Below are 144179 nucleotides of genomic sequence, written 5' to 3'. Positions count from 1 at the left end.
TATGGAGCACTTATAATCATTTTATATAGAAGATAATACACTAAATCACACGTGCAGATTGAAAAAGTAGTCTTCGCCCGGCTTCGGACATGTTGGAACAATGGTCAATCAATCGAAACAAGACAGAAACAAAAAACATTTTTTCCAGACAGTGACAGACAGATTTACAGTTTAAAGTTCTATGAGTAATCAGCATTTTGTGCATAACCCTGAGATAACTGGCACTACAGATGGCTGTGTAATCCAAGTGTTGCACAAAAATATTCATCCCTGGATGTTAGCAGAAAGACTGATCATAATCTTTTTAACTGACATCACTAAAATCAGCAATGCTTTTACTGTCCCCTGTCTTAAAGTATTACATTTATATTTTTAAGATATTATAATGTATTTTTTAAATATATTTTAGGAAAAAGAAAGCCTCCTTTTACTGGATAATAAATCACATCGCCTCAGTGTTTTATATGTCCCATCTGGAAATACCAAACGTAGAATTAACAAATTATCTCCCTTGTTAGAACAAGCAGAGATTATAACAACAACAAAAAATGGTAAGTCAAGTTAAATTTATAATTAATTTTATATTGCATTTATTACATGAAGATAATACTTCAATTAAGAAATTTTTATCATATGAACATTTAGATTTGACTGAACATATTTTTAAATATGGAAGAACGCTGTAATACATCTACAAGTATATGTGTAAAAATTTTGATTTTACAGTAACCTGAATTTATAATTATAATATTTAAAAAGGATAAAAATGTGAAGATGTGCCATGATTGCCAGTAAGACAACTATCCATATTAGGACAAATCTATGAACATCACTTTATGGCCTTTAATGATAAACAAAGCCTACATAAAATTGTTAATATAAAGATAAGGAGTTCTGGTATGATGCAAATGAAACACCTATACACCTGCGACAAATGACTCTGAGTCAGATGTTAACAACTAAAGGTTGCTGTACAGAAGTCTATTTTATTCAATTACTAGGCCTACTTAAAAGTTTTGATGATGGAGGGACATTGACATTTGTACAAATGCAATCTTAAAATAAATGATTGAAGATAGTTAAATATTGTAAGATTTTATTTAATTAATTTTCATTGTATAGTATATTCAATAATTTTTTGTTAAATAACTTTCACTTCAATATTTTGTTACTGAATTATTTATTCTATTATTTTAAGATTATTTTATTGCCAAGTTGTCTTTTAAAATAATTCTATCATAAATATATTCAATTCCAAAAACATATAAGAAGTACATTTTTGTATAATTTTTTAGGTGAAACACAATATTGACAGATTAAATTGTGATAACAACTTTAAAAGATTAAAAAGTCAGTTGTCTATGTTACTCTTTAAACCTCATTGTGGATATATTTCAGGACGATATGTAATTGGTTTCTTAAAAAGTGGTGAAGTCTTTATATGGCATAAGGATAAGGATATTTTGAAATCAATCCATGGGTTGGAAAGCATTGTTTCTGAAGAGGATTTTATTCATGGTAAGAACTAAGTGATGAAAGCCATATTATAGCAAATACAATATAATGTACAGACACAAAAACTGTTTTCTAATAAATTGATTTTCAGAATTAGAATAGAACCAATAGAAATACTTTATATATATTTCTGTTAACACACTGAGTGACTTTAGAGACACCTGATTGATTTTTGTCGAGCCTGCAACTTTTGTTGCAGAAAGCTCGACATAGGGATAGTGATCAGGCGGCGGCGGCGGCGGCGGCTGCGGCGGTGTTAGCTAACTTCTTAAAAGCTTTATATTTTAGAAGGTGGAAGACCTGGATGCTTCATACTTTGTATATAGATGCCTCATGTTACGAAGTTTCTGTCAGTCACATGTCCAATGTCCTTGACCTCATTTTCATGGTTCAGTGACCACTTGAAAAAAAAGTTCAAATTGTTTGTAATGTTGAATTCTCTCTTATTATAAGTAATAGGATAACTATATTTCATATGTGCATACCTTGGAAGGTCCTCATGTCTGTCAGACAGTTTTCACTTGACCTCGACCTCATTTCATGGATCAGTGAACAAGGTTAAGTTTTGGTGGTCAAGTCCATATCTCAGATACTATAAGCAATAGGGCTAGTATATTCGGTGTATGGAAGGACTGTAAGGTGTACATGTCCAACTGGCAGGTGTCATCTGACCTTGACCTCATTTTCATGGTTCAGTGGTTATAGTTAAATTTTTGTGTTTTGGTCTGTTTTTCTCATACTATATGCAATAGGTCTACTATATTTGTTGTATGGAATGATTGTAAGGTGTACATGTCTAGCGGGCAGATGTCATGTGACCTTGACCTCATTTTCATGGTTCAGTGGTCAATGTTAAGTTTTTGAGTTTTGGTCTTTTTATCTAATACTCTATGCTATAGGTCAACTATATTTGGTGTATGGAAATATTTTATGATCTTTATGTCAGTCGCGCAGGTTTTATTTGACCGCGACCTCATTTTCACGGTTCATTGCACAGTGTTAAGTTTTTGTGTTTTGGTCTATTTTTCTTAAACTATAAGTAATAGGTCAACTATATATGTTGTATAGAAGAATTGTTAGCTGTACATGTCTGCCTGGCATGGTTCATCTGACCTTGACCTCATTTTCAAGGTTCATTGGTCTTTGTTTAGTTATCTTGGTTAATGTTAAGTTTATGTGACAGGTGTTATAAAGCTTAACTTTATACTTAGGACTATTAACATAATATCAATGATTAGTATAGAAGGCGAGACATTTCAGCGTGTGCACTCTTGTTTTTATTTAAAACATTAAACGAACAGATCTTCTTTTAAGAAGTTGATCAGTTGTAAATTTTGTGGAGATTTCTTAGGATTTGTACATCAAACAAACAAAGCAATTTTCAAGCCTATCAACACTTCGGTTGAAGGTTAGAACCTTGTACATGGCAGGTGCATGTGAATCCTAATTTATTGCCAGTTTTCCTACTAAAGGTCAGTGGTTTTCTACAGGTACTCTGGCTTTCTCACCTTATATAAATTGGCCAAAACACAAAAACAGAAAGTAATGAAAGTGGAATTAATCATAAATAATCAATCAATCATTTAAGATATTGAAAATTCTTTTGACAGGTTTTAAGAAATTGTAGCGCAATGTGTTATTTCTGTCTTCATGCATAGATCCACAAGTTTAAAGTTCAGTTTCACAGATTTGATAATGGAATAAGAAATGATGCACCTGTCTTTTATCAATATTCCGATGCAGTTAAACATCACAAATGTGTTCTTATAAATGCATACACAATGTCATTATAATCGGAAATACTTCATAATTATGTAAAAAGTAAAATAATAAAAATACTGAAGTCAAAGGAAAAGAAAAATCGAGAAGTCTGTTCGCAAATGTCAAAATCAAAAGATCAGACAAATGGAAAACAGCTGTAATATTCCTGACTTGGTACAGACATTTCCTTAGGCAGCTAGATAAATCTTTTGTTTAAACAACTCCTTAACTATCACAAGTTTTTATTGTTTCGCCTGCAACAAATCTTTCTTGTAGGCATAGTTTTCTTTCTTAAAATGATTTTTTGGGGTTTTATGGAAAACATAAGAATCACCATATGAGGACTGCATTTAGTATTGAGATTTATAATTCAAAAAGTAGCTGTATAGACTATCTTGAAACTTCCTTCCTGGAAGGGTTCATGAGACATTGACTTCATAGACATTAATCATGGATAATGTTAAATCCACATTATGATACATGTATAATTACAGTAAAAACACATTTCAGAGCCAGCTGAAGCACTCCTCTGCGTGCGGGATTTTCTCACTGCATTGAAGACCCATTGGTTGCCTTCATTTGTTATCTGCTCTTTGGTCAGGTTGTTGTCTCTTACACATTTCCCATTTGCATTCTCAATTGTAGTGATAGTTATCAAAGGTACCAGGATTATAATTTAGTACGCAAGACACGCGTTTCATCTACATAAGATTCATCAGTGACGCTCATATCAAAATATTTATGAAGCCAAACAAGTACAAAGTTGAAGAGCATTGAGGATCCAAAATTCATTCATTATCAGTAAAGTATAAGAGTAGGCGGGATAATTTGGAAGCCTCTGTAGTGAATTGGAAATAGCTTGTGTTGTGTAATTTGTTTGACCTATTGGTCTGTGCGTCATTTCTTCCTGTTTGAACATGTTATATTCATCTTTGAATCTTCGATATGTATGTATTTAAAATATATATCTCATTAAATAAGCATTTCAGTTGACATTTGAATGTGTTAAAGATTAAACTCCTGGAGAAATTGTTTCTGTTGATATTAATGATTTAAATTACAAACTATGGACAAAAGTAAATTGATATTATAAATCATTATGCATAATAAGTTTATTTTTGGGTAAAAAACTTGTAATTCAACTGCTTAGACCACATATGATAGTTTTCACAATAGGTGTCAAGATGTCAATGATGTTGCATTAAAACAAAATATAAAAAGAAAAATGCACTATAAGAAGGGTGTACTGACATAAGTGGTCTCTAAACACATTAACTCCAAATGGAACTTTCGTTAGTGGAAGCCATATTAACTATGTGTATCAGTGAGAAAAATGTAAAAGCATAAAAATATAGTATATATACCAATACACATAATTAACAGCACCTATAACACATGGATATTTCCTTATCAAACTACATGTGACAAATTTGAAAAACACAAAATAAAATTGCAGCAAAATGGGCTAGTAAGGGCTAAATGTGAAATAAAGTATCTGAAAATAAGTTGGTGTACAGTATTGGTTAATTAATGTGCTGTTTAATAGTTGTCAGTATTTAAATTCTTGGATTAGTTGTTCTTTAAGTAAAGAAAGGAATAATTTCGGAGTAAAATGAGAGGCTTCCCTCCTCGTGCAGTGAGGTATTAACTGTTTATTCTCTTGAGAAAGAATAAGGTTCAACACTTATGTGTAACAGCCATTGTTTAACTCAAATTGTGTGTACTTAATGAAATTTATTAACCCTAAACCACACAGACAAACTGCAACATGTTATGAAAAATGAAACATCCCTATAAATAGTTGACAAAATTTTTTATATAGACTCAATAAATATGTTGTTTTTCTTTCAAATTGGATTAATTAATAAAAAGATATGCTTATTACTCATGTTACTGGTGACATTTTGAAACATAATTAGTTATCAAAGGTACCAGGATTATAATTTAGTACACCAGACACGCGTTTCGTCTACATAAGACTCATCAGTGACGCTCATATCAAAATATTTATAAAGCCAAAAAAGTACAAAGTTGAAGAGCATTGAGGATCCAAAATTCCAAAAAGTTGTGCCAAATACGGGTAAGGTAATCTATGCCTGGAATAATAAACTTTTTATTTGACATTTTGAAATACCGTTTTTTTTCATGTGACATTTTGAAGGATCAATATTTTACATAAGCTGATGATTGACAAGACATGCATTGAAAAATTACATGTATTAAAGAAAAAGCTTTTACAAGGATTTGTAAAAAAAAAAATCCTTCTGTCCCGCTTCAGGTTAAAGTTTTTGGTCAAGGTAGGTTTTGAAGAAGTTGAAGTCTAATCAACTGTAAACTTAGTACACTTATCCCCTATGAAATGATCTTTCTAATTTTAATGCCAAATTAGAGTTTTTGGGATACGATTGCTTTCAAGCAATCTGTAGACTTATACCGGTGGCTCAGAGCAATTTCCCTCACGTCAATCGTTTTATTCTAAACATTAAGGAACATATCAGATTCTTATGATTGTCTTGCTTTTAAAGGTAAAAACAAACAAAGGGATTGAACTTAATCAACTTTCCTATAATGTTCTTTTCATAATCTTCATGTTTGATAATTCCCTTGACTTCTATGCGTTTTTAACAACACGGAAAATCAGAATTAAGCAGTATTTATATTTAGTGTGGTTATAAATTTATAAACACGTCAGAGGGAATTCCCAGTTTTGATAAAATGCGAGAGTTCTCTGAATACCGATAAATCTATGTCTGTCATATAAGAACTGAAGTGGAGTTTTTCTTATATTTTACCGTTATGAAACTGATATTTGAGATTGTACTTCCATAATGAAATTGAGAACCATCTAGGTCGTTTAATAAGCATTTAATATAGCTTGCCCCAGGGTTTGATTTGGAAATTATGCGCATGCGTATAGTTTTCTTGACTTTAAGGGGTTTTAGATTGAATTGTTGCTCTGGATTCCCCACTCAATTAATTAATTTATAACTCATGGGATCTTTTCTATGTATGTCTGCTATTAAGGGTTATTGTTGTTGCATAATTTTAAAACATATGCATCATTTAGATTAAAATAAATATATTCCACATCGTAGAACACCCCTTCAGGCGAAATGGAGTCTTCCATATTATCGTTTCGAGTTGTCTCCCTTCCGGCAGGAACTTCCGTGAATTCTGAATATAAACAAGACGCCGAGTATTAGCTCGTTCTGTCAATAAACGTCGTATTATATTAAAAACGAATGCAATTTAAACCGATAAATGTGTACGGAAAGGAGCCATGATGACTGACCCAAAGGAAATCACAGGTACTTGTGGACAGGATACCCTTTGGGTGCCCCTGAGTGGGAGTATCCCGAATGACCCCCTATGTAGTTTAATTTTGATTTATTTTTCATTAAACGTTTATTTAAATTGTTTTCACTGGGAATATATGTCGAAGTTACTGACAAACAGCATTTGAGATTTTTGCCAGTCGACTGATATTCCTAACTCTTTAAATATCTAATTTCCTTCACAGGTACTTGTGGACAGGATACCCTTTGGGTGCCCCTGAGTGGGAGTATCCCGAATGACCCCCTATGTAGTTTAATTTTGATTTATTTTTCATTAAACGTTTATTTAAATTGTTTTCACTGGGAATATACTGTAACTTCGACATATATTCCCAGTGAAAACAATTTAAATAAACGTTTAATGAAAAATAAATCAAAATTAAACTACATAGGGGGTCATTCGGGATACTCCCACTCAGGGGCACCCAAAGGGTATCCTGTCCACAAGTACCTGTGAAGGAAATTAGATATTTAAAGAGTTAGGAATGGGGTTCCTCCTAGAATTAACGTAGAAAAAAAGGTGATAAGATACGAATTGAAATCTACATCTACATCATACGACGATCCATCAGCACATTGATGACTATACGTCGGCGCATCTCTAACAGACACTTAATAAAATATAATAACCAATGAGTGAAATAAAATACCTTCTCTGACATCTCTCACTCTGAGTCAGTCAGTGACTGCTGTGGAAAGTAAACTTGGTATTGATAGTACAAAAATAAAACACAATAGACCTAATTACATTGTTCATACACTTTTATCCGGGTTTGGCTATTTTGTAACTATTTTACATGTCTGTTTGTCATTTGAATTAGTTTTGAAAATAATATTATCCAGCTACATGCATACATGTGTCAATGAAACAATTTGGCAATCGTATCCCTCAGAGCAATCTGCTCTTTGATTACTCCATTTTCATGGTCCACTGAACATAGAAAATGATAGTGCAGATGGGGCATCCATGTACTATGGACACATTCTTGTTTTGAGTTTGTAGGACCTCATATTCATTTGTTATCAATTCTCTTATGTTGTTTACATCTTGATACACTTTAATTATTGTTTACATTTATTTTCCTAAGCAGTGAAAATTGAACTTGCCCATTTTTTCATCAAATCACAAAAACAAAAGGAAACGAGAAAACCGTGATATCTGGTAGGTCAATCTGCATTGAAAGTTGAAATGTCATTTTAACCTGAAGCACTTAGGATTGTTTGATTGTTATTATCAACATTGGCTTTATCATGATGGCTACTTTCTTTTTTTTGTAATGTGTTTATTGGCAAAAAAATACATAAATATATAAATAATCATAGTAAGTATGTCAAAAGTACATCAGCAAAATCAAGACAAGTACATAAAGTTAATATTTTGAATCATTCAATAAAAATGTATAATATAAATAATAATAATATTAAAAAAAGAAGAGAAAATCTAAAACCTGAGGTAGCATCGATTTGGTAGATTTTTTTATTACGTAAAAGTTTACTTGTAAAGTCATTCTATTAGTTGGAGCCAGGGTTTCCAGCAGATGTAAACTCTTTGCAATGGTTTATTTTTATAAAATATTATTGTTTCAATAAACAAATTTTCTTTAAGATAATTTTTTAAGGCTACAATTTTTATGGCTACTTTCGGTTGGGTAATGAAAACCTTGTAATATAGAATAAGAATAAAAATACATGTAGTATAAATAAAAATACATTGAGATAAAAGTCAAACTGAGAAATATCTCGCAACAAAGAGGGTTCTTTCTCACAAGTCACAACCTCAGATATAACAGGAGAGTGTTCACTGTGGAAGAACACTTAAAACACTCAGCTACCATGGCCCCCAAAAACTTCAGAGATTTCATATAGTAGATAAGTAAACAGTAAATGACCAAAAGAGACAACAGTCTTATCTTTTATTCATATAAGAACACACACAGTACAAACATAAAGTACTAACCATTATCACTGAACTAGTACACATTTTTGTTTAAGGGAAAACTGAAGCACGCCTTCCGGTGCAGAGTGTCTCGCTGTGTTGGAGACCCATTGGTTGTCTTTGGTTGTCTTTACAGAGTGTCTCTCTGTGTTGGAGACCCATTGGTTGTCTTTACAGAGTGTCTCGCTGTGTTTGAGACCCATTGGTTGTCTTTGGTTGTCTTTACAGAGTGTCTTGCTGTGTTGGAGACCCATTGGTTGTCTTTCGTTGTCTTTACAGAGTGTCTCGCTGTGTTGGAGACCCATTGGTTGTCTTTCGTTGTCTTTTACTCTTTGATTGTGTTTTTTGTCTCTTTGACACATTCCCATTTTTAAAGTACTGTAAACCAACTTATTTTCGCGAACGATTTATTTTCCCGACTTTCGCGAGTAGAAAAATAACGTGAATATAAATCGTCGCGAATATGTTAAACTTGGATCTTTCCTTATTAAACTTCATCAAGTGAATCAGAAAATCGCAAAATTAAAGAGCCGTGAAGTATTCAAAAAGGGTAAAATGCATAATTAAGTATCAGCGAAAATAAATTTGTTTACAGTTATATAGATGTCTTTTGTAGGTAAAACAGCAATTTTCTCCTCTAATGATTGTAAGCATATCATAGTAATATTGGGTACCAGTCATATCTATATCTGGAATAGAGAGCAAACTGAATCAGTTCTTGAGTCTAAGGTACCAGAAATTAGAGGAACATGGAATCTGATTACTGTCCCCACTGAGGCAGGAATACCAAACCATGACGAGTGTCCAGAATGCAGTGTGGAAGGAATCTTTTTTACTCATCAGGTATGTTCTCTAAGAAAAAGGTAATTCTATACTAATATCTATACAAGGGTACCAGTTTAAGTTTACAGAAGAAAAGGGGGGGGTCCAAGGGGTCCTGATCCCGAAACCTGGGGCTTAAAAACATGAAATCCTGAGGTCCCGAATTTAAAAAAAAAACAAATCCTGACATCCCGAAATCTAAAAAAAAAAGAAATCACAGATCCCGAAATCCCGAGCTTAAAAATACCCAATCCTGACCTCCTGAAATAGGTCCTGCCTCCCTCACAGAGTGATCATTTAAATAGAAAAATACATGAGAATGATATCACACACTGTATTCTTTTTAAAAAATACAACACAATATGTACTTGCATTAGGGGGAAATAAGATCAGCAAAAGAAAAAGATAAAAAACAATGGTCATGTTCATGTGCTGTTTGTTTGCTCAAATTAACAGTTACAGTTTTACATGTGTTAAACTCCCACTTTTTAAAAGAACCCCTACCTTGTTTGCCTATCCAGATCATATATTGTAAAAATGAAACACACAATGGAAGAATTCCTGCTACCAACAGAATGAATATTTACTTGTACACGGAAATAATAAATGGCCCATAATTTGGAAAGTTGGGTCAAAATGTGGTAAAAACATCAGGAAACCTTTTTACAGATACCAACAAAGAAGAAGAAATCTAGAATTTAAAAAAACAAACCAAGTCCTGTCATAACCAAAACATAAATTTAGCATTATAAGAAGTTCCTTTATGTTATATATGTTTTTTTTTCTTCAGAACCTTGGATTTTGCAGTCAGATTTCTTTTGCCTTTAACAAGGATAAAGGAGTAAGCATTGTCACTGTCTTACTAAGTTTTAATGTGGATGGAAAAAGGAGGTGAGATTTTCATTACAGTTTGTATGCAAGTTTCTTAGAAGTAGAAAAGTAGAAAATTTTGGGTCTTTTGTTTAAGAATTAACCATATTTTACTAATGAAGTAGTTATAGAACTTTAGGATATACCAATATTTAAAGCAATGTAGTACTGACTTCAAAGTTTTACTTTTTTCTGTCTCTACTGTCCCATATAAAACACTTTTCAGGATTTTTAGTAAAGTCAAAAAGGACCATTCAATTTTCTGAATTTTTGTACACTTTGATTTGTAAAATCCACACACTAATTTCTGAGGTGCAAAATATCTTGAAAGTATTGGCAGATAAAATAATAAAACAATTTTAAAAAACACATTTCTCAACAACACTAGTGAAAACTGAAAAATTTAACCAGAAATGTCATAGGCTTCAAATCACAATAATATTTTGAATTTCTTCTATTTGTTTACATAATAAAAGGATTTTTAAATGCTTATTCATCATGATTTCATAAGACATAGAAAGAGAGTAAACAAAGTTATTTATAAGAAAATCCAATGTCTTATGTGATAATTAACGTATGTAAGTGCAGACTGATAACATGTTGTTGTTGTCAGGTGTATACAATTAGCTTTTCAATGAAATAATACTTTAATAGATGAAAACTTTATCAAAAGTGCAGACTGATAACATGTTGTTGTTGTCAGGTGTATACAATTAGCTTTTCAAAAGAATAATACTTTAATAGGTGAAAACTTTATCAAAAGTGAAAATGATATGCATGTATAAGCTGTATAATAACATTACCAACAATGACTAACTGAAATTGTATCAGAAATTCCCATTTAATATAAACTAGTTTTATAAAGTTTCAAAAAATAAACCAATAATGTAGGTCATTTTTATTTACTGGTAGACATTTTTATTTTAATAAATTTTTGGCAATGGCATTACACCTTGCAAAAGTATTGGATGAATGAAGTAATATGATTAAAAATGATTTTATTTATTAATCTAAATTAAAAAAAAAATAAACTAAGTTGTATCCCAATTGCCTCTAATACAACTTTCATCTTTTTTCACCTGCCTTATATCATATATAGCTTTTTAAGACCAAAAAGGAATAAAATAAGAAAAAAAATAGGTGTTAGTATTATAACCTTTATAAAATTGAGAATGGAAATGGGGAATGTGCCAAAGAGACAACAACCTGACCATAGAATAAAAAAACAACAGCAGAAGGTCACCAACAGGTCTTCAATGTAGCGAGAAATTCCCGCACCCGGAGGCGTACTTCAACTGGCCCCTAAACAAATATATACTAGTTCAGTGATAATGAACGCCATACTAATTTCCAAATTGTACACAAGAAACTAAAATTAAAATAATACAAGACTAACAAAGGCCAGAGGCTCATGACTTGGGACAGACGCAAAAATGCGGCGGGGTTAAACATGTTTGTGAGATCTCAACCCTCCCCCTATACCTCTAGCCAATGTAGAAAAGTAAACGCATAACAATACGCACATTAAAATTCAGTTCAAGAGAAGTCCGAGTCTGATGTCAGAAGATGTAACCAAAGAAAATAAACAAAATGACAATAATACATAAATAACAACAGACTACTTGCAGTTAACTGACATGCCAGCTCCAGACTTCAATTAAACTGACTGAAAGATTATGATTTCATCATATGAACATCAGGCACAATCCTTCCCGTTAGGGGTTTAGTATCATACCATCATAACATATATGGGAAGAACATAACTCGTGTCATGCCAACAACTGGTTTTTGAATAAATGTGTTTAGTTCCGATGCAAAGACCCTATAAGTGAATCAATATTAACGCCAAAATATGCAATCTTTAATGACCTGACAACAGTATCGTAACTATATCCCTTCTTAACAAGTCTATTTAAAGGTTTTGTTAGTTTTTGAGGTGAATACTGACACCTTTGTGCTTTATAAAGAATATTTCCATAAAAAATTGGATGTGAAATACCTGAACGTATAAGAAGTCTGCATGTTGAGCTATATTTACGAATGATGTCCTTATACCGATGATAAAATTTAGTAAATGTTTTGACTAGTTTGTGATATCGAAAACCCTGGTGTAATAATTTTTCAGTAATACATAAATTTCTCTCGTTAAAATCTAAAACATTGTAAAATACACGAGCGAATCGTACAAGTTGAGATATATAAACACCGTAAGATGGTCACCATCTAAAATGGATAATTAACGATAGGAAATGAAAAATCATCTCTTTTATCATAAATTTTAGTATTAAGCTTTCCGTTTATGTTATCATTTATAAGCAACAGTCCTCTATCATAATTACTTTTATAACATTGTTTGCAATGAAATACTGTGATTTCCCAGTTTGAAAAAGACAGAATATTTTACATCTCTGATGTCATACAACAATAGGATTTATATTGGTGTTGACTTTGCATCAAATTGAAATGTGAATGGGTCCTAATAGATATAGTTCCTTGTATGTTATACTTTTTTTTTTTTTTACTTTATTTCAAATGAAAAGCTCATGGTCAATGTAATAAAATGAATAACTCATCACAGTTTCAAATATAAAAAATTTTATGTCTTTTGTACGAATAATACTAATTTACTCATTTGCTCTGGATATTCATGAATCAGTGTGTTATTCGGTCAGTTTTGAATATTTGAATTCTTTGATTAGTAATTCTAAAGATATTCCAATGAACCTGTCATGCTAACACATTTTTCCTGTAGGATTTCTCATATAGGACTTGTTAAAATATCCCACATATATACATTATTGCAGCCGGAATAGATAGATCCCTCATTTTTAATCAGATCTCTTTTAACTTTGTATAAATGTTTAACTCATTAATACCTTGAATGAATTCAATGGTCAGAAAAGTCTGTTATTGAGGACCACATTTTTAGAGGGGATAAAAAAATCCAATATCAATTATTTTGGAGTGTTAGAAAATTGACATGTTCAATAGTTTTTTTTTCTCTCCTGCTGGTTTGAGAATCAAACAGTTAGATAGTCAATTTCTTTATTTGTTTTGGAAATAATTTTAAATTAGTTGTGATGATTTTTTTCATTGGAATCCCCTTAACAGGTGCTTTTTGTAATTTGAAAAACAAATTTCATAACTACATGTATCCTTGAGTGTCCAAACTTGGAAAAATTAACACCTTTAAAATGCTAATTCATAATGAAAATCTGAAGAAACTTATTACGTTATTACCTGTATTGACATTTGATTGTCACGTTTGATGACAATGCAACATTAAAACACATGTTTAATCTTCTTTAAAGCAGATGTTCAAATGTTAAGTTAGTCGTAAACGCTATTTAATGACATTTATTGTAAAGTAATTAAATGTCTTTATGTCTATGAAAATTTATAAAAAACAAGAACATGTTGGATGTTTGCCAATCAAGAGACCTAATGATGTAGAAGTTTAGTAACTATAGGTCAACATTCAGTCTTCAACAATGAGCAGAATTCATAATGTATGACTACTAGCTTATATCTTTAGCTAAATATTAACTTTTTGCCTTCACATCTAATATTTAAGATAAAATGTTACGTTGCAATAGGCAACATGTGTTTATGGTAAAACTTTGTTTGAATTTCACTTTTTTGCTCATTGACTATGAATCTACAAAAATCATTGAAATTGATAACTGAAAAGAATATAAATTGATTATTAAATTCTTTCAAAGAAAGGATTACAAATTAAAAGATCAATATGAATAAATAAGAAATAGATATATTAGATAAAACTTTTTCATTAGAAATATAGTGTCATTAAAATGATATTTTAAAAAGGATTATTTTACACACATCCTGGATAGTATTTTGTATTCTCATTTCATTGATATCTATATTACAGAAATTTTGATACTACTTCTGAATTTAAAAAAAAGAAGAAAAAACTGTACAGAATGCTCAGATAAGAAATTATGTCAATTATCACCTTGAAGGAGAGGTTTCTATAACTTCAATATTTTGTCCAGTTCCAAAAATACAAATATATATGCCTAACTAATCTTTATATTGATATGTATTTTCTTAGTTTACAAATAGCTGGTAAAACACTACGTAATGAGAATTTAGAAGCTTTAAGGTATTTTTTGAAACTTCTGAAAGAATCAGGATTGTAGATGTTATCTTCTAATTTATTCACATTTGGTACAAGGGATTTTCTTTACTAACACAAAGTTTTAGAGATACTAACATTAACACAGTCTTTGTTCACAGTATAACTGGATGCCAACAAATCTGTTCTTATATTTCTTCATTCTCAATTCTTTGGTATTGGTACTTACTTGCTCAGTCTTGTGAGACTTTAATAAAATATCAAATCTGCTCATTACACAGTTTTTGGTGGTGGAAATATTACACAGCTCATGTCACACAATATTGGTAAGGTGTGTTCATGTTTCTCCAACATTCACAGGTCAATAATTTGTTTTTAGAGAAACATGATTATTATATGTAATAAGATTAATGAAATTTACCTGTAATTTGAGTTACAGCAAATCAAGTCTAAAATAATTTCTTCAAATATCATAAAAAAATGATCTGACGGAAGGTACAAAGCCAAACCTGAAAGAAAACTTTTTGTTCTCATAAAAATCATCACTGACTTACATTAAAAAAAAAGGAGAAAAGTTATAACTATAATTAAAACTACACACTTTTTTTTAAAACTTTTTTCTTAAGTTCAGTCAAAAACACTAAATACACCACAGTGGAATTCCAAGGTATCTTGGTTGGCATAATCATTGATGATCAGTTCTCCTTGTATGAATGAACCAATGTGGATCGTCTTTGGATTGTTGTTTTTTTGTGTGTGTTTCCTTGACATGGTGTATAAGATATTGCAATTCCTTCCTTCAAATGGTAACTTATCCTGAATTCACTGAAGTATGTCTATCAGGATCATAGATGCATAGATCTTGTTGGTGTGCATGCTTCTGGAGATTGCAATGCTATCCCTCTTAGTGGATGTTTCTGTGTGGTTCCATCTTGTCAAATTGGTTATATGGCTGATGGTTCTTTCTGTCTACCCAAGTCTTGATGATAAATGACACTCGTTTATTTTAGGGAAGATTAGAACTTCTGCACATCTTACCAGTGTGGTCGTGGTTGTCTTCGTTAGTAGTGTCAAGTCACAGTTTTGAAGCCCTTTCCCCATCAAGGGTAATGAGAAAAGTAACCCCCCCCCAAAGGGACATTGAGAAATGCTCATCGGAAGAAATTATTTTATAGTTGTCTCAAAGTCCATGAAGAATATCTGTGGTTTTAGTTGTTGCTGTTTTGCAGTCTTTGGCAACTGCTCAGTTTGTAAGGTTTGTTTTGGGTTCAATTCTCATTATGATAAGATTGACAAGATAATGTTTTAACAAATCAATTGATGTGCATTAATTTAGATGGGTAGAATTAATTCTAGTGTTTTAATTATCAACAATTTATGATTGAGCTAGAAATAAAAAAAACACTTGATTTTTCTTAAGAGTTTTTGGAACATAAATTTTGATTGTATAAGATTGATTTGAAAAAGATTCAAAGTTAATTATTTTATTATTATACTAAAAATTATTTAAAAATATGTAAAATTCTTTTTTTTTTTAAATAACTTTATAATTGTTTTATTTTAAAAATGGTAATTTTTTTTCATAGCATCGTTATGATAAAGAGTAAATTATTGACTGCATTAATTTTACATGATAACATATACTGGTCTTGACATAAATCATTTGATTAACCTGTTATGAATTATGATATATATGTTTATTTACATACAGGGAAAGTTCAAATCAAAATGTGACGTTGCAAACAAGGATACCTTATATCCATATCCTTGAGAGCATGGAGATGTTTATAATATGTTTAGCAAACAGATAAATTGAATGAAGAATATAACTTGACTTTATTTTGAACAAAACTATTTACATATTCATGTAAAAAAATATTACTAACATTTCTTAAGCAGTTAAGAACTTGCATGTTGCCTCTAGTTTTAATGCTTTACTTTTTTGTATAATATAGACAAATCTTTTTTGTATAATATAGACAAATCTTTCATTGTGTCTTATCTAATGGAAGCCTGCTTCTTACTTGTAGCTTGCCTCCTGTTAATGTAGAATGGACTGTTATCCATTACCCTTTGAAACTCATCCATCCAAGCTGTAAACCAGTCTACCGTCAGGGAGCATTTATCACAAAATATGCAGATAATGGTCAGGTGATTGCTGTAGCAGCCAATCAGGAGAATCCTATGCATACAGGAGTGTTGTTTGCCTCCCCTCTTTGTGATACAGTACTTCCTGTCAGCCTTAATGGATGTGGGTCAAGAGATCCTTATTCCCAAACTGGAAGGTAATTTATTATAAAATTGAGAATGGAAATGGGGAATATGTCAAAGAGACAATAACCTGACAATCATGACCAAAAAGCAGATCAGTTCATTAAATACTGCATGTTTGTTGCAAATCACAAAATGGTATTACCCTAAACATGTATGAAATATTTGCCGCTGGACATTAAGCAACCAACAATCACCCTAAATTAAAATAATGATCTTATGCCCACAGATCTCACCATCTGTACCTTTATCATGTTTATCTGTTTGATTGTACTTCTGTCCAGTATCAGGTCTTAATTTTGGTTTTTGATAGGTTTCCAAGAATTTGTGGTTATATCAATTTTAAACTTATTACCCATGTTCATTATGATGTAAACTTTTTAAGATATATGCAAAGCTTTGGTATTGACCCAGTTTTAGCAGTTCAATGAACAGGAAAATATTATAGTATGAGTGGAGCATGGTGTCTTATGGTCACATATTATTTTTATTTTTATAGCACATATATTTTAAATTAGATTTAAAAGGTTTATGTAAAATAAAAGATAAATTTGTTATTCCAATTTTTAAAAAGATAATAAGTGTAACTGTCTTTTAATAAACAAAATGATTCGAACATGTTAGCGTGTTCTGGATATCAGTCATAATATCTATCAGATTATTTGGTCTGCTATCTCATTCTGTATAATTTTATCATTTTAGGAATTTCTGGGTGTCAGACATGGAATGGACATGTGACAGCCTCTTTTTAGCATGTTCTCTGATGAATGGCTGTGTGTGTTTATTAACTCGTCTAGGAGAACCTTTAGTCATACAGATAGTTGGAAAGTCACTAGACATGGGACCATCACACTTCTTACCATTGCATCCACTTCTTATGGTCAGGTAATTTGATGAAATGTTTTACTTAATATATATACTATAAATTCATTTATGTGCATGGATTTCATTTTTTGTACATTGAGGAAATTTGTATGATAATATAGAAACAAAAGTTATTCACATCTTCAAAATGGTTTAAAAAAATATATTTGTTTAGTTGAAATGTTCTATCTGAGGTATACAATGTATGCACTACATCTACCATGGTAGTTCATACATAAATATATGAAATGGAAAAATATTTCTGTAAATGAAAAAGAAATTGGCTCAAATGCATATATGATATATAGGTTCCACAAAGTAGAGAGATTCTTGTACACATTTATTTACAAAGATGTTTAGTTATTGAATAAATGAAGCTGTCTTGTTACCTGTTCAAGCGCTGTAGTTTTAGATTAGATATGTAATAAGATTGTCTTTTCAATCTCTTTTAAATTTTCAGGGGAGAAGAAGACCTAATTCATTCTAGTCCTAATGCACAGAAGTTTTCCATATCCACACATCCTAGTCTCCCTATCATCCTTTTCTCTGATGGTTTCATGGTTACTGTGGTCCAGTTCAGAGCAGAAGTCACTTGTCTGAGGATGATGAAGAAGTTTGTCTTGACATCTGCTAAACATCTAAAAGAAATTTCTGAAATGGCTAACCTTGATGTGACCTTGACAGAAGCTTTCAAACTGCCATCAGAGAGAGGTAGTACATTTATATTTTGGTATTCTAATTATGTGCCTTTAAACATACCTCAGAAATCAATAATTTACAAAACTTTCGTAGTGTTTACATGATTAAGGAGAATTTTTCTTCAATAGATTTAATATAGTGACATATTTTCATAAAATACCATAAATTGGGACAATTAGTAAGTTAAAGTTAGACCATTGTCATAATTTGGCACTTAAAAGGAAAGTGTCAAAATTAAATGAATAAAATCAAGATATCAACTAAACTGTTACAATGTGTTAAAAACCAAAGTTTGGGTGATCAGTTGCTTATATTATATAAAATATATTTTGGTTTAGCACAGTTTATACATATTCATGCTAACCATCCAATCTTTGTACATTTATTTCTGTACATTTTAGAATTTAGGATCTCAATGAAAAATTTAGTTACATCATATATATTTCTTTTGAAGATGAAGCATCAGCAAGGTCAGCTGGAAGAAGACGTCTTTTTCAATTTGAGGAAGATTATGGAAATGAACATGAAAGTGAAACAAGTTTTCTAGAAGAAAATGATATAGCATTTAGAGGAATGAATGCTGGGAAAATCGAGTTTTCTGAAGGTGGATTTTTAGCCCTTGATTCTGGTGATTTCACAGGTCTGACCAGACCAGAAATGTTGTTAAAGCACATGGAACTAGCTGAAAGTGCTTTGTTTTCGTCATGGAAGTTAGCCACTTCCTATACTGATGCATGGACTTCAGATATTGACAAAGTTTCAAAACAGATTGCTCATAATTTTACAAAATTGTTTACTATCCTGTTAGAATGTCGGGATATTGATCATATACTGTCTCATCGAAGAAATTCTTCTGTTGCTGCTCAAAATCCTCGACTTTTTAGTGTAGTAACAACATACAAACGTGCCATGGAATTACTTCGATTTGATATTGTAAATAAACACTTACTTCCTGTCTCGTTAAAGTTATCATATGAGACGGTCAATTTAGTCTTGACCAGTACAGAGTTACAACAAACAGACCCTCGTCTAAAGACACTGTCTGGATGTTATGCTTTATTGAAATTCACTGAAGAAATGTTGAACAAGGTATACACATGGAGTCATCACGATGAAATATACACCGGTCTTCCCCTAGAATCTCGATCTGATCAAAGGCATGCTTATGAACCAGCAGTTTTAAGAAACTTGTCTCCTAGATCACGACCTGTAACAAATGAAGTAGACTATTCTAACTTAGAGCAGATTACAGGAGTTGTTTCCCCTCGGCCTGGAAAATTACAGCAGCCGGGAAAAAAGTATGCAAAATTGACAGTTTGTTAAACCATGATTTGAAGAACTTAAAACTATTATCATTATATTTAAAATATTTTCTTATAACTGATACAAATTCTTTGGAATGAACAAAATTATTTCTGGTTGCTAAATGTATGTATGGTATTAATATATCAAAGCATTTGTTCTTTTTCATTATTAAGAATATAATATGGCCTTCTTTGAATATAAATATATTGAATTAGAAAAATTGGCTCTATGTTTGTGTTGGAAATGATTTTATTGTTTGAATTACATAGAAACAAATAATTATTTGATTATTAACAAAAAAATATGTGAGATATGACATACAAATAAGTTGTTTTTCCTTTGTTAAAATCAATTTTGTGTAATCATCAATGCAATGAATACAAGTGGAGTTTTCATGTTACTACACAACAATGTATAATAATAACCTATTTTATTTTTTACCAGACTATGTGGTAGCTGGAAGTTATTGTATAGATCTCTAACACACTACCAGAAGCACATTCAGCAGCAACCCACCAATGATAAGGAGCAAGAACAGTTAATGAACTTAATGTTTGCTGTTGAACAGAACATACGACAAAGTGATGGCAGTGTACCTATACAACCATCTCCTAGAATCACACAAGGTAAAAAAAATATTTCTAACCTGTTGACCCTTTCAAAGTTGAATTTCTTTGTACCTTGATTACATTTCTTCTGAATCATAGTTTCATGCCAGGATTTCAATACTTGTTTTATACTTCTTTCTCAGTGAAGGTGGCATACTTGAACTATCTTTAGAATATTTTTGTATTTCATTTTATTGTCTTCAGCATAAATAAAACGTTGGTTTTCTCTTCTTGAAATGTTTCAAAATTTTATAGCTTACTATGGGGTATTGGTTTTGTTCATTGTTGAAGAAAATTTGGTTATTATACTATAGTTAACTTCATCCACATGCTTTGGTCTTGGGTGGATAGTTGTTTCATGGCCTAATCATTATTACAACAATGTACAAACATATATATATGACAGACAGCAACCATCAGCTACAATTTGATTACAGGTTACTTGCTTAGGACAGGTACATAAAGAATAAGGTGGGGTTTAAACATTATTAATTAAATTTGAAGAATGAGGACATGTTGGGTGGTATCAGAAATTTTGCCTGGCAACAGACCAATTGTGGACCCCTCCTTGAAAGGATTAGTTCTTTAAAGTGTTTAGAAGATTCTGCTAGACATAACGTTTCATATTTTTGTTAAAGTTTTATTTTGTTACATATGAATATTCCTAATGCTGATATTTTCCATGTACATCCAAATCTGGTAGTGTCTTGTAATGTGTTAAAAGATATTTTGTAATACTGTAGACTAAAAGAAAAAGCATACATTCTGGCTATGCTAATACATATACATACTAGATTTTTTACGTCATATATTTATTTATATAGAGTTTTTAAATCAGACCTGGCCAGTTCCTGCTAATTTGGACTGTGTTGAAGAATTTATACTTATTTGTAAGACTTTATTATATTTTTTTGGGTTATATGAGGTTTGGTACCAAGAAGATTCACATCTGCACAAGCACAATTTAAGTTTTCTTGTTGAACATTTGATGTATACTTCACACACAGGTTTGGGTATTGGCTATCATGATTATGGTTATGTACTTGTGTGCTCAGCATTCCCCTCTTAACATTAAGATTGTAGTAGCAAAATAAACAATAAACCATGTAAGATAGGACCATACTTCATATATAAATAAGAGTTTAAAAGAAGCAATGGCAGATCAAAATATGACAATTGTATATTATACAGAGTAATTCTGTTAAGATGGTATTGGATTTAGTTACATCATAAATGTTCTTGATTTGATGAATTTCAGAACTATTAGTACATGTGTATCTGTTGAAGGAAATGTTTGACCAATATTTAAATGTCATTTGACCATCTAGGTCAGGCTGTCGTACAGAGAATATGTGTAATAATATGCTCTTCTTAATGATTGTTTTTCACAGGTGAACATTTTAGTCTTGGTGGGAAGCATACAATGGCTATAGATGCCTGGAGAGAGGAACTGCAAAAATTATCAGGTAATAAAGTCTATTATCAGGTAAAGGATATCTGATATCATAGCGTCCAACTGTCAAGTTTGTATGTGTTTATGCAAATATTTTATCACAAATAAACAGCAAGATTCCTAGTGACATAGTAACCTACTTTTCTAGTGAACCTTATTTCCCTCTAGATCTGTAAATATTAAAGGCCAAATCAAAATATTTGTTGTTTTAATGGACCCCCACGGAACTGAAACATTGTTGTCAGTAAAAAACTTAAGAAACTTTTCTAAACCTCAAAAATCTGTATATAATCAAAAATAAATTATTTACATAAAATCTTCTTGCAAGAAAAGGAATAGTTTCCACTGGAAGGTAGTCATATCTTAAGTTTATTTTTATAAAAAGAAATTGACAATGGAATGACCCTCAATGCACTTAAATTTATAAAAATGAAAATGTACTTAGACCTTGAAGTACATGTGCATAAAACTTTATTGATAAGAATGAAAATATAATTTCAGAACAACCTGAAGATATTGAAAAGAAAAGTCAAGTTCTGCATGCTGTGTTATACACACATTTACTGAAGGATCAGCTGTTGAAGGCCATTGATTTCGTAGATGAACTGATTATACATTCTAATGTGATGTCCACACAACAACTACGACTTCCACATTCTAAACCTGGTGTTGAGAAACCCTCATTGATGACACTAGTTACAGATACTATCAAATCACAGGTATGTCCGCTATTTTAAACCTGGTGTAGAAAAACCCTCACTGATGACACTTGTTACAAATACTATCAATAAAAGATTAAAGTTTATTATAGGTTTTATTTTGCCAATATAATTTTTCAGTTCATTGTTTGATATACTCTATCTCTACTAAATACTAATGCAGTCTTATTTTATGTATTGCATTGAAATTCAATTCTTGAGTTTATAAATTTTCCTCATAAAAGTAATGTAACTCAGTAAGTATTCCAGTTACCATCATGATAAAATTATTTATGGTGGTACATAACACTACAGGGAGATAACTCTTTAAAAAACAGCTGAACAATTTAATCACATTATACTGTAAAGGAAATATCTAGCTTTCAATGATCAAAATTAGTGTTATATGTGTGTGTGGTTCAAGTTTTTGGAAATTTTTTATCTTTTTTCTTTTTGTCAAAGGGTCAAAGTGAGTATGGAAATTAAATGAGGGCTATTCCAGAAAAAAATGTATGGGGGGGGGATTGGAAGGCAGTTTTTGTCAGCACCCGCCACCCAGACAATTGTAATTGAGTATTATAGTGCATTATGGTGTGAAAAGTCGCTCTGATTCCCATCACCCATGTATTATTAATATAATGTGCCTTCCAACCCCCCCATACATTTTTTTTCTGGAATAGCCCTGAGCCAAATTAATTTTAAGTCCTTGTTTTTGGTACCACCTTTATAACAATTAAATTATTAGGCTGGCATCAATTAGTTGAAATATTTAGTAATCTATCACCACTTCCTGTTTTATCTTTAAACAATTTTACTCTGTTTATGTTACAGCTTACAGGTAACCAGTCTATGGTACCATGTATCCGTGACAAGGCTGTAAGACAGTTAGTACAGAGTATGGCACGTTTTATGTCATCCTATTTCTGTAACCAGCCAGTCTACATCTTACCACCACATAGTGCTCAGCCTCTACCATGTATACATTTAGGCAATGGTAAACAGAAAAGTAAGTATACTACATTCAATGTTAAGTCAGATCGTTTCATTGTTGTTTGTGAAATATTCAACGCATTGTTTTTGATATAAATAAAAGGGCACACAGCTAAATCAAGAACAACTTAAATACATTTTTTCATGTATCTCTCATGTTTAAAAGAGTTAAACAAAAAAATGACTTAATGCACATGTTTGCACAGCATAACCAAAATCTTTGTATTAACATCCTTTTAAATAAACTAGTAAATTTTTTGATTGAAAATTACTTCAAAATATATATTAAGTTTGATTAATTGTAAAAGTAGTGGAACATACAATATTTCAGATGTAATAATGGAATTATATACATGTTAGCAAATCTATCTTAATTGCACTCTGTTATAAAGGTATCTGTTTTCAAAGCAGTCAAAAACTTATTTGAGTTTTTCATGTATAAATGAACCAAAATGATATGCATGTTGAGTCTCACTACATTTTGATAGTTTAAATTTTTTTACAAAGTGCATGTTAAATTGAAGAAAATTTCATGTATTCATGAAATCTTGATGGTATGTAGCATGTTGATAGAAAATAAAGCTTAGTGGTAAATAATTATAAAAACACATTTATACCACTGAGAAAATAACTACCATTCTTCTTGGGGTTATGTTAACATTGGGTTGCTGTTTTAATGATGAATTTCCAACATTTGAATAAATAGTTATTCATATTCAATATTTTAGTTTTAGAGCAGAAATGTCTATGTTTTCTTATTATTTAACTTATATTTGTATTATTATGACAGGTGCCACAGATGGAGCAAAATCTGCTTACTGTTTTGGAGCTGATGAAATGATCTCCTGTTTTTTAGTGGGGTTCATGTTGCTCAGTCTTTAGTAAGCTGTGTTTTGTATACTGTTGTTTGTCTTTAGGTCTGTAGTTTATTTTGAACTTTTAAGTTAATATCCCTTTGATGTATTTTGTCACTCTTTTACAGATAACAGAATAATTCCCAAATATCATGAGGATATAAACAATGTGATATCTAAGGAAGGTTTAAGTAGGACCTGGACCACAGACAGAGCTATGGAGTACCTGTTGTTAAGTGGACTATTATGTGAGGCCACATGGTTTGCTGATAAGATGGGCGATTGGAAGGCAGGACTACTTCTGTCTGTGGCTTGTATCAATCACAGAATTATGTCTCCAAAACTATACAAAAAGTAAGTAAAAGTCTTTAAGGAACATCTGATAAGATGGGGGATTGGAAGGCAGAACTACTTCTATCTGTGGTATGTATCAATCATAAAATCATGTCTCCAAAACTTTACAAAAAGTAAGTTATAATCTGTAAGGAACCCCTGATAAGATGGGGAATTGGAAGGCAGGACTTCTTCTATCTGTGGCATGTATCAGTCACAGAATTATGTCCCCAAAACTATACAAAAAGTAAGTTAAAGTCTTTAAGGAATACCTTTTAATTTTTTAATGTAGCTGTCATATTTTGATATTTACGTATTTACCCCAAAAAAATCCATCTTGTTTACATTAGAGTAAAATGTGAGAAATAGTAGTAAAAAAGAAATTTGCAAAGGAAATGGGTGTCTATTTTTCTTTATAAAGTTATATATGGAAGTTAAAACCTTAGTGAATAGTTTTTGTGTTGTAGTTTGTACAATAAAACTACTTCATTGTCCTTTTTTTTTCAATTAATCCCAAGTACTGAAATACATCAGATTGATAATTTGTGTATTTATATCAGAAGCTAGTAAGTTTATAACTACCTCTTTTTATACGACCGCAAAAATTTTAATTTTTTGGTCGTATATTGCTATCACGTTGGCGTCGTCATCGTCGTCCTGCATCGTCTTGCGTCGTCGTCGTCGGCCGAATACTTTTAGTTTTCGCACTCTAACTTTAGTAAAAGTGAATAGAAATCAATGAAATTTTAACATAAGGTTTATGACCACAAAAGGAAGGTTGGGATTGATTTTGGGAGTTTTGGTCCCAACATTTTAGGAATTAGCGGCCAAAAAGGGCCCAAATAAGCATTTTCTTGGTTTTCGCACTATAACTTTAGTTTAAGTGAATAGAAATCTATGAAATTTTGACACAAGGTTTATGACCACAAAAGGACGGTTGGGATTGTCTTTGGGAGTTTTGGTTCCAACAGTTTAGGAATTAAGGGCAAAAAAAGGGCCCAAATAAGCATTATTCTTGGTTTTCGCACAATAACTTTAGTATAAGTAAATAGAAATCAATGAAATTTAAACACAAAGTTTATGACCACAAAAAGAAGGTTGGGATTGATTTTTGGAGTTGAGGTCACAACAGTTTATGAATTAGGGGCCAAAAAAGGGGCCCAAATAAGCATTATTTTTGGTTTTTGCACCATAACTTTAGTATAAGTAAATAGAAATCTATGAAATTTAAACACAAGGTTTATGACCATAAAAGGAAGGTTGGGTTTGATTTTGGGAGTTTTGGTCCCAACAGTTTAGGAATAAGGGGCCCAAAGGGTCCAAAATTGAACTTTGTGTGATTTCATCAAAAATTGAATAATTGGGGTTCTTTGATATGCCGAATCTAACTATGTATGTAGATTCTTAATTTTTGGTCCCGTTTTCAAATTGGTCTACATTAAGGTCCAAAGGGTCCAAAATTAAACTTTAGTTTGATTTTAACAAAAATTGAATCCGTGGGGTTCTTTGATATGCTGAATTTAAAAATGTACTTAGATTTTTAATTATTGGCCTAGTTTTCAAGTTGGTCCAAATGGGGGTCCAAAATTAAACTTTGTTTGATTTCATCAAAAATTGAATAAATGGGTTCTTTGATATGCCAAATCTAACTGTGTATGTAGATTCTTAATTTTTGGTCCAGTTTTCAAATTGGTCTACATTAAGGTCCAAAGGGTCCAAAATTAAACTAAGTTTGATTTTAACAAAAATTAAATTCTTGGGCTTATTTGATATGCTTTGTCTAAACATGTACTTTGATTTTTGATTATGGGTCCAGTTTTCAAGTTGGTTTAAATCAGGATTCCATATCAAGTATTGTGCAATAGCAAGAAATTTTCAATTGCACAGTATTGCACAATAGCAAGAAATATCTAATTGCACAATATTGTGCAATAGCAATTAATTTTCAATTGGAGTTATCTTTCTTTGTATAGAATAGTAGTTGATAATATATGTTGGAAATTTTCCAGACATGACTATGATGTCATTTTCTATTTTTATTTACCAATAACTTTATGTAAATAACTTCATTGGAAATTTGCCAATATAAAATGTTACTGATGAAGTTTTTTTTTCCTTATCTTATCTAAAATATTTTTAGATAATATATGTTGGAAATTTGCCAGACATGACTGTGATGTCATTTTCTATTTTTATTTGCCAATAACTTTATGTAAATAACTTCATTGGAAATTTGCCAATATAAAATGTTGCTGATGAAGCTTTTTTTCCTTATCTTTTCTAAAATGTTTTTAGATAATGTATGTTGGAAATTTGCCAGACATGACTATCATGTCATTTTCTATTTTTATAATTTTCTGATGTATTTAAATGAGTGTTTATGGTTGCAAAGTCCATTTAAAATTTGAATTGAGATGATGATGATGGAGTGGCTTGACATTTGTTTTGTGTAAAAAACCCATATAATGTCAAAAATTTGATCACAATCCAAATTCAGAGCTGTATCACGCTTAAATGTTTTGTCAATACCTGCCCCAACTGTTCAGGGATCGACCTCTGCGGTTGTATAAAGCTGCGCCCTGCGGAGCACCTGGTTCTTACTTATATATCTAAATATTACAGGAAAAAGAGGCCTTTAATGTTACCAGATAACCTTTCTCCAGGTGCTATACTACAAGACAAGCTAGAAGCTTTAATCCATCTAGATAAAGTCTCTCAGGAACAAAAACAGGGTTAGTATTCAGGACATCACATCTAGTCAAACCTTGTTGTTTTCTACGTATACCTACTAATAAAAATTAAAAGAATTTTTACATTCCTAGTAAAATATCTTTTTTGTTCAATACATTTTTCTTTTTTATCAAACTCACTTGAATTGAAATTTTGAAATACTGTTCAAAGTAAAAGTACCTTTGAAAGGGGAAAACTGAAGTTTTATTTAAGAAATAATTCATGGAAGCCATAGATTGTTGGAAATTCTAACATGACGTCCTTCAAACGCTTTGAGTACACACCCGTGGTAAAATATGAATATATTGCATGGGCTGTTCCGATCGTACTCCCACGTCATATGCTTTTTCATGAATGAGCTTACCGACGTCATAGAACGATAACGTCAGAATATAAGCATTTTACGGGAAAATACACGCTTGTGAAAGCGAAAATCATCACAACAAGGAAACGTAAACAAACATGCAAAAATGTGCTATATAAGCCATTAATTGTATCCATATAAAACAAAAAAGTAAAGTTACAATTTACAATCATCAAAACCTATCTAAATACGTTATTGTAAATAGTTTAAGCATGTCATTTATTAAATTTGCTCTGTTCTTTTACGACAATTTAAAAGTGCGTTTATTTATGGGAACGGCAAATAATGCCTTCACCTAGGGCGCTTCGATCCAAAAGAATTGCCGTATTTGTCCTATTAGAATCGAAATAATTAATGGGGGCTTGAATATATCGTGATTTTACCACGGGTTGTCCCTTTATGCCGATATTTTACCCCTCGCTATCGCTCAGGGGTAAAATATTTTGCATAAAGGGCCAACCCGTGGTAAAATCACGATATATTCAAGCCCCCATGAATTATTTCTTAATTTACACACGGCCCAGGTCATGTGTAAATTTTCAACAATCTATGGCTTCCATGAATTATTTCAATTCTAATAAGACAAATATGGTCATTAAAAACCAGAAGCAAGGGTGGGTATACTTAGTTTGTGGCTGTTCTTTTTTACTCAAGACCTACCTCAAAAATCAATTTTAATGCAATATTATACCAATTTCGATAGTTCACATAACAGGAAACAATCCGGCAACTCTGGCATTTTCATTTGTATGACGTCATGTTTTGAAATGACTTAAATGCGCCAAAAACATTAATAGACGTTCGCAGAATTATATTTTATTTTTATTTTTATTTTGTTGATTTCCCCGAGCTCTTGTGCATTACTTCTTTTTATTATGCATCCGAATTAGAATAAAAGTTATTTTGTCTTTTTTTAATTTCAATTTTTAAAACAATAAAATCAGCAAAGGGCTTGTAAATAGGTTCCAATACATATGGATTTACTTGGGAAGTATAATGTAACAGCCATTATCATGTATATCTCTGAGTCTGCGCTAAGTATAGATATATCGAGAATTTTATCACGGTGTTGTTTACAAAGCGAAAAAAGCATGTCATATTAGAATATATCTTTGAAATGTATTTATGATTATTATATTATTAATTTCAGATTTTATTCCCATTAACAATGAGACCAATATTGTACAGTTAACAAAAACGATGGAAGATTTACTAAAGGCTGGTGTAATCGGTGGAGTGGAGATCATGCCTTGGCTGCTGTCTAGTTTGGTTGAGCGATTAAAGAATACAGTCTCTCGTCTACACCCCTTAGTACCTCAGGGATTCTACCTACCATCACCTCCTCTGTATTGTCCTCAGCCATCAGATACATCAGAGGTAATACAGAGATATAAAAGATAAAATAGTAAATAGAAAAAGGAAATGGCATTGAATTCATTTTCATAGTTTATTGGTCACTGTTATGTATTGTCAGTAAGGACTGTTTTTCAGATATTGTTTATAAAAGCTTAGCTGAATGGGGTGTATAGAATGATTGTAAGGTGTAAATGGGTATATGACCAGGTTATCTTACCTTAATGTCATTGTCATGGATCATTGTTAATGTCAATTTGCTTTTATTTACCTGTATTATCTTTTTAAGACATTGATATTCAAAACATTTAACATAAAATTAAATCATAATTCAATTTTTTACTTTTAGAAGTTATCTCCAAGAGAGTAATAAATATTTGATGAATATGTTATTTCAGGAAAAGCCTTCATCTGAAGTAGATATGGAGAAGAAATTAAGATTTGAGATATCGTCAATGGTTCAATTGATACTTGTCATACTTAATGCTTCTCATGTCTCCCTACCAGCCACAAGGTGGTACGTTCAACAGCTTGTTAAAGTACAGGAAAAGGCTGCACAGTTTAAGGTTTGTGTTTAAAATTTATCTATAAATCATCTGTGCTTGATTCTATGTGTATCAGAATAGCACACACAAAAAAAAGAATCTTATTTTAAGAATATTGACCTTTCATACTGGCCACCCTCAAATAAAATCTCTCCCGACAATTCGTCAATTTGTGGAAACAATTAAAGATCTTAGTCCTCACTTTCATATATAACCACCTACCTGGTTGACATTTATACCAAATAACTAGAAATATCTAGGGTGTTGACGCATTGCATTGTATTAAATAAATAACTGTTATTTAATTACAGCAAGTGTTAATTTTATACACTCAAAATAAAGTTTCTTTATGACTAATTATTGTAATTGGAAAACAGATATTATTTAACTGTAAAATAACGGATTGACTTTTTGAAGTATTATATAATATATGTATCCTAATCCTATGTTTTGAGTTAATTGCCTTATTTATGTATACCACATTCTGAATGATTTTTTACCTTGCATATTCTAAAGGCTTGTTTTTATTTTTTTTTACTGTATGAAATTCAGATACATGAGTATTATTATCTGTTCTGAACATATCACATTGCAATTTTTCAATAATAAAACCATTGCAATAATTTCTGAATTACAGTACCAATTTGATGTAATGCTTTACAAAGTTGTAGTTTTAAATTGAATATTAGAACTGATCATATAGTGAAACATTTCTAGCTCTATGCTAGTGAAAAGTTGTTAGTATGAAGCAAATACAGTGTATATAAAAAGATGATCTTACCATCCAATTCTAGTTATTGATGATCTGTTTAACTTACAATTTGGACAGATTGTACAGATAGCCAATATATATAGAGGGAACATTTTTTGTCTTGGATGTGGAAACAATTATCATTATGACATTTAACATGTAATATTTTTTAAGAGAAAAATTCAAATTGCAACATTTTACCTTAACTGTTATTGCACCTCAATTATTCAAATCACACTTCCAAACCAAATACATCTTCGTCATATGGTAGCGTCTGAAATTGGATATATTGTACTCTTTTTCAATACTATTAAATATCTTATAATATGTATATTACAGGCTACAACAGAAGGTCCCTGTTCAGAACTACCTGAAATTCTTGAGCAATACAACATTATCCCATCATCAATGTCCGAGTCAGAACCAGGGGTTGTACAGATACTGACAAGCTTTAGAGATTTCACAACAACACTCTGGTTACTTCATGCTAGAGATACATTGTCAAAGAAACTCAGACAGAAAGAAACTTATCTAAATAATGTCAATTATCAGGACTATGTCAGGGTGAGTTGTCATGTTAACAGAAAGAAACTTATCTAAATAATGTCAATTATCAGGACTATGTTAGGGTGAGTTGTCATGTTAACAGAAAGAAACTTATCTCAATAATGTCAATTATCAGGACTATGTCAGGGTGAGTTGTCATGTTAACAGAAAGAAACTTATCTAAATAATGTCAATTATCAGGACTATGTTATGGGTGAGTTGTCATGTTAACAGAAAGAAGCTTATCTCAATAATGTCAATTATCAGGACTATGTCAGGGTGAGTTGTCATGTTAACAGAAAGAAACTTATCTAAATATTGTTAATTATCAGGACTATGTCAGGGTGAGTTGTCATGTTAACAGAAAGAAACTTATCTAAATAATGTTAATTATCAGGACTATGTCAGGGTGAGTTGTCATAATAACAGAAAGAAACTTATCTCAATAATGTTAATTATCAGGACTATGTCAGGGTGAGTTGTCATAATAACAGAAAGAAACTTATCTAAATAATGTTAATTATCAGGACTATGTCAGGGTGAGTTGTCATAATAACAGAAAGAAACTTATCTCAATAATGTTAATTATCAGGACTATGTCAGGGTGAGTTGTCATCATAACAGAAAGAAACTTATCTAAATAATGTTAATTATCAGGACTATGTCAGGGTGAGTTGTCATGTTAACAGAAAGAAACTTATCTAAATAATGTTAATTATCAGGACTATGTCAGGGTGAGTTGTCATGTTAACAGAAAGAAACTTATCTAAATAATGTTAATTATCAGGACTATGTCAGGGTGAGTTGTACATGTCATAATAACAGAAAGAAACTTATCTCATTAATGTCAATTATCAGGACTATGTCAGGGTGAGTTGTCATGTTAACATTGGAAAAAACATACTGGTAAAAAGTCTACAGGTGTGAAAGCAAGGAAAATGTGTGTACACATGCATTTTGACAAATATGAATATATATCTCAAAATATCAAAGTAATGTATGGATAGTCTTTATACATATTTGATATCCTTCTGTTCTAAATTGGCATACACCATATCAGATATATTAAATTTTATTTTTATATCAATGTTCAAGTTATACTGTTTGGAAATGGAAAAATATAGCAAAAACATAGGGTTTTAAAGAGCATTAAATAGTTATTTTTCATATTATATAAATGAAATATTACTGCTAAAAAAAGACTGATCAAGGTAATTGGCCATTTATTTTCCTTTGTAATTATCTTGACTATAATCACATGAATATTAGAGTTCAATTTTTAATATGGATGGATATGCAAATAATTACTTTTTTAAATGCACAATACTTATGACTTACAATAATTTTATGCCTGAAATTTTAAAAACAATAGAACATTTCAATCCATACATCATTTAATTTTAGGCAAGTTGGGATGCCAAGCAAGGAGACAAGTGGATGAAGGAATGCTTTAATACTCTCCAGTGGGCGGTTCACATGCTAGCATTCAGTAGATTCCTGCCAGAGGAGGAATGTGTCTACAAGATAGCATTGTCTCTCATTCAGGAATTGAAACCAGAGGAAGACACAGCTGATATTTTAGCTGAACATTTTCATGATGAAGAAAATCTTGACTCTGAAGTTCAAGATAAATTGAATAAGATTATACAGGATTGGCAAGGTGTAACGATTGAACCAGAAGATGATGGCAAATCAGCAAGACCAGAACAGGAAATTGCTGAAATGAATGACACAGACCCGGATAATGAGGGGAGGAAATCGGTAACATTCTTCCAAGCATCTCCTAGGGGGAAGACTTTGTCAGTTTATTTTTTCAAGCAATGTGAAGTTGTAATGAAAATATTAAAGAAAAGAAGAAAAGCTTATGGTAGCTATGAAGAATTTGTATTTGACTCTAATACCACTGTTGCTGACAGTCTTACGTCTAGTCTACAAAACAATGAGCTTTGTCCTGGATCACGACCTTTTGAATCTAAATTATCATACTTAGAATTTTTAGATAGCTTTGTTGCAGTCTCATTCACAAAAATTGTTGATGAAGAAAGAGAGCGTAAAGTTATTATACCGCCATTAATTCTTCCGTTTGCTGAAAACGTTTGGAATATGGAGCTAGAAAACTTGATCAAGAGGTCTGAACTCCCAGACCAAGAAAGGAAACAGTCCCTTATTGTTATGTCTTCTCCTAAAGGTCCAATGGGACAAAGTCCAAATAGGGTTGAAAAGGAACCAGTTCAAAAAGGCATGTTTAGAAGTGTTAGTGTGTCAAATGAAGGAGAGAAACATGGCCATGGTGGTATGAGTAGGTTTATAAGTCAAGGAGGTGGACTGAATTATATACCAGAGAATGAGTTGGGGAAGGAATATAACGCTCACTCACCGAACAGAATGAAAGGCAAAATGACAGGCATGGTCTCAAAGTTTGCTGAATCAGAAGAAGTATTATATCGTGATTCCTCCTATGACCAAGAAAAACAGTGGTCACTTGATGTTGACCTTGGTAAACGATATCATCATTTACAGAATGTCTTACACTGGTTTTCTGTCTGGGGAAAGAAACAACATTCTCTAGGCTTGGAATGGAAAGGTGAAAAAGACTTGTCGTTCAGGCCAAAAATGAAAATTGATGCTCCAGTTGAACTTGTTGTACTAACAATATGGTTACTTGATAATAAATATTCCCCTTATGGCAAGCCATCTGGTCACCGTACCTTACCACAGACTCAAAAGGAAGAAAACATTATTCAAGAGCAGATGAGAGTTTCTGTTAGTATGAAAGAAAGTGCTAAGATGCTACAAAGTAGTGGTGAATCAAAAAGAAGATATCCAAAACCAAAACAAAACAAGAATGTATCGTTGAGTTTACAAAGCACAAATACGGATAAAGATTGGGAAAATGAATATGATATTGAAGCTGATGAAGTCCATACAGAATATGAAAAAGTTTTGGATGTGTATGTATCTTCTTTTTCTGCTGATTTTTGTCCAATTGTTTGAAAATTCATTTTTACAAAATATTGATGTCAAAATTCTAATTTCTTTATTGTCAAATTGTTTAAGATACTGAAAAAGTTGCATTTTTGACAGTAAATTAAACAGAAACGAGAAATAACGGTTTGAAAATATCTAGAATTCCAGTCTTTGCTACCTTTAGATTTTAGAATTTTATGCCCCCGGGATGGTGTCACATTGACATCTTGTTTTATAAATATTTCAGGAATTAAGAATTCTTCTTTTGAGGTATTAAAATATTTTCAGATTTCAAGATTTTCTTAAAAATTCAAATTGCTCAGAAAGTTCTTATAAATGTTTTTAGATTTTGAATTAGGAAAAAAAAATATAATTTTAGAAAAGTTAATTAAAAAATTATGGATTAATTAGCTAAGAAACTATTTTGATTAATCTTACAGGAAAGAAGACAGCAGTTCAATAGAAGTGAGTTCATTAGAACCAGAAGAGTATGATGATTCACTGCGGAACACTTTATCATATATTAAAAAGTAAGTATTCACTGCGGAACACTTTGTCGTATATTAAAAAGTTCAATATTCTCTGAAAAACTAATCATATTAAAAAGAAAATAGAACGTAACAAAGGGATAATCAACTTGAATCAGTCTCAGAATTCTGACATAACTATGGCAAAAAACATTATATATTTGATTTAGATTTTCAACCATATCATGAAGCTTAAAGAATAAACAGCCTATTATTATCTACCAGTGAATTTTTTATAAAATTTTGAGTCAAAATATTTCATGATATTAGGAATAAAATATGATAAAAATAATTGGGGATCACAGACTTAGACTCACTATAGTAACCCCAGTTTCGTGTATTTCCCCAATATGAACATTATTTGGTTGTTATCAAAATTTCAGTCAGGCAATAATACCAAACTTTGGAGCATACTTAATTTGTCACATTAAACCATAGTTTTGTATCGATCAATTTAAAATTGAAGAGTTAGAGATTCCTGGACTATGATGTTTTGTATGCAGTAGCATAAGCATTGGCATGTCCTATTTCCTTGAAGATCACGAATTAGCCCTACACCTTTAGTCAGGGTTTAGTGACAGTGATTTTTGAGCATATTTTACATGTAAATGTGTTACAATCAAAATTTGCATTTAGCTGTCAAAAGAACATACAGAGGTGTACCTCTTGTGTTATCAGTTTATGTACTGTGGATTCATTTATTTTCGTGGGTATCAATTTTCGTGGATAGAGAAAAAAAGACGTTTCGTGGTATACGTAAATTCGTGGATCGCTGATTACAACAACAAAAAATTAGATACGTAATTCGTAAATTTCTTTTTGATTTAGGAGATCATATAACCTCCTTGGTTTGATCAATAATAAAACAAAACAAAACAAAAAAGAAGGAATTCATTGAAAAAGCTCGCTTGGTCATTCTAGGTTAAAGTGTTCATTGATAACTTCGATTACAATAATGGACAGAGACAACTAATTATTTGTTTGTTTTACAATTTATAAATTCTTGTCTGAATTCTATAAGGCATTCAAAACTTTAATGATTGAAAGCTCATTTCCCTAATCACGATATAATACACAGTGATATAAGTATAAGGTGTGAAAATAAATGTTCCTGTCATAAACAATATTACCTACGGGCAATATCCCCGTACTTAATCCTATTGATGTTTAATCACTATGACACTTAAACTATGACACGGTAATTAACAACTTGCAGTTATTTTCCATTCACAGTTTTAATCAATTTTAAAAAGTAAATTATCACTGATATTAGATATATTTATTATAGATTTAATCAAAATACTTGTATCTTCTTTCAATAAAAAACACGTGTTATGTTACAATGTTTGTCACTAGTCAACACTATACTAGAACTGCATAACATAACCGGAAATAAACATCCGACTCAATACACATTTCTCGGGATTATTCTTCGTTGAATTCTTAAATTCGTGGTTTGCTGTTACCCACGAAATCCACGAAAATTGGTATACCACGAATAAAAATGAATCCACAGTATTATCAGTATCAGTATATTCTAGTTGGAAAATTGATTTTGATTTAACATAAATTTTCCCAATGTTTAGGAAAAGGGGGTAAGTTTTTATGTATACAATTCAGTGTGTCAGTTATTTGATTGCTCCGATTTCCTACCAAAAATTCAGTTCAGTACCATTAGATATTGTTTTATTCTGTGTGATAGATCCAAGAATTATATTAACATTTTAATAGTGTCTGTTGTCATACCATGTTGATGAATGTTCCCTCTACTGTACAAATACTGAACAAAAGTTTGATAATATTACCAAATTAGATCGAAAGTGACCTTACGCAAATTTAAGAGATAGTAACAGAAGAATAGTAATTCAAGTGGTATAAAAAATACTTCAATCAAACTTGCTTACTTGGAAGCTGTGTAAAATTAAATTAATTGTGTTCTTAATTTTTCAGAGGAATTAACCTTTTCAGAGATAAAGATTTATATATTTTTGCTATTTTTGTTTTAGTTTTTTCTGTTTACATTTGTTGCATTTTTCCGAAGTATAAAAATTTTCTAAATACAATTTTTTGCATCATTTTATATAAGGTCACTTTCTAACAATTATTTGTATACATGAATTTTGTTTACAGACTAATATTCCTTCCCAAATTAATAGGTTTTCAATGAGAATTGTGAATTATCCAATGATTTTAATTTCCTCTTCCCCAAAACAAGATATGTTTAGCACTAATTTCCAAAAGTTCTGAAGATTAGTAGAGGCAATATTTGTATAGCCTTAATTGATAACTATGTTACTTCGTCATTCTTTCATACAATGAAGCAATAAAGGGGTAATTTTTAAGGCTAATTACTGGCATGTCTGTTTTTTGGGGGCTCAAATTTAGAAGAATATTTAAAGCGTGAATAGAGAGTGAAAATTAAACAAAATTTTTGTACTCACCCTTATATGGTTTATTAATTAAGGCTACATTTCTGTTTCATTTATTTAAAGGTCTGGAAGTCTGAATCAGCGAAAGAAAAGTCCAAGGAGAGAAAGGTCATCTGAGAGCAGACGACACTCAGGAGATGACAGAAGGAGAAAGTCACCTGATCAGTCAATTGATTACAACAGACAGCATTTTCGGGAGAGGTACAGTAGAGGGAATTCTGACAACATTATTGGCAATGATCTGGCTCACCAGCTTCAAGATATTGTCAGAGGAGAGCTTAGGAAAATTATGGAGGTAGGGATCAGCATGGGTATTACTGTGGATTCATTATTATTTGTTGGATAACAATTTTCGTGGGTTTCGTGGGTACAGGTTAACCACGAAATCAAATGTTCAACGAATTGCAGATTTTTAATAGGCTTTGTATACAGAGAAGCTCAAAACCACAAAACCAAATATCCACAAATATGGAAGTTTTCAGCAATCCAAGAAAATTGATACCCACGAAAATAAATGAATCCACAGTATTAAGAAGTGCAAATTGGTCACTAGTTGATAAAGATAAAAACATGTGGTATGATTGCCAATGAGTCAATACTCCACTAAATGAAGAAATTAACAACTGTAGGTCACTAAACATCCTTCAACAATGAGTAAAACGCATACTCTTTTCAAAAGTTTCAAGTATAAATATTTATTGTCAGCTGATGTAAGTACTGAAAAGTAAACTATATACTTGTTTAAGGAGAAAATTGAAAATCTGTGTCTGTTGAAAAGTTGTTTATTTAATTGGGTGATGCATGCATTTGTATGAATGTTACTCTGAAACTTGAAATTTTAATATTGATTTTTATACCCCACTCCACTAGAAGGTGCATGGGGTGTTATACTATTTGTAAAATATAATTGGTGGAAAGATGAAACGATACTTCATATACCTTATGAAAATGTTGCAATTTTATTTCTTATTATTTTCCTTTAACAGGCTCAACATAGAAGCATGCTTGCAATGATGGGTGCTATTGATGGCCATGAGGTACCAGCTGATAAATACTATAATAGACCTTCAGATTCCAGAAGACATCAAAGCCCAAGGCGAGATTTGTCACCAAGAAGGCGCCACAACTCATTGGAGTCAAGTTTACCAAGACGAAGGAGTCCCTCCAATGAAGAAAGAAGGAGGTATGAGTCCGGATCATTACCAAGAAGGCCTGTTGAAGAACAAATGACACAAAGTATGGTGATGGGTGAATTGTCTGGTTCTAGGAGACAAAAATCACCTGGCAGAGCAAATATAGGTGGTACTCTGAAAGAGTTACAGAATTTGCAGGAAAACACCAATAGAAGGAGAAGTAAATCTCCACGTGGACAAGGACATAGGTCAGATGGCAATAAGGAGAACTATCAAAGTTCAGGAGGCCAGCAAGGAAGTGTAAATTTTATTCCTAAATTTTTACGTATGCAAGCAGAACGAGATGAAGGAGAATTTAGATTACCACACATTCCTATTCCAGCTTGGGAAGAACCACAGCAGCCACCACCGGGAATGGGTAGAGATTTTGGTATGCCCCTCTTACAGCTTAACGCTGGATATGCTCCTTCACAATTGTTCCCTGGATCTTACAGAGTACCACAGGCACAATATCCACCCCCTCCACCACCCTATGGCATGGTATCACAGCCACCAAATGATACTCCTTTACCACCTATGTACCAAAGCATGTTTCAAAGAATAGAGAAGAGAGAAAATGATGGACCAACAAAGATGGATATGCCACTGCTCAGTTTGCCAAAAGATAAGGATTTGTTAGGTCCGTCTGATGCTGCATTTGGTCGTCTGCTGGATCCGCATCTCATCATTAGCCATGAACAAGAAATCAAGCAGAAAGAGTTGTTGAAACATAAACACAATTTGGATTTCCTGAGATCTCATGTGAGTAAGATAAAGTCATGTGATAAGGTATTATTTTTAATCAACAAATAAGATTTAGCTTGTAAACCTCTCAAAACTTATACAGTCCACCAAGTCAAGGTGGAAGGGATCCAATATACATTTTATAACATATAAGTTAGAGGGATATCTACTGACTGTGTGGCTGACAGACAGAAAATTGGGTCTTTAAACCTGAGTTTGAGCTATGTATAATTATTTGATTCTTAAAAGTTGCTGCAAATTTTCAAAAAAAGAAAGGAATCATGTTAAAAAAAATTGACTATTCTTCTAAGTGTAACTATTGAATATAAAATCATGGTATTTAATTGCTTTTTATTTGATTCTTACTTACAACATTTATATTTAAGGTTGAAAATCTGGAAGACTTAGAAAAGCAAGAAGAAGAGAAAGGGAAACAACTTTTGTCTGTTAATCTGAAACGTCAAGAGATGAAAGATAAGCATGAGGATCAAAGAATTGATAGAGGGTAAAAATAGAAAAATGATTATATATAGCAGTATTTAATTATATAAGTAGAATTTTATAAGTTCGAATCATAATTAATTTTCATCTGACATAAAATATGTTAACAAATATGTGAATTTTCCATATAATATTTTTAGTAAGTTTTGTTATTTTTTGTTTCTAGATTTGTATTGATATGAATGTCTTGTTTTTGCACAGTCGAAGTAGAAGAAGGAAATCAAGACCACAGAAACCTGCATCAGGATTGACTCTGCAATCTTCACAGGAGGTATATATATATTCATATCAATTTATGCCATATTAAAATAACTGGTCAAGCATTCAAATAAGTTTGAAAATGGAAATGGGGAATGTGTCAAAGAGACAACAACCCGACCAAAAAGCAGAAAACAGCCAAAGCACACACCATGAGGTGGTCTTCAGTTGGCCCCTAAACAAAATGTATACTAGTTCAATGAAAATGGAATGTCACACTTAACTCCAAAACATAAAAATGAACTAAAATTGAAAAAACATGCAAAACTAACGAAGCCAGTTTTGTTGAAAAACAATAAACAACATAGTAAGTCCAATCCTTAATTACTTATTAGTTTAAGTTTTTTTTAAGTTGGTCATTTCATGGATGTTTTATAATAATTTGATTTTTTAAAAACCAACCTTACTGTAGAAATTGAACCAAATTAATATACAAATCAGGGGAAAATATCTTGAATTAGTTAAAAAGTATTTGATAACACTGTAAAACAAATTTAGGAGCATAATTACGTTCAAAGTACAATTTTACTCCTTTTGTAATAATAGATTATTCCTTTTAGAGTCACATGGATGAGAAGGAAAGACCAGTAGAGGGCAGCACTGAAGAGGCTGAAGGTGAAACCAGTGAAGATCAGATACATGATGGTTATGCTATCAGACCAGGTACACAAACATTGACCTTTTACTCTTTATCTTCTTTGCATTCAGTGGCCATTTTGAACCAATCATACCAGAAATAATAGAAGTGATTTCATTCCTGCGTAGGTTTAATTAGGGAAACACCATGGCTACCAAAGTGAATTTTGGATTATGTTTTTTTATGCCCTATTTATGGGCATTTGGTTTCTGGTCTGTGCGTCCGTTCGTTCAATCATCTGTTTATCCTTTCGACTGTGCGTCCGTTCATCCTATTCAAGTTAAAGTTTTTGGTGAAGGCAGTTTTTGATGAGTCCAATCAACTTGAAAATTAGTATACCTATTCCTTATGATATGATCTTTCTAATTTTAATGCCAAATTAGAGTTTTTACCCAATTTTCACGGTCCACTGAACATAGAAAATGATAATGCGGATGGGGCATCCGTGTACTTGGGACACATTCTTGTTTTGATTTATTCTTCTATGAATCTATTTCTTTTATCTTGAAATGATGATAATCAGTTTTTGAAATGTAGTTAATTTTTTTGAATTGGTGTCATACATTCTGACAATAATGCCTTAGTTTCTTGTTGATACCTGTATTGAAGATTATTTCCTTGTTCCTTGAATTACTCACAGTACATCTAAAATCTTTGATATTGTAGGCTCCTATGAGAATTACCTCCATATGGACAAACAGATGGGGTTTGAAGAAGACACAAATGCTAGAATACAATACAGGACTGCCATGATTATGAAAAAACAACAACGAAAGAAGGTTTGTACTGGATAAAAGAGAAATAAGATACCAAATTTTAATTATAGATGATTTGAAAAAAATAAATACATAAGCTGCTGGTGAGATCAAAAGGGTATGATTTATCTGTGAATTGTTTTACATCATGTTCATGCAATATGTGTTAAAAAGTTATTTTCATGTTTACATTCTTTGCTCCATGTTTTCTACATATCTTATATTTTGAAATATCATATATCAATGAAATTGGAAGTAAAAAGAAAATGTATTTGTAATGTTCTTGTTAAAAAACTTAAGAATATGTTAATGTTTTTATTGGCAGGTTGACTTTTCTACGATGACCCACAATGTAGAGGATGCTGAGATGGAGACAGACCCAGCAATGGAGAGAGAGTATATCAGAACAGCTGAAGCTTCTACTTGCATTACCAAAGACACAGGTAGGTAGTGCACAGTCAGGATAAGTTATTATCTGTTATTTATTTCAGAAATTTTTCTTGTCTGCTAAATAATAGCCATGTATTGATATTTCCTGAAAAATTGACATGCTCAAATCCCATAGAATAATGATATAGTACAATGCATATAATACAGATTTTCAGAGGTGTGATATTCCTGTGAAAAATTGGGTAAAATAAGTATGAAAAATGATTAAAATCCTAAAGATTTTGTATTTGCTTTTTATGCCCCACCTACGATAGTAGAGGGGCATTATGTTTTCTGCTCTGTGGCTCCGTCTGTGCGTCCGTTCGTCCTGCTCCGGGTTAAAGTTTTTGGTCAAAAAAGTTTTTGATGAAGCTGAAGTCTAATCAACTTGAAACTTAGTACACTTGTTGCTTATGATATGATCTTTCTGATTTTAAAGCCAAATTAAAGTTTTGACCCCAATTTCACAGTCCACTGAACATAGAAAATGAAAGTGGGAGTTGCAGGTTAAAGTTTTTGGTCAAGGTAGTTTTTGATGAAGCTGAAGTCCAATCAACTTGAAACTTAGTACACATGTTTCCTATAGTATAATCCTTCTAATTTTAATGCCAACTTAGATTTTTACCCAATTTTACGGTCCATTGAACATGGAAAATGATAGTGCAAGTGGGGCATCCATGTACTTTGGACACATTCTGTTACAAAATGGCTTGAATTTATAATGAGAAAAGATTTCATCCAAAACAGTGAGCTGTTAACATTTTTGTAGAATCATACTTTTTTCATTTTAAGTATCTTTGATATATTTCTAGTACATTTAAAGTTTTTATAATTTGTTCTACTTTTAAATATCAAGCTACATATGGTCATACAATTTAAAGATAATAACTAAATTGTCTACTGGACTGGACTAGCTGTCACATTGATAAAGTTATGTTATTATAGGTGTTGACCCCATACAGGAAGCTATAGTAGAATATAACCGAGCCAGACAGGGCAATGCTTTACCACCAGATATATACCTCGGTCTTAGGTTTGGTGATACTGAACAACAACCTACATCAGATGTTACTACTAAAGGCAGAGTAAGTCTAACAATTCATTCATTTACAATGATATTTGACAGAAAGTTGTATACATATTTTTTAAAAATTATTTAAAACAAAAGACTGTTAGATTTGAAATAAGGTGTATGTAGAAATCTCGTGAATTTAGATCTGTTCCTTTAAATTCAGAATTTAATGTGTACTTGTTATTGTGAAGCTTTAATTATTTTCAACATTGCAAAATAAAAATAATAATATTGAAAAAATAATGGCAAACTACAACAAAGAATAAAAATGAGTTTATTTGTATGTGACAATAATCCTATCATCCTGTCACAGTACAAATTCTAGTAACAGTACTAGTAGATATGTATAGACACAAGTTAATTATTTAACTGTAAATATTTGTCACTGAAAACTATTCTTTATTACCCAGGAGAAACCAAAGGGACGTACATATCTAAATGTAGTTGACCTTGATGCATCAGCCTTATTGCATGACCTTCATGAGAAACCAGACAAAGAAGAAAAAGTACAGCATGACCTTGCCCTTCAACCAACATCTATGACTTTGACCTCTGCTAGAGAGGGATTGGAAGCCATGGAATCTAACTTGAGAGAAGCCTTACAACCTAAGATTCAACATCCATTTACTCAAGATGCTGTAACAGTCAAAATGTTTGAGACTAAGGCAAAGGATCATGACAGGTAAGTCCATTTAATCAATGGGGAAAAATCATAAGAGCAAAGTTATGGATTGCAAAAGATCAGATTTAAAGAAATACTCTTTTATAGAGCTAAGAACATAAACATGACCGGATTTGCCATCAAATAAATGAAATTAATCCAAACAAGCATGAAAAAGTTTATGTTGAGCTTAGACAAAAAAAGTAACAACTATCAGGGACACTATTGTCATCTAGAAACTAAAGTTTTAATTAGATGGAAAGAATTGATTTGCATTACAGCTAAAGACATTGACAAGTAATTACTAGTTCAGTGGAAAATAACTTGAGAATAAAACTAAAGACCAATTATCATGGTCATCAAATCAATAAGGAGAAATGTTAAAAACCAAAAAAAGTTAGGGTTATCATTGTATGAGATTTTTTTTTATCATACATGTATTTTCATCAAATGAGGTAAATATCAACTAGTATTTTGATTCATTTTATAAGCAAATCAAATTGTATTTCAAAATCTGTTATTAACCATTTTACTCTGTAATTTTCAAAACAATCACCTTAGTTCTTGGTTGATGATTAAATGTAGATTTATAAGCTTTCATTTAATTTGACTGCAGGGGTATACATTCATCAGAAGTAGCTTACAGTGGTTCTTTGTATTTTAATATTAATCATAAAAAACAGGTGATGAAATAATGTACTTTAAATGTTACAAATTGATGTTGATATAATTTCTAGATAGCTATCTATGAAACATGAAACCTATGTGTTAGATTAAGGCACATTTCTTTAATTCACTTTTTGAAAATATTATTTTAAAAGTTTTATACAAAAGGATTACACAATTGTGATATGTGGAAAAAATTGAAAAAAAATGGTTTTAACAAGAAAGATATATTTTATTATTAGTAGGTAGGTTTCATTTTCTTAAAACAATTTAAAAAAATGAGGATATTTCATTTCATTGTTTGTAAGTATGATGAAATATTTTAAAAGGCTTTGTAAGCAAGTATATTTATAATATGTTGAAAAATTAATATTTGACATTAGGAAAAAATTGTATATTGAGATATAAATGTCCGTTTGATCCTTACAGAGTATCCGTTGCTGTGATGCCCAGAGAAAGTCTTCAGGGAACAAGAGCTAGTATTATCCAGAGACTGAGAGATATGAACTCACAAATACAAGCCATAGATCACATGTCAGACAATATAGAAAGAGGCTTCCATGGTACTAGAATGGTAAGTATTATCCAGAGACTGAGAGATATGAACTCACAAATACAAGCCATAGATCACATGTCAGACAATATAGAAAGAGGCTTCCATGGTACTAGAATGGTAAGTATTATCCAGAGACTGAGAGATATGAACTCACAAATACAAGCCATAGATCACATGTCAGACAATATAGAAAGAGGCTTCCATGGTACTAGAATGGTAAGTATTATCCAGAGACTGAGAGATATGAACTCACAAATACAAGCCATAGATCACATGTCAGACAATATAGAAAGAGGCTTCCATGGTACTAGAATGGTAAGTATTATCCAGAGACTGAGAGATATGAACTCACAAATACAAGCCATAGATCACATGTCAGACAATATAGAAAGAGGCTTCCATGGTACTAGAATGGTAAGTATTATCCAGAGACTGAGAGATATGAACTCACAAATACAAGCCATAGATCACATGTCAGATAATATAGAAAGAGGTTTCCACGGAACAAGAATGGTAAATATAATTGGACCACATCTTGGGTTTTTTTTTTTTGGGGGGGGGGAGGGGGGATAATTCATAATTCATAACTTCATAGACCTTTAAAAGGTGTAGCTCATAGTTCAGACCATACAACATATGTATATACCCGGTACAGAAAATTCAATGACATGCTAATAGATGTTAGGGGATCTCATTGGTAGAGATTAATAGTATGTCGTACATAAAATATCAGTAAACAAATATTGTCCGTACTTCTGAATTTAGACATACAGCATGGCTTTCATCAAGGTTGAGCAAAGATATAAAGATTTTCTGATAACAAGTGTATGCTATTTTTAGTGCATAGGCACAAGAGTTGTTCTATAATGTTTGAAACTTTCTTTTATATTTTGAAATGAAACTTTCTATATTATTAAGAAATGGACAAAATTTTGATTCAATGCAAAAAAATGTACATTTACTATGAAAATGATTTTTATCAATAATCAGTATCAAATAGTGGGTTAAATTTTCAAACACATAATAGTGTAGAGTGAATTCTGTGTCTAACATTTACTGTTGTTGAAGAATAATAAAAGCAATATTTTTTTTATTGAAATGTATAGTCTGTTTCCAATATTACAGTTGATAAGTACATTAGAACATCTAGCAGACACAGAAGATACTACACCTGGTATGCTTGATGATAGAAAATCAGAAACATTGACACCTAAAGTATCCCAGAAATCACCCAAGAGAAGTGCTAGATCTAGTGCTAGGACTGAAGCCAAATCTACTGCCAGAAGGTCACCATCACCAAAGGGCAAAAAAACAAGGTAAAGCCAAGAGATTTTACAATATATTCTAAAAACTGTCATACTATCAAGATGGTTAAAAATTTAAATAATTCCCAAGAGTATCAAATTAGAAGAGTAATGTCTTGTACAGAATCTGGTATATTTTATTTTTACAATCTTGTTTGTTCATTTTATTGCTGTAAATATATCTACAGCTGTCAACCAATCTAAGTTTGAGGTAAAATTTTCTTTAATTTTTCAATTGTGAAAGAAGTCAGGGCCGATTATGGCCTCAAATTTCAGGTTCATCTAACGAAAGGTTTTGGACTATTTTTAAACACTTTTGTTTATTGCAATTGATTCGATTAGTTAATGTTAAAGATTTTAACTGATTTAGTCATTAAAAACGCTCTGATTCAAGCTTAAATATGAAAAATCTTTCAAATATGTCAAAAAAACATCACTTTCCAGATGGTTTTTGTCAAAAATGAAAGTTGCCGCATCCGTGTTCATCCTCAACCTTTAAAGATGTTATGTATTATCATCCAATACAACTAACATTTCAATATTATGAATGAACACTAATGCGGACACTTTCATTTTAGACAGAAACCGTCTAAAAATTAACATAAAATTTTGGAGATTTTAGTAATTTAGCATGACTTAATGATGCTAGAATGCGATATTTGTGCATTGTATTGTCAAAAACAGCTTATATTTATGTAGCAGAAGCATTTTACTTTCCAAAATATAGCTTAAAGATTACATTTTCACAATTTTCTAAAACTGCTATATTTTGGGGCCAAAAAGGGGTCTAACTGAACCTACTCCTTTAGAAAGGTTGGGCTGGGAAGTCTTTGAAATTGAAACAATTAACTTTCTAATGATTAGTTAATTTATAATTCTAGAAGTTCCCTCTAAATATCTTTTGGTTAATTTAATCCTTGGGTTGCAATCTCATTGATACTCCACATCGTCTTTTACTCATGCTAATTTAGTACTGATCGGGATAGTAAGATAAATAATCTTTTTCTATCTGTACAGTTCTCAGGAGTTGGCCAGTATCCCGGTCTGAGTGGTATCAGTGACATTATAGGAGAGATGGTCCAGAAGAGAGATATTGACTTGGAAGTCTTACAATATTAACATTTTGTCTTTCCTTACAGCTCTCAGGACGTATCTCCGGTCTGAGTGGGATCAGTGATATTATAGGAGAGATGGTCCAGAATAGAGATATTGACTTGGAAATCTTACAATATTAACATTTTGTCTTTCCTTACAGTTCTCAGGACGTATCTCCGGTCTGAGTGGTATCAGTGATATTATAGGAGAGATGGTCCAGAATAGAGATATTGACTTGGAAATCTTACAATATTAACATTTTGTCTTTCCTTACAGCTCTCAGGACGTATCTCAGGTCTGAGTGGTATCAGTGATATTATAGGAGAGATGGTCCAGAATAGAGATATTGACTTGGAAGTCTTACAATATTAACATTTTGTCTTTCCTTACAGCTCTCAGGACGTATCTCCGGTCTGAGTGGTATCAGTGATATTATAGGAGAGATGGTCCAGAAGAGAGATATTGACTTGAAAGTCTTATAATATTAACATTTTGTCTTTCCTTACAGCTCTCAGGACGTATCTCAGGTCTGAGTGGGATCAGTGATATTATAGGAGAGATGGTCCAGAATAGAGATATTGACTTGGAAATCTTACAATATTAACATTTTGTCTTTCCTTACAGTTCTCAGGACGTATCTCCGGTCTGAGTGGTATCAGTGATATTATAGGAGAGATGGTCCAGAATAGAGATATTGACTTGGAAATCTTACAATATTAACATTTTGTCTTTCCTTACAGCTCTCAGGACGTATCTCAGGTCTGAGTGGTATCAGTGATATTATAGGAGAGATGGTCCAGAATAGAGATATTGACTTGGAAGTCTTACAATATTAACATTTTGTCTTTCCTTACAGCTCTCAGGACGTATCTCAGGTCTGAGTGGTATCAGTGATATTATAGGAGAGATGGTCCAGAAGAGAGATATTGACTTGAAAGTCTTATAATATTAACATTTTGTCTTTCCTTACAGCTCTCAGGACGTATCTCCGGTCTGAGTGGTATCAGTGATATTATAGGAGAGATGGTCCAGAAGAGAGATATTGACTTGAAAGTCTTATAATATTAACATTTTGTCTTTCCTTACAGTTCTCAGGAGTTGGCACGTATCTCCGGTCTGAGTGGGATCAGTGATATTATAGGAGAGATGGTCCAAAAGGGAGATATTGACTTGGAAGAAGCTGGATTTGAACCTGAAGAAGCCAAATTCTTTGTCAATCAAATGAAGCATAGGTATGCGTCTAATAATTGTACATTGGTTATAAATATTAATCATAAAAGTCTTTTAATTAGAGTTTATAGATAGATAACTTGATGAAATTTAAAGCTGGATTGAACAGTTGAAAGAAAATGTACATGCAACAAATCAAATAGAAAAAAACAAAACATACAATAAACCTGATGCAAATACTGAAATTAAAAATACAACAAAAATGCCTGCCATAAAAAGGTCAAGACAGAAGTTCATATTAAAACAAAATAATAAAATTTTGGATGTAACGCATCTTTTGATTGGCTGACGTTATTTTGTTATCAACCCATAGACATAATTTAGTCATGTGACTGTGACGTCATCAACGTTTCTCGTGGTTTTCCACGGTTTAAAATGAAATATAGAATTAAATTATAAGAAATGACGCGCGTTATTCAGTGTGCACCAAATTTTTTATGTTATTTCTTCATAGACAGAAAAAATATTACAGTCATTCCTTAAATAATAAAATTTAACAATCTTGTTGTCTAAAAATCATGCAAACAGGTAAAAGCCTAAAAAGGAATACCAAATGTTGCATTAAAAGTAGATTCTTAAACAAGTAAAAGAATGTATTAAAGAATGAAATGGTATTAAAAAGGAATGCAATTAAAATGAGTTAAAGCTGTGATTTAAAACAATCTTATAGTAGTCATTTTTAGATGTAATAAATATTAGGCATTTTCCAATATAAGCAATGATGTTAATTTACTCAATAAAGGAAAACATATATAAAATTCTATTTGAAACTGAAAATCTATATTTTTACCACTTGATATTGACAGTACTAGACGGGCAGAAAGTCCAGCACAGCAGGAGAGAATGAGAAAAAGTCTACAGAAACTGGAGGAATATGCCAAGACGAAGGAAGAATATCCAGATGAGAGAAGTGCTGAAAAGAAAGAAGAAATAAGAAGATGGATGGCTGACAAGAGAGCACAAAAGATGGAGGAATATAGAAAACACCTACATGATCTAAGAGAACATGAAGTCAAGCCATTCAAACCTTCACAAGATACACACAAGGTTAACTATTGTAACTGCTTATAAGTTGTAGATTTGGGTTTGTGTTAAAAAAATGGACCTATGAAAAAAATCAATTGCTAACTACTAATAAGTCATGATATATTTGTTTTTTTTTAGCATCAGGCTTTGTTCTGGGTTTGGGTCTCAGAAGGGGCATTTAAATATTTGCCTTCTTCATTATTTGCATTCAGATGGACAGGAAAATATTTGTATATGATAATTCATTGGTAGTCAAGGATGTTTAACACTCCTGTAATAATTGTATATATGGTAAATTTTGCTGTAAAATGCCTACTACAAACATAGTCAATATTAGACAAATTGAAATATTTTAATATATTTGGTTCAATACAAGAAATTACTTTTCAGCAATTATTTTTCATAAAATTTATTGAGCTCTTACTTGGAACATGCATACATAATTAAGGCCAATTAAAATTAATTGATAGATTTTCATCCCCGCCCGCCCCTCTGAAATCTTCCCGCCCCAATTTTTTTTATTTTTTGAAAAAATTACGATTTCCGGATTTTGTTCATTTCCATTACCGGTAACCGTCGATAATTTCGTTTCATTTAAAACTTCCTGTTTCAAATTTCGGTTTTCGTATTTCTTAAGATTATTCTTAATAAATGATTAAGTCGATATATTCTGCTGATCTATGATGACAACTTCATTTACCGAAAATACAGATTGATTACAAGACGGGCGTGAAATATGCGGGTTACGGGTAATACGCTGCGTACAAGAACGGAAATCGCCGTATGTCACAAATGTTTGTGAGTAAAACACCTTGGATTTTTTAAAATTACACAATAACTTTGTGTCAAGAAATTTGGACTGTGAATGAAACCAAAAGCTTAAGAATCGTGGAACACATTAGTATACAATTCATGACTTGAATAAAGAAATAGACACAAGCATGAACTTGTTAGATTGTTGGCCGTATTTTGAGTTCAGAAAGTCGTCAAACATACGCATTTTTAATTTCTTAATTTATAGCAAGCCCTTAGATTTAGGTTAGCCATTCGGTTTTGTGTAGACAAACAGCTAGCATCCTCTGTCCCATTACCCACGATAGAGTCATTAAAAACTATGTTCTACATTATAATTATATTTGCATCTTGCATATTAAGGACCTAGTCCTACAACCGTTGTTGGAACATTTTGTGGAAGGCGTTCGAGAAAAAAGTTAAAATAGCCTTGCCAGACGTCATAATTATTTGGACTAGGACCAACCCTATTATTTCAACACTGTTTGAATTCTCATTTTATTCTGTAATTATACTTGTGTTGCATACCAATGTATTTGCTTCATTTTAATAGGACAACAAAACATTGCTTAGAAAGCACAATTTTGGTGTAGGTAGTCCAACTGAATAGAGCATTTCTCCAAGTGTCTTCTGTTTACTATAAAATAGGTTTCTAAAGCGGCAATTACATGTAGAACAGTGGTTTGCCAATCAGAGATGTATATTTACGAATTTGAAAAAGAGACACCATCATATGGAGTATATTTGTCTCAATTGATACATTACTCTAGAGTTAGCTCAAAGTACGTTGATTTTGTTGAACGAGGAATACTGCTTTCTCAAAAGTTGCTAAGACAGGGCTATGAATCAATCAAATAAAGGTCATTACTCAAGAAATTGTATGGGCGCCATCCTGAGCTGATTGGCCATTATGACAAACGTGTGTCAGAAATCATATCTGATATTCTTCCGCAGTCATAATAACCTTCCATCAAAGAAATAACACGACGGGTGCGGGAAATGCTTACCCTTCCGGAGCACCTGATTTCGCTCCCTGTTTTTAGTGGAGTTCTTGTTGTTTCTTATTTATTATTTGTAACTGTAGATGTAAACGTCTTTTGGTTTTATGAGTCTTTGTTTACTCCTTGGTTTTGATTGTTATTGTCTTATACACGATACCTTATGCATGTATGATACCTTATGCATGTATTTACATGATATACGCTTATCATTACACTTGCATATATAAATAACACGTGACAAGAAGGTTTCATGTGAAATAAAATTTAAAAAATAAAATCCTTCCACCCGCCCCATTTTTTTCAAAAATTCGGATGAAAATCTACTAATTAATTTTAGTTGGCCTAAAAGAGCCTTTCAAAAATGTATTGTAAGTATTGTTTATGTTCAACAAGTCCCACATATTGGATTTTTTGAAATGAGCATAAACATATACATGTTTTAAAGAAATATCTCTTTTTGATATTTTTAGGGAACGTTTAAAGCCGGTGAATTCAACGACAGGAAATTCCAAAACCAAGTGGACATGACAAGAAGAATGGCAGAAGCTGAAGAGTTATTTTTAGAAGCATTAAGAGACAAGCCTGAATTGCCAACATATCAGGAACGAAGTCCAAAGCGTAAACCAGTTTCACGAGACACCAGTCCTCTTAAAACAAAAAAACGGTCTCCAGAAAGATGGGACAGAAGTCCTATGATCTCTGATAGAAGGGGTATTAGTCCAGGAAGAAAACAAATTGATACTACAAGATCTACTGTAACCATTTCACCAAAGGTTTCAAGAAAGATATATAGACCAGATGAGAAGATACAGTACAGGGAACCAGTCAGGTCTCCAGTCAGGGAAAGACAACCCAGACCCCAGCCTATCATGGTACAGCCTGCTCCTGAACCAGTTGTTCCTCGTCTTAGATTAATTGATTCTGATGAATTCATGAGGAGAAGTCAGGAAACAACAGGTATAACATAGATTTAGACATTGTAGAATGTTTTGAAAAATAAAACAAATACTTTACAGAGCGAAGGTTAGTATGAAAAATTGTATGTTAGAAGTAAAAAAGAAATTATAAATTTCTGTCATTCAGACCTCATTTTTGGCATATAAGTTTATCTTTTGGTAGTAAATCCCTTAAAAAACAAATGAGAAATGTACAAACAAAACTTTCCTTGGAAAAAAGGAGAAAATTATTGTTTATTTTTTTTACGATTTCTTATTATCTTCAAACCTCCAGCCTTTAAAAAAAACCCAACTCAAATACTCAAATATTCCAGTGTTCTTGTGCTGTGTTGGAAGGACAGCTTTAGAATATCTCAGGGAAAATTCTCCATGTTAGAAGGTCAAATTGTGTACTGAAAATAGTAAAATACAGAGTAACTACAGTTATGAAAAGTATCAAATGCATAAATGTTGATACAATATAGCATGTTAGGAATATATTACATTGTGAACCACTATTTGAACAACTAAATTGTTTTATATAGGTGATTATTCTGCCTATGCCAAGGCAGTAGCTGACATGGAAGTAACACAAAGTCAAGAGGTTTACAAACCCAGACCTGCTTCACCACCCCCTAAACCAGCTGGCAAACAGTACAAACCCAAATCCTTCACAGAGATGGTACGACTTCAAGATCCATCCAAACTTAAAAAGAAATTCTCTAAGATACCTACACCATATGCACAGAGGTTAGCTAGTATGCAGAGGGAGACACCTAGAGATCATAGTCCGGAGGAGAAAGGAGAAAGAATATATGGTAATTATAGTAGATTTTGTTATTTACTGTCAAAATCATTGATTAATTATTGGTATTACATCAACAGAATTTTTCTTTCCAGCAAAAGATTTAAAGAAAGACCATTTGTAACACATGCTCTCACTGCATAAGTTAAACAATAAAAAATAAAACTGTATCAGCAAGAATTGACAATTTCAATATGCAAGTATTATCATTTCAAATCATTTTGTAAAAAAATATTTTATAGATATAATATATTATAGAAATTTTAGTTTATTGTGAAATATATACTACATTACATTTCAAACCATTGATTTTTTTGGATTGAAGACTTGTTTTATGTATACTAAAGGGAACGCCTGATTCTTAGCAATTTAAATAATTCCAACAAATATATTAATTTTCCCTCCATTAGGATCAAACAGATCACCTAGTAAGAAGAGTTTTGGTGAACCATCTCCAAGAACTGTCAAGACCTACGCAGAGAGATTACAAGAGATGAAGTCAAAGAAAACATATAACACTCCGATTATACCTCGTTCTCATATACCTGGTACTGGAAGAACTGGTAAGATATTTAAAAAAACATCCCAGCTGTACCTTTGTATAATACTCCTGATGCTTGAGACATAAAAAAATCCAATCTATTATTCATTATTCTACTTCACTTCATTTCACTGGAACAAAGTTCTAATTTCCAAATATTGTCTGATAAAATATATTATCAGTAAATACATCTTCCTTGCCATTTTTGTTAATCAGTCATTAATTTTGTAGCTTTATAAAAGAGAATGTCTGCAATTTGTTTTAAGACTCAAGATTCAACGTTTTATTTAAAGTTGATATTCTATAAACTACATAAACAGCTTTCAAATCGACTGAATAACTATAAATATAGTAATTTATTTGTCTTTATGTTATGAATAGAATAAAGTTCTATATCCACCATTCACTTTGTTTTATTTTTTGTAAAAGGATCGTCAACAGTTATGCAGAAGAAGAAAACAGGACCACCACATAAACCTATGACCTATGTAGAACAATTACAGAAAATCAATCAAGGTGCTCCTAAAACTAGGGGCAAAGCAGGTAAATTATTATTTAGTTAGACCAAACCTGTCATCAGTTATCAAAAAAGCATTCAATTGTATATTTGTTACCAGTTGCATATTTCATCTGAATGATAATTATTGTTCTGCTTAACTTAATCTATTTCAACTTGAACACAATGTCATAAACCATAAAATGCAGGTCAAGTTTACCATTTTAAGAATTATTCCTATCACTTACATTGAAAATTTGAAACTCTTATTTTGATTTCCAGATGAAGCTATTTAAGATTTAAACACAGTGCTATGAAACTTAAAAAAACACTAAACATTCAATTTGAATTTTGGTTTAGGCTTTTTTCATGTTCAAAATTGCTCCTCTGCAAGTCAGGATATTAGTGATCATCTGGTTACTTAAATCTAGTTTTGCATTGCTTTAGAAAGCCCAAAATTGTTGGAATTGTCTCTGTCAAACATTATCTTACCTTTTAAGTTTCTTTATTTTATAAGGCTTATCAAAATGTTATTAATTGGTCTTCTCACACTTATTATCTCCAAAGTAGGCTATTCTACAAATATGTGACATATGCACCAACATATGTGTTATTTATTTATTTATCTGTATTTAAATAGTATTTTTAGAGGTATCAATATAATTGTGAAATATGTTTTGTTTTACTAGGTATGAAGACTTTTGTAAAACCACAGACTTTCCTGAAATCTCATAAACCACTACATAAATCACAGACATATTCTGAACAGCTACAGACTTTACAACCACCTAAAGGTAAGCAGATAATCATGTGATAGTGTCCTTCTTTCACTACATCACCCTGTTCTTTTCTTTCCAATATTTGAAATATGGTGCCATTAATAGTTTCTCACCAAGAGTTGTTCTATTGGTTTCTATCAACCAAAATGGGACAGGTTTTAAACCACCATCAATGCTGACCTGATTAGGTTGCTTAATTATACATCTTACTCATATCAAAAGAAACCTTTTAAAAAGGTTACTACTGCTCAATTGCATTAGTTAAGGTAGTTAATTATTATATTTTTGTGGTACTGTGAATTTATTATTATTTGATGGATACCAATTTTTGTGAATTTCATGGGTACAGGGACACCACAAATTTAAAGGTTCAATGATTTGCAAGTTTGCTGTTTGATTATATGCAGTCTGTTTGAAAACCATGATATCAAATCTCCACAAACATGCAAGTTTTCCTCAATCCACAAAAATTGGTTCCCACGAAAATAAATGAATTAACAGTTTATCTGTATATTTACTATCCATGTTTACCCAAGATGTCCTATAAGGTTTCATTATATTGACTTGGTTAAATACTTTGTCACATCTATTTATAGTTATAATCTAAACAATGTCTAATTATATATTTTGTATATTATATTGCTGTATATTATTTCAGCCCAGAAAAAGATATCCCCTGCCAGAAGTAGAGCTAAGCCCTATCCTTATCCTTACTCAGGACAGGAGCAATGGGAAGGTGATTCAGTGGTCAGTTCTTGGTCCGTGGACGATAGAGTTAATAAAATACTGTATGGAGATGAAGCAAGCACTGTAAGTAGAATAACTTATAACTCATTTATTTTAGAAGTAAATGTCCTGAATTATAATGTCAGAGACAACAACCCAAGAAGAAAAACAGCTGAAGGCCACCAATGGGTCTACAACACAGCAAGAAAATCCTGCACAGGGAGGCGTTTGTTTCAACAACTATCTAAGTTAATATATAGATATAAGAAGATGTGGTATGAGTGCCAAAGAGACAACTCTCAATGCATGAATGAAATCTCTTGTTGGATAGATATACATCTAAAGATAATCAAAAAGAGGTTCATTGATATCTGGATTCAAATTATTCTTATATTACAGGTATATGGAAGCCAGGTATACAGTAGCCAGGTATATGGAAGCAGGGTGTCTTTTGAATATCCCATGTCTGAGGACATATCAGACTATCTCCCTGAGGTCATGGGAGAGTCTTACGTGAACTCTGTTGATATTGATGAAATAATGAGGATAGCTGATGTGGCATCTGTGGGTAGTGGGGATGTTATGAGTGTTATTGACTGGGATGCTGTAGATGAACTTATTACAGATGTACACTGAAGAAACTATGGAAAAAAATGTTTAGCCTATTTAATAGCACAACTGATAAATATAAATGTGATAATTTAAGTTACAATACTGATATCAATATGTTAGCATTTAATTGATATATAAGTGAAGGTTGTGAATTAACTTTAACATATATTTTCATCATGTTTATACAAATTATTTATTTATTATAGTGGTCCGTCCAAAATACTTTTGTATTGATAGTTTTATATATTTATTAAAATATTTTATGACTAAATTTCATTTCCTTTAATGAGAGCTGAAAAATGTCAGCTTATGAGATACTCATGAAATATGAAACATTTGTATTTGGGGCCAACTATGGATGCAGGACATTCCTGCTGGGGTGAAGACCAATTGGTGGTCTTTAGCTGTTATCTGCTCTTTGGTCAAGGTGTTATTACCAATGTTATTTCAACTGATCGGCGGAGCTTATGTTTTAATTTGCATAAGGACAGTCTTTGAAGATGTGTGCAATAAGGTTGATTGCCGTTATAATAATTGTTGATTTCTAATCACCTATCAGTGTCACCAAACAGATGTACAAAAGAACTGAGTGTATAATATAGGACAAATAACTGGACACTTCATTGATGAGTTTATCCCAAAAACTCCTATCTATATGTGAACTGGTCTTTAATATGGGAACCGGTTAAACTGGCCCAGTCAAGTGAAATAAATCAAGTAATATCTCTTTGAAATAGTCAACATTTCCATTCTCAATTTTATTTTTATTCCCTTTATACTGCAACTCTTGCAACTGTTCCAATTGAAAAATTTGGGTTAAAACCATCAATTTTTGAAGAGAACAAGCTCAAAATTCTGTGAATATGTATTCTTTATTGACGTCATAACAGAAACACATTATGAACACCACAACATGGCAATTCAGTTGACTCAAATTAACTATTGGGGCCAAGCATAGCTTTATTTATACTGATTCAATAAATGAAAATTTTCTATACATTTTTGCCTGAAATAAGGGAGATAATTGTCAACTTCCAGTTTAAATAATGTCAATTCTGGTCTCACATGATAGCTTTGTTTACACTGATTCCAAAAATATATGGTTTCTATATATTTTTGCCCGTGATAAGGGAGATGTTAGGTATTTCTTTTTTAAGTGAAATTCACTTCTTGTATCAATTGATAGGTTTATGTATGCATAATTAAAAAAAAAATATAGTTTCTAGGTTCTTTTCCATGAAAAAAGTGCAAAAATAGCTACTTCCGGTTTACTCAAGGTCACTTGCGGTTGATATTTTTCAAGGACACATTTTAACCAACAGTTGGCAAAAGACCATATGGCTCAATCATGTAACAAGTTGGAGTAATAATCAATTAACCTTAAATTGAATCATTTCAGGTTCATTTACTATTATAAGATGTCATTGGACTGTTTCAGACCAAATGTATCATATGTATATATATATATATATATATATATATGTTACAGTAAATAGGTGAAATTAGGAATTACACGTAATTACTAAACATTACAGTAAATACTTGTAATTACTAGCCAATTTAGTAAATACATGTATTTACTAGTTGTTTCAGTGATTACTGGTAATTACTGATTTTTTTTGTCATTTTTACAGCTATTTACTAACTTGATGTTTTTGTTTTAAAATGAAAAACATAATTCAAGATACCAAATAAGAAAGTAAAGGGTAGGGATTTTAAGGGAGCTTACTTAAGGATGTAGGAATATAAGGCACATCAAAAGTGCATACTCTTTAGTGTTTGTGAATTGAATCTGGAAAATGGTTGTTTTATAGGTCTTGTAACTCCGTCACTATATGCATTTATATATGCAAGATAATGATATCAATCCAAAATTGATTTTCATAATTTTGTTAAACTAAAATCTCAATCATGCACTGTGGTTTAAAACTTTAAAATAACTTTCTCCAAATATCCTGGATTTCTACCAAACTTGGACAGAAGCTAAATGTTTATGATCATAAGATAATATCCGAAAGTAAAGTTTGTAAAAAAAAATCCTTTTTTTCCTTATATTACTTATAAACATCATAAATGGCCTAGTTTTTTCCCCAGTTAACATTACATACACTCTGCAGTTAAAGATTTTAAAACATTAGATTTTATAAACCATCCTGTATTTTTACCCAATTTTTACAGAAGCTTCTTACAGCACTAGTCAAAAGATAGTATGTAGAGTAAAATTTTAATATTTTTTCCTCATTTTTGTTGAGCCTGCGATTAACAGCAAAAGTAGGCGAGACTATTTGTTCTGCAAAACTCTTACAATTGTAATAGCTTAATAAATCGATAACCCATCTCCAGCTGGGGGTTGAATTGAAGGTCACATGAATACGTATTCAATGAGGTCCAAATATTCACTAGCAAGTGCACAACTCATCAACCTTGTTTCACAGCTAATTTAACAAAATAGAACCAGATTGGCTGCTAACAGTGAATTATAATTTCACTATATCATTTTTATTAATGATTTAACAATAAAAAAAAAATATATTTTTTTTTATATCTGGAAGCTAATGCACATAACAGTTCATTCCAGTTCTTAACCTACATAACGTTATCTTATCTTTATAAGTTAATAAGTCTAAATATTCTTCAAACTCAAAGTTTTTTTTTAAAAACTTAAAACATAATGCTTTGGGAGAATTTTCCATTTCTGATTTCCATGTCTGCTGAAATTGGTAAAAAAATCTCTGTTTAATTCTCATCTTTAACCATTTTGGATTAAAACTAAAGTTACTCTGATTTAACCAAATATTTGAAAGTCCATATTTATTCAAGATATTTTTAATACAAATCAACTATTCAATATTTTAAACGTACTAACTGATCTTCTAGTTAGTATTACCATATAACTTTTGATCATCTGACCATAATACAACATTGTTTTAGCAGTCAGTAAATAGGTGTAATAATTCATTTTAAAATTAGTAATTACTGGTAATAACTGGGCCGTTTAAGGAATTACTTGTATTAACTAAGTGCATCGGGAATTACCTGTAATTCCTAAATTTTAGTAATTACATGTAATTCCTAATTTCACCTATTTACTGTAACATATATATCTTTGGAAGAGATAATCAAGGAAAAAGGAAAAGTCAAAATCTAGAATTTGACCTTCACCTAGTTTTTTATTCTTTGAGTGAAGGACATCAAATCAACAGATCTCTATCACTTATGGCTTGCCACTTACAAATGAATACCACTAATTTCCAATGCATTATGTTTGAGGAGATAACTCTTACAATAAAAAGTCTTTGACTAAAGAGTCAGTCTCAAAAGCGCAATAACTGTTTGATATCATATTCTAAAAATGTAAACAACATCTTGCAAACCACAAAACTAGGCTCATAACAAATTTGGTGGAAAAAGAAAAAAAAATAATCAGACCAAATTCAATAGGTCATTCCACAGAAAAGTGGAAAGACCTAATTCTCTAAACTTCTCTGTTACTGACCTGTATAAAGCAGTAGCCCAATTAATAGTCCAATTTAATAGTGTGTGGCTGTTGAGACATTCTTTAAAGTGAACTAATGACTGACTCTCAGAAGGATAAATTGAGGGAAATACAGTAGCATAGGCACAGGACTAACTATGCAAATACGGCTGTGCAAGTTTACATCAATTGGAAACTAATCCAGCAACACAATTTAAAGGCTCCAATGAGCTTGTATCGCTCACAGAGTATTTGCCTAAATCTTATACAATGCAATACTGAAAAACTATTGTGAAAACTGTGAGGGTCAAAATTAAATTTTGTTGATCTTTTTCATCAGACCAGGTTTCTCTTTATTCATCATAGATTTTAAAAAAAATTGCTTTGGTAAAAACAACATTTTGCTATTGCTTCACTTTAGGAAGTTATCTTTCAACTCGTCCGTTACCCCTTTGATGCTGACCTTTAGCATATTCCCCTTTGTAAGTCATACAATTTTGTGTACATTATTTTCTTCCGTCGGCGTTTATTCTTTTTAGTTTTCACAGAGAATCTGCATTTTCCATGTGACTTTATGTGAAAGAAAATAAATAAATAATACTTGTTCTATCAAATTTTATTCGTTTTAGCAATAATTTTATAAAATTAACAAGTGTAAAACAATATTTTGTAAGTATTTGCATAAACTTTAAAAGATTAGTACATTTCACATATACATTATATTCATGTACAGCTTATTCATTTTGATTGCAATTACTATTACTGAGTTTATTATCATAACTATGATGAATTTCTTACACTGTAACTGTTCAACTTTTACATATGCTTCAGCACCAGCATGAAAATAGTATACATGATAAATAAAATATAGACTGTCACTGGCTTTGGCAATTCAATAACAAATTAACAAGATAAACGAGAGAACTGTTAACAATTCCATCAATTAATTAATATAATATTATATATATATATAAAAAAAAATATAATTAGGTATTAATATTGGAATTTTACATCTACAATTTAACCAGGAATAGACAGTGACTCACTTGAAACATAAGCATGATAATGAACTGTTTAAAGAATCCTGATGGTACACTTATAATAGATCAATACAAACATTATTGATATTACTTGAAGAAAAAGGAGCCATACTTATAAAAGGTAAGATATAACAGTGGTGGCAATAAAAAAACAAATGACAAGAAAGAACAAAATCATTTATACACACCTTACCCTACTAAAGGACAATGTGTTTACAAAACAGTACTAAAAATGAACATCAACCAAACTACATACCGGTTCGCTTATCAAACAACAAATAGGGATGATTAATGTATGTTTTATATTCTTGCTGGTAAAGTCAGTATCAATAACGCCATTATACTAAATATATCACCAGTTTTGAGTTTGAAACTACCATTTCTGTTCTTATCGTTCATTTTTGTTTAACAATTATATAATAAGAATTATGAAATTCACATTTTAAACAGGCTTAGTATGTGTAGAAAAAAAACCGGTACTCTATACTTCATAAAATAAGTAGAGTTGTTGGTTGACAGAATGGCTATGATTACATGTGTCAATACATTATGTTAGGCTCTCGGAGCCTTATGATAAATACATTCAACAGAAACAACTAAAGATCTACCATAATCGACTAATAATTGGTGAAACTTGAGATCCTCATTAATTGAAATAAGATGTTTTCAGGAAACTCTATTGATTCTTTGATATGAATTTCATTGTGATCGACCACTGGTACAACGTAACTTGTCAACTAACATTTTGTCTCTAATTGAATATGCCCCTCAACTGCATAGATAATGTTAAATATCTGAACGGAAAGACAGTACATACACTCTAGTTCCGATCAGGGAATTGGCGAATATTATAAACTGTGCCTGTTTAAAATTAGTTACTTTTCCATCGTTGACACCTTAAGAAGAAAAAACCTTACGCCTCATAACAACTTTGGAAAATATTTTCGTTTGATCTATAGAAGGTTTAATTTAGATTGACCAGAAGGCGGGTGTTATTTCAATATGGAATTAATTCTCTGTAGTATGCAAATAATTCAACTCCATTTATATAGTCTATTAATTGATTTATAAAGGCAACAGTAGTTTACCGCTGTTCAAATTCTGTTTAAACCATATGATCAAGAATGCACATAATAGTTATCAAAAGTAACAGGATTATAATTTTATAAATTTGTTATACACACCTTAAAATAATTTCTACTACAAATATCATATGTAAAGTTTATTTTAATAAATTGAAATATAATTAAAATCGATTCTGTCATGGAATCTGACATAAGTAACATGCCCATCATGGATATGGACACATGTAGCAATGGAAACTAACATAAATAACAAGTATATCATGGAAACTGCCGAGATTCAAAGATACAATTGTTCATTTCGTAGTCCTTTAACAATTTCTTCCATACTTCATTTCCAACCAGTAAGTTCTTGTTCCCTATTTAAATAAATTCAGATTAGGTTATTCTTCTGTCAAATAACATAACATACAGAACAATTTTGCAACAAAACATCATACAACCAATAATGCGTCTTTGTTGAAATGAATGTTTTGTATTTGCAAGTAGTAGAATGATAATTAATTAATTGATAACAATCATCAGGATATTCCTCTAAAAATGTAATGTAATCATCGTTGTAGCGGGAATCTATCTAACAAACAGACGGACGTTACAGAACCTAACTGCAGCCTGTGATTGAATTAATCGCTCACAATATTTTCCTCTAGCTAAGTCTAATGAACAATCCTAACGAGGATTAATATTCACGCAAAAGGCGATTAAATGCTTCAAATCATTTGTATTGTAAATTATCATATTATCATCAAGATTGGAATCAGAGACGGCAAAGACCACCCTCCAATTGTTACCTAACTTTGATACATAGAAACAAGATTGTTTTTGTATTTAATGGAAACAAATTTATCGTGATTTAGAGTAATTTCTCGCAATTTGATTGGCTGATATTGTCCTAATAAATTTCAGTACAATTTTTTATTACGTCAATTGGAATTATCTCCCTTATATTATTGACTTAATAAAAAAATTAAAAAAAATGAGTTGCTTTATAGATCTAATATGTTTAATTTTTCACAGTTTTAGAATAAAAATCTAAAATATATTTGGTTGATATTGTCCAAATATTGAATTTGAATATATAATAACATGCTATATAACAAAATCAGGATAAATTCGTTACACAGTGTTCAATTATCCTAATACAGAAATTATCGGTTCAATAAAATTCTCGTATTAGAGGTTTCTCAACATCTTACGAACGAACGAAAATCGCCCTAACTTGACGTAACTTGCCGTAACGAGAAAAGAGGGAGCAGTAATTTATCTTAAAATATTGGATTATCGGCTGTGCTCTTCTTCCCTTTGAAATGTCTTTTATATGTAAAATATGCATGCTTGATTGTTTAAAACATTTTGAATCAAATACATATTATATTTATTTAATATTATATAATATATAATATACAAGTTACTGTTCAATCAACACAGTTGAAAGTCTTACTGATCTATAAATTTAAACGAAGAATATATAATATTTAATCAAAAGACAGTAATCGTACAAGAAATTTTAATAAACATGATGACAACATCACTATTTAGTATATGTGAAAAAGGTAAAATATAGATATATGGATGGAAAGGGATAAGAATCTTTTTGAATCTTAGATAGAAGTTGATTAGCGGTAAAATTTCTTTCGTGGACATGAGGTAAAATAAATCAAGAAGTGAACGCCTTTCGATTTAAATTTGGAAAGAAAACATCCCAATAAGTTCCGGGATAACTTCTTTGCCCCAACCACTAAAATCCAAATGACCTCTTCTTATTGATATATTGGTATAAATTGGTAGACTTAACAAGAAAAATAAAGGAAAATATTGAAATACATATTTAAACTTATATATTGTGTCTTTTTTTTTTGTTATCATGGCCTTTCTTATTATATGTGTGTAAGTTTCCCTTATAGTATAATTATAAGTATATACATATTTTTTTTTCTTGTTTATTGTTTCCGTTAAGCTTCTATGGCATACTGTGCATATTTCCTCTGTTTTTCATATTTCTCATTTTTCTTTTTAGTTAGAGGTGTAATATATAAATATATATATTTTGATAACTATGCGACTACCAGTTTTGTTAGGTCTGTAGCACTCATAATTTCAACAAAAACACACAAAACTCTATTTCTAACGATAGATAGAGTGCACCTTTAAATTTCTTAAACTGATTCCCAATAAATATCAGAAATAAAAAAGCTATGTTACGACGTATCTATCCAAGATACTCTCCGACACGAAAAAATGAAACTCATAGTAACTCAAACCAATTGGACCCATAGCAGGGACGTGTGGATATATGAAATATATTAAAGTTGTGTTACTCAATCACTTATCAATCCTTTATCAAACGCTAAATTCGCAATGAAGTGAATGGAATATTTGCCAATGAACGTTAAACACCAAACACCAAACAATCAATCAACCAATTGCAAACTAGATGTTTTGATTTTTTTGATCAAGGACATTATAAAAAAATGTTCTTTTTGAATAAATAAGGGAGATAAATCGAACGCATTTATACGACATGTCAACAAACGGAACTCGACGTAAGAAAACGAATCAGTCAACAACAGAAAATAAATTGGAACACGGATGTTTAATGATAACAATAAAATGCAAGGTTGCAAAAAAGGATATTGAGTTGTTTACTGTTGTCTTTTAAACACACTGCAGTATCGGAAGACATTTATTATGGACAAAATTACTGCTCCATAACGATACGTTCGTAGAGTTTCGTCCGTTCGTAAGATGTTGAGAAACCTCTAATAGGACAATTGCACACGGTATTACTAATAGTATCGTCTTGATACTTATGCAAGTGCTTGCTGTTCGAAGTTTCAAGATGTATTAGGGTAAACATATCGCCATTAAGAGGCAATAACTTCTATGAGGATAACAATTTGGACGTTGTTGAATTTTGATGATCTTGTTATGCTGGTCATTTCCACAGTTTCTACATACCTTAAATGTTTGTAACCATACGTTTGAGGTTGTAAATGATATGAGAAGATAGATAATGATAATGTTCAACCGTGTTGAAGTATTTGTAACTCTTGTCTTGTTTATCAATTTTTCTGTTTGAAATACAGATAGTTTTCAAGATTATAGTCAAACGTCCAAAAATAGCTAAATACAGTACTATAAGGGAAGCTGACTGATTTCCTTCATCGTGAGTTATTTGTATGTTTTATTCGGGGATGAGTTTGGCTTATTCCCGTGTTTCCCTATATATACAACATTTAAGTTTAGTAAATTTTATAAGGACTTGATTTATGAATTCCGCCATCTTTACTCATATTTAGTTCTTGTCTTGCTTGTCAGTTTTGCTGTAAAAAGGGACTGTCGTTTAAGGTGTATTTCATTGAGAATTTCAGTTTTGACTCTTCTTTCAGTATGATAGAAAAACATTTTGGAAAAGATAATTGAAAACTCAAATTGAATATACTGTTTTGCAACATGAACATTACTACCTAACCTATCAACTGACTCACAAAACATTATTATTCATAAATTGTAGGCAAAACTTTTGCAGAAGCCATGCAGGTGAATTCAAGTATTCTGTGATTAAAAGTTTGCTTTATTTTAAGAATTCACACCTTTATGACTTGACTGTAGGTCTTCTACATCAAATCTTGTACCAAGCGAACATTTTGAGTTGATGAAAGAAGTAGAATAATGGTCAAAGGTTTAACACACTTGCACTAGGTAGAAAGAAACATAATAAAGTCCCTAAGAAAAGACGTAAACAAATCTTTGGTCAAAAGACGGTAATTCCTTGCAATTTACAAGTTTTGTTTAAATACCTATGATAACAAGCCCTTTCTTAGCCCTAGTTAGAGCTACATTGATCTGATGTCTGTCTGTGATGAATCCAAGGTTCTGTATACACCATCCCTCTGTAGGATTCTTCTCTATCAGGTACTTAGGTAATGATCTTACCAGACTGAAGATCACATAGTCCCATTCACCACCTGTTAAGTGTATAAAAATAATGTCGTAAAACCTTCATCAAAATAAGGTACGATACTGTATATATTGCTAACAAATTATTTCATACCTTCTCAGCAAACGAATAGCTAAATCAATTTTAAAAATCTCATGCATTATCTTGAGTCCCTTTTTTCAACATTTTGCAGTAGTATCAATATGTTTTAATTTTTCTACGGTTAACACTACTATACCCCATGCCTTTTTGAAAGATCGAATATATAGTATTATTAAATTGAGTTTTACCCTCAAAATAGGAATCAAAGACACAAATTTCTTGCTTGAAGTAATGAAAATGTTTACTTTGTAATGAACCACAGACATGATATGAGGCAGAATTCAATCAAAACTTTCGCAAAAACAAAAGAAAAACCTTCTGTCATAGTTTTATGATTTCACTTACATTTGTAATTAATGATATCATGTGACTAAATAACCCACATCATAGTAAGTTGTGCATAGCATATATTACATTAAGATAAATGGTATTGAAACAAGAAGGTCTGCTTTATATCATGTTGGTTTTATCCTGAATATTGACAAGGACAAAATTAGAATCTTTAAAAAAAATTGATGATTTCAAATTTCCAAAAAGTAAATCACAAAAATACTGAACACAGGGGAAAATTCAAGATCGAAGTCACTTATCAAATTACAAAATTAAAAGGTCAAACACATGAAACCTAACTTGGTACAGTCAATTTCTCATGTGAAAAATAGTGAATTAAATCTGGTTTCATTGCTGGTCGATTCTTTTCTCAAAAATGAGTTATGCAGAAGTACGATTGAAATCGACCCTTCAAACGGTTAACTATTGCCATCCTGAATAAGCTGACCGATTTATATATCTCTTAAGATCTTTTGATAATAGAATAGTTGTCTAACCTGTAGTTTTACCAGGTGTGTCAAATTCCAGATAATGGCATTTTGACAAAGTGTAAATTACAAGTAATCTGTCCACACTGTCGCTCTTTTTTGAGTTCATGCTATCCATTCAGACCTTGAATTGTCTTCTGTGGAACACCATGAAACAACATATGGGTTAGAAGTCACTTAATTATTAAGGTTAATACTAGTTAGTCTTTTTTTCACACAATTACTTTTAGCTTATTTCTGTTACTACTGTATCTTATTGGTTTTAAGTGTAATTATGAGACATGGAGAATGTAAATAAGCATTACCTTGACTGGAGACCACTGTTGTGACATCAAACTTGTCAAAACCTTTCTCTTTTAGTTCTGCTCTCAGTGCTGTACATTGGGCATTGTACTGAGACATAACATTAATAGTCCCTGGATCCACGCCTTCAACTATCACCATGTGTCGAAATACTTTTAACTTAAACAGTAAATAGAAGGTTTGTTTTTACAATGGGTAAAGTCAGTAGGTTAACCATTGACTTATTTACTTAAGAAAAAAGTATTCTTTCCCTTCTCGACATCTTTTATTAGTATCAATTTGATTTCAAGGAGTGAGGGAAACTAAAATTGCAATCCAGGAACTTAAGTAAGATTATTTCACCTGAACATGTAACTACAATTGGAAATATTTGTCTCCAAGCTTTGTTTTTCGATATCACGCACCTGTATACGTAATCCTTTTAAGTAAGTGAAACTCAAGGTGCCATTCAGATTCCCTTTCCAAATTATTTATTGTTTAACAAAAGTGACCGTAACCTTAAATCTATAAATGACAAAAATCGAAATTCTTCCTTCCTTTCCCATTATCTACCAATAATACCAGTGTGTTTATAATCAAGGTAGGTAATTAAATGTACAACCATATAAAAAAGATGTGATATAATTGCCAATGAGACAACTATCCACAAAAGACAAAATGACACAGACATTAACAACTATAGGTCACCGTACGGCCTTCAACAATGAGCAAAGCCCATACCGCATAGTCAGCTATAAAAGGCCTCGATAAGACAATGTAAAACAATTCAAACGAGAAAACTAACGGCCTTATTTATGTAAAAAAAAAATGAATAGAACAATTATATTGACCTATAGTCCTGTAGACCCGAAACTCAAACTGCTTCCTCCGTTTCCTTACATGTATTATATTTGTAACAGCAATGCGTGTACTAACGCTATGTGAGGTTTCAAGGATAGTACATAAGACGATACTTCTAAATTGGATCAAGGTTCTATAGTGGCGACATATAGCATCAAATGCAAATGCACTAGCATTCGTTTTGTGAAGTTTTTATGACCTGGATAACAAAGTGTGCCATATTTGGTGTGGTGTGTGCGTTCGAGTTTGTATGCAAATCCATCGAAAATCCTTTCCAGCTGTTTATACTTCTTTACTCGAAATTAATTAAATAAACTTGATTAACTGATAACTAAGTACTGTTGCTTTTTATTTTCACATATTTCACAAAATGTTGATTATATCGAATTAAAAATGTTGTGGGTAAATTTCGCAAGCCAGAAAATGGGCGGGAAATCCTCCACTGAATTTCATTTATTAGATTTAATCAAATTATTTATTTTCTCACCAACTACAAATATGGTTAGAATTTATTGTTGCTGTCTTATATCTTTGTGGAATTTCGTATCAAGGTCCTATAAATGCATTCAGGAATGAACGACCATTACTCAAAAAAGAAATTACAGGAAAAAAACCAGGAAACACCGAAAAGTTGTTCAAATAATACCTCACAGGTCAGACATGTTGTTCCTAAATAAACCAATGAACTTTTGATGTTTTGATGTTTAAACGTTTGAGTAGAAATTAGTCAAAATGTTACATTAACCTTATCATCAACTTACCACTTGTTCTATTTCTCTCATATTACTCCTGGATTGTTCGTTCCCTTCCTTTGTCTTCACTGTTAATATTTCTTCCTCTCCCTCAACATGACAAAACACTCTTGGAATATCATTAGATTTCTGCCACATCTTAAGTGGTTTTAGCGGTCTTCCTATTTTGTCATTAGCTGTTTTTAATTTTCCGTCATAAAACATTCTTGATGGGAATTCGCAAATACTTTTATTCTGAAAAGTGAGTTCATGAAGTACGGAATAAATACTTGAACATGATTTAGCAACAACAAAAAAACAAACCCCCCCCCCCAAAAAAAACCCCAAACAAACAAAAAACAAAAAACAAAAAACCCACACACATTCTAAATTATCTCATATGTGTAATTATAATATGCTAATAACAATGTTTTGTAATTAGAAGCAATATAAACTATTGAATTTAAATGGGACACAATGGAATCATGAAAACATATATCCATACTCAATTTTATATATTGTGAAATTTGACATCCAGTGGTTTGTTACGAATACACGAATAAGGTATATACGAAGCCTCCTCCTTTTGCCTTGTCCTGATTATATATAATTAAAAGACGACAATTTGCTATCGCAAAATGCATTATACATTTGATAAAAAAAGAAGAAGCTTACGAATGGCTTTATGACTCATCAAATGAACGTTTACTAGATTGATTTTTAATGAACATATTTTTCCTATGAATATAAAAGTAAGGATATGATTTATTAACTATTTTCTCTGTACATAAAACTTTGTAAACCATCAACCAAAGTTTTGCGTACTTAATTATAATCCTGGTACCTCTGGTAACTATTTACACCGCTGGGTCGATGTCACTGCTGGTGGACGTTTCGCCTCCAAGGGTATCAACAGCCTAGTAGTCAACACTTCAGTGTTGACATGAATATCAAAAATGTGGTCATTTTTATAAATTTCCTGTTTACCAAAGTTTGAATTTTTCGAAAAACTAAGGATTTTCTTATCCCTTATCCCAGGAACAGATTACCATAGCCGTATTTGGCACAACGTTTTGGAATTTTGATCCTCAAACCTCTTCAACTTTGTACTTGTTTGGCTTTATAAATATTTTGATATGAGCGTCATTGATGAGTCTTATGTAGACGAAACGCGCGTATAGCGTACTAAATTATAATCCTGGTACCTTTTATAACTATTGGCAAATCTATTGTTTACTTAACTCAACAGAGGAAGAAAAAACAAACGATATTTAATACTAAATTATTCTTTAACTTTCATACATTTCAGTCTTATTGTTTTAGGCTTAGTTTTACTTTAAACATATTTTTATTTCAAAAAAAGGGCTTAGTTTTACATCATACTCATTTAGAAACCGAAGATGACGAGAACATTTGTTAATTTCATTTTGTGTTTTTGCACAGGTTACATATATCTGATATTTCAAATTAATATGAAAAAACATATGTCATAGTTTTAATATGCAATTTAATATTATTAATCAATAGGATTTACAAAATTCTTACCATCCTATACTGTTGTTCCAACATTGTCATCAGAGAACCATCTGTTGAATATCTTTCAAACAATGATTTCTCTAAACCTAGCTCAGATGCCTCTCGACTTTTGATAATTGGGCGTAACTGTTTGTGATCACCAATAAGAACAACCTGAGTGGCATGAGTAGCAATGATTGGAACCATGCATTCTGGCTCAGAGCACATGCCACATTCATCAATGATGACTTGAGCAACTTGGCCATTTGTAGCAGACAACAACCGTGGATTACCTGCTAACGAAGTAGTGCAAAATATGACATCATAGTTATCTAATTCTTCTACAGTCGCACTATGTAGCAAACTTTTATATTCATAAATGTCCTGCAACCTTGTTTTGACGGGTTTTCGCTGCTCATGAGGCAGTTTCTGATTTTCGTTTATTATAATGTTATCTTCACGAAATTTGGCATCAAACTTCTGAATTCTATCTGCATAAGGTTTTCCATCTGAACGGATGATATGATGAAGCACCACACCGTTCTTATTTAAAGTTGAATCGGATTTTGCATCTCTCATTGATCTATCAGAAATAATAGCACGACCAGGTACAGGAAAGTCCAAATATTCATAAGCACTAGCATACATTCTGACAATTTTAGGGGCCTTTTCTCCAAGTTTTTTGACAACCCATCCTGAAATCAAAACAATATCCAATAGAATAAAAGAAAAAAATAAGTCTAGACCTGTAAACATATCAAAGAACTTATTTAATAATACGAAGAAAAATGTACGGTGTAGTATAAACCATATCTATATGATTAGCATAGCACAAATACATGTTAAGTATCACTGCTCTTGTTGAAAACAACATGTTATAACTTTAATGTGTCCAACACGCTTTTCAGGAATTACCTTCATCAAGAACGCCCAAAGCCGAATATAAGAAAGCCAAGGCTGTATAAACTAAAACAGTTGAAGATCTTTATAATAAAATATGACATAAAATAATAGCCAAATATTTCTACGGGCAGCTTTGCATGAGGGACTTGAAACTTTAGGATCTTTATAATTTCAAAATTTATAAATGAGCAGATATTTTTTTAATGATGTGAGTACCGAAGTACTGACTAATGAGCTGATGATACTCTCCGGAACTGATATTTCACCAGTAGAGGTGCTATCAGTAGTTCTTCAAATATTTAAAAAAATAATTCCCGACTGATCAGAATTTCTTGCTTGTTTAATTAGGCTCAGCATTTTGTACATTCTTTTTCTCAGTAGCCTGTTGCAAATGTGTTTTTCATGGTTTTTATAACCAAAGTGAACAGAATTAGTTTGATTATATTCAATTTATACATACATAAATCAAACTTCCCGTTCAACAAGTTTAAGAAAGTAGTGATTATTTGAATTATAACCCAGTATAATATTTAGCATCTTCTCAATATTTAGGTTTAATTGATATTAACTATTTAATAACCTATTGGATAAGGAGAGGGTTAATAGTTCAAAATAGTTTAACCATTACTGATTCAATATGCCACAAGCCAAACGTAGACCATATTTTGTTAATGAATAGCTCTCCAGTGATGCCCGAGATCTAGAACTTCGAAAGACCATAACCGACAAATCTGTTGAAAAGCTGATTTAACCAAAAGTACTAGTAACCAAAGTTAACAATACATAAACGAGGGATCAGAGATACACATGAATGGGACATATTCATTAACTTAAAATGATTTCGAAATTTCATGACAGCAAATCAATATAAAACAACATCCTTATTTTAGGCTAGTAATGGGAAGCTGTATAGAATCTTCAACTGCGTCGAGTGTGATACGATATTGTGAAGTGTTTGAAATTAACGGTCGAGAGTGAAGAATCATCGTATTTCATTTGGTGGTGGAATCCGTTTCACTAATGGTTTTAATACGATTTACAGACATTCATACTCATTAGTTTCGAATGATCTTTATTTTTTTCTATGTGACGCAATCAGGAAAAATGTCTCATGATAGCATAGACATAAACCTAGCACTAAAAGTCACTTTTGGTCAAGTTTATATGAAACTCATGAAGTCCTTTGACAAATTATCTTATGGTCTTGTGTATATATGACTTATATCAAAATGATACACCAAGAAACAAAAACAGAAAGAAATTATAAATACTTCTAATCAAAGAACAGTTAGTGAGCAAGCTCAAATACCACTCGACCCCATTTAAACTATAATCTAAAAGTAATAAAGTCTTCTGCAAATTGAGTTTTAGTAAGTATTACCTTGATTTTAGACCAATTTACCTGCTAATAGTTATCAAAAGTACCAGGATTGTAATTTAGTACGCCAGACGCGCGTTTCGTCTACATAAGACTCATCAGTGACGCTCAAAAAAGTAGTTATGTTCCTATTTATCCTCTTTATATTGGTTAACTCGCATTCGAGTTAGGTTGAAGTTTTCTATAACAAATGTATACACCCTAAAACCACTTTTTAAATTCACGTTTTAAGGTAATTTGACTCATACCTGGTATTTCACGTGACTATATATCCAGACACAATAATATTGCAATTTGTATATGTAATATTTGATTTAGACACCATAAAACCCTTTCAGCACAAAGTTGCAAACAGCTCTAGTTTTAGTTAAGAGTTATTCTTATATGCCATTCATCTTTGTAATAATAACTTGATTTATTCAGCATTTGCCAAACCGAATTGTTCAGACATGTCATTCATCAAGATCATGCTTAACAGCAGAAGTTAATAGATAAAGGAAGATGTGATGTGAGTACGATTGAGCCAACTCTCCATTCAAATAACAATTTTTAAAAAGTAAACCACTATAGGTCAATGTACGGCCTTCAACACGGAGCTGTGGCTCACATCGAACAACAAGCTATAAATGACCCCAAAATTACTAGTGTAAAACCATCCAACGGGAAAACCAAAGGTCTAATCTATATAAAAAACTAGAAACGAGAAACACGTATAAATACATAAACAAACGACAACTACTAAGCCCAGATATGATGGTTTATAAAAAATATCACTTTACTAAAGTCATTTTTCATACATCCTACGTGTCATTGGTGATCTATTTATAAAAAATTCTGATTTAAATATAATTCGAGCATAATCAAACATACTTGCTACTAGATCAACAGATTTATTTGATGGTCCACAGAAAATCACACGTCTTCTTTTCCCATCCTTTTCGTCATATAGTTTGTTCAGTCTATTAAATAAGTACACAAGTTTTACTCCTGTGAAGGTCTTCCCAGTACCTGAAATTGATATAAAATATGTGCATACTGCTTAAACATTACTCGTTTAAAGAGGCATTAGCTGTAAAATCATCATCACCGATTTGACTCAAACTCTTATGTTTGATTTTAACATACTAAAACGTATATTCAAATTATATTTAGCCTGAAATTAACAGTCAACAATGAATGTGCTCGATAATATATATCTGAATTTTGTGTGAATTTCAGTGTAGATGTCATCTTATTATCTATCGAGTTGGTCACTTAACCTGATATAAACATAAACATCAATTTAAATAGATCGGCGAACTCGTGTTATTAGATTTGTCGATGTCTGTTTGATTCTATGTTAAAAATTAAAACCAAAAATCAATTATAGTTTTTACATGTATAGGAATTGTTTTTTTGTGGAGCGAGTCAGTGAATGAAATGGTTCACCTTTTTTCGCTTTCAATGTTGACATTCTTTTCGTTTTTATGGCTGGATACAACTAATTTATGCATAACTAATTTATAGCTAATAGGTGAAGTTGAAGGTCACATTACTATGGATGTTCGAATTTCCACTTGCAGGTGAATAATTCACCAGGGCTGGTTTTGTTTTGCATATTTAGACGAAATTGACTCTAATTTGCTGCTAAAAGCGAATTATTATTTCTTTATTTCACTTTTAAATCAAACACTATTTTTTTATCTCGTGACTAGTGCTCCTTTAAAGATTAGCTAAAGAATCATTTACATAAACCTTAAAAAAGGATTGACTATAAATAGATTTAAATGTCATAAAATTGGCATGTGACCATGACAGAACCCAAATTAAACATGTTAGGTTAGACCAATGTCTTTCCTGATTAAGGCAAAGAATTACAACGAAAAGTTTGATATAACAAGAAATTCATGATATAATCTAACAAAGCTTTTCAGACAATAAAAATGCAACTACCTTAATGTGCTTTCCTGCGTTTTACTCAATATGAATTTTATATTTCAAAGGCTTTATCATTATATATTGCATTAATTTGAAAAGTTCTGAAAATAACAAACTTTTTGATTTTATTTTGATTAGCTTACTATGACGACCACTTTTTTTATTTTTATGTTTTTCAGAAATAATGAAATAATTGAAATGTAAACTAACAAAAATAACGACATCCAAAGGAAATTTAACACAAAAAGTCCTTTATAAATTGTCAAAATTAAAAGCTCAAATTTTCTAAGGAATGGAAAAAAAAATCTAAGTGACCAGTGAAACTCCATTTTAAATATTCGGTATACAGGAAATTAATTAAAGATAAATATGAAAATACATCACACAGTATAGCATGTCAAATGCAGCTTGATTGCAATTGAAAGAAAAAATCTAAATTCCTTGTAAGAAGTCAAATGACGAATTTAGCCATATCATATTATACAGAAGTATAATAACAAAAGAAAATGTCTGCAAGGAGAGGCTCTTATCTGTTAAGAAGACAATAACAATCAAAGAGTAAACAAAGGACATTTACATCCACAGTTATAAATAATAAATAAGAAACGACACGAACTCCACTAAAAACCGGGAGGGAAATCGGGTGCTCCGGAAGGGTAAGCATTTCCTGCACCGTATACGGCACCCGTCGTGTTATTTCTGTGTTCAGTACGGTAATGATGGAAGGTTACTATGACTGAGGAAGAATATCAGATATGATTTCTGACACACTTTTGTCATAATGGCCCTTCTTTCATTTAGCAAACAACAGTGAAATGATATGTTCCAAATTTATTATAGGTGTCATTTACTATTTAACATTAAGGAATTTAGAATTTTGCAGAAGATAGTTTATAAGATTATATTTGACCTTTTATTTATATTGTAGTACAGTGTGGAGTACTTATAGAACTGAGTGTTGAACCAGAATCTTAAAATTACTATAATATATTCGAACACAGACCATTCTAAACTTCACATGTGGAACACATTTGAACAGAGAATAAAAAAGAATGACATGTTTGTATTGACACTTATGTGTATCAAAAAGTAAGATATCAAACACACTTCCCTCCAATAAAAACTCAAAACCGAAAGTCTTTAATTAAAAGGCAAAATCTAAGCATAAACACACCACACTGAATGGATAACAACTGTCATATTCCTCACTTGGTACTGACATGTAGATATAAGATGCCACAATTAAAATCTTAACATAAATATAAACATGAAATGGAAAAATTAAACAATATAAATTGGTTCGAAATTAATTCTGATTTCATTTTTTTAATTGATATTACATTTTCGAAATAAGTTTTTATATTCTATGATTGCTAAATCATCAGTGATACACATACCTGGAGGTCCCTGAATCAAACTGAACCTAGACATCAGAGCTTTCTTGATAGCTGTTTCCTGCTGTATGTTGTTTGCCGGAAACCCGAGAACATCAACTTCATAACTCATGGTTCTACAAAGTCTCAGATGGTCCTGGTCTAAACCAGAATTGAGAAAAAGGTAATTTTTGATAATTCGAATGATTTATGTTTCCTAGATAAAGTTTTAAAAAATATCAACTCATATTAGAAAATGATATATGACTCTGTACTGACTTTACTTGCATTTATGTGTACTGTATTCCGGTCACGTTATGTTTACGGTATTTTTGACATTGTCAAATAAACGGGATTCTTGGTTGGACCCACCATTTTCACCGTTTTTGTCTTTAAATGTTCTGTACCATTAGAAATATTGAAGTTGTTATCAAATAGTTCGTTTGTATTTTTTGTTGCATTGGCATTTGTTTGGTTTCACTTCAAAGTTTTTGTTCTTCCGCTGTTTTCCACTTATAGTTGATGTGCTTCCCTCGGTTTTAGTTTGTAATCCGGATCTGTTTGTTTCTTTCAATCGATTTATGACTTTTGAACAGCGGTATACTAATGTTGCCTTTATATAATCGTTGTTTTTGTTTATCTATCATTCTTTAACTTATTATGTGTCAAATGAATTCTATGTGAAAGTATTTTCAGGATAACAATTTAGTATGTCACATGCGCGTTGTGCACACATGGACTCACAATCAAACACAACTGTTTCTGCTAATTGATAAATTTTAAAACATATCAAAACATATGTACACATGTATACATTAAGAGAAAGATAATTTGATATACTGAATGCAATTACTAGTATATAAAACACTTCGGGTTACACATATTTTGTAAGTTTTTTTTTTTAATTATACAGAACCAAATATATCTATAACTATAAATAAAGTTTGCAAAATTTTGTAGCAAAAATGTCAGCAGTTTATTCTATATTTTATTTTACATTCACAACATGAAGGTATTGTTATTAAATTGAAACTGTAGATGACGTCAAATAAAAAGAACAAGTTGTAACTTAACATTTTTGAAGGTCTGTACAGACAAGTTTTAAACATATCTTTTCCCAGGTAGATAACCTTAGCCGTATTTGGCACACCTTTTGGGAATTTTGGGTCATCAATGCTCTTCATCTTTGTTTGGCTTTCTTTTCTAGTTTGACCTTAGCGTCACTAATGACTTGTGTAGATAAAACACGCTTCTTGCGAATTAAATTATAAGCCTGGTACCTTTAATAAATATTATCTTGTCGTAATGTTCTATTGTATTGTTTATTTGTGTATTTCTCTGTCGTGTATGCTCTTCAATTTATTTGTATTGTAGTCCTGTCATGTAATGTTGTCATTTTAGTGTTATATTTTACATTGCCATAAAAGCGTGAGGTTTGGCTAGACACACAACCAGGTCCAACCCACCATAATTCTCCAAATGTCCTGTACCAAGTCAGGAAAATGGCAATTGTTATCTTATAATTCGTTTCTGTGTGTGTTGCATTGTCATTTTTTTTATTATACGGTAGTGTTTGTTTTGTTTTGTTGTTTTTCTCTTATATTTTATGTGTCAGCCTCAGTTTTAGTTTGTATTTCCTTTTTTTCAATCGATTAATGACTTTTGAACAGCGGTATACTACTGTTGCCTTTATTTCTCCCAGAAATTCACAAGATAATCAAGCAAAATTGTAATTACCTAAGCCACTGATATGATTTCCTAATGCAATATTCTGGGCAAGTTCACTTGCCTGTCCCAATAGTTTGATGTAACACTCTATTCTCCTATAAAATATATTATTTCCAGCATATTCAGCTGTTCATGAATTTTAAACAAAAAAAGTAAAGTTCTAGATCTTTGTAAACATAACTTATAAAGACGCTATCTTCTATGTAAATTGTGTTTTGAGTTGAATAGACTCATCATAGATCCCTGGATTAAATTTTGTATTGACGCCAGACGCAAACCGCTTATATGCGGTATATTTAATGATATGTGTGAAACATCAATTCAGAATTAATAATTTTGATTTAGCATCAATCGTCAAATTTAGTGTATTTCAAATGACTGCCATGGTTAAAAAAAACATTTATGTTAATGAAGCAATAATAAAAAAAACCATTGAATGTGTTCATAGTCAATACTATGATAAAAAACTTCATTTTGAGAACATAGCGGTCAATACTGTATAAGGATTAGGGTATGGCCGGTAACAAATACTGGTAAATACTACATTCTACCACATCTTTTTAAGGATAGCTTGTTATGTCTCGTTGCTGATGGGGACAACGTGGTTTGGAATTTATAAATCCCGCTTTAAAGCATTTTGTTATTACTTTCTCATACGTGTGAGTTAGATGGGCCAAATTGTGCTGTTGTATGTTTTATTTCTTTTATAGTTTGAATTCTGTATTTTCGGTACATTTCACATATGTTTTATTTGTCAGTGTATTCGATTTACGCAATGTTTGTTTTCATTGCTTTTGTTTAGTATTGTTTGTTTTCATGTGTGTGTTCTGTTTTGTCTGACTTGATCTTGTATTATTTTAAAGTTCTTTTTTCATATTTTCTATATATACGTAAAAAAAATTACCAGCTACTTCATCTAAATGATTTTAAGTTTAACACAACTATTTGTAGGTTTTCATTAGATACAGTTTTGATTAAGACGAAAAACCGACATTGTTCTTCGGTTATTCTATTACTACACTGTCCTAGGTTAGGTGGTTAGGTGAGGGTTGCGTCTTCAAAATAGTTCAACCCCGCCTCTTTCTGTATGTGCATGTTACAAATCAAGAACTTGTCATCCAAATCTAGTCGTTTGTTTATTGTTCATTATTTTGTGTCTTTCATAGCTGACTATGCGGTTGGTGCTTTGTGCATTGTTGAAGGCCGTAAGGTGACACTTATGGAGAGTTGTCTCATTGGCTATCATACAACATTTTCTTTATATATGGTTAGAAAATACAAATAATAGCACCTTTGCAAACACATTTCATACAAAAGGGTGCACCTTACGAAGAAAATATTCAAACTGTTATCAGGATGAATCATGGCAGATAAAATATAAAACCCCCCTAAATTTTATGGACACCATCCATTACGAATTTGTTATATACAATGTGTGTGTGTATAAAACTAACTAACGATAATTTTATCGCGTCTTAGATTTTATTTTACCATGTCGTTTGCGTAACGAACGTGACATATTCCCTAATATGTTTGTTTTGCTGAGTGTGAATTCGTATCGCTGTAGGACGTGTGTTGGTATATATACATGCAACATTCATGTATTTTGTTATGATGTTTTTTTTGTAATTCTGATTGGATATTTTTTAATGTCTAATTGTTTGTAGTTTTAATTCTATTTTTTTATTTTCAAAAAAGAAGAAACGATAAGTAATCACCTAGTCATTTGAATGATATTTGGTTTAAGGTAGCACAATACAAAGATTTTTTTACTTCCAATCTCCAACATTTAAAATGCTGTTACTTTCTTAAGGTTCATATAAATTAACAAAAGAGATATATTTTTTTAGATAAAAGATTAATCTTTTAAATGAATGCAACATTTTTGTGATGCCATCATTATGTAAACAATTATTATGCAATTAAAGGCAAAATCTTGGTCAGTTCACTTGAATGAATTTAGCTCTATCATCTCTATAACTATACAGGAAATCTTCACATCAGGAGCTACAAAAGGATGTCTCAAATTATCCGTATCGTAGTCCATTCTCTCTAAAATCTGTAATTAGTGTAAACATCCTTTCCACATAAAAGTAAAAAATGATTAATTAGTTGTTAAATTTGATCTATACAAGTTATGCGAAATCTGAGACACATTTTTGTAGATAATTATAGAATAACTAATCGAAGAATTCAAATAGAGAAAAATATTCAACGAGTGACCGAACAACACATTAATTCACGAATGCGCGTAGCGCATGAGTTAATTATCAGTGTTGTTCGGTCACGAGTTGAATATTTTTCGATATTTGAATTCTTTAATTAGTTATTCTTTTTATTACATTGGCAAATGGCTTTTTCTTTTAAAGAAATTAATGTAAAACATGTAGGGAACTATATCTTTTTTCTACGCATTCACAATTTGTTTTGATCCGCCGTTATCGACGTCTTGACAACGCCTATTGTTCTATGACGTCAGAGAGTGAAATAACCACGTTTATTTCACATGTGAAATTATCGGTTTTTATTTAACTGGGAAATCAATGTAATTTATTGCAACCAATGTAACTAGATATCATTGAGATGGGAGCCATCTCTGTGGGCCCCGCTGTGAATAATGTGAATTAAAAAATTGTATCTTTACCATGGGACATGGGTTTGTCAACTGAAATCAAAGTTTTTGACCTTGACCTTTGACCTAGGAAGTTGTAAATAAATTATGACACACCCTTTGGTGTTGGTTTATAAACATGTCAAGTATAAACTTTGAAATGATAACGGTTCTCAAGATATAGAGCGGACACGATCTTTACCATAGCACATGGGGTTGTCAACTGAAACCAAAGTTTTTGACCTTGACCTTTGACCTAGGCCGTTGCACATAAATTATGACACACCCTTTGGTGTTGGTTTATAAACATGTCAAGTATAAACTTTGAAATGATAACGGTTCTCAAGATATAGAGCGGACACGATCTTTACCATAGCACATGGGGTTGTCAACTGAAACCAAAGTTTTTGACCTTGACCTTTGACCTAGGCCGTTGCACATAAATTATGACATACCCTCTGATATTGGTTTATATACATTTCAGGTATAAACTTGAAAATGATAACGGTTCTCAAGATATAGAGCGGACACAATCTTTACCATAGGACATGGGGTTGTCAACTAAAACCAAAGTTTTTGACCTTGAACTTTGTCCTAGGCAGTCGTTCATAAATTATGACACAACCTCTGGTGTTGGTTCATATACATGTCAAGTATAAACTTTGAAATCATAACGGTTCTCAAGATATGGACCGGACACGATCTTCACCACAGGACACAGGGTTGTCAACTGAAACCAAAGTTTTTTGACCTTGACCTTTGACCTAGGAAGTTGTACATACATCATGACACGCCCTCTGGTGGTGGTTAATAAACATGTAAAGTATATAGTATGAAATCATAATGGTTCTCTAGATATGGAGCGGACACAAAGTTAAAGTGTTACAGACGGACGGACGGACGGACGGACGGACTGATCACTATAGGGCGACCCGCCTTTGGCAGGGGCCCTAATAATAGTTATCAAAGGTACCAGGATTATAATTTAGTACGCCAGACGCGCGTTTCGTCTACATAAGACTCATCAGTGACGCTCATATCAAAATATTTATAAAGCCAAACAAGTACAAAGTTGAAGAGCATTGAGGATCCAAAATTCCAAAAAGTTGTGCCAAATACGGCTAAGGTAATCTATGTCTGGGATAAGAAAATCCTTCGTTTTTCAAAAAATTCAAACTTTTGTAGCAGGAAATTTATTAAAATGACCACATTATTAATATTCATGTCAACACCGAAGTGTTGACTACTGGGCTAGTGATACCCTCGGAGACGAAACTTCCACCAGCAGTGGCATCGACCCAGTGGTGTAAATAGTTATCAAAGGTACCAGGATTATAATTTAGTACGCCAGACCCGCGTTTCGTCTACATGTAGGAACAACATATAATAATTTCAACCCTCTCGAGATATCCATGAAGAAACTAATTTCAATTGAAAGCAGAAATTTCTTGTAAAATTTTGTTGTCAAAATTAACATTATAATCGATTACATAATTGTTGTATAATACTAATAATGCATTAATTGGAAAGAGTAATCTGTTAGCTATCCATAAATACCACTTTTATAAATTTACAAGCATTATAAAGAAAGTTACAGCATTTTAAAACTGGGGAATTGGAGGTATAGAATCTTTGTATTGTGCTACCTTTAAGCAACTATATGCACATGCTTTATTTGTTTTTACACAATTTGGTGTAGAAGAATAACCGACTTGGTTAGAAAATACAATTAGTTACACAATTCTGTATTAATATTCTTTTAATTGTTAAAATAATATAAAATAACACCATAATAAACTTATTGCCGATTTTAGATTATTTTTTTAGAAATATACTTTTGTGGCGTTGATACATTCATGTTACGTATAATTCATAATTTAATATTGCTGTATGTATCCTGTCGTAAATAAATTTTAGATGTTCGTTGTTATTAAGTAGTTTGCATGTCGAAACGTACTATTATATTATTTATTTATGTATTTCTGTGTTCTGAGTGTTCTTGTATTAATTTGTACTGTATTCCTGTCACGTGATGTTGTCATTTAACGGTATTTATTTTATTTGAATATGGCAGTTGCATTTCAGTATTTCTTGTCTTCCGTTTTTTTCTTCTCTTATAGTTGATGTGTTTCCCTCAGTTTTAGTTTGTTACCCAGATTATTTTTCTCTCAATCAACGTGTGACTTTTGCGGTACCACTGTTGGCTATAGTCAATTAAATATTCTTCTCATGTTTAGAAAACATAGAAAATAACACCATTAAAGACTCAATCCGGATTTGTTTTTGCTTAATCAAGAAAACATAGAAAATAACATCATTAATGACTCAATCCGGATTTGTTTTTGACTATTGCACAGCAGTGTACTACTGTTACAGTTGTTCAAGTAAATATAAGACTTTAATATATAAGTTGAAATTCTAGATGAAGACATGACAGGCAATCATTATTAAAGCTAAATAAGAAAAAGATAAAAGCAGACATACAAGTATATATCCTTCGAGCATTTCATAATCTAAACATAAGAAGATGTGGTAAAAGTTTAAAAAGAAGATTTCATCATGCTGTTGAAAAGTAAGAAATTAATAGTTTTAATAATGTTTTAATAATACCCTAACATAATCATTAAATGATTAAATAATATATACTCCGCTATCTAATATGCAGAAATTTGCAGTGTTGAACATCTCAGAGGAAACATAAATATAGACCACTGTTTGCAAATTGGCATTATGAAAGTAACTCTATGGTTTCAATTAGTATCTGTTTTGCTCATTTCTACGTTTTTGTCAATGTGAAATCTCTAGTAAGCCACTTCGCTGAGTACATCGGTTTCTAGTGAATTATCATGTCAAATCTACATTTTCAGTGCTGATGAAAACAGAAAAAAACTTACCTCAAGACTTTGGACTTCATAATGAGTTCTATTGAGCATTTATCATCAGACGTGACCTTGTCAATAGGTGGCAATGGACTGTTCTTATGTAATTTAAAGACAAGGTCAATTTCTAAAACTTTTTTGTAACACCCTCTTCTTTCACTGTATGTTCTGCCCCTAATTTTCCTGGATTTTAACAGTTCAGCATGAGCTACCCAAATATACTGGCTTTGCTTTGGTATAACTTTTCCTATTTTTGACTTCACATTTTCTGTAAGAGGACGCTTTAATTTAATACACAGAAAGTGAGGACTTAACATTTTTGAGTACTTTGGTTTCTTTTTCTGAGAGCTGCCATCTTTTGATTTCTCCTCAGATTCTCTTTTTTCAATATTTGACTCTATAAAGTCCTTTTCCGATTGTGAAGTTGTTTTAATTTCCTTATCAAGAAACAAATTTTCTATATCGTCAGTATTTGATATTTTGTCTTCAGTATCTATTTCATCTGCTGAACTCATAGGAAGTTCCTCGTCTGTATTATGTTTGTGGTCCTGATATCTTGAAGCTTCGTTTTAACTCTGCTCGGTCTCATGAATGATTCCAGCTGACAATTTTTCTATATCCTCACTAGAAACATCCATATCTCTGACATCACAGAATCCCTTTGTTAAAAAGAATCTTCCCCTTCTTCCCCTAAATTCTACTGGTATGTCATTTATAACTGCTGTATCTTCATTCTGCACAGCATTGAGGGTTGATTCCATTTCCACAATAGGTATCCAAGTTCTGATATAATCGTCTATGCTGGCATAGTTTGACTTTGTATGCAACTTTGCAAATCGTAATAAGGTTTTTATAGGGTTGTCAAAATGGTCAATGCAGAACTTGACATTTTCTGTTACATCCAGTACTTGTGGAGTGGGTGTTAAAAACCCACGATTCAGACTTGCCGACATTTGAAGCTGGACGATTTGTCCATGATGGTATGGTACTTGAAATTTGCATCTATGTTCCACAATGATTCCCTGCTTAACTTCTGAGCTAACATCAATCACACTTCTTTTGAACGAGCCAACAGTATCTTTGTCATGCAAAATGTTGAGTATTGTTTGTTCATTGTCTTTAAAATTGGATAGCAAGTTCCTTAAGCTATCATTCTTCTCTTCCAAAATGCATGTCAAGATTCTGAACCAATGTTCCTTGTACCTTAGAAAAGTTGTATTTTGGTGTGGAAATATTCTAAGATAAGGCGAGAATAATTTCCTTTCATACGAAATTCGACTTGTTTTAGGCTTCCTACATGTTCTATGTTTGTAACTGTACAATCGTTTCTCCCATTTGACTACAACCATTTTCCTCTCTTTCTCATGCTCTGACATACTTAGCATTTCAACATCATCTCCTTTTTCTGGTTTGCAAGCCACATCTAACAGTTTGAATTGGATTTCTTTTTTGAATGTTGGAAGGTTTTGTAAACCCGGTATGACAATTTTTATTCCATTATCTGTTGTTTCTTTAACAAATCCATTAAACAATACAGGATATTTTTTGAAAAATCTGCCAAAAATTATCTGCTTACAATCATTATTAAACTGATTTGCCCTCTTTGTAGCATCGTTCATTATCAAACAAATATCGGATATTTCTTGAGGTTCATAAGGAGGATATGTTTCCTTCTTAATCATTGCAGAGACAAGTCTATGTACAACAAGGTCATTGTACCTAAGAAGTGGAGATGTAAAATGGACATACGATTTCTTCCCAAGAAAGAAATTTCTTCCTTTATCTTGATTTTTCAATATCTCTGTTGAACAGACATACTTTGATGATTCTTGAAACAAGTTCCACTCATGGTATGCTAAAGCTTGTTTTGGATGCAGAAAATCAGACTGTATCAGTTGCTTAATTCTTGACATATTTTGAGCAGTTTCCGGCAACAAATCTTTGATCTCTTCTAAAACCCAAGTCTGGACCGGTGTTATTCTCCTTGTCCTCCCTTCTGGTGGTGAATGAAAAACAGAAATCTTCCCTCTTGGTGTCCCTATAGTCTGAAGACCAAGAATGTGATGTATGTAATGTTGATTCATATTATACCAGTTGTCAAACACTTCAAAGGAAGGTGGCTCTTGACAATAGAGGGGAACACTTCCTGGATACTGTCTTCTTAAAAGTTGGGCAATACCAAGGTTAGTTAGTATCACAAATTCTTCGACCAATGAATGTGCTTCATATGTGTCCATTGGATTTTCATCCTCTGAAACATCAATTTCTACTGGAAATGAAAACGAAGCATGACCTAATCGAATTTCTTTCAAATGCTTTGAAAATTTGAATAGCATTTTGACATCCTGGGACAGTTCATTATTTTGATCTTCTAATCTGTCCTCTAAGATATTTTGAACTTCTTGATAGGTAAACTGTTTAGACGATTTAATAATGGTTTTCTGAATGGTAGGCCTTGGGTCTCCAAGATTCCCTTTCTTATCAAATTTGAAATTAACGGATATTACAGGTCTTTTTTTATCTGGTAGTAAACTGCAAAGACTTTCACTTAATGGTTCAGGTAGCATAGCAAATGGGCGGAATTCTTTACCAGGAAAAAATGTGACACATCTTGCCTTTGCTTCCATATCGACTGGGTCATTTTTCTTGATAATGGTAGTGACATCTGTAATGTGTATTGTAACAACAAATTCCCCGTTTTCCTGCATTTTGATAGAAAAGGCATTTTCTATACTTTTTGAACCTGGTGAATCTATAGTAAAGATTCTTTGATTATTTGTGTTGTCAACATAACCACTTGCATTGAAGACCTTAGCTTCTTTAAATGCAGCCTTGGTGCCTTCTACAGTGGATTTTTCGTAGAAATAAGGAACTTGGTATTCCTTGGACAATATCCTTATTCCATCATATGGATTTTGTGAGCAATGAATGACATCGATAACTGCTGCCAAAGGATATAACTTATTTGGTTTCCATTTAATTAAGGCAACAATAAATAACCATTGTTCTCTCATTCCTTCTTGAACATCGTGAAAGTGTAAAAAGTTAAGTTCGCGTTTGCCAACATCATAGTTATATATTTCAACTCTCGATTTACAAAATCTGTCCTTTACTCTGGAATGTAAAACATGTAATTTTGGTACAGTACGACATAGCGGTTTCATTAAATGTCCTTCTGTTATATCTAACAAACAAACAAACACAGGATGCTCCATGTCTTCGTAACGATGTCGTTTAACTAATGAAACAACTTCTCCGTGTACCTTTCCTAAATACTGTTTGGAATATATCTTAACAACTACTGTATCATCAGTAAAGGTCTGACCACATTTTGATCGTCCAGCAATACTTATTTCCTGTATTTCATCTTTTGGTTCTAATGGTTTACAAACAGCCTTATGAGCAGACTCAATGCTTATGGTGCATAGTTTATATATCCGAGGTAATTTTTTACATTGATCACTAAAGTTTTTGTTTCGAATGTCATTGTATTTGTTCTTTTTACTTTTGAAATACCGCGATCCAACAGATTCAATCCATTCATCATTCAAATTCAAACCTTTCTGAAAATATTCCTTTTCCAGAATATTTCGTGCCTTCATTTGTCCAGAATGTAAGCTCAGGCTTCTTTGAAAATATGTTGGTTCTTCTAATAATTTTTCTTCTAAGTCGTCTGCATCCTCCTCAAAATCGGAGGCTGAATTATACCAATCACAATCAGAATCTGAAACATCATATTCTGATCCACTAAATTCATCTGCAGATAAACCAGCAAGTGACACGGTTGTACAGCTGGCAATGGATGAGACATCAGACATATTTTCACTCTGACGGTCTTCATCTGAGTATTGTATTTCCATAAAATCTGTTCTGCTTTCGTCGTGATTGACTTTATGATGCTGGTTACCTGTCATAGGTTGATGATCCCTTCGCCATTGTTCAACCTTATCAAAAGACTTGCTTACTGGTAAGTAATTGATTGGATGTTTAGCAGACAGTGTTTGTACTGAACACATCAGTTTTTTTCGACGTACAGTCTTGGTTTTTCTTCTAATTTTTCTCCTTCTACTTCTAGTTGACACTGATGATGTAGACACTGATGATGTAGTGTCGTCAGAAGAACATGCGTCACTTAATGCTGAATATTGAGAATCAGCAATGCTTTGCTTATCTGACCATTCATTTCCAACATCATCAACTTCAGCTTCAAAATCAATGTCTGCAAATTCTACTAAATCTATATATGAACAAATGCTGTATCCTGAATCTTTTGTTGATGCATTTTCAGAATCTACACAAAAAACGAAAATCATAAATATTTTTTTTTTAATAACTTATCAATTAGACAACAAGCCTTTGTCATTAAATTTAAAAAAACAATCATCGAATTTAAAAAGAATTCTATCATTTCTCATTAAATTCAAAAAGTAACTGATTCAGGCAGTTTTGTTGGCACTTCTACAAAGAGTTTAATGTGTTCTTTGTTAGTACATGATGTTTGTTTGAGGTTAATTCAATCCCAATATAAGATTACAGTAAATGCACAAATGTATAATATATGTATACCTTAATCATGACGTATAAAAGTAATCAAACAACGAAAATGAGTTTCCCTTGACAATTGAAGTTACCTAAAATGTGTGCAAATTTGTAATAAATTAAAGTTCACAGTTAAAAAGCTGTATCCATTGCTATTGTCTTTAAGTTTTGTGCTTAACCAAACCTAGTTGTCAATTTTAAGATGTAAGTCAAGATATACTTACCGTAATTTTCTTCATTCTGAGTGTAATTTCTCTGAAAAAGAATAATGAAACTACTATTGATAAGCACAATAAAGAAAACTGAAAAAAATAATCACAAGTGCTCACATACCAGGGTTCACATTTTGATCCTGATTTGTAGTAAAAATGTGATTATCAATGGTGGAGGCCAAATATAACCTATAAGCAAGATGTATTTATATGCAGTCATTGATTGACTAACAGAACCTTCCCATTGTATATATTGGTAATTACTAATTTACCGGTCTTAAATATGACCTCATACCACATCTTCTTATTTCTACGACATGATTACAACTGGACGGTATTCAATCAATAATCAATCAATCATAATTTATATCAACTGATGATGTATTAAACCTCACAATTGCTAAAATTCGATCTTTAGCAGACACAATGAACAGTAATGCACAACCATTTTTTTTTAAATGTAATATGTTTGCTCTAAACTCCACGATGTATATTAAAGAAGTTATGTATTGAGGAGCTATAACACTGTGTCGCTCACCAGATCTTAGAGGCAGAAAACATAAACTGTAAGTACAAATATGTTTTCAAGATTTTGTATGTCAATGTAAATTTAAGACAGATAATACATATTTAGACTACCTCTTGTATTTTTCTTTTCAAATGACTTTCTAACTTTTTGAACTTGGTCTTTTGTTCTTCCTATGGTATAAAAAATTAAATACTGTAATTAATCTGGTAGAAATGCAAGTGTTAATCCTTCTTTAAACATTTTTTTACTTTCTAATATAAAAAAAAGTAAAACATACTGCTGATTATTTATTCCCTTCTTAAATATGTGTTAATAATAAAAATCATTATAGATGTATGCATTAGATGAAATATATGTCCATAAACTAAAACATTTATTTACCAAAAAATAAATACAAAAACAATTGATGTCTCAAAAAGGTTAAATATGTTTTCATAAAAACAAATAATGTATCTAAAAAAACAAAATATGCGTTCAATGATTGCTCACGAAAAAAATATATAATGTGTTATTTATTAACAAAATATACATTCAATAATTTGAAGAGTCACTCAAATTAACGAATAGATCAATGTGAAATGGATAGAATCACTGATGAGCTACCGGCATTGGATACATTACTTCGTGCCAATTTGATGAGTCAAATCGTTTCGAACTGATTTGTATAGTTTGTCCACTTGTTATGCTATAACATCACTTCATATAGTTTATCAATATATTTGTAATAACATGAGTAACACGATGGGTGCTACATGTGAAGCTTGATATGTTAAACCTTCCTGAGCACCTGCGATCAATCCTAATTTAAGTAGAGTTCGTATTGTTTGTTATTTAGTTTTCTATGTTTTGTTTTATGTATTAGATGGAATCATTTATATAGAGTAGACTGCTAAAGAATTTAACCTCTGATAGATTTTTTTCCATTTTAGTAAATAAAACAGATGCGTATATCAGAAGGATATTCTCATTGTATTTAACTTCAAACAAAATTAATTGCTTCCGTTATTTACTTACAGTAATTGCAACTTTGATGGCGTGTTCAATTTTTTGTTTAGCCATTGTATAATTTTCTGTTTGCAATAAACAGAAGGCCCATAGCTCTAATGCATCGGTATTGTTGTAGTGTCTTGGATCTTTGCAAACTGAGTAATAAAAAAAAGATAATGTTTGTTAAATCGTGATAAAATGATACATTTTGATAAAAATGTTCTACAGTGCAAACTTTTCATAAATAAACAAAAACGCATGTACAATAGTGAAAGAAAACATGCATGAGGTTGACCAAACAAACTTTCATCTTTTTATATGTATGTTGAGGAAAGAACCTTAAGGATTAGATTGGATGACTCGTGAAGATGAGGTCAATGTCATGCATCAATTTGGTACGTGTTGTTGGTTGTTGTAACGTATTTGCAAATTCTGTTGATTTGTAGTATATGGGAACTGAGGAACAGGTCTACTCTTAGAAAGTAGACACAATCATTAGAGCATGGAATTTGAGATCAAAGTCGTTTGACATGTGTTAATCTGGCATATTAGTTCACAACAAATATTTCTGCTAAATTTTGCTGACATCTAATGTCTTAAAATGAAGCACACAATTCTTAAACCGCAGCTTATTATAAGTGGAACAAGGAAATAAGATCAACACCGTTAAAAAATGTTTTTCTTAGACCTAATTATAACTATAAATTTGTCCTGGTACTACTTCAGAGTAATCCTTGCACATAATCGTGAGATTAATGAACAAACACTTATAAAATGAAACTCTTGTCAATACATTTTATCATATAATACATGTTTAAGTGCTAGCTTCACCCTGAATAAATACAATGTACATGTACCACTAAAATGAGAGATATGCATGTACATGAACAGTTAAGAAGGGGTCAGGAATTTTAATTCAATTATATATATAAATGGTTGTGCGTGTATCAGAATGTAGAGGTGCATGTGTATGTGTATATTTGTATGTGTTTTTTTGTTGTTTTTTTTCAATTGTATGAATGCATGTACCTGTGTTGGTAAAAATGCTATGTTGTTATTATGTTTTTTGTTTCTTTTTTTCGTTACTTTACTTTCTTTTGTTTAGCAAAGGGATTAGAAATTAGCATGTTGACTATTATTATTAAATGATATTCTTTGTCTTCTCTCTTAAAAACAAACAATACACAAATTTAAAATTAAAACGTGCAAATCGAGGAACAAAATGAAGTTTCACAGAACTCTTTTGATATATCTTTTAGTTTTACTTTAGCACAGAAATTATTTGCTGATATTTATACTATTATGCTCTCGACACATTTGGGGGGGGGGGGGTAACTGTAAGTAAAAATTGAAACATTAGGAAAACACTTTTACATATAGATGCACATGTGTATGGTTTATTCCTACTGCTTGGATATATTGGGCTTATATATATATATATATATATTTATTATTATTTAAGCTATTCTTGATGAACCACTTGATTATATTATGTCGACTATAACTGTTGGTAGTGTAAACTGCAGGGGGTTTAACAGAAACAGTTAAAAGAATTGGTATATTTACAAACTATAAGCACTTATATAATATAATTATATTAGTAGACACCCATAGCACATCTGAAAAAGAAAAATATGGCTGCATGAATGGGGATATGTGGGGAAATTTAGTTCTTTTTCTACAAAAAAATAGAGGGGTAGCTGTTCTTTTCAGAAATACTTTTGAATTTAAATTCCATGGGGAAAATATACTGGTAATTTTATTATATCAGATATCACCATTCAGGACTACCGTATAACATTGGCAGCAATATATGGACCGCATAATGATGAACCAGCCTTTTTTGACAACATAAAAAACAAACTATCCCACTTTGGCAACTTGTCAATTGTATTGGTGTGTGATTGAATGTTGTTCAAGATTATGAGATGGACACGTTATATTATAGAAATGAAAATACCCCCCAGTCAAAAGATAATATACATCAGGTCATGCATGACCTTGATTTTATTAGATATATGGCAACACCCTTTTGAAAAGAGGTACTCATGGCGGGCTCCAAATCGCAAACAAAGTCGTCTGGACTACTTCATGATTACCTCTGATATATAAGCATTTGTAAGTTCTTTAAATATAGGAATTAGTTAAAGATCGGATCATTCTCCGGTACTTATTAATTTAAAATTTCCAAGCCAGATTAGAAGGGGAGGGTAGATTTAATAACAGTCTTTTGAAGGAAACTGAGTTTATTGGAAAAGTTAAAGGGGATATCAGAACTGTCATTGAAGAATATGAGTCTGATCCATCTATCGATATCGAGACAGAGAACAAACAGTTTAATATAAGCTACCAGCTTTGATGGGATATGATTAAGATGAAATTTCGTGGATCTGCAATCTCATTTTCGACATTTCAGAAGAAGGAACAAAATAATAAAGAAAAAGAATTATTATACAAGATATCATCATTAGATAAAAAAAAACTCATAGAGAATAACTTGCCATCAGTACACCAAGAAAGGGAAGGGTTTGAACTAGAATTAAAAGTAATAAGAGAATTTTTTTTAAAGGGATAATTACAAGAGCAAAGGCAAGATGGCAAGTAGAGGGGGAAATGGGAAGTAACTATTTTTGTAATTTTGAAAAAAAACCATTACACAGTCAATAAATTATTCCCAAACTTATTCTGGAGGACAAATCTGAGATAACAGATCCATGTATTATTAGAAATGAACAAAAACAGTTTTATCAAAAAAATGTATACTAGTTCTAACCAATTGTTACTTGAAACTCACAGGAGGACACTTTTTTTTCAGCAAGACAATCCTTTTATTACAAAACCTATCGAGGAAGAGATAGAATCCTGTGAAGGACCTTTATCATTACAGGAATGTCTGTCTACTCTTAAACATTCGAAGAACTCTAAATGGAAAAGATTAAAGAAGACGACATTCCTGGACTTTTACTTTTAGTCGATTTTGAAAAAGCTTTCGACACAGTCGAATGGAATTTTATATATGACGCTTTGCAGTTTTATGGCTTTGACCATACATATATAACTTGGATTAAGGCATGCTACTGTGATGTCTCTAGTGCAGTGTTAAATAACGGTTATATTTCAGAATTGTTTTCATTAAAAAGGGAGTTCCGTCAATGGGATCCTCTGTCTCCTTACCTATTTATTTTAGTGCTAGAAATACTAAGTGCAGCTATTAAAAATGACCCTGATGTTCAGGGTGTAACAATTAATGACTCTGAATTTCCGATGAGTCAATACGCTGATGATTCTTCCTTAGTCCTGGATGGTGACCAAAAATCCCTAAATCAGTGTTTATACTTGTTTGATAAATTTTCAGAATGTGCTGGAGTTAGGTGTAATGTTGATAAAACCGAAGCCGTATGGATTGGGTTAAAAAAGGGAAGTATGGAAAAACTTTTGCCAGAAAAAAAATATTGTTTGGAACCATTCTGGGAGGTTTTAACTATTAGGTATATGGTTTGAGCTTGCTAAAATGGATCAAACTCTATGTAATTGTACAGCCAAGATAAACAGTATCAAGTCATTACTCAATACTTGGGCTTATAGAGGACTAACATATATTGGAAGGGTTGTAGTTAAATTAAAAATTGTAAATTAAAACTTTAGCACTTCCATATTTTCTTTTTAACTTTTTATGTAAAGGTAAACCAGATAAAGTGAAAAGGGCAGTGATAATGTCCGAACACTGTGATGGTGGTCTTAAGATGACTAATATTTATTCTTTTTGCTATAGTGTAAACATGTCTTGGCTGTATAAATTATTGATCCCCTAAATTACTCTCTTTGGAAAGTCTTGCTACTTAGTTATATACAAAAAATTGGGGAGGGGGGACACTTTTACTCTTAAGTTTAGAAAGTTTACTTTATTCAGCAGAAAAATTTAATCCATTTTGACATGAAATCATGGTAAATGTTCCAAGTTAAAAAATAATCTTAAAGCTGAAAACAATACTGAAATTCTGACCCAGTCCATATGGCTGAATCCGAACATCAAAATGGATGGCAAGATGATTTTGAGGTTCAAATATATTGAAATAGTATATTCTTCATTAATGATCTGATGTCAGATAATAATACATTATTCTCATATGATGAATTTAAAAAAAGTATGATATCAATACTAATTTTGTAGAATTTTATGGTATTTTAAGTGCAATTCCAAAGAGATGGAAAAGTATAATAGAAAGTAGTTCAAAACTGGAAATCATTGAAAATAAATTAATAGATAAAGTTAAAAAGGAACCAAAATCTTGTACATTATACATTATTTTTGGAAGATAATAAAGTGATATTTTAAGCTTCCCGTGAAAAATGGGAAAGAGATTTAAATATGCAGATTGAGGATTGTAATGCTATTTATTCCATGCCCTTCATTATAACCAGAAACTCTTTTATGCAAAACTTTCAATTTAAGATTGTTCATAGGATTCTACCATGTAATTCATTTTTATTGAAATGTAAATTAATAGAAACTGAACTTTGTACTTTTTGTTCAGAAATTAGAGAAAATATTTTTCACATTTTTTGGGAATGTAATGTATCACAAAACATCTGGCTATCCTTTATAGATTGGATTAAAAATTATGGCATTCTCCTGCCTTTCAGTGCAAAATAAGTCATTTTAGGTGTGTCTGAGGATTTTGTTAACAGTAAAACAGTTAATAATATTTTGTTGTTACTCAAATACTATATATACAAATGTAGATATAAGAACATATCCCCCACAAAATATGGTGGAATAGAATATTTAAAATATTGGATTAATATAGAAAAATACTCTGTATGTTTCTTAACCCCTGCAAAAAAAGTAAAAATGGATCAGAAATGGCATTTGTTAGAAGCAGCTTTTATTTAATTTATTAAATTAATTAACAAAATCATTTGTAATATTTATATCTATATTTATTATATCCGTATGGCTTAATTGATCTATCAAGTATTACTTTATTTTTTATAATGTGTATCGAATACTGTAGTATGTAATTTCACATGTTTCATCATCAAAAAGAAAATAATTACAAAAAAAGAAAAGAAAATAAGGTCAATTCCATTTCACAATTATTGATTAACAAGGCATCTGAATAGAATACAGTTATACAAATTATGGTTATCCTGGTTCGATGTTTGAATGAGATATATTTGTATGTATTGAGATAGTAAGGTATTCTTATTTTGTTATACATTTATAATTGCAAAAAATGTAAGACCTTAAGTTTACCTCTAGAAAACCGTTGTAGGTTAGATTAAATTTTTCTAAAATCTAGAAATCTTGCCACATCTAGATGTGTGTTAGACAATTCAACATTTTATAAAAACCTCAAAAGATACAAAATTTTAAATCTTGTACGAGTCAGTTCACATCAAATAACTATCTGTTTTTTTTTCTTCAAAACATAGGTTAACGTTGCATATTTTCTTATACGTAGTATTAAATTGCATCCCGATAATTATTCACAAAGAACAACATTTAAAAGTTGTCAGTCATTCATTTACCTTTAACATTGCTTGATCATTTTAATTATGCTGCACGTAAAAAATTTATCATATCCATTTAGAAACATGTACGTAGAAATAATAAGTTACTCACAAAGATTAATAGCTTCAACAGCTTTGTTATATTCCTTCTGTAGAATAAAAAAAATATGAATGTTAGAATAAATAAGTATGCCGACAAACAAATTTATATCTCTCAATTGATACGATATTCCCGTGCTTGCATTTCCTATCATGATTTTCTTGATAGCGGTTCGCTGCTCACAAGGAAGCTATTAAACCAAGAGTTTCAAATGGTGAAGTTGAAATCATCCTTTCGTAAATTTTACGGACGCCATCACGAGTTGGTTGACAGTTATGAAATAACCGTTTCACAAATGATATCGGATATGTTCCTTACATTGTAACTACAGTCCCCTTCCCTTTCATGAATGTGACCTACAGAATTAGTTGGATGTTTACCGATTTATAGTATAGACGTTGAGATATAATTTTCTTTATCAATTATTATTTTCATAAGTGTTTCTCGTTTTTTAAATAGATTAGACTGTATGTTTTCCCGTTTGAATGGCTTTACACTAGTAATTTTTTCCGGCACTTTATAGCTTGCTGACAAGGTTCCGTATTGAAGACCTTACCTTGACCTATGATAGTTTATTTCTATAAATTATAATTTGGATGGAGAGTTGTCTCATTGGCACTCATACCATATTGTCCTATATTTATTTGAACTAGCTGTTGGTAGATTCAATCGCTCTCTGATCTGTAATTTGTGTCGTTTTTGTTGTGAGGAACGTATAGCTACCATGCTCCGTCCGGTCCGCGTTTTCCTTTTTCTCCTTTGTATCGATTTAATGTGTTAAGCCCTTTTTCAACTGATTTTTATGGTTGGTTATTATGTTATACTGTTACAACACTGTACAAGGTTAAAGGGGAGTGGAATGAAAAAAAACATTTTTAATCCGCCAAATTCTTTATATGGTTATCCCATGTCAGTAGTCAGCAGTTCAAAGGTTGTGGTTGGTTCATGTCTGTCATATCTTTATCTCGTACATTAGACCGTTAGTTTTCTAAAGTGAGTTATTTCATATTTTTCATTGTGGCGTTTTTGTCTCAGCGGAAAAGACACTATGGGTTTTATTTATTGTTGGAGGCAGTGCTGTTGTCTCATTGGCAATTAAAACACATCTTTTAAATTAAACACAGTATGATTGTAACGTATACCACTGGTAGCAAGTGTGCCAGCTTACAATAGTTATCAAAGGTACCAGGATTATAATTAAGTACACCAGACGCGCGTTTCGTCTACAAAAGACTCATCAGTGACGCTCATATAAAGAAAAATATTTATGAAGCCAAACAAGTACAAAGTTGAAGAGCATTGCGGATCCAAAATTCCCAAAAAATCGTGCCAAATACGGCTAAGGTTATCAATGCCTGGGATAAGAAAATCCTTAGTTTTTCGAAAATTATAAAGTTTTGTAAACAGGAAATTTATAAAAATGACCACATTATTGATATTCATGTCAACACCGAAGTGTTGACTGCTGGGCTGGTGATACTACAAATCAGGATATTTGGTTTAATGGTCAAGGAGTCAATAAGAATGTAGGTGTAATAGGCAAGAGTGTATTATTTTGATATAAAAGTATGATTGCTTTGCAGTTGAACACACTATTGTACTAGTAATTGGTCTTGACATTTGGTGGCCTCATTTTCACATTTTTAAAGGGTAATTTTCAAAAATTAAATATTGTATTGGCATTCATAACAGGACAAAGATACATCAACGGAATTTGAAAAATGAATAGTTTTGCTAATGCCCCATTATGACATTCGAAAAATATTTCCATTCGTCGAATAAACTTGTTTTGATTTTGTTTGCCTTTTAAATGTTTAAAGTGTTCCGGTAATTTTTAAAAACGTCGTCTTTATGTTCTTTTTTTAAGTATATGCTTAATTTATTCAATATTTGTTCTCAGAGCTATTTCTAACTAGAGGCTCTAGAGAGACTGTGTCGCTCAGCTTCGTCTATGTGCATATTAAGCAATGGACACAGATAAATTCATGACAAAATTGTGTTTTGGTGATCATGATGTGTTTGGAGATCTTACCTTACTGGACATTCTTCTTGCTACAATTATCTCTATCTATAAATAACTTGGCCCAGTAATTACAGTGGAAAATATATTCTAAAAATTTACAAAAATTTACGAAAATTGTTAAAAATTGAGTATAAAGGGCAATAACTCCTTAATAGGTCAACTGACCATTTTGGTCATGTTGACTTATTTGTAGAGTAGTTTGCTGGACATTATTGCTGTTTACACTTTATCTCTATCTATAATAATACTCAAGATAATAAGAAAAAACTACAAAATTCCTTAAAATTACCAATTCAGGAGCATCAACCCAACAACGGGTTTTCCGATTCGACTGAAAATTTCAGGGCAGATAGATCTTGACCTAATAGATTATTTTACCCCAAGTCAGATTTGCTCTAACTGCTTTGATTTTAGAGTTATAAGCTTAAATCTACATTTTACCCCTATGTTCTATTTTTAGCCATGGCGGCCATCTTGGTTGGTTGGCAGGGTCACGCCACACATTTTTTTTAACTAGCTACCCCAATAATGATTTGGAATAATTTGGCCCAGTAGTTTCAGAGGAGAAGATTTTTGTAAAAGATAACTAAGATTTATGAAAAATGGTTAAAAATTGACTATAAACGGCAATAACCATTTCGGTCATGTTGACTTATTTGTAAATCTTACTTTGTTGAACATTATTGCTGTTTACAGTTTATCTCTACCTATAATAATATTCAAGATAATAACCAAAAACAGTAAAATTTCCTGAAAATTACCAATTTAGGTGCAGCAACCCAACAACGGAATGTCCGAATCATTTGAAAATTTCAGGGCAGATAGATCTTGACCTGATAAACAATTTTACTAATTTTACTAAATGCTTTGGTTTTGAGTTATAAGCCAAAAACTGCATTTTACCCCTATGTTCTATTTTTAGTCATGGCGGCCGTCTTGGTTGGTTGGGCGGGTCACCGGACACAATTTTTAAACTAGATACCCTAATAATGATTTTGGCCATGTTTGGTTAAATTTGGGACAGCAGTTTCAGAGGAGAAGATTTTTGTAAAAGTTAACGACGACGGACGCCGGACGACGACGGACACCGGACGCCAAGTGATGAGAAAAGCTCACTTGGCCCTTCGGGCCAGGTGAGCTAAAAACGTGAAATAATTATAAAACAACTGTCTATTGTTGAAACCAGTATGTTTCTGTGTGTGTCTTCCTTGTTTAACTGCAAGTCATATCCGCTTTCAATTGCACAGACAATGCATAATGTTATACTTACCAATATATAATGACACCTTGCACAAATTAACCAACATCTATATAACAATGTATATATATTCATCTTGGTGTGTTCTGGTAACTCTGACATCAGTAGCATACACTTGGTTGCAAGTTCAAAAGCCATGAATAATATTATCCTTGGATGACTTTCATAAAGGTCATCACATATATGAACCAAATCTTTCATCACCTGGTATTCCAGCTTTTGAATACAAAAATATTACTGACTTGATTGAATTATAGAGAACAAGCAATCAAAATGATATCCCGTAAAATTATTAAATCTTCTATTTCAAAAGTGTGTCTATAATCACTTTTAATCTGATGCTTCTTTTTTTCATTTTGACATCGTTTTGTAAATTTCATAAAAAATCCTATACTATTGTAATAATGTTATATATCTATATTTAGATTAAGAATAAAGATCATACATTAATTTGTCCGCCAAATACAAAGTATATCGATGTCAGATAATGAAATAATTCAAACTGTATATTTAAAACTATAATTCATGCAATAGTATTTTGAAAATCAATCCCTAACTTGCAAAGAGTAAAAGAACAAGAATGCCGAACTCAAAGGAAAATTCAAAACGGAGATTCTCCACTCAAAAGTCTTTGCACATAGATTCGTATGAACTGTATGTGTATACATATTGAACAATTGAATGTTTCATTAATTAATGTATTTCCGCAAATTACCCTGTATTTGTAGTAAAAGTGTGTTTTGTAAGCATATTACCCAGTATTTGAAGTGAAAATGTGTTTTGTAATAATAGAATATCACTCTGCAGAATTTAAAATTTTAAAGTAGCAAAATATTACTTTTTTTTAAAAATCAAACAGGTTCGGAAGGTCCAGAAGAATGTTTGTGTTTTCTTCATAACAAGTAATTCTAAACATTATGTTCTTCTCATATATGTTATGATGGTATGATACTAAACCCCTAACGGGAAGGATTGTGCCTGATGTTCATATGATGAAATCATAATCTTTCAGTCAGTTTAATTGAAGTCTGGAGCTGGCATGTCAGTTAATTAGCTAGTAGTCTGTTGTTATTTATGTATTATTGTCATTTTGTTTATTTTCTTTGGTTACATCTTTTGACATCAGACTCGGACTTCTCTTGAACTGAATTTTAATGTACGTATTTTTATGCGTTTACTTTTCGACATTGGTTAGAGGTATAGGGGGAGGGTTGAGATCTCACAAACATGTTTAACCCCGCCGCATTTTTGTGCCTGTCCCGTCAGGAGCCTCTGGCCTTTGTTAGTCTTGTATTATTTTAATTTTAGTTTCTTGTGTACAATTTGGAAATTAGTATGGCGTTCATTATCACTGGACTAGTATATATTTGTTTAGGGGCCAGCTGAAGGACGCCTCCGGGTGCGGGAATTTCTCGCTACATTGAAGACCTGTTGGTGACCCTCTGCTGTTGTTTTTTATTTGGTCGGGTTGTTGTCTCTTTGACACATTCCCCATTTCCATTCTCAATTTTATTGAAAATTTTCAACCGTTTGAATAATGTTGTTAAACTTTGATTTTTATTAATGTTATGATGACAAGTACAATTATTTTAAATCTCCCAAAATATCAGCTACTTCAGAAGATAATCTTAGATTTGAAACAGGACAATACGAATCAAAATCAAAATAAATACTGAACCACAATGTAAGTATAAGCAAATTGATGATACAAACAAGTTGATGTAATCTTAACTGAAAAAAAATTCGGGTTTAAAATAACTAACTTTGGCTTTAAAAATATTTTGATATGAGCGTCACTGATGAGTCTTATGTAGACGAAACGCGCGTTGGCGTACTAAATTATAATCCTGGTACCTTTGATAACTATTTATCATTTTAGTTGCCGATTGTTTGGTTTCCGGAGTTCAGTGATGAAGCTGAAGTTATTCCTTCATATGTTTATTGACGCCATTTTGAGTTGATTGACTATTATGGAATATCTGCGTCAACGATAATCACGGATATGTTCCAATTATAATCAACACATTCATTTTCTCTATTTTGCTATCGTGTTATTACCAAATAGGATTTAAACAAGTATTTGTACTTATATATGCAACATAAAGGGTACTACACATGGAGCAGACATTTTTTACCCTTCCTGATCACCGGATTTTGGTGTGATACAGTTTGAAATAATTATTATGACACACAGACTACTTACATGAATTTGTCTTCTAATTACCTTTTCACTTTGTTTCGCCTCAACTTGAATTGTATTCCAAATAATCGAACTAGTCTCGGCATAATCATACAAATCTGGACTTCCGTAACAAATCAATCCTGAAAGATGCATTTTCAGAAGATATTAAAAATTCATCTAAACAAAATAGTTTATTGATTGTTCTTCATGCCTTCGTCATTTATTTTGGGATGCATGTCACATATAGCGTGTAGTATTTTTTCCTTGTCTGTATGTTATTTTTTTTTTATTGTTATTCTCATGAAAATGTTAAAGAAAACAAAGAATTTCGTGCATTTCGTTTCAAGCCATTAAAATGACAGCAGCGAACACATATGGATGCAGCGGTTCAAAATATCTTTTGAATTAACGAAAATCACGAAGGTAGCAAATATCTTAATCGTCAAAAACACAAGAATAGAAAATTATCTAACACTTGCCAACACAAAAAAAAAGTCAGCAATAAAATCAATTACTGGTAATAGATCATACATGGGTATTTTGTCGAAAGACATAATGTGAACTAGAAATTTAGAATATCTACCAATTGTTCACTATGACGACATATGCAGAAATCCATGTTTTTTATCCCAATAGTTGTTGTCGTTTTAATTTATAACACCTATCTTCAATTAAAATTATATGTAGCAACATTCAAGCAGGTCCTGTCTATGGATTATGTATCTCCCAGTTGCTGCGATATTGCCAGAGCTTGTATTTCATATCATGATTTCCATGTTAAGTGGCTGATAGAAAAAAAGAATTTCCATGTGTTGACCTGACCGTTTTGGAATACTTGTTTCACAATTTATCCTGGTACTTTTGATAACTATTTACTGTATTTGGGGAAATCGCAGACCAGTCTTCTTCCCCTGAATGTGACCTATCGTATTAGACTTATCACCTGGTTACACGGACACATGTTGCATGAGCAACTCGACGATTTTGGGATCACTCGAAGTTTATTTTCGAGATATTACTTTGAATGTTCCGTAGGTTTCAGTTGCCTCTCTTTTATTCATAAAATGAAAACATACCTGTATAAAAACTTCTTGCAGCATCAAAAACACTACCTGGCATCTGAAAAACATACATTATTTGTTAATTATATTCAACAAAGATAATAATACATCAAAGCTGACTTTAAAAAAAAAACATTTGCCTTAACAGAAAAATGGTGTTAGGTTTATATTGACCATTTTGTATGGGGATAAATTGAACATGACCAGTTTATATATGTATGGATAATAAGTTGAAAGTTACACATTTCAAAAATACCAAATTGAGATCTGTATAACTTTAATGTTACGTTTTTAATTTAAATGTGACGATATTGTGAATGTGGTATTAGGTTTGTAAAACCTTACATATTAAACAACCATTAGTTAAATCAGTCAAAAATAGAAATTTTTGCGAATTTAGCTGTCGATATTTTTCTGATGTTCAAAATGTATCTTCAAATCCATGTATTCCTATTTAATGACAGGGAATTCTACGCTCTCTAATGTAAAGTTAGTTAAAATTAATCGTGCTAATCATAGTCTTTATTTTCGTGACATAAGTGATCTACAGATCATAAAATAAATAATATTGCATTTCTTTATTACCTGGATCTATTAACTTTATGTGTAGCAATCTAAATTCTTAGTATAGGTATCATCGGATTTTTCTAAAAATATTTCATGGAAACATGTTCTTTTTTGATTTATAACACTTATTTTTTTAATGAACATTCTATTTTCAAATAGTTTAGACCCAAACATCGACATTAATTGTAGAAATGCGCATCTGGTGCAGAAAAATTGATACCATTATTTTATTGAATGTCATTTATGTATAGGCACCAAATTACGCCAAAAGTCATGAAAAAAAGAATGAAGCTTAAAAATATATTGTATCCAGATCTATCGAGTAATGTAAAAATTATTAATATAGGCAACAGTAGTATACCGATGTTCAAAACTCATAAATCGATAGAAAAAAAAAACCATATTTGACAAAGAAACACACGAATAATAGCTAACAAAAGGCACAAGGTTTAAAATTTAAAGACACCCAGATAAAAAAGTTTGAAAGCCAAAACAACCACAAAGCTGAACAGCATCGAGGACCAACAGTTCACAAACGGCGAGGGTTTTCTGTTTAGGACCAGAACATCCCTATTATGTAGAATAATTTATACTTTTGCAAACAGGAAATTTTATAAAATGACTATAGAAAAGATATACATGATAAAACTGAAGTATTAACTAATTACAGAAAACAACCGGATACATTACATAAACCGACAAAATCCAACACACAAAATAGACACACCCGAATTAGGCAAGGCCGCAACGCAAAGTGACGTCACATTTGAAATTGAAAAAAAGGACGTCACATTTGAATTTGTAAAGCAGCACACAAAAAATGACGTCACATTTGAATGAATAAAGCTATCTATCAAAAATAAGATAGAATTAGGATTGATTTAAGATTATATTTGTACTTAATACTGATATAACATTTAATAACAATGAAAATTGCAATACTTATTAACATCAAACTGAGGTAGCAATTAGACAATTAACTATATTCTATGTCCGGTTAATTCTTAATCAAACTGCAAACGTAATACATTGTACAAATTACGTTGAACCAAATCAAATCTAATAAATGAAGGCGGTGATTAATTGTGTTTACCATAAAACATGAATATAACTGAAAAGACGTCAAGACATTTGACAAAATCCGATGAAAATTACAAATATAACATCAAAACTAAATACATGAATATCTAGAACCAATTCCGTTAACATTTTGGATATAGTTTCTAAAACTGTTCGTAAAAAACGTTCTCACGGTCGTAGAACAAATCGCAATCAAAGAAAATTTCGGGCCAATCATACCAATATTTCGGACCTAATTTCTATTTCAAAAAACAACGGCAGACATTATCTGTTAACAAAACTCTGTTCGTTACCGGTTAATAAGTTAAATAAAATTTTGGAGGACTGCAACACAATTTCATATAGCAGTCCTAAGTATGAAATTGTTCAAATTATTATGGCATATTGTTATTCTAAATTATTTCCCAAAATTGATCGCCCTGAAGATCATAAAAAACATTTTATTAAAATTAAGTATGTCAATAAAGGCTTTGATTTTGTAAATATTGCCGGTATATTTAACGACCATTCTGTTAAAAAACAAATTCCTGGATATTTTGACAATACTGAGCTACCTCTTATTTGTTATATTTACAAGAAATCTACCCGGAAATTTGTGTTTAATTATAGTCAATTGTGTAAAGATGTTAATATCAGTGAAAATACACCTACTTCATGTAATTGCAGTAATTCCGAATATATTTATGGACCCATTTCCCATGTTATAACAGGAGATCTTAACATCGTTCAAGACCGAGAGTTAAAATCATTCCTCAGTAAAGGACCTAAATATCGTCCCCCGTCAATTATTAATTGGAATGAGTGTCGTAATATCATTCACGACTCACTCCATACTTACTGTATGAAATGGATAAAACGGGAAAAAGCTGACAAAAAATCTTTGGACTCTTTTTTTAATTCAGTAATGAAGATAGTTGATATACGTATTCAACATTTTAAAGAACATTTTACTATAAACAATAACAACAATAAACCTATTTCTCGTATCAAACATAAACTAAAAGAACTAGCCAAGGAATTTGTTTTTGTCCCGCCAGATAAAGCTGCTAATAATATTATTATTGTTTGACGTAAATTTTACATTGAGGTTCTGAAAAAGGAAATCACCAATTCACCAACATTCCAACTGACTCCATTTTCAGAAAACGAAATCTGTAACAAACATAAACTTTTAGGCACCGCTTTACAAGCAGAGCCAAATACAATGAAAGTCCCAACTATGTATTGGCTTCCGAAGCTACACAAAACCCCTTACAAATATAGATTTATTTCGTCTTCAAGCCATTGTTCAACTACTAAATTGTCTATTCTTCTTACCAGCACACTTGGTACAATTAAAAACCTGATAATAAATTGTTCAAATAAGGCCTTCGAAAATAGTGGAATAAATTACTTTTGGAGTGTCAAGAACTCGTTGGAAGTACTTGATAAATTGCATGCTTATATTGGTGATTTTGAATTTGTTCAAAGTTTTGATTTTTCTACCCTGTATACCACATTGCCTCACATTCTCATTAAGAAAAAATTCACGCACTTAATTAAATGGGCATTCAAAAAATCAGAATGTGTATATATATGTTCAAACTCTTTTAGGTCATTTTTTAGTAGCAATAAACAAAAAAACTATGTTAATTGGACATGCTTTGATACTATATATGCCCTTGAATTTTTACTAGATAACATTTTTGTTCGCTTTGGGGATTCCGTATATCGTCAGATTATCGGAATTCCAATGGGGACTAACTGTGCACCACTTATTGCGGACCTGTTTTTGTATTGTTATGAGTTACAATTTATGACAAAAATAAGCAAAGACCCATCGAAACAACATCTGATAAACAAATTTAATAATACTTTTAGATATTTGGATGATATTTTGGCTCTCAATAATGACGACTTCAGTATGTATATTAATGAAATTTATCCTGTTGAACTTACTTTAAATAAAGCTAATACTAACAATGACCACTGCCCTTTTCTCGATCTTGATATCTATATCACTAATGGAAAGCTGAATACTAAAATTTATGATAAAAGGGATGATTTTTCATTTCCTATCGTTAATTATCCGTTTTTAGATGGTGACGTTCCCTTGTCACCATCTTACGGTGTTTATATATCTCAACTTGTACGATTCGCTCGTGTATGTAACAATGTTTTAGATTTTAACGAGAGAAATTTATGTATTACTGAAAAATTATTACACCAGGGTTTTCGATATCACAAACTAGTCAAAACATTTACTAAATTTTATCATCGGTATAAAGACATCATTCGTAAATATAGCTCAACATGCAGACTTCTAATACGTTCAGGTATTTCACATCCAATTTTTTATGGTAATATTCTTTATAAAGCACAAAGGTGTCAGTATTCACCTCAGAAAATTACAAAACCTTTGAATAGACTTATTAAGAAGGGATATAATTACGATACTGTTGTCAAGTCATTAAAGATTGCATATTTTGGTGTTAATATTGAGTCACTGATAAGGTCTTTGCATCGGAACTAAACACATTTATTCTAAAAACAGTTGTTGGCATGACACGGGTTATGTTCTTCTCATATATGTTATGATGGTATGATACTAAACCCCTAACGGGAAGGATTGTGCCTGATGTTCATATGATGAAATCATAATCTTTCAGTCAGTTTAGTTGAAGTCTGGAGCTGGCATGTCAGTTAACTGCTAGTAGTCTGTTGTTATTTATGTATTATTGTCATTTTGTTTATTTTCTTTGGTTACATCTTCTGACATCAGACTCGGATTTCTCTTGAACTGAATTTTAATGTGCGTATTGTTATGCGTTTACTTTACTACATTGGTTAGAGGTATAGGGGGGAGGGTTGAGATCTCACAAACATGTTTAACCCCGCCGCATTTTTGCGCCTGTCCCAAGTCAGGAGCCTCTGGCCTTTGTCAGTCTTGTATTATTTTAATTTTAGTTTCTTGTGTACAATTTGGAAATTAGTATGGTGTTCATTATCACTGGACTAGTATATATTTGTTTAGGGGCCAGCTGAAGGACGCCTCCGGGTGCGGGTATTTCTCGCTACATTGAAGACCTGTTGGTGACCCTCTGCTGTTGTTTTTTATTTGGGCGGGTTGTTGTCTCTTTGACACATTCCCCATTTCCATTCTCAATTTTATTTTTTACAGAGTTTGTCTTTAGTGCCGTGTGGAGGCAGTAGAGTGCCTCCCCGTGCTTCAGGTTTATGCTCTTATAATATACTAGATTATGGAGTGTGTGTCCGAGCGAGAACTGCTCTAATTCATTACTTTAGGAATATTTATCAAAAAGTAGTATTTCAATATTCAGCCCCATTCTACTATTTAATACTGATAGCGTTTGACATTTTTAGCCGAACAAATTTATCCATTTTATATACTTCAATTATTGTATGCTGGTTCATATTCTGGACGCCAATCTTTGCTCCTTTATTATATAATTCACTAACAAAACAATTATTAAGCTTAGAAATGGAAAATTACTAAATACTAAACTTGTTCAAAGGGTATCCACACGTCTCAATCTTCAAAATCGGTTATCTAAAAATACTACCATCGCTAACATTTTTAACAATAAAAAACGTGGTTACCCTTCTATCGATAAGTGTCATGCCAAAAAATGACTTACATGTCCCCGTCTTTCCACCAACAATACGGTAAGGTCCACGTTTAATGGTCGCACATTTTCTTTAAATTTTGAAACTGATATAACTTGAAAAACAAACAGTATTATTTATTTACTCACATGAAACAAACCGGGGTGTGGTATTCAGTACGTAGGAGAAACTGGACGATATTTATCTAAACGCACTCAAGAACATTTGTATCGTTTTAAAAGACCCAATAAATTCAAAAGTATCATTTACCAACACCTTAAGAAGCACAACCATCCTTTTAAATATTTAGCAGTTCAACCTTTAGAAGTAGTAAATAAGCAGCCTGGTGAATCGCATTCAAAGTTTGTACGATCACGGAAAATAATTGAATTAAATTGGATTAAAAAATTACAGACAGTTTACCCTCTCGGTCTAAATGATAATATCATGGGAATAGGTAATATATCTAGAACTAATTCCGTTAACATTTTGGATATAGTTTCTAAAACTGTTCGTAAAAAACGTTCTCACGGTCGTAGAACAAATCGCAATCAAAGAAAATTTCGGGCCAATCATACCAATATTTCGGACCTAATTTCTATTTCAAAAAACAACGGCAGACATTATCTGTTAACAAAACTCTGTTCGTTACCGGTTAATAAGTTAAATAAAATTTTGGAGGACTGCAACACAATTTCATATAGCAGTCCTAAGTATGAAATTGTTCAAATTATTATGGCATATTGTTATTCTAAATTATTTCCCAAAATTGATCGCCCTGAAGATCATAAAAAACATTTTATTAAAATTAAGTATGTCAATAAAGGCTTTGATTTTGTAAATATTGCCGGTATATTTAACGACCATTCTGTTAAAAAACAAATTCCTGGATATTTTGACAATACTGAGCTACCTCTTATTTGTTATATTTACAAGAAATCTACCCGGAAATTTGTGTTTAATTATAGTCAATTGTGTAAAGATGTTAATATCAGTGAAAATACACCTACTTCATGTAATTGCAGTAATTCCGAATATATTTATGGACCCATTTCCCATGTTATAACAGGAGATCTTAACATCGTTCAAGACCGAGAGTTAAAATCATTCCTCAGTAAAGGACCTAAATATCGTCCCCCGTCAATTATTAATTGGAATGAGTGTCGTAATATCATCCACGACTCACTCCATACTTACTGTATGAAATGGATAAAACGGGAAAAAGCTGACAAAAAATCTTTGGACTCTTTTTTTAATTCAGTAATGAAGATAGTTGATATACGTATTCAACATTTTAAAGAACATTTTACTATAAACAATAACAACAATAAACCTATTTCTCGTATCAAACATAAACTAAAAGAACTAGCCAAGGAATTTGTTTTTGTCCCGCCAGATAAAGCTGCTAATAATATTATTATTGTTTGACGTAAATTTTACATTGAGGTTCTGAAAAAGGAAATCACCAATTCACCAACATTCCAACTGACTCCATTTTCAGAAAACGAAATCTGTAACAAACATAAACTTTTAGGCACCGCTTTACAAGCAGAGCCAAATACAATGAAAGTCCCAACTATGTATTGGCTTCCGAAGCTACACAAAACCCCTTACAAATATAGATTTATTTCGTCTTCAAGCCATTGTTCAACTACTAAATTGTCTATTCTTCTTACCAGCACACTTGGTACAATTAAAAACCTGATAATAAATTGTTCAAATAAGGCCTTCGAAAATAGTGGAATAAATTACTTTTGGAGTGTCAAGAACTCGTTGGAAGTACTTGATAAATTGCATGCTTATATTGGTGATTTTGAATCAATTCAAAGTTTTGATTTTTCTACCCTGTATACCACATTGCCTCACATTCTCATTAAGAAAAAATTCACACACTTAATTAAATGGGCATTCAAAAAATCAGAATGTGAATATATATGTTCAAACTCTTTTAGGTCATTTTTTAGTAGCAATAAACAAAAAAACTATGTTAATTGGACATGCTTTGATACTATATATGCCCTTGAATTTTTACTAGATAACATTTTTGTTCGCTTTGGGGATTCCGTATATCGTCAGATTATCGGAATTCCAATGGGGACTAACTGTGCACCACTTATTGCGGACCTGTTTTTGTATTGTTATGAGTTACAATTTATGACAAAAATAAGCAAAGACCCATCGAAACAACATCTGATAAACAAATTTAATAATACTTTTAGATATTTGGATGATATTTTGGCTCTCAATAATGACGACTTCAGTATGTATATTAATGAAATTTATCCTGTTGAACTTACTTTAAATAAAGCTAATACTAACAATGACCACTGCCCTTTTCTCGATCTTGATATCTATATCACTAATGGAAAGCTGAATACTAAAATTTATGATAAAAGGGATGATTTTTCATTTCCTATCGTTAATTATCCGTTTTTAGATGGTGACGTTCCCTTGTCACCATCTTACGGTGTTTATATATCTCAACTTGTACGATTCGCTCGTGTATGTAACAATGTTTTAGATTTTAACGAGAGAAATTTATGTATTACTGAAAAATTATTACACCAGGGTTTTCGATATCACAAACTAGTCAAAACATTTACTAAATTTTATCATCGGTATAAAGACATCATTCGTAAATATAGCTCAACATGCAGACTTCTAATACGTTCAGGTATTTCACATCCAATTTTTTATGGTAATATTCTTTATAAAGCACAAAGGTGTCAGTATTCACCTCAGAAACTTACAAAACCTTTGAATAGACTTATTAAGAAGGGATATAATTACGATACTGTTGTCAAGTCATTAAAGATTGCATATTTTGGCGTTAATATTGAGTCACTGATAAGGTCTTTGCATCGGAACTAAACACATTTATTCTAAAAACAGTTGTTGGCATGACACGGGTTATGTTTTTCTCATATATGTTATGATGGTATGATACTAAACCCCTAACGGGAAGGATTGTGCCTGATGTTCATATGATGAAATCATAATCTTTCAGTCAGTTTAGTTGAAGTCTGGAGCTGGCATGTCAGTTAACTGCTAGTAGTCTGTTGTTATTTATGTATTATTGTCATTTTGTTTATTTTCTTTGGTTACATCTTCTGACATCAGACTCGGATTTCTCTTGAACTGAATTTTAATGTGCGTATTGTTATGCGTTTACTTTACTACATTGGTTAGAGGTATAGGGGGAGGGTTGAGATCTCACAAACATGTTTAACCCCGCCGCATTTTTGCGCCTGTCCCAAGTCAGGAGCCTCTGGCCTTTGTTAGTCTTGTATTATTTTAATTTTAGTTTCTTGTGTACAATTTGGAAATTAGTATGGTGTTCATTATCACTGGACTAGTATATATTTGTTTAGGGGCCAGCTGAAGGACGCCTCCGGGTGCGGGTATTTCTCGCTACATTGAAGACCTGTTGGTGACCCTCTGCTGTTGTTTTTTATTTGGGCGGGTTGTTGTCTCTTTGACACATTCCCCATTTCCATTCTCAATTTTACATGAATTTGGGATAGAAAAGTATCATAACACTTCTTATAGCCATGCGAATTAACACTCAGCAAAACAGTCACAATCGGGAACAAGTCACTTTCGGTAATAAAAAGATTAGACCACGTAATGACAAACCACAATCTAACATGTGGTAAAAATGTTCTTAGCTAGTTTGGTCAAAGACACATCGTATGGATTAACCAATTCGTGATGGTGTCCATAAAATTTACGGAGTGTCAATTTTAATCTGTCCTCCTCATAGCTTTGTTGGAGCAGTTTCTGCGTAAGGAGCACACTCCTGTATATGAAGCCCGTATAGAGTGAACAAGCACGAGAATAACGTACCAATTGAGATATGTAAACACCATACGAAGGGGCAGAGGGTATGTTACTGCTGAGAAATGGGAAATTGATAATTGTGAAGTTGAAATCGTCCCGTTTATCATAGATTTTCGTGTGAAGTCGTCCATCTGCGTCAATATAACATACACATGTGTGAAGACCATATCTGAGAAATTGACCATTCAAAACTGCTATATTTAAAAAAAATATTCTCAAAGCCTCAACTAATTTCCTTTCACATTCTCATTTGAATAATCTAGTGAAGGAAAAAAAAGGAAAGTTCAATAAATCTGAATGATACCAGTCCTTTTCTGGTTTAGATTTAATTTTTATCTTTTGTTGTTTTATCTGCTCTTCAACGTTTGTATAAGTTGTTTTGTCTTTCAAATAAATTTGCCTGGAGCATTAACGAAGATACTTTAAAGGTGTCATACCATCAATTAAAAGTCCCTATCTGTTCAACCAAATTTTGCAATTTTCACAGCTTTCTAAATATTTTACCTTAAGTTTAACTTCATAGAAACCAGGTATATCCTGAATGGTACATGTATCAGCTTTCTACATGACAGTTTTCAACAGATGTTTAAAATCATATAAAAAAGAAAAGGTCTTCCGAATAGAGGTACCACTAAAATTAACCCCTGGTTTTCTGGAAATCTTGAATTAGTATACTATGGAGTGCATTTACCCTCAATTTTGAATGCAAACTCATAAACAAGTAAATTTTAGCTCAAAATGGTCTTCATATATTTCTCTTTCTCCAAAAGTTTCATTTCTGCCAATTTGTTGGTTAGTTTAGGTAAACAATGACATCAAATGCACTATTTTTGTCCAAGTAGGCCTACTTTCACATACGTTCTAAATTGGAGGGAGTATTTGGTGGTGTGACACCATTAATAATCGGAATGATGATCTGATGCAATACATCTGGTACCATTAATGTTTATACCAAATGAACTTTTAAATACTAGTGTTGAAGCCAAAGTGACATGACAATGGCATAAAAATGAAAACGACAAAAAAGACAAACAGTCGTTTTCAATCCATAATATTGCAAACAAAGGACTCAACAGCAAGACAATATTTCATGGCAAACAATTGGTAATATTTGAAACAATTGTTTACAGTTTTTTGCAGACAATTGTTCATAGTTTAAAAGAACAACTGAAGTATGGAAGATTAGTATATGTCAATCGTGATTTAATCGATTATTGATGCTCATTTACAAGGTGATTTATTATGCATTTAAGCTGGTTTGATTCAAACACAAGTTTTATGTAGACAATATGTATATTTGACTTACGAAATCATAAGCATGGTATATTTGATAAGTTATTTATAATAAATGAGACTAACTAAAATTGAGATTAAAAATGGGGAATGTTTCAAAGAGATTTCAACCCAACCAAAGAGCAGAAAACAGCCAAAGGCACTATTAGGTCTCTAATACAGCGAGAAAATCCCGCTTCTGGAGGCGTGTTTCAGCTGGCCCCCGTACAAAAATATGTACTCGTTCAGTGATAATGAGCGTCACACTAAACTCCGAAATAAATAAATGAACTAAAATTGAAAATCATACGTCAAGACTAATAAAACCTGAGGCTTGGCTCCTACCTTTGGACAGGCGCAAAAATGTGGTAGTGTAAAACATGTTTTGTAAGATCTTAACCCTCCCCTTTTACATCTAGCCAATGTTGGCAAACAAACACACAGCATTAACTAGCATGTCAGCTCCAGACCTCAATTAAACTGATTACAAGAGTATGTCTTCATCATATGAATATCAAGCACAAACCCTCCGGTTAAGGGTTAAGTATCACACCATCAAAACATATATAAGAAGAACTTTTGAGGTGAATGCCGACATTTTTGATTGGATGTGAAATACCTAGGCCTGAACGTATGATGATGTATATTTATAAATGATTTGTTTGTCCCGATGATACAATTTAGTAAATATTTTGACTAGTTTATGATATCAAAAACCCTGCTGTAATAATTTTTCAGTAAAACATAGATTTATTTCATTAAGATCCAATACATATTTACAAACCCGTGCAAATAGTTGAGATATTGACATCATAAGATAATGACGAGGGAACGTCACCATCTAAAAATGGATAATTAACAATAAGAAATGACAAATCATCTCGTTTATCATAATTGTATCAGAGAAATTAACCGTTTGAAGAAGAAGAACAAAATACAAATTAAGGCGACAAGACTTTGACAATAATGTTATCTCATAAATCGTTTCAAAAGATAAATTTAGGTAAAAATAAAAGAACTGAGGGAATCGTAACTCCAAATGAATCGAAAGCGGTTTCGTGTTCATAAATTTTCCTTATTAAACCAAATTGACTAAGATAAAGTTGTATTAAAAAAAAATAAAAGATATACCTACACATGATGCAATGTTACTGTTGTATTAGCAGATTTTATAAATGAAAAGATATCAATCATATGATCTTAATCGATTTAATTTGACCATTAGACAGCGGTATGAGGGGTTAAGCTAGCTATAACAACCAGGTTCAATCATCATTTTCAACATAGGTAAATGCCTGTACCAAGTCAGAAATATGACAGTTATTGTCCATTCGTTTGATGTGTTTGAGCTTTCGATTTTGCCATTGATTAGGGACTTTCCGCTTTGAATTTTCTCGGAGTTCATTATTTTTTTAATTTTTCTTATTATTCAAGAAATTAATACTGTCAATCAAAATAACACTTTGCAGCTGTACATCTGGCATTGAATGAAAAATATACATTACACACCTTCAAAAGAAGTAGTGAACACATTCTGTACTGTTTTCCAATTTCTTTGCTCTTATCTGCCAACACGTGTTCCGTTTGATCGGTCCTTTTGCTTGTTTTTATTTTGTTAAATTCTTGGTCTAATCTGGCTTTTATTTCAGCAATGCTATCCTTAGCGTGTTCTGGATTTCCAATTTTAAGCTGTTGGTTAGCCAGTTCAAGTAATGCAATATTGTCTGCCTTATCAGCTTAAAAAACAATGAAACAGTAAAAGTTCACAATGATAAAAAAATCAATCATCGAAAATACCTACTGGGTCTATCAGTTATATCATAAAAGTTTTAAAGCTCGTTCAAAAAAACTAATTAATTGCACTATAGTTGTTATAATGAATACCATGTCTACAGCATTTGACAGGGCACCCCTGTAGGATAAGATTACTGAAGTTTTGAGGTTTCCCGTTTTTGAAATAGTTTGTTATAAAGCATCGAAAAAGTATTTACACTCATACATTTTTCAAAATTTAATTCAAACAGTGGGAGTCAATTAAACCTGACAAATGTAAACGTTGTATAGTCATCAAACTCATGTATTTTTTTTCTAATTATTCGCTTTTGGTGATGTAGCTACTATTTTTTGTACATCCTTGACTTTTCCATTTTTGTTTTGATTTGAGCGTTTTTGATAAAAATAGTAAAAATAAAATGTCTTTTTTTTCTTATTTTGTAGTGTGCGTATCTAATGTATGTCATAAACTGACATAAAAGACTATTTACACTTATGTTAGACATCCAACATGTTATTTTGTTGTTATATGATACCTCTTGAATTTCGAATTGAAGGGCCAAATGTCATCTTTTTATAACTTCTTCTTGTAAGATTATTGTCATTAATAGAGATCATGCTACATTGTTTATATAGTTTAAGAAGAAAATGAGTTTTCACTTGAAACACCAATACACACGATACAACCGAACCTAGTATTTTGATAAAAAAAAAACCGATTGATGTTGATTCTTTATCGATGTTATCATGTAGCACAAGGAGGGTAGCTTAGCCATCACTTGAAGGAAAAAAAGTTGTTTTAATATAATAAACGCTATCGAAATAACTTTAGAATGAAAAACGTTTTATTACATTTTTCAGATTAAAAGCACTATATTTTGTAGTTTTGATATTTACCCAAAGTCTGTGTATCTTTTTCTACTATAGTTGCATCTACGTGTGTTTCTTCGACTGATTCACGGTCATCCCTATCGTTCAATACGTGTTTAGGTTCATAAGGCATTGTGGTTGTTCTTATTTGGTTAATGTCTTGGTCTAATCTGTTTTCAAATTCTATTTCAGCAATGCTATCTTTTGCATGTTGTGGATTTCCAATGTTCAGCTTTTGATCTGTCAATTCCAGTAATACATCATTGTCTGCTTCATCAGGTAGCGCTTCAAAACAAAATTGAAACGGAAAGTTCACCAAATATGTTAAATCAATCAGCTGAAAAAATAGCTGTCGCTTCAACCAGCATTCTTTATGTTTTTTTAGATGTAAAATATGTCTCTTTTTCTGTCTCCAATGTCCTTTAAATTTGACAGAAATTGGACAAGAAAATCTGTCAAAAGTTATTGCAAATAAAAGAATAAAATAGCCATAAGAGTCTTCCATTGAAGACACCTTGATGTATATTGCACTGTAGGTGAATACAACGATTTATCATGTATCAAGAGCTAACAGATATATTTAGATAAAACGGTAACATACTCACAGAATATAAAGAATGTATTAATGTTCAATTCAAATTATAATAATAATATATATTTAGTTAAAAATGTTATTCAACAATCCTGTCATTCAAGAGTTCGGACGATGAAAAAATATAAACTGAAATGAAGATATCTTCCTTAAAAACTCGTCAAATGTCCAACAAGGAGTGACACATGTCGGTTATACATTATGGTTTCTCAAACTAAATGCATAACAGGGTATTTATAGATGGAATAAAAAAATGAGAAAAGTATGTATACACGGAAATAGTAGCCGTGTGTTTTTTATACATGTTTTCGGATCGTATGATAATGTTCTACTATAACTTCCATAAAAGTCATTTAGAGTAGAAAAACTATAAACATTAACTTCTGCCAGTAATAAAAGACATCTATAATTTTGTCAATCGAAACTTGATGTAGCGTGTTCAAGAAAAAATCTATTTTAAGTTCTAACCATATGTAGATATGCAAATGTTCTATATTTTGTAGTTTTAATATTTACCAAAATTTCGATTATGTTCTACAACTGAAGATGTATTTACGGTCGTCTCCTCGGATGTTTCACGACCATCATATTCCTCCAACACTATTTCAGTTTCATCAATCATTTCGCTTGTTCTCTCTTGTTTACTGTCTTGATCTGTTCTAGCTTCTACTTCAGCAAGGCTTACCGTTGTTCCAATGCTCAGTTGTTGGTCTGTCATTTCAAGAAACGCATCATTGTCTGCTTCATCAGCTTTAAAATGTTTTATAAGCTAATTATTAAAAACCAATGATTGAAAAAAAATCAACTAAAATCCTTATCACTTCTATTAGTAGGACTGCTGAAAAGATTTACGACAACTGCTTTTTTTTTAAAGTAAGTGTTTGTAAATAGTTTGTTCTAAAGGAGCTATGTACAAGTAGTAACAGAAATATTTAACTTCAAGGTAAATTAAAAAAAGGTGATATCCATAAAACCTCACAAAATGAAATGTTGACCCTTGAAATAACAAACAATGTAAACGCAATCAAAAATCATGTCATGTCTGTCAAAATCATGTGAATTTATTCAGTACTGTCATTGTCTTAGATCACTTTGGTCATGTTGCTCAAATATTTACATATCCTTTTGTCTTCTATTTTTGTTCTATTGTTTTGGGTGTTATTTGTGAATATAATTAAAAGGAATGTTCTATCTGATTTCGTACTGTCCGTTTCATGTCATGAACCCATATTAAATTATTTGTAAATTAAGGTAGAAACACGAATTTTCACTGGAAACGCACAATTCAACCGAACCTGGTAATCTGATTCAAAAACTGATGGGTGTTGATCATACGTCGAGATTGAAAATGGAAATGGGGAATGTGTCAAAGAGACAACTACCCGACAATAGAACAGACAACATCAGATGGACACCAACAGGTCTTCAATGCAGCGAGCAATTCCTGCAGTCGGAGGCGTCATTCAGCTGGCCCCTAAACAAATATATATACTAGTTCATGGATAATGAACGCCATACTAAACTCCAAATTGTACACAAGAAACTAAAATTAAAAAAAATACAAGACTACAAGACTAACAAAGGCCAGAGGTTCCTGACTTGGGACAGGCGCAAAAATGTGGCGGGGTTAAACATGTTTTTGAGATCTCAACCCTCCCCGTATGCCTCTAGTCAATGTAGAAAAGTAAACGCATAACAATACGCACATTAAAATTCAGTTCAAGAGAAGTTCTAGTCTGATGTCAGAAGAGGTAGCCAAAGAAAATAAACAAAATGACAATAATACATAAATAACAACAGACTACTAGCAGTTAACTGACATGCTAGCTCCAGACTTCAATTAAACTGATTGAAAGATTATGTCTTCATCATATGAATATCAGGCACCATACTTCCCATTAGGGGTTAAGTATCATACCATCATGACATATATTAGAAGAACATAACCCGTGTAATGCCAACAACTTGTTTTTAAATAAATGCGTTTAGTTCCGATGCAAAGACCCTTTTGGTGTCATACCACCAATTAATACCTCAAATTTAGAACGTATGTGAAAGTAGGCCTACTCAGACAAAAAACAGTGCATTTGATGTCATTGCTTACTTAAACTAACCAACAAATTGACAGAAATGAATGTTTTGGTGAAAGAGAAATATATTAAGACCATTTTGAGCTAAAATTTACTTGTTTATGAGTTTGTATTCAAAATTGAGGATTAATGCACTCCATAGTATACTCATTTAAGATTTCCAGAAAACCAGGGGTTATTTTAAGTGGTACCTCTATTCGGAAGACCTTTTCTTTTTTATATGATTTTGAACATCTGTTGAAAATTGGCATGTAGAAAGCTGATACATGTACGATTCAGGATATACCTGGTTTCTATGAAGTTAAACTTAAGGTAAAATATTTAGAAAGCTGTGAAAATTGTAAAATTTGGTTGAACAGATAGGGATTTTTAATTGGTGGTATGACACCTATAAATGAATCAATATTAACGATGTTTACATTTTGCACTTGGAGTTTGGCTGTTTTTATCACTTGAAGGAAAATATTGTAGTAATGTCATAATGTTATCGTATTATTGTTTAAACGTTTGATAATGTTCTGCCTAACGAAAAATCATTTAGAAGAGAACTTATACCATTAGTAAAATAATTAATTTTATTTTGTTCGCAATTTTTCAATAGATCGGAATTTGATGTAGTATTTTACCTAATATTATTAGTTACATAGTGTGCTAGTGACCTAATATGGTATATATGGGGTCAGTAAATTCCATATGGGGTGAGAGCGAAGCTCGAATCCCCATATGGAATTTACTGACCCCATATATACCGTATTACGTCACTAGCACACTATGTAACGAATTTATCTTACCGACTATCTTAACGTGTGAAATTAAGACTAGTGATTCTCAAAATGAGCAAGTCTTCAATACTGTTAGCACTAAGAAAATACTTCCATTGATCCTATCGTTATGCCAACAATAACGACTTGTAAGGTTTAAATGTGTTTTATGAATTTATTTCAATCTTAATGATCAATTTCTTCGTCTGTTGGAACTTTTAAGATTTTTTCTCAGTACCGTTTTGTTTTTTATAAAGGGACATAACACCATTACTAACCGTGTATGAAATAAGCCCCGCCCCATTCTTACCTAATAAGGCATATAAAGGGACGTAACTCCACTACTAAAAATAACCGTGTATGAGATAAGCCCCGCCTCCCTACTAACCTAATATCAAATATACACGGTTTGCACGCGGACGCTTTTAACCAATCATATTCCTGGAAATGTATAGGAGGTAAGATAACTAATTTTACCAGTAGTGTATGTAAATAGTGATATCCTATATATTCATGTGGATGTTCTACATTTTGTAGTTTTTAAATTACCAAAGTTCAATGTATCTTCTACAACTAGAGATGCATTTACGTGATTCTCTTCGAATATTTCACGCCCATTGCTTTTTCTCAATAGATTTTGGACAAATGATGCAAGTTGCTGGTTGAGTTTTCCATCTCTTAAATCTTGTGCATTCATCTCAAGACTCAGAACCAAAGAACTCTTACTTGAAGCATGGTCTTCACATTCTGAAAGTGTAAATATCAATATATAATTCACATTAGGCTAGACTTTAATACGAGTTTGTTAACGTTAATTTTTCTTTGAAAAATGCAAAGAATATATTTTTTTATAGGTTTTCTATTATACAATTTCCTTTCAAAATTTTATGGACGTCATAAAGAGTTGGTTGACCGTTAATATAATAACTATTACTGGGTCGATGTCTCGGCTTTTGGACTATAAGTCCCTAATGGTACCAACAGCTCATTAGCCCGAATATTGGTACTGACATGAAAAAACGGATTTTTTGTAATTAGAAGTTGCTGTTTAAAAATTTTAGGATTTATTTTTAATTCAGGAATAGACCTCCGTAATGCAAGGCTCGGATTCTTTCCGGTCTTGTACATTTTTGTCTCCTTTGGTTTATAGATCTTAATTTTTTTCAGATGTTTTGTATGTTTAAATAGTTTGGTCTCTATCACCACTGAATAGTTATGTATTATCGCAATACATTAAAATTGTTTTTAATTAATGTTAAAAAATCCCGTACTCTTCTCCTTGAATTTGAACTACCAAATTGACGTATCTCTTTGGTTGACTTGTATAGCAACACGACGGGTGCAGCATGCCTGGTTTTGAATGGGATTCCTGTTGTTAAGACTAAAGTTTGTTGTGTTGTGTTTTGGCTACTGTCATTTGTGTTTTAATATGATTTATTTCATTGCCAAGTTATTGTCTGTTTATTTTTGACTTATTTGTTTGAAAAGCCCTTTGCTTTGTTTTGCCTCACTTTAAAAGCCATTAAATTTATTAATGAATATATTGTGTCATACCTCTGATGCCTCGTCCTGGTGTTGCTTTATATTTGTTTTTATGCTTTATCCGCTTTTCAACTTTTGAAGAAGTATTTAGATTTTGAAATATTTTGGACTCGAGTATGACTCGAGTATGACTGTTGAGATATTGCTTACCGAAATGTGCACCCGTTGCAGCGCTATTAGTACCAATGTTCAAACTAAATGGATTATCTTATTCATTTTTAAACAGCGATTTCATCGATTTGGAATGAAAAAGGACAGGAGTCCTTATAAGACATGCATTATTTCTACCAAAAATTGCGATCTTCTCCTAAAATATTCGTATTAACACACAATATCTTGACCTTAATAATCTCTTAAAAGATATGAATGGTGTTAATTCGATTTTTGTACAAAAAAAAAAAAAAAAAACTCGCTGCCGTGTTATGTCTGTTATGCTATTTTTAGCACAAGTGCAATACCACTAGTCACTTAAGGTATCACACGAAAAACAGTTTCTGTTTTCGGTATTTGAATAAAAAATACGGATAGTGTTCATTCATTTTTTCTGATACTAAATCAGTTGATCATTTAACAGTAAGGAAAATATTCCCTCATGTAAAGCGCTGTTCTTGTAATCGTTGGTTATGCATTTGGTTAAAAATGTTTATGTCAGTCCTTTGTATTTTATTCGATTTCTTATATATTTCAGATTTGTGCTCACTGCACAGCAGTTTATTTGCAAAATGCGCATTTTAAAAATAATCATTGATATGCATTAATTGAAGAGTGTAGAATTAAAGTTACCAAAGTAGCCTGCTTCTTCTTCAATCGAAAACATATTATCTTGCTTCTCTTCCAATAATGTTTGCTCTTCGAAATCTAAAATCATAAAGAATGGAACAGTATGAAAATGGAGAGACGTAGTTTGTTTGTTGACAATTATCCATCAGAGAAAATAAAAAAGTGGTTATAAGCACTATCAGTAACATAATGGCCTTCAAAAATTAGACAAATTCCCATAAAGTATAGTCGACCTTAAAAGGCACTGACATGAAGAAAAACATAATTCATACAAGAAAACTATTGTTCTTTTTTGTAACAAAACAATTACGACAAAAACATGACAGATATGGAGAAGAATGTGGCGGGATCTTTCTTGTTGATAAGCAATCAATCCTCCCCTTCAGCTAGTAAAAAGCTAATTACATGGTTCATGCTTTTTTCAGGCTTTTGATATCGGTTTGACACCTAATCCGTACGCGGTTTACTAATTGAAACTCAGGTCTAGAAACAAATTGTTAAAAGTAAGAGTTGCAACTTCCTCAGGCAAAGTTGACCTTTGATTTATTTGGCTATCATATGAGGTCCTTCTTGGTCATAACTGTCTTCAACTGTTTCGGTTCTTATACATCTTTGGCTTAAACTTATTTTGCCTTTACCGTTCTTGGTGAAAATAAATTCAGAAAATCCCTTCGGAACTAACAGATTTTTCTTTAAGTATTGTGGTTTCTGTTTATTGCTTTCTGTTTTGGGTTTTCTAAAATTATGTTCTTTGGGTAACTTTTGATCAATTAAGGCAATATATCATCAAGGTAGCGGTGTTTTTGAATTTTCCAATTGAATTAAATCTATATGGATCTTTAATGAGTTCATATTATTAACTGATATTTCTTCTTGTACGAATTACCTCTAAGTACTGGTTCGTAAAGAAATCGTACAGAGGAATCTTTGGAATAAGAGCATTTTACGATTTCTCGTGTTTTAGCTGATAGAACATACAGATAGTCCTGATTTAGTTATGCCTGGTTGGAATGGATCTTGTGTTAAAGATATCATTAAATGACAATAAATCAAATGACAAATTTAACTTTGTTGTTTGTTTTATGTTTTTGCTACTGAAATTGAAGTAAAAAAGTGATAAGCTGTATCAGTAAACTACTCTTATTAGTTTTTTGATAAATGTTATCGTAAAGATCATTTTCGCTATTCATAATTTTATATTCTAATTCAAAAAGTATAACAGGCAACAAAATCGTTTCAACTTTGCATTAAAAGAGCTCTTACTCTTTTTACCAATCAACTTTCGATTTTAACCATTGATATGTTGTAGATTTCTAATGTTGATCACATTGCTGTTTATATATTCTCTCTATTTAGTACAGTTTCTAGTTTCTACAAATACCATAATCAATAGATCGAACTTCTCATTCACGGGTAATGTTTTTCTGTGAATGGTCGACTGGCAGCTGCCCAACTTATTTATTGATAAAATTGCGCTACTTTCTTTATTTATCCTTTTTGCTTTCTACAAAATCTCTTACAGATCTCTTTCAGTACTACGTTTTGCGATGTCAATTATCGTCATTTGAGGGAGTTACTCCTATTTAAACTCGACTGAACGATTCGGTTTTGTTAACATATTTTTGACCTTATTCTTCCTATTTAATAAATTAGGCTATCCACAGTTGCTGTCTATCTACCTTAATAACGGTAAAAATATATCTAATTTTTCTGATAACTTTCTTACCTTACAGTGTTTTTTTCTTCTAAAAAGTATCTAAATTGTTATAAAAAATTTAAATAGTTAAAAACAAAGAGTGCATAATTATGTAAACACGTGCAGAGAATGATCACACAGGACATAAAAAATAACCGAATTCGTCAAAGGTTTTATTTGGTTCGAGGGAGTTGGGACAAAATAGATGGTAAATATGTATCGTACATGGTCAATAACTCCTTTAAGGACCCGATATACGATTAAGATAACCTGTTTTATTTGTAAATATAATGTTGCTGGTCACTCTGATTATTTACAGTTTCTCTGAATTAGTTCAGCTTTATGTATTGGGACTAAAATAGCTTTCCTTGAATTTATTTTAGTCCAAATTAAGAAACAGTTGGGGAATTACAATGTAAAAATAATCATTCGCAGGTGTTATCAAGATTATAAATGGAATTGAAACAATAGCACTAATATATTATACACTAGAGGCAGTTTTGGATGCTCGATGGTATAGCTAGATCTAATGTTTAAGCTAAAACCCATTGTGAACCTTCTGTGTTTTGTGCAGATTCTTGGATAAATGATACGATATTTTGTCGAAATAGGAATGGTCACCCACAAAATGATAACAAATGTTTTAAAAAACAAATCGAGAAGTATATATTAAAAGTTATACAAAACACTTTTAATATAAAAAAGAAGATGTGGTATGATTGCCAATAAGACAACTATCCACAAAAGACCAAAATGACACAGACATTAACAACAATTTAAGCATTAATTACCTTCAGCAATTGTTATTACTATAATAATTTTATCGCCTTGCCATTTAAAAGCTTTTTTTTTCGTCAGCAGATGAAAAAAATGAGTAACTGCCTCTAACAATAGTTTTTTGCTCTTCAAATAAGTGCTGTTGATTTCGACAATTAATTCAATGCACTGTTTTTGGACACTTCTCACTAGAATGTTTGATTCTAGATCTGTTACACCAATCATTTGTTTCAACATGTTCAATTGTTCCTCGCTATCTACGACGCCTTCCAATGTAAACTTGAATGGAGGTGAATTAATATCTGGAAAAAAGTTTGATTCATGGATGTATGCTCATTGTTTACTTTGGTTAAATATTCGTATTGGTATGACTCGAAGCTAAATGGTTAATATTGCATATTTCATAGAAACTACTATAGGTTGAAAATTACGTTGAAGCTGAAAAAAGTATAATACTTATTTTTGTGCTTACGATATATTTTTGTAGAAAGATTTTAAAAGTCATGGTTAATGCCATAATATTACATTCATGTGTTAGTTGTCAATGTGGTCTAGCATTATAGTTACTATAAAAAGTAAAACCACAAAACTACTGAACTCAAAGGAAAATTCAAGACGGAAAGTCCCTAATCAAATGGCATAATCAAATGATAAAATACATAAAAAATTGATCATGTTGATGAGCATGAGTTATGATTAACGAGGAGTCTAAGTTGGAAGTTCTTACAAAAAGTTAAATCACAAAAATACTGAACTCAGAGGAAAATCAAATTTTAAAGTCCCTATTCACATGGCAAAACCAAATTCTAAAGTCCCTAATCACATGGCAAAATCAAATGACAAAACACAAAACACAAATGTCCTATGTCGCTAGTTTTTGTTTTGCCTAGGTAATGAATTCATCATGTAAAGTGAACTTTTAAATTCATACATGTACTTATGATTTATATTTAGAAACAAAAAAAAAAAAAAAAATGAAGTTCTTTATGATGTTAAAGAAAATAAAATACTTTACCTTCCGGATTTCTTCCCTCGGATATTTTTTTTACAACTTCTTCTACACTTAAACCAATGAAAATAGCTACTTCCTTCTTGTTTTCTTTAATTAGTAATTCTTCTGTTGAAAAAAAATCTTGAACAGTTATAGTATGTTCAATATGTTTTCTACTTAAATATATTTTATCTGTTAAGTACTAATTAAGAAATAATTCATGGAAGCCATAGATTTGTTGGAAATTTACACATGGCCTGGCCCGTGATATTCGAATTTTATCCTGAGCGTTAGCGAGGGATAAAATTAACGAATATCACGGCCCAGGCCATGTGTAAATTTACAACAAATCTATGGCTTCCATGAATTATTTCGATTCTAATAGGACAAAATCGATCATTAAAACTGAAGCGATGATGGGTATACCGTGTGTGTGGCTGTTCTATTTTACCCACTGTTCGACAAATGTTAAACAAATCTAATAAACCTGCATGAATGTTTTCTTATCTAACCGCTAGACAAAAAATGTGATTACTTTTTTTACTTCTCAGTAAACCCAACATTTGCAATTTTAAATTTACATTTTTTATCGTAAGCTACCGTCAAATTCACTGTTGACATGTTGTAACCAAGGAGCCGCCATGTTGACTTGCTGAAATCAGTATGTGTACGAAATGCAATAGAACAGAAAACAAGCAACACCTACCTCAATATTTTATTCTAATGCAATTGTATCCGAGTTTAGAAGGTAAAAGCAATAGAAAAACCTTCAGCTTTGACGTTTTCATTAGTATGACGTCATGTTTTGAAATGACGTTAATGCGCAAAAATCATTAATGGGATTTCGCGGAATTTTAATTTATTTTGTTTTTGTCCATTTTTCCATTCTCTAATGTGTAAATTCTTTTTGTTATGCATCAGAATCAGAATAAATGTTCTGTATGGTTTTATTCAATTGTAATTGTTAACACAGCGAAATCCACAACCGTTTACACATAGGTTACGATACATGTGGATTTACGTGGGAGGCATATTTAAACAGCCATTTGTGTACATCTTGGAGTCTGCGCTAAGTATAGATATATCGAGAATTTTATCACGGTGTTGTTTACAAAGCGAAAGAAGCACGTCATATTAGAATTGGTAACAAAAATACTCCATTCAATCCTAGAGATTTTCTCGTATACATATAAACCAACAACTAGTTTTATATATCACTTTAAAAACATCAATGGCAGTAACTTGGTACTACACCTGATATTCATTTTAATACACCTTATCGCTATTTGTCCGCCATTACTGGATATCACACAGGTTCCCGTAAAATTTTGACGTCATAAAACAAAATATCTGACGCCACAATGGAAACGTGATTGTTGAATGCGTCAAAAGTTCAAGCGGCCGGGTCAGCCGGGATTAGCGATAAGGTGTATATTCGAAGTCTCTTAATTAATGCCAAGTCCAAATCATAACACATACAATGAAGCGCAGATTAAAAAAAAAGAGAAAACAACAACACAGAGAAAAAAAAACAGAAATTGAAAATTAAAAAAATCAAAGTGAATGTGGTTGTTCAATTTGGTTTATGTTTTTTTCTGCTTCTTTGTTAAATATTTGTTTGTTTTTGTTCCTATTGAGATTGTGACACGGTGATGACTGCTGTACCCCTATTTTGTTTACAATTTTACCTTTTATGTCTATTTTGTTCACACATCGTTGTAGATATAATCGATTTTGATGCAACTGTCATACAAGTGATAGGTTAAGCTCTATATAACCATGTTCAATCCACCATTTTCTACATTTGAAAATGTCTGTACCTAGTCAGGCATATGACAGTTGTTGTCCATTCGTTTGAACTTTTCCTCGGAGTTCAGCATTTTTGTGATTTAACTTTTTATTTTAACGCATTATGAGGATTGAATTCCAATGAATATTTATTTTTATGTTCTCTGTCATTATACACGATAACATGAACAATAAGTGTAGTTCTCATTTTCAATATATGTTCAACTAGTTAAAAGTACAGTATACATTGTTAAGCGTTTAAAATATTCAACACAATTGTTTTCATTATTTAAAAATATGTAATGAATAGTTATTAAATTTGACTAAGCTTTGCATTGTTAACACTTGGTCTTATTGTTATGAATTAAATGTTTGAGAATTCTGTTTCCAAAAAACACATTAATGTACCCCTGTTGCTTTAAGTGTAGCCTTTGTCTAAATTGTGTGTCATTCTACCTGTTCCAACACTAAACTATCTATGGTTACAACAAAACCAGTGGTTTTGTCAATGGAAACACGAATGTGAATTTCAAATTTCAAAAGGCAATATACTATAGGTGAATCATAAAACGAAATTTTTTTTATGATTTTAAGCTCTGGATATAAAACATCAAAGAGAAACTAAGGCATATATCTTTTGGAAGAATTCAGTAAAGCAGCATACGAACTTGCAAAACATAGAATGTCAACTGTACTACAATATCATGACAGCTTTATTAACTCTTTTGTTCGAGAGTAGCATGGACTTGACTTAAATCTTAATATTGACTCATTCTACAAGGTACAAAACAGAAAGACAAATAACCAACCAGGAAACACGGTCAAATTTACCATAGGTTTCCATACTACAAATTAAATGATAGTTGATAGCAATACATTTGATAACTTCATTAAAAGAGGGGCGACATATACTAGAGGGAACGTCAAACTCATAGATAAAAAAAACTTACAACGCCATTGCTAAAAATGAAAAAGACAAACAGACAAATAATAGTACACAAGACACAACATAGGAAACTAAAGACTAAGCAACACGAACCCAACCAAAAACTGGGGGTGATATCAGGTGCTCCGGAAGGGTAAGCAGATCCTGATCCCCATGTGGAACCCGTCGTGTTGCTTATGTTATTACAACCCCGACAAATAGTCTTATTCGGTATGTCACATTCATGAAAAGGCACAATTGACTTAAAATCCATTCAGAAGCATTGGAAAGATCACTGATGCCCTACTGACCACTTAGGACAATGTAGTTCCTACCAGTCAAATCACATTGAAAGGACAAAAATGAAAGTCATCACCAAGGTTTAAAATCATATACAAAAACCGTCAACAACTAACTCAAATACAAATTTGAAGGTAACACTCGGACCAATTCATGTACAAAAATTGAACGAAAAACAAATATGTAACACATAAAGAAACAACAACCACTGAATAACAGGCTCCTGACTTGGGACAGGCACATACATACAGAATGTGGCGGGTTTAAACATGTTAGCGAGATCCCAACCCTCCCCTAACCTGAGACAGTGGTATAATAGTACAACATATATTTATATTGGGAATTGCACATGAACTGGTTTTTCAGATTAATAATGTCCTCTGATCACATAATTCATCGTATTTTTACTGCTTGGTATTTTTAAATTTCCCAGAATCGTCTTGTTTTCAAATACTCCTTAAAAAAAGGCAACAGTATTTCATTTGAGTGTTTGATTCGAGCGTCACTAATGTTTCTCAATGAGACGACACATGAGCACAACAGTATAATAGAAGTAAGGATATGTGGCTTTATTGCTAGTATTACACCTATCGGCACGGATAAACAGCTATCACACAAGCGAAACTGCGAAATGTAATGGCATACATTACGAGCATTCTACTGCATCCACATATCAAGATCAACAAACAATGCATCTATAACGAAATGATGAGATGTGGTATGATGGTCAATGAGACAACTATCCTTGAAAGTATTAGTCGGTATTTTTATAAGGATTTTTAGAGTCGGGGAGAATATGGTACATCTTTTTATTGAAATATTGATTCCACTACTAATTTTGTAACACATTGTCATATGGGGGTCAGCTTGCTCTTGTAAAACAGATTTCTAGTTCACACATTGTAGATGGCCGTATAGTTATAATTCAACTAATACAAAATATCCTTATGATTTGTACAAACGCTTTTGTTCCGTCTATATCATAACATAACATGTATACCTTTGTTGGAGTTCGGTATTTTAGCTATTTTGATGTTTACTACACAAACCGCTACATGTTTGTATTTTGTATGGAGGATTATATCTTGATCAAATAGAGTGTAAAAAATAACAAAATTATACAGTTGAAACAACAAAAAATATTACTGTTATTGTACATACGTTTTAATTGTTCTATTTCTTGTCGTTGCTCTAGGATTGTTTCTGCTGTTTCAGTATCCAGTTTAGTAGTTTTTAAATCTTTTATTCGCCTTACATACCCCAGGGATGGATTTTTATTGAGCAATTTATCTATTCGATGTCCTACATCAAGAAAGTCTTTGAAAAACTTTTCAAAGTCATATTCGCTGGTTTCAGCATTTGTTTTATGTGCAAATTCATTTCTTGCGAAACGGATTCTTTCTACATCATCACCAATATCTATATGTTGTGATTTCGGCGGAACTCCCCATTGTAGTGTTGGCCCCGGAATTAACGCTTTGTGCTTGTAGCGAAGCACAACTTTGTATATAATTGAAGCATCTAATTTAGAAAATCCATCTGATCTTAATGTCCGCAAAGTAGCTTGTTCTTGGTCTCTCAATTTGTTAAAGAACTTTGGATCATTCGTTACAATATCGTATATATCTTGTGCAGTTAACCCTCTGCGTGCTAAAAGCGCTTGCATTATGTCAGAAAATACTTCAAAAACAACCATGCAACACCTTGCACATCGCAAATTATCCTGAGTTGCCATTATATAAATAACGAAATTTCTTATACTATGCAGTAATAATTTTTTGAGATACAATACCCTTTATTAACTTCCAAAGTAATAAATCAACCTAAAATGATACAAAAATAAAATAAAAACACTTAGAAACACTGTTTCAATTTGTTTAATTAAAAAACGTCGACATCTTTGTTTTAAAAGCATGAGTATCAAGGTAATCATAATCATTGTTAATCTGCATATACAAATCTCGATGCCGAGCAGTTACTCTGATCATCGATCGGATAATAAAAGATTAAAAAAATGTTTCAACATTCAGAAGCTTTGAATTTTCATTTGATTGCAATTGTTTTAGTATATACACATACCCTACCACGTCCATTCTTTGAGTTTGTTATATATATGTTATCATGTTGTGCTGTGACACAACTGTCCGAGGTTAAGGGGAGAGATTAGTGCTTAAAACACGATTAACCACGCAACATTCTGTCCCAAGTCAAGAACGTCAAGTCAAGAACGTCAAGTCAAGAACTCCGCCGCATTTTTTGGGCCTGTCCCAAGTTAGGATCCCCTGGCCTGTGTTAGTCTTGTATGTTTTGTTTTTTCTAATTTTGGTTAATTTATATGTTTTGGAGTAAAGAGTGACATCATTTTTTACTGAACTATTACACATTTTTATTTAGAAACCAGCTGAGGACCACTGGATGTGTTTTTTTCACTGCGTTGACGATCAATTGGTGGTCTTCGGCTGTTGTCTGTTCTTTGGTCGGGTTGTTGTCTCTATGACATATTCCCCTTTTCCATTCTCAATTTTAAAAGTAGCGGAGAGAAATATACGTAAAGTATAGGAAGATATAACTCAAAATAGAGAACTATGACAATACAAACAGAAGGAAAGCAACTTGCTTTGGAAAACAAATTCGAGAACGCTGTCGCAAAGACGAAATCCTAACATATAGCTGAAATCTTGTATTTTGCATTATGGCAACAAGTCGAACATGTAGATAATGTATTACACGGTAGGTATAGTGTCCGGCTAGGATCGTGGTTTTTCGAGTGATTTGATCGGGCTTATTTGAGTGTGACCACTTTTTTTCGAGTGAATATGATCACAAATGTAAACAAACAGACTTCTTTTCTAACAAAACGTGATATAGAAGCTTGAGTTTGATATACAAGGATATACACATGGTATGTTAGTATTTGAGATATAAAGATATTATCATTCCGACATTAATTTTCGTTAAAAAAGTTAAATTAAGCCTTACAATGCTTTTATTCCAAAATACCGAATAAAGCCATTTTCAAACACATACCAATGTAAATGTCGACGGAAATGCATACATGGAATCTATATATCATTAGATAGACAGACACTTTACCACTTTATATTGTTATTGCATTGAAAACGACATTTTGAGACTAAATTCATTTCTTCGTTTCTGGGCTTTTTCGAGAGAAGTCCGTGCTTTTTCGAGTGTGTCCTTTTTTATCAAGTGATTATACACATTTCTTATAGCTAAAAATGTTATATGTTGGTGTATTTACGTTTAAAAACTATAAAATAAAGGTTCAAATTAAGAACTATCAAGGCACATCGTGTATTAACACTTGCATTTTATAAACAAGTATCAACATCATATAAATTGCATGTACACTATATATTCGTGATGTCAACAATCTAATGTAAGTGTTCCGGACCATATGAGTATTTGGACCATACGAGTATGGTCATGACCTATGGGTATATACTTATATGGTCCGACCGTACACGTACGATCTGGTTAATTAACACGATTACGTTTAATACTGGTAAACTCTTCAAAAGGTATGACCATTCTAGTTGTCACATCATTAAAAGACGATATATCAAATGTCATTTTATTATATATTCTATTTTATTGTATAGCAATATAATATTTCCCACAGAAAGTAACCAAAAGTTAGCGTGAAATAAATTCCAATATTGCACTAATGCAATAAATCATAAAATTTCATGACGTCATCAACGACAAAATCTTTGTTTAAACCATTTTTTACTTTCAAATATTATATTGCTATACAATTAAAGGGTTATTGCATGAATATTGGCGAATATTCATGCAATAACCCTATAATATTATATCAATAATAACAATATAAACTAAAATAACATAATTAAACAAGGTGTTCGTGGTTCATAAAGCATATATACTATATAGTAATATAATATAATATAAAGTATATTGAAGTAATTGGCTACCTAAACTAGATCTTTAATAAGCGTACTTTTTTTTTTATCTAATCTAGAAAAGCTGGGATGTAAAATAATTATCTCATTCGGATTTAGTGTGTCAGTCGGGGCGATCTTAAGTCGATATAATAAAAAGTCTAATAATTGATACTAGAGACGCACAGAAAACAGATACACCCAGATTCAGGCAATTAATTGAAAGACAATGGGTTTCAACTTGTAATTGTGCTGTTTTGGGTACCCTTTGAATTATAAAATCAATACATTTCATGTAACCGTCATTGTTATAGATAAATTTATTGTATTATTGTATCGTTTCTAATGTATACCTACAATGTATATTGTCCAAATACTCATATTGTCCGGTCCGTTAATAACCAAATGAGTAAATACCCATATAGTTCGACAATACGCGTATGGTCCGACCAAATGAGTATACGCATATGGTCATGAACATACGTGTATGGTCCAAACACTCATATGGTCCGGAACATAAGCATAGACAATTCGAATTGAGGCGTACATACATATATTGTATAAGGTGAGATCTATGTTTGTTTTTAAAAGAGTATACATCATAGATATATCATTAACTATCATTAACTATTTGTCTTGTATCTTGTATTATTGTATAGCAATATAATATTTCCCACAGAAAGTAACCAAAAGTAAGCGTGCAATAAGTTCTAATATTGCAATAGTGCAATAAATCTTCAAAATTCATGACGTCATCAACGACAAAATCTTAGTTTAAACCAATTTTTACTTTCAAATATTATATTGCTATACAATAAAAGGGTTATTACATGAATATTGGGGAATATTGTCCCTCGTAGAACATATGATTATCAAAATGAAATGTTGTTCCTGGTGTCGTTCGAAGCACTGGACAATCTAGCTGGTGATAGCATATAATATACACATTTTGTATTTGTACATGTATATCATTTCTAAAGGATCATATGTAGGCTAATGAACTATTCATTTCATTGCTGATTATATATGAAATTTTATTCAAATGTGCTGTTCAATGGCAATACAAATGGGGGTGGATTAAGTCAGTGCTTTTTATTTTTTTTATTAATGGATTTTTTTTTATGGGGTGGGGGCAGGCCTCTTTTCGTAGAATATCTTTTATTTATACATTTCATTTTTCTGATTCTTCACTGCTGTCTATTAGGTTTCTTTCGACTTTTTTAAATCTCCGGAGTTCACCACAAGAAATATTATTAACTGTAAAATCAAAAGTAGCATGAAATGAAATTATGAGTTCCCTGCACAATGTTCTAAACACCGTTTTGTTAAGGATCAAGTAATATCTAAATGAACCTGGAAAGTAGTTGTATAACGCTCTCCGAACAGAAAATTTTGCATTAAATTGAAAAAAGCTTCATTTTGATAAACGTAGTAATATGTTTTTGATGAATTATTGGGAATGTATGATATACTGTCCTTCACTTAATTACAGTTATAAACTAGAAAAAGTCATTTTTTATAGTCTAGAATAACTTTTTTCTTATGCAAATTTTCTGTAAAAAACCCGGACCATTTGTTTGATAAACAGCTGCGCCATGAGAGCACGATACGCCCGACGTCTTGTGTGGAAGTTTTATGCAATAATCAAAAATAGTTTCTGAGAAAGTTATAAGCAATAACCATATATTGTTTTTGAGACACAGCGGGACATGTGAAACCCCCCACCCTGGTTTTTTTACACAAAGATCTAAATTTCACTAAAATAAAATTTTGAATCAAAACCAAAAAGTATACAGATCTTTAGATTAATATAACAAAGAAGTGTGTAAAGTTTTAAGCAATAATCATAAATTATTTTTGAGATACGGCACAACATGTAAAAACCCCTCCCCCTTTTTTACAAAATACTCAATAACTCAAAAATGAAATTTTGAATCATCACCAAAAAGTATACAGATCTTAAGATTAATATAACAAAGACATGTGTAAAGTTTTAAGCAATAATCATAAATCGTTTTGTAAAAAAACCCTCCCCCTTTTTTACAAAATACTCAATAACTCAAACATGAAATTTTTAATCATCACCAAAAAGTATACAAATATTAAGATTAATATAACAAAGAATTGTTTAAAGTTTTAAGCCATAATCAAAAATCGTTTTTGAGATACGGTGCGACATGTAAAAAAAAAACAACCCTGTTTTAGTAACAAAGTGCCGTAACTCAAAAAGTTTTAATTTTATTTTCACCAAAAAGTATACAGATCATTTAACCATCATAAGGAACAACTGTATTAAGTTTCATGAAATTTGGATGAGTCATTCTCAAGTTACGGTGCGACATGTTTACGCCAGACAGACGGACAGACGGACGGACACCGGACATTTGTATAACATAATACGTCCCGTCAAAAATTTGACGGGCGTATAAAAACCCGGACGATTTCACAGTTGCTCTCGAAAAAAACCGGACAATAACAAACACTGAATTATTTGGTTAAATACAAGGAAATCTTGCTTCTTTGTTGATCAAAACACGTATAGTATTCAATATAAGATGGGTAGTAATGTAAAAAACTATTATAATTACTAAATAGCAGGTAATGGAACTTATAGCATGTTTTATCACTCGAAAAAGATCGAACTACACTCGAAAAAAAAATGGACCGAGTCACTCGAAAAACCACGATCCTAGCCGGACACTATCCCTGCCGTGTATTGGGTCACTGAGAAAAGCAAGCGTTGAGAACACAACTATATCAATAACTAAAGCCAATGGTTAATTTTGTCAAAATCATACCCAGTAGATTAATATTAATATAAATTAATGTAATGCATTCAAGGGCCTTTGTGAAGAAAGAAAGTTCAATTTGATTCCATCATCAGTTTGAAAATTAGTATTGCTCTTTTTTCAGAAAGAAAAATATATAGATCGTAAGATTAGTGTAGTAGTTATATACATATTGTTAACATAACGATAAGGATATATATTTGCAAATTAGACAACTATACACAAAAATTATCTAATTTAAAACAAAATAATTTACGAAAAACAATTACGAAAGATAAGAACCAACGACAACCACTAAATTATGGACTCTTGACTTTCAACAGGTACAAACCGAATGTGGCGGGTTTGAACATGTAAGGTGCGTTGTATACCACATGAAAAACCACACAAAACAATCATATTTTAGTATTTATAGGAAACAGCAATCAAACCGACAACCACTCAAAACCAGGCTCCCGATTTTTGACAGTCCCATATAGATTTCAGTTTTTATAAAAAATAAGAGGACGCGTGTGAATTTCTTTAGGACAGCTGTACACCAGAGTTAAATGATGTGGAAATAATAATACAGGTAGTAGATAGTGTGGTACCGTTATAATTTGTAATAATAACAATTAAGGAACAGCTGCATTTTTACTTACAATATCACAATATCTTTCGTGTTAGTCCATGTAAATTTCCGAACTCGAGGACTTCCATCTAATCAGGATATATAAGAACTTTCGTATTTGTATTTTTAACGTAAATACCTATTGGCATTGTCAGATCAGACAGGATAAGAATGACACTACATGCATGAACCAATCAAAAAATTGACTCTGTGGAAAATTCGATGGAAAGTCCCAAAATAAATGGTAAAATCATTTACCATGAATCTTTCAATATACAGTGTTAGTTATTAAATGAATCGTCATAGATACCAGGATTTAAATTTTGTATTTGTACCAGACGCGCGTTCCGTCTACAAAAGACTCATTGGTGACGATCGAATAAAAATAGTTAAGAAGGCCAAATAAAGTACGAAGTTGAAGGGCATTGAGGACCAAGTGCCAACAAAGGTTTTTAGACAACTGAAATATTTGCTGTATGAAAGTCAAACGGTCAAAATAAGAGTTATGTCTGCTCTTATTCCTGAGAAAAAATACCATGATTATGACTTTATACTTGCAATTTCTTGACGTAAAGTAGTCATAGATGTTTGTACTTAGACACTTAAACAGAAATGTTTAATTAAAACTGTAAATTGTATTTCGTTTACAGAAAGTTTTATTTCCCTGTCAATCATTTTGTCCTCTCTGCATACTTTTTTTTTAAAAAACTCCAGAGATCTAGATGGCTTCAAAAAATTGAATATGAAATTGTAATAAATCTTGTATTTCATTCAAAATAATTGCATTTATCAACAACAATGTAACATTAAGGAAAATTGTCACCGTTTCATAGTTACATCAGTGCATATATTTTTTTATGTAATGCGCATCAGGACAGTGAAAAAAGTTGCCGTTTATGTAAATCATGAAATATTGTTAATGAGATGGTTACATTACATTTTTAAAACAATTTTGCATCTTCTTAATTGTGTTACAATATATAATACCTGCAAATCATTTAACCAACTTAATAATCTTTTACATGTTATACTTATAATTGCTTTAAAAAAACAGTGTATGTGTATTCAAATTATGTCTACAACCTAAATGAATAATTCAAGTTAAATGCATCAGTTTATGTTAATTCTGTTAAATGGAAAAAAATTATAGATACTGAATAACTCTGTAAGAAATATCCAATGTCTTATTCTGAGTATCTTTTCTTGAAATGTTTCAAAATACTTTTCTTATTTTAAAATTATTTTACCAAATATTATTCAATATACAGTACAAACATCTAATATTTTAGGAATATTAAACCGATTAAAATTTGATAGGACAATTTGCAATTTTTCTTTCTTCATAAAAATAAGGCCACCAATTTCTATCTTCGTAAACATTGATTATCTAGTTGAAATTCTGTCGTTGATGTTTCCCTAGATTATCCATATAGAATAGTTGTAATTTTGTTAATTTCAATTCATTTTAACGTTGAAAAAATATACGCAACCGCAGTTCTTTATTTGAAATATAAAAGTACAATGAATCAGACGCCTTTTGCAGAAAATAAAGAAAAATACATCATCGAACATTTCGACACCCCAACAACTTTAAACCAGGTTACTTGATGTATGGATTTTATTTTAAGATAAGTTTACATAACGTTTTATTAATTTCAAAAGATTTCATGAATTACTTATATTATTGTGAATATAACATTTAAAAGATCTACAAATAACTGACATGTATTCACGTTGTGAATAGATATGTAACATAAGTAGATGGATAACGAAACCATTCTTAAATGACATATTTTCTTACTTGGTAACCTTTAAAAGAAGAAATAGACAGATTTGGTAATATACAAAGTCATACAAAATCCGGAATTTCAAGAACACATGAATCTATGCATAGCGTCAACATTCTCAGTATTACAACACAATCGCTTATTGAGTGTACTTACAATGGGGTGTTTTCAATAAGAACCCATCCACAGTCTTTGATTTACACCGACCGAAATAATTTTCATAGTTTTCAATTAAGCAAAACAAGAATTTGATAAAATTAACAAATTATCACTTTTATGTAAATAAAGATTTTTACCGTTAGAATTGTTTTTTTTTTTGCTTTTATGGCTGCTGTGTACATTTTCGATAATTTTCTTATATTTTTTTCTGGTGGATAATTGTCTCATTGGCAATCATACCGCCTCTTCTTTTTTTTTAATTTTCTTTTTTTTTTCAGATGAAAACAATTTTCAATTGGTGTTATAAATTCCTAGTTGGTGTATTTACTGTCATCAATTGCAACCTGTAAAATAACAAAAATACCGAACTGCGAGGAAATAGAAGAAAAAAACACACCTATGAAGGCAATCAGCGTCGTTTCATCAGAACAAAATAATAAATTTTAGTCGAGTCATTTCATTTGTGTTATCGGCCATTCACAGAGTAAGACAAAAAAAAAACTGTTTCGTATATTTACAATGGAAAGTGTTTCAACATCCCTACAGCAAGATGTTCCACTAATCAAAGTAAAATAAGTCGTGGGTATAAAAAATAATCCTGGTATCTATGATGAGTTTATTTGCAAGTTAAGTTTAGAGGGTTATCAAACTTATCAGTCAATAAAGAACAAACCAATAAATTGCAAGAAATTATATTGAAGAAATAACAACATCCAACAAAATACAAATCTGCTGCTACAGATTGAGCACCACTCATCCTACTTAAAATTTAATGAATTCGGGTGTAAAGACGCGAAACATGATGTAAGTACAAAACTTTCTATTTCATTTCTACTTTGATTCTAAATATGCTTAAATTCTTCTTCCTAACTGATGAAATTGAGTAATATTTTGGTTACGGAATCTAGCCTTAATAGATTCTATTCACAATACTTATAACAATAAATAGATGCAGTATGGTTGCCAACAAGAAAATTATTTTCTAGTTGTTGAAAAATTAGTTAAGGATTATGATAGTAGTTATTTTTTTCGGGGTGGTAAAAATTCCTCTGCTCATATTATTTTCCTACCTTTTCATCATGTTATTCCGTGTATTTATAGCCTAGTTTGTTGATAATTCAATATTGATTATTGATTTTAACTTTCCAATTTTAATTAATCATTTCATGAAACGGGTGTTTTAGAATAATAGAAGTTCACAATCTTACTTCATTTTTGTCACCCTTGAGTGTTTTTGGGTAACAAATAATTTACGTTTATCAGTTTTTTAGTATAGAGAACATTGTTATTTCATTACTACAGGCAACACTTATAAACTGAAATGTCCCAATACAATCAGCCATTTGTGCCGTTTTAATTAATTTTTAAAAATTTCAAACTACAAATGTCATATTCAAATTTTTTTCCTTCAAATAATTATTTACTACTTACAAATACGAGCACTTTCTACCTAGAAACATTTTGGGAATTATATATCCTGTGTACATTCCATATATTAATCAAGGATTCAAAATGGCTTCTATATGCTGCAATTTACAGGTAAAGCTAACAAAGGAAGTAATATAGGTATTGAACGGAGTATAAAAAGCATAAGAAAATAATCTATCACTTACTGTTTGAGAATAAGGTTTGAATCGAACGCATGTCAACTATGACCAAATCAGGGCCACAACAAATACACGTATATTTATAGATGTATATATCTCATTTAAGATAGCACAATACATTTGTTGTTTATGTAGTGATATTAAGATGATAACACAATATTGACTGTTGTACCCCTATTTTTGACATTTTTACTCTTTGAGTATGTTTGTTTTGTTCATGCATCGTTGACAATGTAATGGAATTTGATGCGACTGTCATACAAGTGAGAGGTTTAGCTAGCTATAAAACCAGGTTCAATCCACCATTTTCTACATTAGAAAATGCCTGTACCAAGTCAGGAATATGACAGTTGTTATCCATTCGTTTGATGTGTTTGGACTTTTGATTTTGCCTTTTGATTTTTGATTTTCCTTTTCGAATTTTCCTCGGAGTTCAGTTTTTTTGTGTTTTTACTTCATACAAAGATTTTTCATCCCCAATCAGACATCTTTAAAATTGATGTAATTCCACTCATCCTTCTTTAAATTTTATAAATGAGGTACCAACAGAAAGACGAATGATTAATCTTTCAAATTGTGATAATTTCATTATGACATAATTATTACATAATTAATTGTTATGCAATTAGTTGCTATATTGTGATGTTCATACTTGAATGAATTTAGCTTCTTTGCTATTCATAGCATCTCAAAATATTTTATAGATTCTTGCACAAAACAGTTTGACCTCCAAAACCGTGTATTAAGACATGAACATAAGTGAAATTGTTAATGGAAATGGGAATGTGTCAAAGAGACAACAACCCGACCATAGAACAGACAACAGCAGAAGGTCACCAACAGGTCTTCAATGCAGCGAGAAATTCCCGCACCCGGAGGAGTGGTTGTTTACTAGTGTTATTTATCAACCGTAAAGTCATAAGTTATTTTTATATAACGTCCTAGACATACAAGTAGTTGTTGTTTATCATATACATAGTACAAAATTAGCTTTAAAGGGTGCATGTCAAATGGACAAGATGCAGCTTTATTATGTTTAAATCGATATATTCTGATGATCTTTTACTATTGTTAAATAATTAACATTGAGAACTTTATTTTGACAATTTGGCTGTGTAATTAATATTCTCAAAAACCGTTAAGGCTGCGACTAATTTGATAAAAAAAATGCAGTATTATCCCATCTGTTAGTCTCGAAGGGTTTTATAAACAATGTTTCGGTACTGACAAGATTAACAACATACCCCTTTTTGAAACTTGTGTACATTTATTTAGAAACAACAAGAAACTCCATTTGTAAAAGCTGACCTTGGATTGATTTTGCAAGATCGTTATATTTCTTTTTGCAAAGTAGTTCCTCTCATTGCTATAAAGCTATCCAACAATATTAATCCTGCGATTCTCTTAAAAAAAGATATCCCGCAATTGTGTTTCGAAAACTACTTGAGCGACAATTGTTTTTTTTTTAGAATAAAAAAAAACTACTTGTAAAGGATTTTTACATCCTATTAACAAAATTTGTAGCTTTCGGTTACAGTCTTCGAACTCATATTTACGTGTTTTTTTTTAAAGGCCTGCCTTAAGCACCTGCATACGGGGTATAAATCTCCCAATTGATACGATATTCCCGTGCTTGCATTTCCTATCATGATTTTCTTGATAGAGGGTTACTGCTCACAAGGAAGCTATTAAACCAAGAGTTCCAAATGGTGAAGTTGAAATCATCCCTTCGTAAATTTTACGGACGCCATCACGAGTTGGTTGACCGTTATGGAATAACCGTTTCACAAATGATATCGGATATGTTCTTTACGTCGTAACTACAATCCCCTTCCCTTTCATGAATGTGACCTACCGAATTAGACTATTTACCGGATTTGTAATCACATAAGCAACACGACGGGTGCTACATTCTGAAGCAGCATCTGCTTACCCTTCCGGAGCACCTGAAATCACCCCTAGTTTTTGTTGGGGTTCGTGTTGTTTATTCTTTAGTTTTCTATGTTGTGTCATGTGTACTATTGTTTTTCTGTTTGTCTTTTTCATTTTTATCCATGGCGTTGTCAGTTTGTTTTAGATTTATGAGTTTGACTGTCCCTTTGGTATCTTTCGTCCCTCTTTTAAGAAAAAATCCTATTAACGACTGAAACAAAATAATATTATCAGCAATTTTTTTTTTTATTCTAAATTTATATTTAATACACTATTAGTTGTTACTTTATGATATTGTACAAAAATCAACACAAAAAATCGATCCATTTGGCCCCAGATGACTTTGAAAATGTTGGTATCATTGAAAAAGCTCCAAATTATCGTTTTATAGTGCAAAAACGCATTTGTTTTGCATTGAAATTGAATATCTTTTTAACGCACCGGTTAACATTATTTTTCATATTTATTTTTTTTCAAATAAGCTGTACTAAAACTTAACAATTTTACAATTTAAGCGATCTCTGTAATTTGGTTCTTTTTTAAATTCGATATAACCTCTAGTTCTATTAGTTCAACAAGAAAAGTATCTTAGCAAACATTGACAATGAGTTGGAAAGTGGGTACCACCAATGCCCATTTTTCAATGTTTCGGATGAAATATTTTGGCTTTTAAGATTCTGTACCATAGAAATTTTGTTACTTCCTTACTGTAATACTATCCAATAACAATTAATTAAAAAGCAGTCTATAATCCATAGACATCAAGACCTTCCGATACCATGGGTTGGAAAGTGGCTTTTTCAAAGTTGCGGACGAATTGTTTTGAATCATACGAAGACGTTTGCCAGAATTCATATACTGCTGTACTATTGCATACAAAAATAGCGTTTATACCTCCTTAAAGTGAATTACTGTTCAAGATTGAATTTCAAAAATAAGAGTTTTTGTTTCGACTCAATATGCTGGGTTGTTTATAGTTACTAGTACTTAAAATGCCTTTAATAAGGGTCTTTTAATCTCTGTTCTTAAAGTTTCTAGTTTTTACTTATTATTTAATTGTTCAGAGGTTAAAAATAGCAAAGTGTGTTTAAGGGTCATTATCAACAAAAACATACAAAACTATGTTATTGGGTCTTTTTGAGTCACAGACATGAAAATATATCAAAATAACACTTGCATATGTTAGATGTGAATGTTTTGTGATACACAATATACTGTTTACAGTATGAAATGTTATAAAAACATCCTTAATGTTTTCTTAAACCCTTGAAGATAGCCAGAATTAACTGTTATTTTTTACTGTAAATCCTTTCAGACTTGAAATAGGACTATTAATCATATCATTTGTTATTATGATTTATCACTTTTTATTGCATTTTGATACATACAAACATTTTTTAATGATTTTGGGAGGTGTATGTTGGTTTTATAATAAAAAATTTCACCAAAAAGAAATGTAACATTTTTTAAGTCAATGGTGTTACCAAAGGACAAATTAGTAGAATAAGAGTTATCTTTCGCAAGTTTGGGCATTTACAACAGTTTCTCCCTTAGCAATGTTACCTGTAAGCATGTTATGCAAAAGAAAACAAACAATTATGTTGAAGATTTAGTGAAAAAATTGTAAAAGTAAGTAAAGGTTACATCGTAATTGGAAATAGTGTCCATGGTGTACCCTTTATAAAAATCATTTTTGAAAACATTTCCTTAACTTTGAATAATGAAACATATTGATTATAGAAACATGCACCAGTAAAACATATAGAATAGGGGAATGGAGCACTTATTTCGTAACTGAAACTTAAAATACACCTTAAATCATTGGTGTTACTGTCAATGGTGAGACCATTTTGATAAAATAACACCATTGACCAGTTTAGTAACACCACTGAATATATCATGACAATCAGCATTGTTTTGTGTTTCTTTCATGTTTAAGAAGCTAAACATCATATTATTTAGGAAAACAATACTTATTTAACAATGTTTTAACAATATCATGTATTACATATTCACAGTTTTCACAAACTGATGTATGCTGGTAACACCAATGACACTATTTAGTAACACTATTGACATTTTTAGTAATGGATGTTATGTTATATAATTTGAGATTTTTTAGCCTAAGAATTATTTTTTTATCTTTTTCTTTTGCTCGGTGATCTTGGCTTTGTGTTCAGTATTTGATAAAGGTAAAATTTGAAATGTGATGTCATTGGTGATACTTTTGTGTCATTGGAGTTACTAAAGGGTCAGTGGTGATACTATGATATAAAAATGCGACATTTTTTTTTTATCTTTATTCATAAATGAAAGTGTTTTTATGTCGTGTACGAAGGATTAGGTATATTATTATCATTTAATATTATACAATTCACATATATTCCGTTTAAGTGTATTTTTTAGTATTTACAACGGCCATAATTAGGACAGCCAACTTTTTGACGACAATGTATTCTGAAATTTAGGTTTAAATAGAATGCATAGCTATATGAATAATGTCAATAAGTCGTAATTTAAACCTAAACAACAAATTGGAACAGTTGTTTGAAGTTAAACAATAATATTTAGTACCTAAATGTATGCTTTAAATTGGTAACACCATTGACACGATTCTTTCAAAGGATGACCTAAAATTGTTAAAAATTAAAGAAACTCTTCATTTTTCCCATTGCATATTTCTGAATATTGTTGCTACCATACTATAGAATAACGGGACACATTCAAAAGTTTTAAACAATGAAATCATTTTTCAAAATATTACCACGTCGAAATTTGCACTTTTTTGATTCATGAGTATTTTTTACACAAAAAAAGTGGCTGGCGTAAAAAATTATATGAGCCTGTTGATTTGTTAAGCCATTTAATATGTTTATGCAAGATCTTTGGTTGCAGGGGATCTTAGAGAACTAGAAGTAATGGGATAGTCTTAATTTAACTCTGATGATATTGAATAAAGTATGCAGATAGCGGCTGTAGCATCTGTAAGTTGCGGTGATGTTATTGACTTGGATGCCGAAGATGAACTTATCACAGACTATTTATATGGGTAATCTGGTTCAAAAGTGTACTGGTAATTTTGAATAATTATAACATACTTGAGAAATGTGAATGTGATGATTATAGTTCCATTTCTGGTAAAATAGAAATAATCAACTATTTACAATGACTTTGCATCTAAAAAAAAGATGCGAAACTTATCCAAGGGACATTGAAACTCACAAGTCGAAAATAATCTGACAGACATACCTGTGAATAGGCTATATCACATTTATTCATTCTTTTAAAGTCAAAGCCGTATGACAATTTTTTGTTTCAAAACCAGGAAGATATTTGAAAGATTTTTAACACGTTCACGGAAGAAATATTTAGAAAAAAATCCGGAAATTTCTAAACTTTTAATAACTCGTGAGATACATAAATCTCATTGATAAATGCTTGTTTATTTCATTGTTAAGAATGTTATAATGTATCTTTAATCAAAACTAAACTAAATGTTAATGCATTATAAAAATGCTTACCAGAAAATTAACAACCATGGATTTGTAGTATAATTTTTTTTACAGTACTTCACTGACATACTTTTGTGAATACCAGAAGTGCATTTTTTTTATTGAATATTTTTTTTATATAATAACTTTAAAAGAGGGGCGAAAGATACCAAAGGGACAGTCAAACTCATAGATCGGAAACAAACTGACAACGCCATTGCTAAAAAAGAAAAATACAAACAGACACATAACAGAACACAAGACACAACACAGAAAATTAAAGACTAAGCAACGCGAACCCAACCAAAAACTGAAGGTTATCTCAGGTGCTCCGTAAGGATAAGGAGATCCTGCTGCACATGTGGCACCCGTCGTGTTGCTCATGTTATTAAAAATCTGGTAAATAGTCGAATTCGGTAGGTCATGTTCGTGAAAAGGGAAGGGAAGTTTAGTTATGACATAAGGAACATATCCGATATCATCTGTGAAACGGTTATTGCATAACGGTCAACCAACTCGTGATGGCGTCCGTAAAATTTACGAAGGGATGATCTCAATTTCACCATGTGGAACTCTTGGTTTAATAGCTTCCTTGTGATTATCAACCCTCTATCAAGGAAATTTTGATAGGAAGTAGAAGCCCGGCAATCTCGTATCAATTGGGAGATATTTATTTCGTATGCGGCGCTGCTTGAATGTTGCTACATAGAAATGGAAGGTCACAATTGGGAAGCTGGAATCATCTCTTTTGTCGTAAAGTTTTGTTTTCAACCGACCCTCATTGACAATTTCTAGATGTAGGTTAAAATATGAGGCAGACTTAACTGTATCTTTTGTATCTTTTATCTCTAGTCTGATGAGATAGATTCGTTCAACAAAGTCAACACATTTTGAACTATTTAGTGAGAGAACGTCATCTATCATGATTGTCTATATAGCGGAACGTTAAATTGAAAGGAAATTGCTAATTTCTTATCTTTCTTCCTGATAAGTTCCTGTATTAAGTCAGCCACATAATAATATAGAAACAAGTCGGGAGGAAGAGGTACACAATTGGTTCCCATTATGTTGAAAAACACGTCCTCCAAACGTAGCAAAAATGTTGTCATTCAATTTTTTTTTTCAAAAGTAGTAATTTCAGCCATGTACTTATACCTAGACCGTCTTTTGTTTTTTTAACACAGTTTCCATCTATCAACTAGTCACTTATAAGGATTCAAGTGAAGATTTTTGTCATGTTGATTTGTTTAAAAATCTAGTCCTTTTGCTTGTGCATGCACAGTTTCTTCCAATAGATAAAACAGTGAATAGTATTCTTATGTAATTCTAGTCTTCAATCGTGTTTCTGTTTATCCGTTTTTTCAACTTTCCTTTAGAAAATCAATTTGCAATTGCGTTATTCAGGAAAGTATTCATTTTGATTTTGGAAACCTACAACTACATGAATATGTAACCATCGCTGTATTTGGCATATTCTTACATAAGTTTAGGTTACCAATGATCTACAACTTCGAACTGGCTTCTGTCTTTTCTTATTCGAGTGTTACCGAAGAGTCTTTTGAAGACGGGAGTTCGTTTTACAAAGTTAAAAGCCAGATATCTTTGATGAGTTCTGTTTTAAAACTTTTCAAGAATTACGAACATTTCTTATAATTTTGCGGATTTCGCTATACGTAAGTCAATGACTTGGCTGCTGGGGTCTTTATTTTGAGACCTTTGCGCACACAGTACAGTACATCTAGTTGTTTAAAACTTTCATATACAAATACGGAAACTGAAAAGACAAATAAAAATGTTTATCATGGGTAACCACTGATACTTCACACTTGATAGACGCATGGAACTTATGATCTGTTTTCTAATGTAAATTGATGGAATATTAGTGTAACACATGGTAGAGATACCATCACAGAATCGTACTAAGATAATCTATTTTTCAACTTCTAATTCAATTTCAGCACCGCAACGATTTTTCGGTTTAATTTTGGAATGACATGTGCTTGTCAATCTTCACACTATAGTTTACAATTATGTCTGCTCCTTCTTTTATATTATGAAAGTGTCTAAGAATATTTATCATCAAATGACGTGTTCACGTCATTTGTTTATCCAAATATTTTTTTTCTAAAAATCGGTTTGCCATTACTTTATGAAGATACCCACTTTATGTGCCCAA

At 31.6% G+C, this 144179-nt stretch overlaps 4 protein-coding genes across 6 annotated transcripts in view; 1 reads left to right on the top strand and 3 right to left on the bottom strand.

Moving 5' to 3' along the window:
* Window positions 1-55689, top strand: part of LOC143065114 (uncharacterized) — a 58717-nt gene extending 3028 nt beyond the window's left edge. The window contains exons 3-42 of one of the 3 annotated variants that reach the window (XM_076238475.1): window positions 410-551; window positions 1399-1518; window positions 9164-9390; window positions 10160-10260; window positions 14315-14365; window positions 16369-16623; window positions 17312-17494; window positions 17934-18184; window positions 18627-19470; window positions 19922-20103; window positions 21477-21551; window positions 22040-22257; window positions 23068-23242; window positions 24209-24434; window positions 27036-27145; window positions 28658-28884; window positions 29259-29426; window positions 30496-30720; window positions 32107-33653; window positions 34110-34199; window positions 36689-36920; window positions 37612-38559; window positions 38928-39046; window positions 39244-39313; window positions 39861-39963; window positions 40604-40716; window positions 41018-41135; window positions 42067-42206; window positions 42604-42875; window positions 43950-44490; window positions 45202-45392; window positions 47564-47707; window positions 48512-48752; window positions 50995-51481; window positions 52005-52277; window positions 52675-52827; window positions 53235-53348; window positions 53991-54095; window positions 54739-54890; window positions 55206-55689. In XM_076238475.1, coding sequence (XP_076094590.1) covers window positions 410-551; window positions 1399-1518; window positions 9164-9390; window positions 10160-10260; window positions 14315-14365; window positions 16369-16623; window positions 17312-17494; window positions 17934-18184; window positions 18627-19470; window positions 19922-20103; window positions 21477-21551; window positions 22040-22257; window positions 23068-23242; window positions 24209-24434; window positions 27036-27145; window positions 28658-28884; window positions 29259-29426; window positions 30496-30720; window positions 32107-33653; window positions 34110-34199; window positions 36689-36920; window positions 37612-38559; window positions 38928-39046; window positions 39244-39313; window positions 39861-39963; window positions 40604-40716; window positions 41018-41135; window positions 42067-42206; window positions 42604-42875; window positions 43950-44490; window positions 45202-45392; window positions 47564-47707; window positions 48512-48752; window positions 50995-51481; window positions 52005-52277; window positions 52675-52827; window positions 53235-53348; window positions 53991-54095; window positions 54739-54890; window positions 55206-55442 — 10170 coding nt within the window. In that variant the 3' untranslated portion in view covers window positions 55443-55689. Of the gene's footprint in view, window positions 1-409; window positions 552-1398; window positions 1519-9163; window positions 9391-10159; window positions 10261-14314; window positions 14366-16368; window positions 16624-17311; window positions 17495-17933; window positions 18185-18626; window positions 19471-19921; window positions 20104-21476; window positions 21552-22039; window positions 22258-23067; window positions 23243-24208; window positions 24435-27035; window positions 27146-28657; window positions 28885-29258; window positions 29427-30495; window positions 30721-32106; window positions 33654-34109; window positions 34200-36688; window positions 36921-37611; window positions 38560-38927; window positions 39047-39243; window positions 39314-39860; window positions 39964-40603; window positions 40717-41017; window positions 41136-42066; window positions 42207-42603; window positions 42876-43949; window positions 44491-45201; window positions 45393-46397; window positions 46505-47563; window positions 47708-48511; window positions 48753-50994; window positions 51482-52004; window positions 52278-52674; window positions 52828-53234; window positions 53349-53990; window positions 54096-54738; window positions 54891-55205 lie in introns of those variants that run through there. The other 2 variants (XM_076238485.1, XM_076238493.1) reach the window with 2 other exon arrangements.
* A 3802-nt stretch (window positions 55690-59491) lies between these two features.
* Window positions 59492-82568, bottom strand: LOC143065106 (3'-5' exoribonuclease HELZ2-like). The gene is made up of 9 exons (XM_076238462.1): window positions 82069-82568; window positions 76573-76658; window positions 74860-74997; window positions 72416-72553; window positions 69295-69959; window positions 67780-68004; window positions 66181-66337; window positions 64816-64983; window positions 59492-61374 (listed from the first exon to the last, which is right to left on the bottom strand). The coding sequence occupies exons 1-9, from the start codon at window positions 82566-82568 to the stop codon at window positions 61277-61279; spliced, it is 2175 nt and encodes a 724-aa protein (XP_076094577.1). The 3' UTR covers window positions 59492-61276.
* Window positions 82569-82622: 54 nt separating this feature from the next.
* On the bottom strand, window positions 82623-114258 carry LOC143061825 (3'-5' exoribonuclease HELZ2-like). The gene is made up of 11 exons (XM_076233779.1): window positions 114216-114258; window positions 113494-113751; window positions 112333-112559; window positions 100474-100516; window positions 99440-99537; window positions 97228-97431; window positions 93947-93983; window positions 88348-88475; window positions 87444-87503; window positions 86817-86847; window positions 82623-86344 (listed from the first exon to the last, which is right to left on the bottom strand). Exons 1-11 carry the CDS (start codon window positions 114256-114258, stop codon window positions 82623-82625), a joined length of 4851 nt encoding a protein of 1616 aa, XP_076089894.1.
* Window positions 114259-119205: 4947 nt separating this feature from the next.
* LOC143061809 (uncharacterized) lies at window positions 119206-127525 on the bottom strand. Its single transcript, XM_076233778.1, has 4 exons — window positions 126870-127525; window positions 122720-122821; window positions 121719-122006; window positions 119206-119309 (listed from the first exon to the last, which is right to left on the bottom strand). Exons 1-4 carry the CDS (start codon window positions 127441-127443, stop codon window positions 119206-119208), a joined length of 1068 nt encoding a protein of 355 aa, XP_076089893.1. The 5' UTR covers window positions 127444-127525.
* Between the last annotated feature and the right edge of the window lie 16654 nt (window positions 127526-144179).

Source organism: Mytilus galloprovincialis, chromosome 1 (assembly GCF_965363235.1).
Source record: "Mytilus galloprovincialis chromosome 1, xbMytGall1.hap1.1, whole genome shotgun sequence".
Lineage (NCBI taxonomy): Eukaryota > Metazoa > Mollusca > Bivalvia > Mytilida > Mytilidae > Mytilus > Mytilus galloprovincialis.
Note: the sequence above shows the minus strand (reverse complement) of the source record. Positions and strands in the feature narration are given on the sequence as shown.

Coding starts and splice junctions, on each gene's coding strand:
- LOC143065106 (XM_076238462.1), bottom strand. CDS start 82,568: ATGAGTTCAGCAGATGAAATAGATACTGAAGACAAAATATCAAATACT. Junction 72,554..74,859: donor TTTGATTCAGGGACCTCCAG/GTATGTGTATCA, acceptor TATCAATTTCAG/GTACTGGGAAGACCTTCACA. Junction 69,960..72,415: donor ATCTGTTGATCTAGTAGCAA/GTATGTTTGATT, acceptor TTTTGATTTCAG/GATGGGTTGTCAAAAAACTT.
- LOC143061825 (XM_076233779.1), bottom strand. CDS start 114,258: ATGTATAACCGACATGTGTCACTCCTTGTTGGACATTTGACGA. Junction 93,984..97,227: donor CAAGGTGTCATTATATATTG/GTAAGTATAACA, acceptor TTTATTCTACAG/AAGGAATATAACAAAGCTGT. Junction 87,504..88,347: donor CCATCAAAGTTGCAATTACT/GTAAGTAAATAA, acceptor TTTATACCATAG/GAAGAACAAAAGACCAAGTT.
- LOC143061809 (XM_076233778.1), bottom strand. CDS start 127,443: ATGGCAACTCAGGATAATTTGCGATGTGCAAGGTGTTGCATGGTTGTT. Junction 122,822..126,869: donor AGAAATAGAACAATTAAAAC/GTATGTACAATA, acceptor TTTTTTCAACAG/AAGAATTACTAATTAAAGAA. Junction 122,007..122,719: donor CGAGGGAAGAAATCCGGAAG/GTAAAGTATTTT, acceptor ACTTTTTTCCAG/ATATTAATTCACCTCCATTC.